The following is a 144,179-nucleotide window of genomic DNA, read 5'->3' as shown; positions in this document are numbered from 1 at the left end:
ATATAAGTGCCTTGAAAGAGAATCGATAGTAGTTTTAAATGTAGCCGAAAATATGAAACACGTATATACTTACATACATTATGCCTAACATCATTTATTTTAAATATCAAATTTCTAAAACATCTCTCTCTCTCTCTCTCTCACAGATGTGGATGCCATAATAATACTATTACGGGATTGTCATTCAAAAGACCAAAGGAAATAGGTTAAAGCATGGTTACACAGATTTATCTCAAATGTTCTTTCTAACGATTGTAGGGATTTCAGTAATGTTTACAAATACATTAAAAAAAAATTAATGATATTACATGTGAATTAATAATAAAATACAAATAATAAAATTTGCATCCGCCTCCCATGTTTTTGTCCAAATAATACACAAATTGATCAATTCACTGAAAGCAATACAACGAAATCAAACGTTGAACGCGCTAATTTATAATTCAAAAATCAAAATGGCTCAATGGTCTTTTCAAGCATCTGATATTACCTTCAGTAAACATTACTACTAAATCAAAATTCAACAATACATACAATGTATTCATGTCATTTTTCTCTTGAAATTCTTCATGCCTTTCCCTCAAACTTTACCGTTTTAATTCATTTATTTTTAAAACTGCAATATATATACTACTATTATAAGTATTTTCATACTCCATATACAGAAACGAAAAATCCACTAGGCTGTGTTCATTATGTTGCGTAAGATATATTATTTGCGTAAAATCTCTCTTAAATGTCGATACTATGAAAAAAATTATATTGTGGTGCTGTCATTCTACAGTCAAAGGAAAATACTTCAAAACCAGGCAACCATTTTAAATATTTTCATACTCTGTTTATAGAAACGAAAAATACTTTACTACGTGTTGGTTATGGTACAGACTATCTCTTATCGGTAGAAAATTTCAAAAGCATCTCTCTTTCTCTCTCTCTCTCTCTCTCTCTCAAATGTGGGCGTCAGAAATATTTACTGTTACCGAGTGTCATTATACAGTCAAAAGGAAATAAATGGGAAGCTAGCTTGCACAGAGTTATTTGTATGTTCTTTCTAACGATTAACATTCAAATATACATAAACCCAACATCATGATGACATTACAATCAAATAAATACAAATCATGCAGGCAACGAAATTAATATATGAATTGAACGAGAAACGGTAGCATTTAAAATGTAGGCGAAACAAAGAACCACATACACACATACATACAAACATACATACATTACATTACATTACATACATACATACATACATACATTTATTTTTGGCATGCACAAAATGCCCATTTGCCACCGAAAAAATACGTCTTCCGGAGGCAATGGGAGCAATGGGGCCTTTCGAGCATTTGTGTCCCGTTTAATGAGTTGACATTGAGAGCATGATGTAATGTAGTCATACACATTTTGATACATTTTAGGCCAATAGTAATTTTGTTTGATAGCTTGATATGTTCTTTGGACACCTAAACGACAACCTCCTGCTTTTGAATCGTGATAAGACAGAAGAACATCTTGTCTCAGATTTGTTGGTAGAGCAACTTGCTTTATGAGTTGTTCTGAGGAAGTTTTGTCTTTCGCTCGTGGCTGGAAAAAATGATGTAAGACAATTGATAAGTTCAAACTGACTTGCTTCATACGGAATAGCTTTCGCGCGACAAGTATTTTCTGGTAATATTCCTTGCTCTAAGTAAACATACATATCTTTGAAACCAGGGCATTCGCGCTGATATTGGGCAATATCTGGTAGTTCTGAAGAAGAATCACCGAGTGTGGTATCATTTGTGTGTACTGCGGATAGGATTGGAATATCTTCGTTAGTGAAGTATAATGTAATTTCTGTTAATTCTTTTTGAATACTGTGAACAGCTGGTTCTGACTGAGTAGCCGGTGTGTCTCTGTAGTATGGAGATTTCTCCGCTTCCCTGTGGGTGTTATCAGTTTGTTCGTAGTGTCGACGTGAGTGCGTCAACATTTGCGTTTTTATGTCCTGGAGTGTATACGATGTCGAAATCATATTCTTGCGAACGAAGTGACCAACGAATTAATCTATTTGAGGTGTGTTTAACTGTCTTACGCCACACTAGTGCTTTGTGATCTGTAATGACTGAATTTCTGATGTAATTGGTACATATGATTTGTTCTGATACCTTCCAAAACGGCTAAGCATTCTTGTTCAGTAACTAAACAACGTTTTCAGCGTCTGTTAAAGTTCTACCGCCATAAGCCATAGCATGGTCTTTGTCATCTGTCCTATTTGAGACAAAATATACCCTAGAGCGGTGCCGCTAGCATCACATGTGAGCCTAAATGATTTGTTAAAATCAGGATAAGCCAAGATATGCGCTGAAGTCAACGCTTTCTTAAGAGTTTCAAATGCGTTTTGACACTTATTTGTGCAAAGGAATGAACTGTCTTTTGTCAACAATTGATTTAATGGTGTTGCCATGGTAGAATAACCGTGAACAAATTTTCTGTGGTAGTTGCACAAACCTAGAAAACTCCTAACATCTTTCTGTGTTTTAGGAACATGAAATTGTGTAACTATTTACTTTTAGCTTCATCTACCTTGATGGCTTTCGTGGAGAATTTATGACCAAGATAAACAACTTCAGATGATGGAAATACACATTTTGAAGGCCTGATTGTCAAGTTGTCTTGACGTAAACGGTCTACGATAAGGCATATGTGTTTGAGGTGGTCTTCAATGATACTGGAAAAAGTAATGATGTCATCTATGTATGCAAGATATGTTGAACATGGTATACCTCTAAGAACATGACTTAAAAGTAGACAATAAGTGGCGGGGGCATTTCTGAGTCCATACGGCATTACAGTCCATTGGTAGAGACCACGTGATGTTATAAAAGCGCTCTTATGTTTCGATGATGGGTCCATAGAAATTTGCCAAAATGCTGAATTTAAATCTAAAGTACTCAAAAGACATGGTTGAGTTTGTCCAACTGCATCAGTGACATCTTCTAATCGAGGAAGAGGGAAGGTCATTGGCTGTGTCACCTGATTACGTTTCCTATAGTCAATAGCAAAACGATAGTCACCGTTTTTCTTTTTGACCAATACAGCTGGGGATGCATAGCTAGATGAACTGGGTTCAATTAGTTGATGTTCTAATAATTCCTCTACCTGTCTATCAATTTCCTGATTGATGTGCGGTGCCGCACGATAAGGGTGACAAGGAATCGGCATAGAATCACCGGTTTCTATTCGGTGCGTGAATACAGTAGTACTGCCTAATTCATCAAAGCTAGCAGCAAAAATATCCCTATGTTGATTAAAAAATGAGTGAAGTTCCTCTTTTAGGGTTTCTAACAAATCAGAAGAGTTTAAATCTAAATTAATTGGTTCGCGTGGTGTGCTATATTCAGAGGCGTAGCTATGATATTTTGCGCCCGGGGACGAACTATAAAATTGGCGCCCCAGCCCCCTCCCCGTTTAATCACATTTTTGAATATTACCCTTGTTTACTTATTATAATGTAACGTTGTAAGCCTCATTTTGGCGCCCCTGTACCTTGGCGCCCGGGGACATATGTACCCCCCTGTCCCCCCCCCCCCAGCTACGCCTCTGGCTAGATTGTGTATTCGTGATATTAGGTGTGTCATTCCTATCAAGAGTGTCCTCATTAATGGTAAATATTGTTTGTGGGTCTAGTACGTCCACACATGCTAATACTGTATTGGAATGTACATGCATAGCCATTGGAGTGGGGTTTATAATTTGTAAAACTTTCTTCTTAGAAACCGTCAAAATTGTTCTAGCTGGAAGAATTGTAGAGTTTGACATTCTGTAAGACGGTTCAAGCAAAACAGATATTCCTTTTGGGATTTTAATGATACGTACTGCGATCATGCTAATTGAGTTAGGCTGAATCATTGTACGTTTCGTGGCACGTGCCAGACCAGCCTGATTATGAATCAAATTTATGATTACTGTATCGTCTAGCAAGGAGAGCGTTTGTGTATGTAGATTCACGACAGCTTTGTATTTAGTCAAAAAATCAATACCTAGAATAATCGAATGATTTAAATTAGGTACAACATAGAATGAATGAGAGAAGTGTATGCCTCCTATTTTCAAATTAAGTTGAACCAGACCTGAAACACTATGACATGCACCACCGGCTCCTACAATTTGGGAAATATATGATGGTTTGTAGTGACTTGAATTCAATCCTACACGGTAAAGAAATTTTTCATTAATTGCTGAGATATTTGCGCCTGAATCAACAAGTGCATTAGTTATCTTGTCCCTGACGTAGGTAGGAATGCGATTTTTATGAATTGGTACTACCAAGGTAACTTGGGGATGTCGAGTTCGCTTGTGGCAAGGTTGTGTACCTTGATTTGGCGCGAATTCATATTGTTGTTGTGATGAGAAGCATACTCGTGAAAAATGACCTGCTTTGTGACAAAAGTAACACTGTTCATTTCGTGCGCGACATACGCGAGTCCGCTACATCAGAGACAGTATGTTTGGGAACGACTATGTGGTTCTGACTGGTAGCGCGTACCATGAGGTAATTGAAGTTATCGCGAGAATAGTGTATTGAGCTGCATGAAAATTTTGGAAATGTGGCTGGCTGGTAAGACAAATTATGATGTTGAGAGTTACAGCTGTGCGACCGAAATGGTTTCTTATTGACATGTATAAAAGATTGAAAGAATGGATTGTTTTCTATGTCCTGTTCTGAGTTGACGGTTTTAATTTCATCTTTAAGTTGTTTAAGTTCCCTTAAAATTCCGTTAAGTGTAGACCAATCATTGTTATCAGTGGTGGCAATAGGTTTCTCTGCTAAATTTGCGGCTTGACGTAAATCATCCATATTTTTGGGGTTTTGATTCAGTACAATTTTTCTAATGGCTGGTTTTAAACCTTGCACTGCAACTGCTAACAATATTTGATCTGGGATAGTTTGGTTATTTGCAATTTGTAAAAGACGACTTCGATAGTCCATAACTGTTTCAGAAGACTTGGCGAGTTTGTAAAATTGATAAATCTAAAATGATCTCGTCAGTGTGAAACCTGAATGTAAATGCAGCTACCAGATTAGACCAATTATTTCTAACGGTATCAGTGATTCATGCCATACTTTAGCATGTTGTTGAAGATGAAAAGGAAAAGCATTCAGAACTTTAGCTTCTGATAATTCATAAAACCTAGCCCATCGTATGAAATGATCTAACCATTTAACAGGGTTCTGAGATTGATCACCTTCACAAATATCTAATGTGATAACAGACATACCTGTACGTGAGAATCTGATGTTTCCAGAGACAAATTGCACTCCAAGAAAAACTGTCAATAGTATTATGAGTCACATTAACTGAATTAAAAGTCAGAATGTTCTAGGCACTGACAGTATATGTTATGTCCAATTAGTTTTCCATGTAAGAGTATTATTAGGATTCTTCAGAACTGGCGGAGGTTACTGAGGGCTGCTAGTGCTGACCTTGTGTTCTGTGTGGGGTTTATTCGGTTGTCGTCTTAAGGAACTGGCTTTAGTTTTCAATCGTCGTCTGCGTAGTATCAAGGGAACCATAGTCGAATGGAGTCTGAGTCACTGGAACTGACAGGGTGATGGTAATGGCGTACACTGTTACTGGGAATTCGCGGTTAGTTGCTGGACATTCAAATAGGAGCGAAGCAGAAGGAATCAAGGATCGGCCATGTGGATAGATTAGTCCTGTAGCTGTTCTAGGCGTAGTGGCTGCATATATAAGCGACATGAAGAGTGCTAGTCAAAAGGTTTTGGTGCGAGTCTCTTTCGTGAATCATCATTATGCGGAGTGACACCTTTATTCATGTTTTCCACTTCGTTTTATTCTCCACCAGCTTTTACGAAAAAAAAAATGTATCCATATGCCTTTACGAGAAAGGATTGTCCATCAGTTTCTATGAGACGGATTTTCACATAAACTCTTGGTCAAGCTGGTTATATGACCCAATAGAGAGAGAGAGAGAAAGAAGGACGAAGTTCAATCCTCTTGAAAGAGGTGTCACTTGACAATGAAGATATGGCTACATCCGGGAATTTTGGCAAGCGAAGGTGCGGGATCGACTGTAAAGACAGAAGCCTGTTTGAGTTTCTGGCGAAGGAACTTTATTGAAATACTCAACATATAAGATTACATTCCAACTCAATCTACATAAACTTAAATTACAGATATAAGAGATACTACGATATTATTTCACTTACCAACATCATACATTGTATAATATCTGCCGTTTAGAGTATAATATAGATAATTAAATATCGAATAATTTCACCATAGCTAAAATTCTAAAATTCAATATTTCAGATAATACCGTAATTGAAATATATTTTACTGAATTTATTCTAAAATGTCAACATATTAAACTCTATTATTTAAAGAGTGTATTATTTCTAAATGAACTATTACTGAGTATGAAGTTGGTAGCGAACGCTGCTTTTTATTATAATAAACAATATAATTACAAGTAAATAGAAGTTCTTCAATAAATTAAACTTCACAATACATTATATTAAAGAATAGTAAAGAAATAATAAAATAATCTAATCTTGAAACGTATTGATACTGGCTGGTAAATTGGACACAGTGCTTGTTTAGCCAACCATGGTCGAGGAACCCCATGAGAACTTTTCCGCACTTGCTGACTTTTCCGCGGTGCTTTCACCTCTCCAATACCCACGATCTCTGTATTGTATTTCCAGACAATGTCCGGCGCTTTGTATCCATTTGTTGTATTAATATTTACCTTTAATGAATGGACCTTTGTCCATGAGTGGCATAGCTTCAAACTGCAATGTTGGCCGTGTTGCGTCTTTTGATGATACACCTTACAGTTCGTTCTTCAGCACCTGTTCTTGCAATTTCAAATAAGTCATGGAGGAGGACGACGACTGCACAATGACATTTAGTGATATCTCTTGATGCTTGACAGTAACATGCAGCATCAGCACTATTAACAGGTGCTTTATCAGGCTTAGTTTGGTTTGTTAAAATCAAGTCTTATATCGAGTCGTGTATCAGGTTCACAGTAATTGCATACACGTATGTGGTTTTCACATTGCCATTTACTCGACTGTTTTCCTGGTATTAATGTTACTGCATTAGCAATGTCAACGCATACACTGTTAACGAACGTGAATTTCTTTACTCCACATCGAACACAAGTTCCAGTAATCTTTGCTCGTCCATTACTTGTTTGCACTCGAGTTGGATTCACAGTACACGTTTTTGCGCGTCGGGGTTCGCTTCTGAGAAAAGAGTTACATGGGGGTGGGGGTGTTCTTTCTAAATTATTTCAATGCAGTGAGTTCGGTTCACCCCATGCTGCACGAGCAAAGCCCTTCCAGTGAGAACACCGATATACCTTGAACACAAGGGCCATGCATTGCAACATAGCCAACATGCGAATAGGTTTGTGGTAGAATCTATCTTCGCAATACGAAATGTCCAGTAAGTGAGTGGTCCACTTTACGGCACAATATCTCCAGGTGCAGAGGTATATGATTTTTTTCTCCATTCAGTATTATAGGAATGTTCTAATATTTGATGTGAAGTTTAGATAGTTCCGACTTGTGTCATATTAAGCAGTATTAATGGATTCATTACAGTGTGTTTTCAAGTTTGCCGGTGTATAACTGGAAAGAAGTATTGTATGCACATTAACTTTGCACGTGTTAGGGAACGAAAGAATGTTATTTCAAGTTCTGTAAGATTCTCGTCAGATAGAGAATCACATATGAAAAGGATTAATATAATAACCTTATGCAAATGTACCTATGAAATTATTTGTATAACATAATCAACTGCGCATGCGTTACGGACGTGACTGTCTGTTATTCGTGGCCATGTCACAATTATTACACGGATTTAGATGTTATATTTTCAGCTAAAGCGGTGAATGAGTGACAGTAACGGAGTGATAATGACTGAGCTGTTCTGTTTATAGAGCTATGCAATACCTGTGCTGTGTTTGTACCATGCTGAAAGTATTGTTTTAGCCTTGGTGCAAATTAGTGTAGTACATACACAGAGTGCTGTTGTTGGTGTGACGTTAGGCTTGAGGACGATAGTGATTATCTCATCGTGAGTGACCAAAGCTTCGGGACCAACGGGTCAGCGGCAACAAAAGCTGGTCTACGGATCCTTATGCAGATGGAAGGGGCGTACCATTCATGTTCATACACTATCAAGAACTTATCTATACTCTACACTCTGGAACCAAGTTTACATTATACGATTTTTAGACAGATTACCAGTTTATTAGGGAGTCACTGTAGCTCAATTGGTAGAGAGTCAACAGTCACAGGTACGATATCTACTTAGGTCATTCCGAATGTGTTAAGCATTATAAAAACCAACAAAACAAAACCATTTTAAGAAGGTTTTAATGTTATTATAAGCTAAACTATGTAAATATCTCTAGCAGTTTTCGGGACTTGAACGCCGTTGCCGACAATGTTTATCGTATCGTTAGAGAGAGAGGTATGCATACATATTTATCACATTAATAATTGTTCATCTACATAAGCTAATGATAGGTATGTATTATACCTTTGATTTTTATTGCTGAATTCTACGTATGTCCACTTCGCAGCTTTGATACGTTAAGATCTCAGAATGTTGCACGTCCGGAAACCATGACGAATTAAATGGGGTACTGATTCGATATACGAATTCATATATAATGTTTATAGGCTGAACTTAAAATGAAAATAATTTTGCCTTATCAAAAACAATTACACGACAAAGCCACGAATTTAGGCATAATAGGGGGCACAACTCCGTTCAGACTTTCCATTGGTGAGAAGAATTAATCATATTTTTCTCTCTTCGATTGTCTTAAGAGACATAGGCGCTGTGAATGTTTATTGTAAACATATTTGATATGTCCATATGATGGGAATGGTTCAAGTTCTTACGTTGACGATTCGTAAAATTATCGTCGATGTTATATTGCTACTCGTCAGTAAGTAAAGGCTTAAAAACTCGGTACAGTGTTAGGAGAAAAGGGGAGGACTGAAAATAAAAAAGTAAGTACGTGTTTGCTAATTATGTAAGTAATAATTACCGGTACTATATTAATGCTTGTGTATTAATCACCGGTTAGATGTTGGTTGAAAGTAATGTGTGTTTCGGAAGATGGAAATCCTTCCTTTTCAAGATTGTGCCAGCAACATTCATCCCCTCAGATTTCGTGAAAAATGAAAATAATGACATTGCTACCATGGTTCATGTTAAAAACACGATTCTTCATCAATATGTTGAATATTCTTCATGCCATCCTAAATCATGTAAAAATGGGATACCATATAGTCAAGCAAAAATATATAGAAGAATTATTTCGGATGACGCTGTTTTTAAATCATCTTTGACAGAGTTAGGTCAGCATTTTTAAACAGAAATTACCCTATTGACATCATTAATACTGCTTTCCAAAAAGTATCTTCTCTTACACAGCTTGAATCTTTACAATATAAAATCAAAAGTAGAAATGAAGATATCATTCCTTTTGTTATTGAATATAATCTAACTTTGCCTGATATAAGTAAGATTATCAATAAATATTGGGATTTATTAAACTTATCATGTAAAGCAAGTGTTAAATCGCTACACGAAAGCAAACCCACACTTGCTTATAAAAGGACTAAAAATCTTAAAGATTTCCTAACTAATTCTAAATTAGAAAACAAAACATCATATAAAATAGGATAATCAACTAACTGTAATAGACCTAGATGTTCACACTGTTCATTTATTAATGAAAATACTTTAAGTAGTAATAATACGAAATAAACTTTTAATATGCGTAGCAGCAGGGGAGGTGAACAGACCTTTTTGTAGAAGCGTCCAAATGCCGAAATAAACCTTCCTAAAAAAATGATTAATAACCTTAAAATCAAAATAACTAAATACACTGAGGACTCTCTTCGAACGTTCCTTAAAGAATTTCCCTCTTGGGGGTTAGTCCACGTTATTTCTCCAACTGAACATTCTTCGCGAGCAAGTATATTACAAAAACAAACCAACTTGAGATCGTACCTCCCCTGCTGCTGTAAATTTATCCAAAAATGTTATCAATACCCACACGATATCTTGTTCTAGGATCATGTAAATTTATTGTTATAAATCCATGTGGAGTATCTTGCGCTCGTGAAAAGAAGTTTCTAAATTTATTTATATCCATGTCACGACCACACCAAGTTTGATGAATATTTCGCAACGTATGAGTATCGACTCCATTAAGCACAACTAAAATAGTAGAGTTGTCTCTGATTACTTTTGGTATTTGTGTGTATCGTTGAGTAACAGAGATCACATCAGTGTTTTTATGTCCACCTCGAGAAAAAATTCTAGCTGGATTTGATTGTTTGTCCAGCATCACATCATCGTATACAACTAAATTATTAACAAATCCGTCTAAATCATCTACGGACGGTGCTTCATTAATATCGGTTATAAACTCGATAACATCGTCATTCAACAATCTTGCGTTTTCATTAAAATCCTTGAGTACATCATAACATCGTTGATCATCTACAGACGGGGCTACCAAATACATTTATCCCATTTTAACCATTTCATTATAAGATTAAGCAACAACTGTGTCTTTCCGCTTCCAGATGGTCCTAGTATTATCATTCTGATGGAATTCGGTAACGAGGGATGATGCTTGACTGGTTCTCGTTTTCGAGTCGCTGAGAAATCAATTATATCCATATTATATAAATACATGGATCTATATTGTGTGAAATGCAGGACACGTACCCCAACAGGTGATCTATCAACGGTTACAACAAAAAATAACATCAGCGGTTACGGGTAAGTGTGAACGATGTGGTACAAAAAACTTTTTAATTTATTCCCTCGCAGTCAAAGTCAAATATTATTTTTATAAAAACGAGATGATATTGCAGCAAAATTAGGAAAATTACCAGGGACTCCGTGAGCTAAATATCCAGGAGAAAAACATCCTCCAGGATATAATTACTGTGGTCCTGGAACCCGACTTGATATCAGACTTGACAACCAAGACCAACCAAAACCAGGTGAGTATCCAATAAACGCTATTGATAAAGCTTGCCATGTTCGTGATATAGCATATAAAAGTAACGATCTGCAGCACAGGCATATTGCAGATGTGAATTTGATTCATTCGTTAAATTCCATAAAAAATAAATCCTTCAAAGAATTAATGGCTAATTGGTTAATAAGATCCGCGATAAAAGGTAAATCAGCGCTAGGTGCTGGTAATATATAAATGGAATCGATTTATTATTCCCAACAGGATACTGGAGGGGTAAAGCAGCGATTAGTAAACTCGCTGAAGCAGCAAAAGTTACACGTGCTACTGCTAAAAAGTGGTTATCCAAACAAGCAATATGGCAAATTTACCTACCACCACCGAAACGAATTCAGTACGCGTATTTCGATGTTAGTGTTCCTAATGAAGTTCATCAAGCTGATATATTTCTACCACATGATACCGTTAAAATCCAAAGACGTCAAATAACACACAAGTACGCGCTAACTGTAGTTGATGTTGCAAGTGGATATAAAGATGCAGAACCATTATCAACTAAAACATCACATGAAGTTGATTCTGCGTTTGAACGAATTTATCAACGAGGCTCCGGACCACAAGGTGGTCTACGATGGTCACAACTATTACAGGTTGATCCTGGCAAAGAATGTATTGGTCTAGTATCATCGTTGATGAAGCGACATAATGTCAAAATACGGCGTGGACATACTGCAATTCATCGTGATCAGGCAATTGTTCAACGATGTAATCGAACACTCTCTGAGCGGTTATTTGGATATCAATACGCGAAGGATATTCATTCAAGATAAAAGATCTCGTGAATGGGTTGCAAGATTACCAAATGTGATAACTGAGTTAAATAATGAGACTACTCGAACAGCCAACATGAAACCCATTGATGCAATTACAAAAGCGCATATACCAATAAAAAGACGTGATTTTTCAGCCCAGCCAGTATTAGGTAATGTTACTGTAAGATATTTATATGAACCCGGTGAACTTGAAGGTGGTAAAAAAAAGAGCGATTGATCCTATTTGGAGTATTACGACGCACAAAATATCTAGCGTAGTAAGATCTACTGGTAGACCTGCAATCTACAGACTGGATTCAACTCCTCCTCAACGTGGATTTACATGTGAACAATTGCAAATAATTCCTGAAGATACGCAATTACCACCGCGATCACTTAACTAGCACCAAGGGTGCCAGCACCCTTACTACGATTACACTCAAGACAGGTCAACATCACATTTTCTCATGTATGACCGCAGCTGTTATCTTTTCTATCTACGGTAAATTGTCTTGGATTATTATTCGAGTACTGCCACAGCATTATACAATTACAACTTGCACATTGATTATCCTGCCGTTCTTTCAGCGTGTTGATAAATTCAACATCAAGATCAAAACTGCTTTTATTTGTTTTTGTCACTATGCTTATAACCAGCTAATGTTTTTCTTATTATATCATTGTCATCGAGAATACCGCCAGCGGTTTCTGTAACGTACAAGACGATTCTGCGCAGTTGAGATATTCTTCTAACTCGAGATACTGCGAGATAAACTAAATTTGACCATTCGATATGATCATCAACGATCCAAACAACTGTATCAGTAATAGTTAATCCTTGAGATGAGTGGATCGTCATCGCGTATCCTAGCGTCCACGGGGATTTATCAGCGCATTGAGCATCTTCAACAACTGCGAAAATATCATTAAGAACGATATTTTGTTTCTTCCTTGACTCTCCTGGTATATCAACGTAAATATTCTGCCGCCGTGTATCTGCTGGTCGATAACATAACGGAACTGGCAATGTTGGAAATTTTTCTTTATGTAACTTAAACTGCTGTTGAAGTGTGTCTCTGACTATCTTTCTACTTGCCACTATCAAATCATCCGGTCTCCACGTTTGTAGATAGTCGTTCATTGAAGTTTCTGAAATTATTTTACGTTTAATTTCACATTGAATTTTATTCGGTTGTAGTCCGATTAATTTTTTAACTGTTTTAATTCTGCATCAAGTGCTCTATGATCATCATTTATTTCTTCGTAATAATCAACGAAATTTCTCAGCCAATCATGTGGAGATGGTCCAACTACGGGTGGTGGTTGACCATGATCGCCGCACATTATCACAGCAGTATTTCTTGTTAATAACCAATCAAGAAAAGTTTTTAATGTTTCTGATGATACTGTACATATTTCATCCCAGATTATAATCCTTGGAATATATTTTTCTCCCATTCGATCAGAAGTCCATGCATCACCCTTCCATCGGAGGAAGCTGTGGTAAGTATATGATTGGACTCCTCGTTGTTTCATTTCTCGCGCGAGTCTCTGTGTAGGAGTTAAAACAATCATATCTGAGTTCTGAAATAGTTCGATCGCTGGAGTGGTTTTACCAGAACTGCCAGATCCGTTTAGATAAACTGTTTTATTTCTGGTTATTTGATCGTACACCGATGGTGCAGACGATAGCTTTAACGTCTGATATTTTTGACAATAAATATCTTTAACTTCAACATCAGCGGATTCGGAATAATTAAGTATATTTTCTTTTTTTATTCTCCATGAAATCCCATGATGCACAAGTATCGATATTTAATTTTTCCAACAACCCTGAATATTTTTTATTGTAATAAAACGAATGCGTAGAGACTCTGACAGCAAACCCAGAAACCTTATTTATCATCGATAATAGATTTATCGAAACGTACGCTAACATTGATGATCTTAAATGAGTAAACTGCGGTGACTCACCGTCCATGTAGCTCACAATCGTACCTAGTTTATTTCCATTTGGCAAGAAAGCTATTTCTCGACTTATAAACGTATTTGTTTTCGTTGTATCGGCGATTATAAAATCTAACTCAGCATCGTCCATAATCAATCTTGTAAAATGTCGTTTATGATCATATGATCCTCCTTGGGTGATTTTGCCAATTATTTTTCTACCAAGATCTTTTGCGATTTTATTCACGTAATCGGTTTTATCAGGATTTTCATCATCGGAATATTCTTTTTGTTGTGGTAACCAAACTTCGGTTTGTTTCCGATATGATATAATTGCTTCACTTACAATCAACGATATTAAGATCGCACAATCAATAATAGTACTATTGGTGCTCACATTTTTTCTAAAAAATGCCTACCGAACCAAACATAACAAATCGTATGGAGATCTTTAGCAAACTCGAATGACTCGATACAACCGAATCCAGTTTAGTCAAAATCCGGTAATGGTCCATTTATCGATGGTCTAGTCATTTCGTGTGTCGAATGACCGAATCTCCTGAAGTATACAGAACAATCTCCGTATCCAAGAAAACGTCCCGGATAACATGCAACCACATCAACCGAAATAACATCTTTATGATCGTATTTAGTATTCCATAGTTCACCGTGTCCGTATTCGACACAACTCGATATTATATCAAGAAAATCTAAATCTAGTTGGTTTCCACGAATTTTTCTTTCTAGCAAAATGATCTGCAACTGACGGAACAGTAAAACAGTTGCTCAATAGTTCGTCAGTATCATCAGTATATCGCAGCTCAAGATTTTTCATTTTTGTGTGAAGATCTGTTCGATAAATAACACAATTAGGTCGTACAAACTGATCAAATTCATTTTTTTCTTTCATTTCATCTGATTCGTCGTTCTCAGAACTCTGAAATAACCATACTGACACAGGATCGTTTTTACTTATTTTGTTAATAAAATCAAATATATTATCATCATAAAATTTAAGTTCGATTTCGTGGAAACACTGTTTCTGCGCTAGTCCACGCGTGCGCGTTATGATCAATAATTTCAATCGAAGCTCCTTTTGATTTATATTTTGATTCATACAAAATCTCTCCAGTTATCGTCGCTAGGGTTATTGGGAATTTTATTTTTTTTCCTAACTCAGCGACATCTTTGATAGACGCCCCGCTATCTTTAACCATTTTTCTCCACTCGTTTATTATTTTACATCTTTTATCCGTTAGACCGTTTCCACGAGTCGAAACGGTAAAATGTTCTGTTACTCGTTCGGCTACACAATTTCGGTTTCAGATTATCAAAGCTGGGTTTTTCATTTATCGGATAGATTCAATAAATAACTGGTGTTACAGGATCTGCTCGCTCATAATACGGTTTGTCAATACCAGTCAACATTCCTGGTTTAGAATTTTCACTCAGTATGGCAATTTTTTCACCATGGTGTACGGGATCATATTTGTCACGGATAATCCAATTATCTGTTTCTGTTAGCATGACAAATTTTATTATGAAAAGATATTTTCGATTGTCAAGGTGGTTAATGATAGTTCTGCTCGTTCGTCATTCATCGTAGCGTCGATGACACCTTCGGTGTTGCGTATAATCTTGAACGTTGACCATATGTGACAGGCACCACCGGTGTGAAATTCTTTCTTGGTGCCGTGAATTTTATTAATAAAACTTTTATTTTTCGGATCAACCAGATCTCGCATCGGTAGGTCAGGAAATATCCTGTCGAGATTAAATTTATATGTTTTCCAGGGCTTGATTCTGGATAATATATCGAATTCGTTCATATTATATTTCAAACAAATATTTAAATTAAAATATTATGTATACAATGTCACGATGAAAATGGTTGATGATATGATCTGTAACTCCATGTGGCAAACCATTTGTAAAAGAATTCTGCGGGCAACATTCACAACGTGTTCGTAATAGTAGTTTGGGACCAATACCATGTCTGCGATTGGTGTCGGAGTGCGGGGAAGACACAGATGTGCGCGCAAAGCGGTGGTAAGTGATACAGGGAGTTAAAACGTTATGATTAAAAAAATAATGACAGTGATAGAGTTATAAAACGTGACCAGGATTATTTAAATAAGTTCTCAGATAAATTATCATTTAGACAAATACATTATATATAAAATGGAGCAAAACGAATTTGTCAGACATCCCATCATCAAGAATTATGAAGCAAATCATGATGGAGTAGTTAGAAATTGTAGGCCATAAAAACAGTTGGTGTTGTTAAACATTCTGGTTATCTCGCGTTTACCGTTGGGAGAAAGAAAACTTATTTTTGTCATCGTTTCGTATTCGAATGTTTCTTTGGGGTTATCAAAGATGGTCTTGTGATCGATCATATTGACGGAAATCCTCAGAACAATTCCCAACACAATCTTCAGGCTATTACACAAAGTGAAAATTCTACACGAGGAGGGATTGGCAAATTCAATAAGATTTATAGAGCGATTAAATCTTTCAATGTGGAGACCAGCGAAGAGATGATATTTCAATCAACGACCGCAGCTGGCAAATATTTTCGTATTCACCCACGTTCGGTCAAACGTGTTGCAGATAAGATCATCAAATCATCGTTTCCGTACCAGTTTTGAAACTGGATTTCGTTCTATTATATTCCTCTGGTGTTAGATACAGATAACGGAGATAACTCTGCCGCGATTGTGTAAAAGTCAATGATGGAATTACCTTCTTTGAGATTGCGCATTACACGTCATTAGCTATTTTACAGTTAATATATTATCCAATAAATAAATAAATTTTGAGTAGAACTAAATTCAGGTTCTATTTTTTTTACAATCAATCAATCCTCTCTGTGCCGTCTGGTGCTTGAGTCGACAGCAAGGGAGTACCATTTTGGTCTGTCAGCTGCTGTTATGGGGCGGTCTGCAGGGTGAGGCCTCTGGTCTTGAGTTCTCGCTCCACGGTACGGCGCCAGGTCTCTTTGGGTCTGCCACGGTTCCTTTTCCCCTGTGGAGTCCATCTCAGTGCCACCCTTGGTAGTGAGTCAGGGGGCATTCTGCAGACGTGGCCGAGCCATCTCCATCGACGAGTTGCAATGGTCTCAGTGATGGTGTTTGCGCCCGCTCTGTACCGGAGTTCCTCATTCGAGATCATGTTTGGCCAGAAGATCCTCATGATCCGTCGCAGGCATTTTTTTACAATCTGTTCTAAAATATATGGTTCCGTGGCGAACCGTCTATTGTACACACACTACAAGCCACAGTGTAAAAGGTAAACAATTCTCTGTGCAGGGCAGGTGTAATCGTTTATTTATCGTAAATAATATTTTTTTTCACAGACAATATATGTTTTACTGAATTCGTTTGGTTTTCTGGTTCATCTGTATTTTTTTCTACGATTATATTTAAGAAAAAGAAATGCAAAACGGCAATAAAGCCACGCCCATCGCGTGAGCTATTTTTGAATTTCCAAGTATCAGTCAGCTTATATACTATAGGGTCCGTATTATAAACTGGGGTTTCGAAACTCAACAACAAACACACCTTCCGCCATATCACCACGTGCGGTGATATTTTTTACCTCACGGGCTTGATTTGGGGGAGGGTGTGCAAATCTGTTGAGCGTAGAATATAACCCCGTATATGTCTGTGCCGTCCTTGTTGTAAATAGTGTAAATACTTGTACATATGTAAATACAATGCTGTAAATATGCTGCTATATGTACTGTGCCATTCTTAGAATTAAGTTAAGGTTGTATGTTGTACCGTCCTACTGTAAATACTTGTAAATACTGTTAATATGTAAATATGTAAATACAATGCTGTAGATATGCTTCAAAACAAAAAAGGGTCAGTAATAACCCTACTTATTTTTCTTTTAAATGTATAATATTCGGTATATATAATAATGAATTATGAAAATATCAATGATATAATTATTGCTATTAAAAAAAATAGAACAATACGGTATAAATATATCTGATGAATTAAATCCTGAAAAAATCATTTCTGACTTTGAAACATTGCAAGAAGCTAAACATGAAGGAAGATATATTCTGCCATCATAATACAGATTTATAAAGAAGATTCATTCGGCTATGTGTCAATTGCAAGGTGCGGTAGAAGAAACTCTGGTAAAAGAATTGGTCAGTCTCTCTCGTGCAATCGAAACAATTATGTCGGAATTATCTCACGAATATGAAGAAAAGAAGATAATTAATTCTCGTGTGAGGCAACTAAGAAAAATTATGTCAGATAGTGAAGCGATCGAAATCAAAAATTAGACTCCTTGATTTGATCAAGTAAATACGTGGAAATGAAATCGAAAGTAAAAAATAAATTTCTGATTACAATATTTTTTTACTGACATTATTATATTTTTTGTGTTTTTCACTGACAATATTATATTTTTTCTTTGTTTTTCACTGAAAATTGTTGGATTTGTATGATTTTTACTAGTAAATATCCTATCAGAATTAAACAATCGAATGATTTACACGATTTTTGCTAGTAAATACCATATCAGAATTAGCAAATCGAATGATTTTCAGTAAAAAAATTAATTTCTTATAATATTTTTGTTTTTTACCGAAAATTGCTGGATTATTAATCAGACTGATTTGAAGATTGAAAATCTTTTCGATGAGACCTTAAGATGGAATTTTCACGATTGGAAATCTTTACGATTTTGCAAGTAAATTAATATTTACCGTTTCATTTCTCAAATCCAACAAGTGGCCTAATTGGTCTGTTAGTTTGAAATGTATTCTTATTAAAAGTGGATTATAACATCGTAGATAGACCTGATTGATCGGCTCTTACACAATCAAAAATCCAGGTGGTTCTTTTGGTGCAAATGAATAAAGAATGAATCCTTGCTGGGCTTGATTTTATATTGTTGTGTCCGTGAAGTAGCTGTTATCGATTACATCACACACAAGACTGACCGCGACCACTGGGGTTATATTTACGATTTCCTGATATACATGTCGTATTTGCCCCACTGGATCACTATTGTACCGGAGAATAGTTGTCGGTGGTAGTGTTTCTTTGTACCGTGCAAGTATTTCAGGAAAGTTTTCATTCATTACAACATTGACTGATTTTCTTAATTCAGGTGCGTTATACCCGGGAAATTTATAATTTGGCAGCGACGCTTCTGTTATTTTGTATTCAGTTAAAAATTGTTGTTTATAGTCAGACTTTTCAATATTTATTGCCTGAATTAATCGCTGGTTAATATATTCCATGTCGGATACGAGCTGATTTAATATTTCAATGCGTTTGATGATTTCGCCGCGTAAAGTTCTATCAAAAAGATGTTCTTGGAAACGCTGCCGTAGTCGATATAGTTGTGTTTTATGTTCTTGATTAATGATTTTAAAATATTCAGTGATATGAATTAGTTGAATAGTTGGACCTCTTTTGCTAGCTTCTCCCCCTTCGGAAACTCGTTTATAAAGAAAAGACCACTGAATACGGTCCTTACCGTAGAAATCAAAATAACTGCCCAACGCTGCGCTTTTTATCTCAAGTAGATGTTGTTAGTATGATGATTCAACATCATGATATGATTGTTTTTCCGTGACATAGTCAGACTTTTGGGGTTCAGGTGGTATCGGTGGTGCCTCCAGAGCAATTTCAGGCCATCCTAACACTGTTCTAATCAAACTCTGATATATATATATATATATATATATATATATATATATATATATATATATATATATATATATATATATATATATATATATATCCACGACGTAGTCGGGAGATATAATCTCGATCTCGGAAGACAGCGTTGGTTAATGAGCTGTTATTTCTATTTTGGATTCTTTTCCTGTGATATTTTTTATTCGACGTTGTAATTCCTCATTGATTTCTTCGATTTGATAAGACCCGGTTGGTATTCCAACAACGTTCCAGTCGGGTGTACCATCTGGTTTATTTTTATTTGCAAATACAAACGAATTATTCGCTGGTAATCCACCAAATGATTTTGATCTGATATTGGGCCAACTGTGGTATACTCGCAAATGTGCTAGCGCGATCTCGCTTACCGGAATCGCAGTTGGAAAATTAATACTGAATTCAGGTTTGGTTGAGCACACAGTTATCATTGTGGTCCGTGCTGGAGTTGTATCTGCGGCTATCTGCTGTAGTAACTGTCATTGTTTTTTATTTTATTTTCCTTTAAAACGTGAATTTGTTTGTATGTCTCAACCATTGACGCGAATTCTGAATCTGATATTGTTTCGTCTTTGAGGCTTGATGATATCAGCAACGATAGTTTCGAATACACGTTAGTGGCTGTGTTTAGCAGCGTGACATAATCGTTGAGTTATGTATTCGTGCACGTTGATATTTTTTTCGCGATTATATTAAAACCACCTGCAAGTGCCGCTGATGATGAAACACATTGTTACTGCGATTGCAGTTGTTACTGGTGTCAGCGCTGATAATAGTACTCCGGTGGATACAACTAACGCAGATACTGAGTATACTGCAACGTCGCCGGTATTTTTTTTATACTTTTGTTGTGATTTGTCAATGATGGTTTTGAGCTCTGACTGCCATTCACGTACTTGATTGTATCTGTAATGTTGTGTTACAACATCATGCTGAACATCTGTTGACATTATTATATTACGCGGTAAATAACTGAGATGTTTCAGCTACAAATTCCAAACACCACCAGTAAGATGCAGCGGTTAAATTCTTATCAACTGCTTCCAGTATAAACTCTTCTTCGGATCCCTTGTTTAATATGATAGTCACAATCTCGGAAAATTTATCAGTTGAATGACGCCATAGATACGTTGTAAATATCTCAAATTTTTCAGCACTGAACACAGACAGCCTGTACACACTGTAACTGTTGCGGTATATTTGATAGTTTTATTCTGCGCTGACCATGTTGCAAATCCCGATGATACTGTGTATAAGATGTTCGTAATATGCCCGGGAGTTACTTCGGGTGGGATTTTAATCAGACTAATTTTGTTGACAATCTCAGGAATTCCACTTACGATATCTTGCTGTGTTTTCTTAATCGTGTCAATGTTGGTTTTGATATCAGCGAGTTTTGCGTCAACGGTCAATGGGGTACCAAAGAATTCATCTGCGGTTTCACTAATTTTTCTTAAATTTCTGCGAAGATTTGCAAACGCGTTTACGTGAGCGTCATACTCGATTCGCATCGTGGATAGTTTACCATCTACGGTGCTGTAGTTAACATCTACATACTTTTTTGTTGCTGCGTCTTCGTCAGATGTTGGATCTCTTAAAACTACAATCTTGTTTCCATTCATGCTGAGTTCACCTGTCATTGTGTCACCGGTATTTTTTAAGCGACCAGCAACAGTTTTTTCAATTTCATCTTTGATGTCGGCAATCGACATACTTGAGTCTCTGATTTTTCCGCTGTCAGTGAACACAGGGATGTTACCCTGAATAGCTCCAATAACCCTACGAATTATTTCATATCATCTGATGTCACTGCTTTTTAGTTTTCCATATCGGTCCTGAAAAATAACAACCTCAACTGGGTCTATCCGGGAGAGGGTTAAAAGATTATCGATTTCATCTTTGGTTGCATATTTTGATAAATCCACATCGTCGCGTTATTTTACCTTTACTCGTGCTGAGAGATCTTCCATAAATATCAACCACTATTCTTTAGGGATTTATTTAATTTATCCGTGGTATACTTGTGCACCACTTTGTGAGGTGGTTTGGTTGATTTTGATAAAGCGTCAAGTACATTAATTACTTCATGGCCACATATCGGTGGATCGGTTAATGTTTGTGTGGGTAGCGTTGAATACCAAACTGGAATGGAAGTGCTTTGCACTTTGTGCACGTATTTTAGAAGTTCAACTGGCGGTGCTAACCCATACGAATCGAAATAAACAATTCCACTTGGATGCATCGCGTAAGCAACCCAGTGAGTTTCTGGACCATCGCTGTTATCGAGATTAATAATTCCAGTTTCTGGATTATTCGGTTCACGCGGTAACTGATCTCTCATAAAAACACCTGAACTTTTTTTATATTTAATTGTTTAGCAGCATCGAGCAAATCAAAATTTGACATCGGTGCAAGACGTGCTGCGTCTGTTAACGGCGTTTGGGGTACCATGAAGGCGGAGTTCCTGGAAGTCTTAGACCCGCTCCCTTTTTTTGTATTCACGTCAAGTTGCTTTCTTTAATGCCATCCAGCAACGGTTCCAACAGCACCTAACGCGGCTGCTTTTGCGACAGCTGGAGCAGCAGCAGCTATCAGCGCTGGTATTGCTGCGAGAAGTGGAAATATACCACCGGTTTTAATCAGGTCCTTGATGGCTTTTGGAGCGAAATCAAGTTGAACTCCGGTTGAAATGTTTTAGTTGGGTTTTAGTCAACGATAACTTGTTTGGACCACCATTAGCAATTTGATTTTGCTTTAGAGTTATTTTTGTCCCACATGCACTGGCGTTTTTTTGATTGTAATTTTTTCACCTGACTGGGAGTCAGAGTGACATTAACGTGACTATATGACATTTTTATAATAAACGCGGTTGGTCTAATTATCAACATGTTTTCCACTGGGCATCAATGACTCTCATTCGCCCACCAACACCCTTAAGTAACATTGCTTTATCGCTGAGGATAACTGCGATTGCTCTGTAATTAGCTATAGCCCCCTTTCCAAATTAGCTCTGAAGTGTATATCAACGACAGATTGTCTAGCTAAATCAAGATGCTCTAGTGAAAAGTAATAGATTGGATAACGTGTTTTGAAATCTAATTGTGATATTTGTAAGCCAGTATCTATATTTAGATCACGCCCTAGATATTTCATCAAACGATGATATACACGTGCAACATGATTATTAGTAAAATCTAACAGTATATTCTCAGATGGTTCTTGATGTCCGTTTATTTTTAAGGAAACTCCAGTGACACCAAGTTGGTCAAATATCATATGATTCCGTGTTTGTGAGTTTAATCGTGCAGTATCTTGAAGAGCAACAAAGATATGTCGTGGTGCAGAAACTCCCTGCTGCGATGTTATATGCCAAGTAAATTCAATATTAGAATTACTTTGAACACTATGTGTGGTTACTGTAAGCCATGATAACAACGATTTACCACCTTGATCCATAAAAGAAAGTAATCGCTGTTTTTCAGCAATTGCCGTAGTCATTACCGGCATCCACAACGAAAGTTTTTTCAGCACTACCTTACCAGCGTCACCCATGGTTCGCCATAAAGCATCGTTATCATCAGCTTTTCTAAAAAGCACAACTGTATGTTTTGCTCCAAAAATTACTTTTCTAACATCTCTGCAAAATCCAAATATATGCGACAACGGAATTGCACAAGAAAAATTTCTAAGATTACCACTCAACATAAATTTAAGTGTTGCAAATCCTAAATTAAATTCTGCATTATCACCAAGAACCACCGCCTGTACATCAGCGTCAGCGTTATTTGCATTATTTCTTGGTCGTCTTATATTGTATTGATCATTGTGAGAAAAATTAGAAGTGTCTTTAGCAAACATCATTGATAGACCAGCTGATCTTGTATAATCATCAGAATATCTTGCCAAACCTATTATTGTTGTAGCAACGTCAACATTATTTTCGATTGATTCAGTTTTTTTTCGTCAATCATATATGTAGCACTTTCAAACAAGGCCATAATTCCATTATTAACAAAACCGACTTTAACACCATCTCCGTATGCTGTATCATCTGTTCTTATAATTTCACCTACTACTTCTATAAATGCTTCAGCGGGTAAGAAATATCTACTTGTATCTTGAACCTGTAATTCAATTCGTCCTCCCTGATTTGGATTTCGTGCGTCATAAGAATAATGCTGAAAATCACGTACTGATTTATTTTTAAGAACCGGTTCGTCTATGTCAAACGCTGGGTCAGATATACGTTTAAACATTTTATTATAATTTGTTATCGTCTAAAACGAAGACTACTTCCTGATATCAGACTTGTATTTATTTGTTCACCTCCTTGATTCATCAGTGCTGCTAGTTTTTGATTTGCGGCTTGATTTATTATTTTACTGACATCCACGGGCATCACTTCAGTGCTTTGTAATTTGACCGGTGGTGGCGGTCTGTGTATTAATCGTGCTAGTCTGTCCTTGATTGCCAAGAAAGCTTTAATGGCAACGTTACCAATAGCAGCAGGAGCTTTATCGCGAATAATATCCATTGCTTTCAAAGATAATTGTTTTGTAATTGGTATTGCTTTTGGAGATATCATCGTTAATAAACCCTAAACAACATCACCGAATCCATTTCCGTAAGTCATCCTGTATACTGGTAATCGCGAATTCACCACCCTTACCATGATTGGTCTATGATGAGAATTATGTACGATCATTTTTATTTAATTATTTATTTATCTAATCGCGATAACAACTAGTCTCTATGATAATCATCAACGAGCTCATCAATGATTTCTCGGTAAACACCGATATCAATGATACCACCTTGAAATAATCGTTGACAAATATCAGCTGCTTCATTATTTCTGGTGAGTTATTTCCGGCACGTTTTCCCCCTATGAGAACTTCTAACCGTGACACGTCATTGAGGATATTATCAGGACAAGCGATAAGACCACTTCCCACTGTATTCAGGGAAGAAAGACCACTTCCAGTAGCGTCAAAAGAATCATCGCCAGGATCTCTTTCTTTACCCAGTGAACGTAATTTCTCCTGTTGTGTAGTTTCTGTATTTCTAAATATTTCTTCTCTTTGTTTCCATTCTTCTTCTTTTTTTTTTTTTTTGCTTCATTTCTTTTGCCATCTGTTCCCTTTTCTTTCTAGACAGTTTCAACATCATCTCTTTCTGCGGTGAAGAAGATTGTTGTTGTTCTATTTGTTGCAGAGGTGGAAGAAGTTGATAAGAAGACTCTTGCTCACTTGGTGAATAAGGAGGTGATGGCTGTTGAGGTTGTGATTTGTATTCATTATCAGTCTTTTTATTTTCCTTAAAAAAAAAACTATCAAATATTGGATCACCCTTTTTAGCCGCTTTTTGTTGTAGTACACACGATATATCCATTTTATAAAATTTTCATCACTCACGGTAACATATTTTGATTTTAAAACTGTCTTTTTGAATTATATATGCTAATGATACAGAGGGTAAATCCTCTTCTTCAGTATTTTTGATATATTTGATAAAACCTTCGTTAAATTTTGCAGTCAGTTCAATATTTTCTTTTACTTGTTTGGGTTTAGGTGCAAGTTCTTTTTTCACGTCGGCGACTTCAGTACGACGTTTTCCAATAGCCTCAAGTATTTCTTCATCGACAGGTGGAGGTTGAGCTGCGGCTATATCAGTTGGAAGATCTCGTAAAATATTTTTTGTTTGTTTAGTTCTTTTTGCTATTTTTTTCAGTTTGTTCTGCAGTTTGTTTTGATACCGGAAGAAGATCTTCCTTGATGACAGTTGTAACTTTCTCAGTAGCTGCAGTGACGGGTTTAAATAACTTTTTAGTGTCTTCCTCATATTCAATTTGTGCTTCTTGACGTTCTTGAAGTTTTTGTCTTACAGAATCACGAACATGAAGAAATTTTTTGATTGCTTCTAGTCGCTCTCGAGCTATTCTTGCAGTATGAGATTCCGGATGTACCATTATTCTGATATAACATAATGATTTAATTACAGCAGCAGGGGAGGTACGACCTCAAGTTGGTTCGTTTTTGTAATATACTTGCTCGCGAAGTGTTTTCAGTTGGAGAAATAACGTGGACTAACCCCCAAGAGGGAAATTCTTTAAGGAACTTTCGAAGAGAGTCCTCAGTGTATTTAGTTATTTTGATTTATAAGGTTAGGAGAAAGCCTAAGACAAAGTTATACAGGGAGAAGACAGATAGAAAGAGTAAGTGGGACAGAGCAAGAGGGAGCCTCTCACTCGATTGAACAAGAGACAGAGCAAGAGATAGAGAAAAATAGATATAGAGAGAGACAGCACGAGACATACATATGGAGACAGAGTGAGAAAGAGACATAGAATCTATGTTGGGATTTGGACTGAGACAAGGCAATCCCAGTCAAGGGGTTACATTGTTTGTCTCCCCACGAGGCTTCCCGAGGGGGATTTCCTTGTTTCGGTCCATTACCCAACGAAGATTCTTTTTCTCACCCAATAATTTCCTTTAAAGTAAAAAATAACTTCTCACTTTTGAAATATATTTTACGTGCAAATATTTATGTGGTACATTAATACAAACGTGTATGAGGACTGTGGCGTGACCGTGTCATCTAAGTACACAGTAGTTATGCATGAGCCAAAAAAAACCCCAAAAACAACATAAAACGTTGCATAGTACTGAAGTATTATTACATTTAATATATGAATGTTATATGAAATTAACAAGAAATAACTAATATTTATTACAAGAGAATTTTTCATTTTCATCAGATCTGATTTAGAAAATTACGTTGTAAATAATGGAACGATACTGGGCCCACACTTCTGTTGTAGTAGTAGAGGCTATGTGCCAACGGATAAATGATTCATTCTGGCTGGTAAGTGCAATATTTGTCGTTAAATATTGTTAGTATATTTTTTATTTAACTGGGGCACAATGGATATGCTTAACAAAATTAGAATAAAGCTTGTTTGACATAACACATTTCTGGCTGCTACTAAGTTTTCTGTAGTTGTTAAGAGAGTTGGGAGGCTATGAAGTGTATAGGTCTATAGTCTGTGTGCACAGGTCAGTGTTTTCTGTCATAGTTCATTTCACACAGCAATGAGACTTTTGTCCCATCTGTAGCACAGTAAATTGTCATGTCAGTGTCATTAATTGTTGCAAACAGTATATTGTTTCACACGAAGTATCTAAAACTAGTTAGGTAGCTTTAGCTACATTTAATGACGCTGACCAGAAAATGTACTGAGCAATGCCTGCATATGGGATAAAATTTACTATGCTGTGTGGAACAAACTAGCATAATATCAAAAATCTCGACATTGTATGCATGTGTATCACTGTCTCTCTCTCAAAATGTTTTTGTATGGTGTGTTGTCAAAGATGGATTGACATAAGTTACAATGTTTTTTGTTATATATTTTTGTTGTTTGATTTTAGAACAACTATGTCAGGCACAGCAGCAGACAACAAGGGTTTCTTTTTTAAAAAGTAGTTCTGAGTGCATAGACACCTTGACTGAGAGGACTAGACTGAGATAAGAAAAGTAAGGTTAGCAAAACAGCTAGATTTTTCTGTCGCATGGGTGAGAAAAACAAAATAATAGCCTTTTGAAACTTTTATTATGTATTCCCAGCCACAAGAACAGCATAAAAGAATTTAGGAAACATTAATAATTTTCAACAGTGGTAACATCAATAGGGTGGTTCAAATACAAATATTGAAAATAAAGTTTTATAAATGTTCATCTCACGAAGATGTATGATGAGTTTCACTATAAAACGATACAACAGATGACAGCTGATAATATGAAAAAGAAACATTAGTGGGTCAATATTCAAAGCGCAAATAGCTCTGGTCAATTTCACGTGGACATCATATAACAGAGCAAAATCAAGACCCATTTATTGATGGGATAGAAATGTAAATAAAAGTTCGGGGTTAACAAAATAATTACTGACTATATACCATGATGAAAGGAGGGAGAAAAAATTTTTAATACTGTTTAGACTAACTGCATTTTAAGGAGCCGAGCAGTGAGAACCATTAACTATGTCATCATGTCCAGTATGAATTGACTTGCAGTCACTCTAGAATTAGTATTGGTGTGAGAAAATAATAAATAAAAGGAAAACAAACTGTCCAATATATGGAAATATTCTTAATTGGAACAGCTATCAAATTTATTACATCAAAAAATGAAAAGATTTCTGACTCTCTACTAAGTTTTTAGGCAGCTGCTAGTACCATTTTTATAAGTCTCTGATATGACTCGGTCAAATGTCATTCATTCTTACCAGCATGTACAATACCAGTGCATTGTCTATTTACTGATATGTATTGATTAGGGCTGAAAGCAGCCACAAGTGTTGTAGATACAAACAATGGAAGCAGACAGTGCTGTTTTACATAAGAACAAATTTCACTGACTGTAGGATAGAGTTTCCCCCAAGGAATCTGCTATTTTGAACCATTCAATTGATTCCTTGAAACCATTTTATGTGCGACTATGATAGCTTTTCCACAGAATGCATCTGGATGGATTGTTTTCTTATAAAGCATGTGCAAGATGAAGAAAAGTTGAATAAAATGTTACAATTAAAAAAAGCTTAAAACTAAACCGGACTATAGCATGGAATATGATAAATAAAGAAATGGAACTTCAACGATTCTTGGCTGCAGAAGTTTCTGTGGCATGATACCCACAAAGATCAAACAATTGCAGCTTGCAATGCATGTAAGAGATGGCCCTGATACCAACAAAAACCAGCAGATTGTTTGCAGAACAGGTTATCACAAGGAAAGATGCACTGTTAACAAACCAAAAAGTGCAAAGCACAATACATGTCAATTAAAATGTTTTAGTGAAAAGGTCAAATCTGATAAAGAAGATGTGGGTGATTTAGATAGAGTGATCAATAAATACAATGTGAGCCAAACTGAGCTTTACAAGAATCTGTTTAACACAGCATATACTATAGCAAGGCTGAGAAAATCTTTTGGAGGCAATAAAATTTTGGTGAGGTACAAATAAAAAATCTGTAAATCTGATGCCCTACTGACAAAAGTCGAGGATATAATATATTGAGCTAAATTCTTATTTGTCCTTTCAGATGCTACTATCGATTCTGCAGCAGTTAGAGACTGGGAATGCATTCTTGTTAAAGTTGTAGACCCTAATAATAAAAGTATAAAACTAAGAGAAAATGAAATATCCGGTGTGTTTCAGCTGTCACAGATCCCAACTGCATGCATTTATATGGTGCAGCTTAATAAAAGTAAACTTTTTAACAGTCCTGCCTTCCACTATGAAAACAAAGACAAGAGGGTCATTTATACAGACAAGTCAACTTTTTAATTTACTTGCCCATTGTCAACGTGTTTTTGACAAAAGTTCTGCACCCCTGTTCTCTCTCTGTGCCATATTATTTTGCTACTGTATTTAGAAATACAATATAATACTATGTACTATTGTTGAACTACTAGTTTGTGGGATGGATCCCATAACTATGGCTACCTTTGTATGGAAAATAATAATAAAGAAAACAAATATTAATAAAACTATCAAATGGGCATACAAGGAAATGTGATGCTATTATAATTAAACAGTGACGAGTATTCTACTCTTCAATATGGCTAGAGTAGAGGTGGGCAAACATTCCAGTGCAAGTGCCACATACACAAATTTACACCCTGTCGCGGGCCGCATAGTTCATTAAGTAAAATAATTAATATTTGAAATAGCAAAAACAAAAGGTTTTTCTAAATAACATCATAATTAATTTTAAGTTGTTAATATGTTGTTAATATTTGAAAACTTAAACTTCAAAAGAAGCACATTTATTTCATAAACAGAGTAACATAAACAGATTCAGTGCAAATGATGACTTGTTCCTAGGCCGCACAAAAACCCTTGGTGGGCCTCAGGCTGTAGTTTGCCCACCCCTGGGCTAGAGTGTTAAAACCCAAAAAACTTGTATACTATACACATAAGGAAGATATTATCACAATCACAAATAAATCTTATCTAAATCCAGATATTTTTGGTTAACATAATAACTTTAGCAAGGGATCCTAATATGTACACAAATACAATTTCAAATATAGGATAAGAAGGTATAGAATGTACACTGTATACATGATCATCAGAGTTTAAAAATGTTGCGCTAACTAAAATTCCAAAAACAAAATCTGACGCATTTTCTTCAACTTCCAATTATTATTTCATATATAATAAATAGGTACTTCACTGCTGTCCACTTCTATTTTAAGTAATGTAAATATGAAAAGTCCACCTCTACACTAAACAATTTGGAAAAGTGGATACATTGATAGCAGCATCCTCACAGTTGAAGCTGCTTTTTTTTTGAATCCATGAAATGGCACTCTATCAAGTGAGTGATCATGTCATGTTCAATGCAAATGGCTTTATGTGATTTTTCCAAATTGGTTGTAAACACAGTTTTTGCAATGGTAACTTCTGATAAATCACATTTTCTTTCACAGTTGTATTGCTAACAACTGGTGGATGTAATGAGGTTTCCTGCAGTAAAGAATTGGACATGGGAGATATAACTTCTGTGTTGTCATCTTGTATCCAGTTTTCTCACAGAAGCTGTATCTTTGAAATAAATTCTGCAGTTTGCTACTCAAATTCCTGAGCACTGCATTTGTATAGCATTCATAAGTAGTGTATGGACACTGGTGGCATTTTGAAATATTCATCTCATAAATGCAAATACAGTTTGGATCACTATAGACAGAGAAATAACGTGAATTGTGTCTGTAACCAGCACATGTCTTATAACTTAATTTTAAAAATGTACAATGTGATGTAGTTATGTTCAAGGGGAGAAAAAGTTGAAGTTTTTCTCATTCAAAAGTGGTGATGACTGCCATAACCTAAGGACAAAAAAAGAGCTAATATAGTACTCTAGGTAAAAACAATACCTGTGAACCTATACTGGAAAATGCAACCAATACAACTTCATATCACATATTTCCAAGTTAAAAACACCAAATATACAATACATAAATTTTAATGCATTTATGTTGCCAATAAGAAAATTAATTGGGTTAAATTCTGAACAGGTATTTCAGAGTTTGGCATAAACGCTTAAGAAACATGCACATAGTCTTCTCCATTTCCTTTATATGAGGAACATGTCTGCAAAGGTAATGGTTCAAAAGGAAGTCTTCCTTAGTGAATTTCACAGGACACTCAGAACAGCTGAATACCTACAATGAAAGAGCAGTTTCAACAGTTATAATGTTACTGCAAAAGGAAAAGGACATAAATGATAACCAAGCTGCATTATTTTAAATAAAAGCTTATTATTTACTATATTTCTAGAATAGTGATTGAAAAATTGATCACATCTAAAGATAAGAGTTTACCTTTACTGGTCAACTGTAAAAGCAGTAGTCACAAAACAATATAGGATATGGAAATACAGATCAAACTTTATATTTTCTACATACCTTTGCAGGGGCAATTCTCTGGAATAATCTTTTATTTTTGGCTACTGGTTCATAAAGGCAGCATGAATGTGTTGATCCTTAAAAAAATATTATATGATGGCAAGAAATGATGGCAACCGGTAACAACAAAAAATAATGTCAACATTAATATGGTCAGATGTAAAAGTTTAATACATCCAAATAAATTTTTTATTAACTACCATTCTAATTACCACATTATCCTTAATTTCATTTTCAGAACAGACATTACTTTCACAGTAGTTGCAACAATAAACTATAATACCCCAATTATAATCAAGTCTTTTCTTAAATTATTGGTTCAAAAAATAACTTTCTGACTGATACAATCATACACTGGCACTGAACAATTCCCTTGTATATGTTATGAACAGCTGTTTGTGATATTACAGGAATAAACACCAATATTCACTATTATCTCATATTGATCGAATCAGCATAAAAAGGTATACATCAGTGCACACATTTAAAAGGATATCTTCCTTACAAAAAAACCCGAACAGAATGAAGTTACTCAAAGTATCAGCAAACCTGATACAAAAGAAAAAGACACCTGTTAAAAAAGAGACCATATAAACGTGTCTCTGGTGGAATTATAAATGTCAAAATAAACATGTCTTACAAGAAAGAAAAAACAATTGAAAACTAAGAAAATGCTAACAATATGATAAGGATACACCCATGGGCTGTAATGGGTGGAATTTGGAGAATATTTATGTTGATCTATAAAAGAAATTAATTTTTAACAAATATGAATACAAATGTACTTTCCATTATTAAAAACATTTTGCAAATATATATGCAGTTTATGAACAAACTATAATATACACTGATATTACTGGCACCTTCAGTTTTCTCCTAGCAGAAATGAATAAACCATTATCAATGTATGTTGGTATCTATATTCAGTATATAATCAATAAGCCTTAACGGTTCTCAATGACATAGTAATCATGTTGTAACAAAGCAGCTTCACAGCCATTAGTAAATTACTATCAGCCAACACTGGCATAATTTTTCATTATTTTCCTACTCAAGTAAAATCACAGGGACTTTCGCTGACCATGGCTTTGGACCAATTTTGTTTGTTTTTTTTAAATACATAAACTGAGTTAATGTTAGTATTGACAATATTAAAAACTTTTCCTAGGTACCAAGGCAATGATGTAATGGTGGTGGAATTGAGGTTTTAATACCAATGTTGACACTTAAATGGTCGTATATGGCTGACAGTCTTAATGGTGGGGAAGTCAAATGGATACATCGAGGAAGCAGACCTGCCAACTCTAACAAGGTGTCAGTATCATAGTTGATTTTTTCCATAAGTTAGGTCAGTTTTCAGTAAGATGTAATAAAAAATAATGTTCTGCTATTGTCAATCTGGAAAATATGCATTTTAAAAGTCCAGAAGTGTGATTCAGGGCTGGTGTACTAATGGAAAATATCGTGTTTAATAAAGGTAAAACTAAATCACAGAAAAATAAGAAAATCATAAGTTTAGCTATACCATAAAATATGGATCATGAAGTTAGGCCATAGATAGAACTATCAGTGAACCAAAAACATGTATCTGTTAATTTAAAGGCGCATTTCTAATGACAATTATTGTAATATCTCACCAATGGCACTGGACATAAAAATGCAGATTAGTAGTTATTTTTAATAACTGTCCTAGAGGTAAAGCTTGTTCCCATTCTTCAATAAAATGGAAAGAAAACTGTTCCTGCAAAAGTGATAAAATATAAAAAATTAAAATGTTTAAATAAGTAATTATTTTCATTGCTACTAAACCTTAAATATCATGTAACAGTAAATAAAGAAGTGGAAAACAAAATATATTCTGAACATTCAATTGTTCTCCACGAATTACTCATATGATAATCAAGATGGCCTTAAAAATGAATACAAAAAACGGGGTATATAATAGGGGGGTTGGGTTATCATTCACCAATGGTCAGGTTTTCACAACTTAAACATAAATTCATGGTAAGTAACCATTAACATGGTTAGGTTACCAGAAATAATTGTTTTTTATTTATGACTAATGCAGGAGGTGGTTTTAAGAGTTCCTCTTCCAGCTTCACATGCCACTGCTGAAATACATTTCTTCAATAGTGGTTAGCAACCAACAAACATAACTTGTTGTCACTGTTACTATGCACAAGATTATTTTAATATGTTACACAGTATATGGAATATTAAAGCTAAATAAGTACAATTGTAATAACGAATCAGTTAATATTGTCATTACAAAGTTACTATAATCATGATTAAGGTCTTCATAAGGACCAAACTAATGTTATCTGTCACAGTAGACTTTTCTAGACAAAATATTTTCATAGCCTCACTTGTTTAATTTTTTTTTGTGATTTCAACAATTTGTGCTCACAGTAGCATGTGATTCACATTTTCTGAAGTTTCAGTGCACTATTATTATGTTCAAAGATACATGTATGAGAAAAGAAATATCTGACAGTAATTGAGTCACACTTTTCAATGTAGACAAATACAAAAATCTTAAAAATGCTTCTTAAAAATCAATAAAATTACAGCAACATCCTCACTGACATTCACTAATATCTCATGCTGCTCTAACCTGCATAACAAAGTATATATCTGCAAAAACATTTAAATGGCTATCTTCCTGAGAATTATGTTTTAATAGAAACAAATTTCTCAAAGTATCAGCATTAACTCTTGACACATAAGAAAAGGAAACCTGCTACAGTTAAATAAAAGGCCATGTAAATGTGCCACTGGAATTATAACTGTAAAATTAAGTGCATGCCTTTCACGGGAAAGAAAAAAAGACTATAAGAACAATATTATAATGATGGCTGCAAACATGGGCTGTAAGGGGTGGAATCTGGTGAAGAATATTCACTCTAACATCAAAAAATTATTGTGAAATAAAGATGCATAAAAATGTAATTTCCATTATTATTAACATTTTGCAAATATGCAGTTTATGTAAAAAGTGTAAGATAGATTCATATTGCTGGCAATGTCAGTTTTTCACATACAGAAATGAATAGGCCATTCTCAGTCTATGTTCAGTAAATAATTGCTAACAGTTAACAATTCTCAGATGACTTAGTAATCATAACGTAGGAAAGTAGCTATACAGATGTCAGTAAATTACTATCAGCCAACAATAGCATCACTGATAATTATTTTTGTGCTCATGTAAAAATATCACATGGAAAAAGGGAAAAGACATGAAAAATAACAATATTAAACAGTAACAACTTTAAGTATGTAAACTTAAGCTGCATTTACCCAGGTTCCAATAGTCTGTAATAACACACACACACATACACATAATGTATTTATTAATGAACACATGCACATTGGATAAACTTGAATCAAATACATAATCAGTGGGCACATTTTGTTTTTGTATGAGTGAACAGATTCAGTTTTGTCATCTACAGAATAAGTTAATATATGTTTTAACTAAGCTGCAAGATTGATTATATACTCTATAATTGGAAAATATAGCAGGCATGGCCTTGCATAATAGATTAGATGTACAGTACCAAACCTTAATTTCTAAGATGGCCAAATATTGTAATTTTTAGGTTTCATGTAAATTTTGGGCAAAATATAAATCAATTATTAGAGCAGTAAACAACATTGTTTGAATATTATATGTACAAATGAAGTAAAAATAAGTTAAGTACTCACAAAATTTTGAAACCCACTGGCTTTCATAAATACCCACAGGAACCCCAGTACGATTTGTATACCTTTGTTAGAAACTGAAAATTCCCATTGCATGAGTGTTGTTTATATTCTTTTTAGTTGTTTTAGACTTTTGCAGGCCAGGCAAATGTTTTTTTAATTACAAAAAATATTGTTAGTAGTAACAATATAACAAATTTCTTTTCTAACGTGTGTACATTCTTAAAATGAATTGAAATAAAAAAGAAACCAATTTGGTTCATAATGAACACATTTTGTTATGACTGAATAATAAATAGTAATTTTAGAAATAATACCATTATAAAAGGTAGTGAACATACTGAGCTTTTGCCACACTTAATGATTTTATTATATGCTGACGAAAGGATAATTTAACAGTAAATTAAGATGCACATTCTGACAAGTATAATTTTACTGTAAATTAACATGCACAGTCTGAGATTACATTTACATTAAAAAGTGGCATGATTTATATCATCATTTGTATTGTAACTGATAGATAGCAGTTTGAGTCATCGGAGAAAGATGTTCATTTGTTTTGTTTGATTTTTAATGAAGCTTTACCAATGTATCAGTTACATAATTATAAGGTTTCCTTGTCATAGTCTATAGCAGGGGTGCACAACCATTTTTGGCCAAGGGCCAGATTGCATTTTCTAAGACCACTTGAGGGCCACAGACACATTTCTTTAATATTATTACTGTTCACAGGCCAGATTTCTGTGTTGTTTTAATTTGTCCTGAAGGCCGGAGAGAACAAGTTTATGGGCCAGATTCGGCCATCTGGCCAGGGGTTGTGCACTTATGGTCTACAGTGATGTCTAACACATGCCAAAGACATATTATTTTAGTGCACAACTATTAGGCATTAGATAGCTATAGCAAAGAATGTTACTGCACAGATAAAGCTAGAGTATAATAATTTTGATCTATGAACAATATATGTGTCAATGACTTTCACAATTTCTGGGTGGGTGTAGATATGACATGATGATATAAATCATGTTTCATATGAATAATTCCATGAAATCTTTGTGAAAACCCAGACATCATTCAAAAGTCGGAGCCTGGACAAGCCTGTGGTAGGCCTAACCTAACCTATGACTATCAACCATAAAGTGGAACATGGATATCATAATTATAAAACATTATCAATATACGTAAACAAATTATCTGTACTTTGGTCAGTCCAATTACTCTTAAGTAAATAATAAGTACATTAATAATTTTACCCGTCTCTTTAAAAAGACAAACATGAGTTTGGACTTTTTAAAAAACAAGTAGGGTTACAATATTATGATTTAACATGGACCTATTGCCGTAATGGAGATGCCATTCAAAGAAAAATTTAAAATGAAATAATTACCAAAGAACTTTAAAGAATATAGACTGATATGACTATGTGACCTTATTCATGTTAAAAGCAAGTTTTAAGTAAAAACTATAATTTATGTTAATCACCTTATCCTTGTAATCCATCGACTTAAGTTTCTCTCTGGATGGAAACTGCTTTACTACATCTGCATAAGACATACGGGTGGCACAAGTCTGAGGATAAAAAAATTTCAGCGCTATTTATCTGCACCATATCCACACAAACAACAAATGACTCCAATACTGTTTTCAATACATATGCACCATTTCTTTTTACACTGAGTCCATCAAGTGCCAAATGCATACTTCGATCAAACAATGGGTTATAGTCAATAAAATGGCACTTATCACATTCTCGGCTTAAAAATGCCATCATTTAGTGCAGCACATCCTCTTTGTAAGTCTGGTAAAACAGTTGAGTTTCAATGCAATGATTTAAAGTTAATGGTGGTTCGAGGCAGAATTCCAAACATCGTCCAACAGTGTGGGATTCGTTTCCAGCAGCTGATGAATAAAGTCTCTGTAACAACTGAAAGATATGCACAAAAAGAATTAACTAAACTAAAATGTGACTAATAAATCTGTGAAAATTTCAGAAAATCACCATGGTAACTGCCGGTATTTGGAAATATAAACAAAATGATGCAAACATAGAAACATCTGCTACCAGGGTTAATTTGTTCAACTCTCAAGCTCTAAGCAAAAATAACTATCCCATTTTGACATCATATGGCAAGATTTAGGAACAAGGCACACTTAAATTTTGTTGTAGCAATGTAAAAATCATTTGCAATGGTACAAATTTTCTCATAAGTCATGTATATATTACCTAATTAATGTTACCCTCCTCATGATGTTAGGCCTGTTTATTTGTGGTATTTGGTGGGTTGTTAGTTAATAAACGTAGCTTGTTGGAAGCCGAGAATACCAAAATTGGTTAAAAGGATGACAAGAATCTTGAATGAAATAAAGCTATTGAAACACTTTCTTCTATATTTGTATGTTTTATTCATTTTGTTAAAGAAACATACTTCAACTTAATCCAATTATGTCGTTCCCGCCATAAATAACATTCCCGCCAAATGAAATGTAGGCCAACATAACTTGAAAACAGATCCACATGATTGTGGGAGAATTTGAATTTATTAGAAAAAGATGATCAGAGTAAGAACAATCTCGCTAAAACATTATGACTTTAATTTGTAGAAAAGTGTTGATATGGGCTGTAAAAATGAGATATTTCTGAAATCTGACTTCTCATTATGATGCTAGGTGACACCAAAACATGCTATACAAGCACCATTAATTCGACAGTAAGACCTCAACCCCAAAACATAACAATTGGGGTCCATGTCTTAGACTGTAGGACGACTAGACAATATGGATGCTAAACATGCAAAAATATTCGTGAAAATTATGATGGTCTTATTCTATTTAGAGAGATTATTTGGAATTCATCACTAGCCAGTTCTACTCTGTAAGATCAATATAATAAATTAAATATACAATACAAATTTATAATAGTTCTGCTGCAAATATTGGGCACAAATAATTACAAATGTTTCTAAAGTAAAACTGACAATTAAAAATACCTTGTAAATATGTTCACATCTTTTCCAACATCATTGGAACCTATGTAAACAATCAGGTCAGGATTTTGGGCACAGACAATGTCTAACACTTTGGATTTAAAATTGATGATATCTACAACCAATTTTGCACCAGGAATACACAACAGGAATAAGTTGGGATGATTCAGAATACCATAGAGTTGCTTCAACTTTGAATCACATGCAATGAAAATGATCGACACTCTGGCAAGTATGCAGCAGCTATGCAAAATATACAATGAATATGAAATGAATATCAACTATTTAAAAGAAGTTGTTGTTGTTGTTGTTGTGGGGTTTAACGCCATATTTCAGCACATGATAGGCTATGCATGGTGGCCGGTATTAATAGTGCAGGAAAAAAACGGAAAAATCCCTGGAAGAACCACCAACCCATGAGAAGCTACTGGCAAGCTTTCTCACATACCCACGTTAGCCGAATCCTAGTCTCGAAGCCACGCAGACAGAGGTGAGATGGCAGTGATCAGTAATAAAAATCACTTTAGACCACTCAGCCCCTTTAAAAGAAGTAACTGTCTTTCTAAAAAGAAAATAGCAATGATATAAACATGAAATTATACGACCTTTTCACCCTATATCAAGTGTAATTGTTGTTGTGGGGTTTAATGCCATATTTCAGCACACGATAGGCTATGCATGGCGGCCAGTATTAATGGTGGAGGAAGAAACCGGAAAAATCCCTGGAAGAACCACCAACCCATGAGAAGCTACTGGCAAACTTTCTCACATACCACGTTAGCCAAATCCTAGTCTCAAAGCCACGCAGACAGAGTTGAGATGGCAGTGATCAGTAACAAAGAGCACTTTAGACCACTCGGCCCCTTTAAAAGAAGTAACTATCTTTTTAAAAAGAAAATAGCAATGACATAAACATGAAATTATATGAATTTTTCACCCTATATCAAGTGTAATCAAAATGAAGTTAATCATAAACACTTCAGAAAACAAACTACTATCTTGGGGTAGAAACGTGTGAACACTTATCAAATGAATATAACTAATAAAATACTTTCTAGTATATTTTTCACGCTAGCAGTTCTAATAATACCTTAACTATAGTCTGATAATACAAACCCGTTTGTTTGTACCCCCAGACCGATTTAAATAATGGGAAACCTTTAATGTGATAAAAAATGCAAGGAACTTAGTCAATTCATTCATTGATTTATTGTTTCTAACCTGACTCTGAGTAGAGTGGAAATAACTTCGTCATCATATGCGTGTCTCATGCTGAACGGAAGTTTTCAGTGTAATAGACGGACATGCTCGGATCCATTTCCAATTTCTGGACAAGTCCATTTTCAGCAAAGGGGTGTATCACGACTACAGATGTACATACATAAGTCGTCTGCTTCCGATATTTACAGTATCAAATCAAGCAAAGGAAAATAATGACAACTACAAATTTGCTTTTCATGTGGATTTAACAAGCAGTTTAATTTCTATGTTCAAATATGCAGTGGGATATAATTCCAAATTCTCAATGTTATGTAACTTACGCAATTATTCAGCAGTTACCGAACAGGATGAACTATGTCATTATGCTGTCTGATGGAAATAAACTAGCCTATTGTGCATACAATATGGTGCCGTGCTAGTATGGGAAGTCCGTTAAGCATAAAATGGTGCAGGGAATGCCAGAATTAGGCCATTCTGGTCACAGTCAGGTTATAAATTATAAATCATTGATTCAATTGACTCAGTTCTATGCACTTTTTATCACATTAAACGTTCTAGTTTTTGAAATCGGTAGGGGGGTACAAACAAATGGGGATGTAGAGTCAGACTATAGTGGTATGTGAATAAGCAAGCTAAACTTCTTACGAAGTAATCAAACAATAAGACATATAAATGAACAAAAAACTTAGCAATGTAAGTACAATATCAAATAAATTCATAGAATATTCACAAAAAGACAAAATAAAGTCAAATTGATAAAAGAATGAAATGAAAATTCAAATTGGTCTAGCAGTTGGTAACGTGACTATGGTCAATACAAACTAGTTAAATTTGCGCACTAAAATAAACTGTCAAATAAATGAAAGCGTCAGCAGTTAGAATTACCTGTATGTCTGATAATTTTTAAATATATATAAACGAAGAAAATTGTAGCTAAGATGCAGCAATTAATAATTGTTATTGCTCAAATCTGAAAAGTATCCACACGAATTTTGGTTCAAGCGGAAGCAGGAAGCAGAATTGGTGGTTTATGGGATTGTTTCTGAGAGAATGCATTGTACAACCAATCAAAGCCATTGTTTTAGAGGGTACATTTGCATATCTGAATATATGAATATTTAATGACTGGTAGGATTTCTCCATTATCCCCCCTCCATCCACATTACATTAATGTAGCAAAATCGTCGCCAAGGACGCACAGGAAATAGTAAATATTGATAAATCATGCATGTATTTGGTGGCGAACATGAAACAAACGTTAAAGAAAAAGCCCAGTCCATTTGTTTTTTAAATTGGAAACTTGCCAATGTCAAATTTTGACATGAAAAAATTGCACTGACTGATTATGTGTTGTACCAAAGTAGGACTGTATCATGGACATTTCTGTCCCAGATCTTGCTTCTATTTATAAAAAGAAAATAGTCATCACACATCATGTTCTTAAAAAAATAATAATAAGCTGCCTCAGTACTTACATTTCAAAATTAAAAGACATTAAATTTATTTTTAAGTTATGAATTCCTTAAGCTCTTCAAGAAAGGAAAATTTAAAGTTGGTGACGTCATTCTATTTAGTTTAAGTTGTTATAAGGAATGTTTCCACATTTTACTTTCTTTTTGTTGTGCCAATTCGTCTTTGTTGAGCAGAAAACTGTTGATCTCCAAAACGTCGGAAATGTTTGTGAGAGGTTATTTTTAGATCTGCATTTTTTTTGACAGCTCATGGTGTAATATCTTAGAAAATAAATATAAATAATGACACCATGGTGAATCCCAAATTTTAATATTACTTCTTGAAAATGCAGTTTTCAAAATACCTTGAGCATAGCTAGGTACAGTTGATTTTTACATTTGAGATGTGGATATTTTCTGTTTACATTGTTTGATATGTGGATATTTGTCTCATTTCTGCAAAAATGAAAATGAGTAAAACCCATACCATGAAAGTCACTAATATTACTTATTGTGATGAATATAATTCAATAAAATAAGAAAGGGCGAAATGGTGCTGGGCGAACTATCTGGGACGAACCACAGGGATTCGTATCGTTGCTCAAAATGTGACTATCAGACATACATGGAAATATACTAGTACATGCATGACTAATAGTTAAATTGTAAGCCACGATTCAAGCCACTGTGGGGCGAACTCGTTTTGGGGGCGAAATTATTCAGTGTGCAAAGTGCAGTTATATCCTGGTAACCTGGCCTCCCATGATACTTCGCACAGTATGAACTTCTCGCCATCAAAGATAACTTTTTTGCAATAATTGTGTAACTTTTCGTAACTTTTAGCAAATTATCGCACTTTCGTAACTTTTCGCACTTTAGTCATACCGGGTTAAGTGCAATCAAGGCGAAAGGACTCGAAACGATGACGCATCCGATATACACATAAAAAAGTGACGTACACCACGAGCACTTGCTAAAGCAGGATGGCTGTCAACCTACTGCAACACAAAGATGCGCTTGTTAAAGCGTATAATGATGTTTTCAAGCCAAGTTCAAGCATAAATTGGTAATGCTTTAAACAAAGTTGTAACATTAGGTCCATAATTTTAGTTTTGTCGTCGATCTAGGTAATAATAATTATTTAAGGATGTTTCTATTTTGTGCTCACTTCCGCAAACAGTCGCGTAGATGTGTGCTGTGTTTATCGAATGCATAAGTGTTGTATTTATGCTTATGTTAACATAATTATTTGGCTTTTAAACACAGTACATTTATTTGTAAATACAAAGATCATCGAAAATACCAAATATCCACAGATTCTTATAAAAGGGAAGTTATTGACAGTACCCACTGCTCTTTTGCTAAGACGTCTACCTTGATATTTATGTCCTTTCAGTTGTCGACCGAAAAAACTCAAATATTGGGGTAACCGTTATAGATTATAGGACTGCACTTTTGCCAATTAATAGCATAGGGTGACTAACTCGAACTGTTCGAAATTTGATCCCTCGTCTATTCCTTGCCAATTTTCTTATACAACCAATGTTTTCATCCACTAGTAACTTGTATAACCGTCGGGGAAACGGTCTCATCTTTTCTACCCATGCACAATTTAAGCACCATTACTACATATCATTTAATGACCACTTTTACGGACAATTTCATATGGCTGCCACATACTTGATTGCTGTAACTTTTGGTTACTGTTAATCCTATCTTTTCAAATCACTGTTGTTAAAACTTGTAGTAATATACTCCTTTCCCTGCAGTAGAGACAGTAATTTTTAGATAAATATAGAGTGAATGTTGTGGGTGAAAATTTTCAGTATTGTCACCCAGTCAAAAATTTGTTCCATTATAAACTCATAAGAAACAAATTTTGTTTTTATTTTATGCTCAAACTAACTGTCTAGCTAAAGTGTATTAAGAGTTTGAAAGTAGCAGCAGATTACGTTTTATGTTCTGCAGTGTTTTGTGTTCATTCACTCAGATGATCAATTAACATAATTCTTTTATAATTCAAGGCAACAAAGCATACAATTAAAATGAACATTGGCACAGTAAATCATGTAACATAATTATTTCTTAATTCAAGGTGACAAAGCATGCACTTAAATATAAAAAAGGACAGAATGGGTTATTTATTTGCTGGAAGAGGCAGACATCTGCCTGGCACTGTAAAGGTACATGTATTTGCAGCTCAGTCCAAAGTATTGTCAACTTGAAAATGAAGTCAGTGCTGACTTACATTAAGTACTGGCAGAAAACCTGTATATGGTAAACGGGTACCCTATGCTATTACCTGGGTTATTATCAATAGGTAAGTACCTGGATACCCATTGGCATCTTTACTTTTGTTGTTTGGATGCCATATCAATACCTATAATCCAAACTGTGATACAGATACGGATCTTAGTTTAAATATTGTTAGAGAATGGCAGCCATATGAAATTTAGTACACAGCTGCGATATGAAATAGATTCTTTGAAACACTTTCCTTTTGATGGTGATTGTAGTCTGATAAATTAACCACCAAGCCTGTAATGGTACTAATGGGAATTTGCTATGTTTAGCAGAGTTCACATAATTTTGAATATTTTGGACTTGTCCGTAATGCATTGGCTGGTTGTCTTGATGATTGTCTTTCTTATTCCAACCATGCAAACAGACACTTGTATATGAGCCTATTATCCACCATTCCTGAAGTTTGGTGTTTAATGGTAGACTTGAGTCCTATTTTATGAAGTGCTTTAATTATTCAGTAAGTTGATTTATCAGACCTGATGCAGTCAGTGGCTATCAAGATATTTAGTTTAAATGCACATCTTATGAAGATTCCCTCAGGGTCATGTACATCACTGGGTAAACCACCTCATTAAGCTTCATCATGTAAGACTGCTTACTAATGCCCAAGATATGTAAATATGTACTCATATTTTCGTAATACATGCAGTTTTTTCCACAAGAAACTATAAAAAATGTACAGTATATTGGAGGAAGATGTTTAATATGCAGTCACTATTAAAAAATGTGTGATTAAATTCTCATAGTAAAATATGGCTTTCTTAATAAGTGTATCTTTCTTAAAACATTTCTTTTTGCAGGCATGTCTGTGTGCAGCAGGCACATTAATATTAAAGTCCTGTTGTTGGCAAAGATGTTATTAGCTACACAAATATTAATTTATTTAAATAAATTAAAGATAAAACTTAGGCCCATATTACAACATGGAGAGATATAGCTGGTTTTGAGTGGTCACTAAACTGAATTACAGGTAAAAGTGAATTTCATTATTTAAATTAACTATATTTTTGAAAAGATGTAAAATTAAACCACAAGTATAACAGCAGGAACAAAGAGAAAGTTTAATAGAGAGGGCTAAATTAGTGGGTGTGTGAAACATTAACATCTGATAAAATAAACTAATGATTTTTTTATCAGTTAAAGGTCGACTGAAATTAAAATTTACAGAATTATCAATTGGTTATTCAACATCCACTTTTAATTTGCTGGACTACAATTACTGCTGTTAAATTCAATGCTTCAAGTCAGATGGCTTCATATTATATCAATGACACCTTTCCCAAACTGTGATCTGAAATGATAGATTATTAATTGTCCATTTATCAAAGTTCATCTGTCAATTAATTACTGGGTACAATTGATGCTCAAAAATACTACACTTCATATCAAATGGCATAAGTAATGTAAATGTCACCTGAACACGTGTATTGAATGTACAAGACTCTTTGAAATGGTGTTGTCTATTGTCCAGATATATAATGAATATAGACAATGGATTCTTTATTCAATATCTAACTAATACTTTTGTACAACAGTTTTGCACATCTTTTTTTGTGAAGAAAACACAAATTGTTCCTTTTGGGACAGTTCTGGCAAGATTTTGACATGCAGGTCAGTACTAAAGGCAAGAAAAAGCAAATCTTTTTAATGAAGACAAAAATAGGTGTCAGCAGTAGTCAGCGATACCAAATGGAAATATACGCATTATTTAAATGATGTTGCATAATAAAAAGCAACTTGTATTGGTTCTACCATTGATTCTTATGCATATTGTTTACAGTTCCTCAAATGATGTCAGAAGCTTTTTCATGGGTATTGGACTGGTTGCAAAATGTTGTTTGGCTTTTTCCATTTGTATAGAGGCTGCATTTTTCTGATAAAGTTGCCATATCTTCTGATCTAGTGCATAAATGTGTGTCAGGTCTTTGCGGTGCATGTGAAATGCCTAACAATGTAAACAGGGGTCATTCTACTAGGAGAAGTGGGCAACTAAGTCGCCTAAAAAAGGACAACTTCTCCTTTTTCTGTTAGGAAAGTGAAAATGACTTCACCCTGTGACTTTTTTTGACGTTATGTTTTGAGATACTCCCTCGCCATAACCAGTTATTTTTGGTGTTGTAGCTCAAGGCGAAATGTAGGCATCAAGCCATCAAATAGCTGATGTTTATTTCAATTGCACTGACAAACAAAACCTTAGCAATTTGTGTTTTAAGAACAGAATCAGTGACCTGAAGATTTTAACTGCTGTGTGTATTATTTTCATCATAAAATCAGATTGAAACTGTAGTGAACCTGTCATGGGGAAATAATGGCAGACATTGCTGTGCCTGGGAAGTACAACTTTGTTAGATTGTCTGTTTTCATAAACATTTGGGCAAATATATTAAGGAAAATATTAGCTCATAGAAAGCAGAGTCTAAATATTTTCTTATTAAAGATTTAGCAATAATTGCAATTATGTAGGTTCCAACAAATGGGACAATACTATGCTGTGGAATTCAAGAAGTGCTTTGAGGTCAAACATCAGTTTACACCTTGACAGCCAGTGGAAGATGCATATGAACATGGAAGAGTTAACAGTTCGCTTATGTCGCACTTAGATGCAACTGAATTAGGTTGGATTGGTTTGAGTTTTATGATTGAGGAATATGAACCAATTATGACATGAATAGACTGCCTTTTGATCAAATATAATCATTGATATGTTTGCACATCAAATTATAATTAATTGGTCAGAACTGGAGCATATGGTGGCTCACAAAGCCGGTTGTCAAGGTTAGTGGACCAACTTGAATTCTTTTATTGGCATTTAATTTGCTTCATTTGGCAAAATGTTGAAAATTCGGAATCATATAACTTCACTGGATTCATTTCTGATAAAATGTTGGCACTTGTTTGATTATGCTTAAATTATAATGAGTTAAACAAAACAGGAAAATAATGCCTTCACGAAGCCAGTTTTCAGCATGGGAAAGATTGGTGATTAATTTCCTTCAGTTGGCAAAACATTTAAAACCTCAAGTGTTTTAATTGATGGATCATTCAGATAAAATTCAGTGGATATAGTGCATACATCTAAACATTAATATCACAGTGATGCAAAGTAGTATATTTTCTTTTCTGTCTCAGTCTCGGAAACAACCTGCTTGTGACTCATTTTCTGACCCACAAACTTCAAAGAAACAGAAAGATCGTATTAGCCCTAAGGAGAGAGGAGGAGAAGTGTCAATCTCCGAAATTTGTTAGAAAATTTAAGGACAAATGGAAAAGTGAACTGACAATTCTGTGATGTACATCCTTGATTGAATAATATATAACCTTCATAGTTGTATGGGTATATTTTGCACCTAAATTTCTTTGAGCAGTTGATACTAGAATATGTTGAGAAGTTGAAAATATAATTAAGTACAAAATAATCCTCTGTCTGTTTCGTATACAAAATATACACACAGCAAAACATAGTTAGAAAGAGAAACACCTTTACAAAAATCAGATTGTATGTTTCTTACAAAATACTGTATAAGTGTTTCTCCTTATTCAGCACAAGACAAGAAATCTTAAACATCATTTGTTCCCACCAGTAACAAGGAATCACAGCTATATGCCGATGACTGTCCAAAAGAATTGACTCTTGAGATTTCAGTTTTGACTCTTGAGAGTTTCTTTTTGTCTCTTGAGATTTTGGGGTCAGGGTTCAACTGACTCTTTAGTTTTTAAACCTGTTGAGAACCCTGGTTTTAGTTCATTCATATACTGAATTTAATGCTTCATTGCGTTATCTATGAATAGTTAAGATTATTTTTATCAGCAACAAAGAAACTGAGATAAATAAAATGGTATGAAGATGTGTGGATCTGTTTACTCTCATCTACATGTTACACGGGTTGTTTAAAAAAAAAATACAATTTTTTTTTAACTGCCATTTTATAGTAAACATCAATAAAGCAAAAAAAGTCATGTTTAAGGGTAGTTGATTAAGTATTATTACTAACTTGTGAAATAAAATACTGTTATGTAGCTACTCCTGTCTGTTAAAATTTATTACAATTTACCGTTTCTACAGTGTTCTTAAGTCATGTGGCCAAATACACTGCATATAAATATGATAATTTTATACGCATACAAATTGGTTTATAATATAAATCCAATTAAGAAAGTTTCTACTTGAAAATAAAATATTGCTTAAAACCAAAGTTAAATGCAGATATGCATACTGAGAAATAGAGGGCATAATTTTAACATAAGAGACTGAAAACACATACATGCAATATATATGTACATGTGTGTGTATATATATATATATATATATATATATATATATATATATATATATATATTGCTTTATTTCACTTCTCCCTGTTAAACTCTCACTTCTCCCTGTTCTGTCAAAGAGGAAAAGTCACTTCTCCCTAAAATTCAAGTCTAGCTGAATCCCTGGCATATTTTATAAGGGGTCCATTGGTATTTAAGCCATTTCTGAGCCTCTCTGACTCCCACTCTGGGGAAATTACATCTCACCCCAATTATATGCAAGGTGCTAAAAGGCAATCCTGCAGGAAAAATTGAGGCAACCCTCAACTACACTCCATATAAATGACAAGGATTTAACAAGAATACTTCACTTGTGCTGCCCCCCCAATCACTTATAATGGAATCAGTAAATGAGGCACAGAATTTAGAAAAATCACTGACTGTGGCTAATTTGGGTGCCGAAAACACATTTAATGTCATACAACATGATGGTCTGTTACAGAAGTACAGCCTAAGAACTGAAATAGGCACAGCCTTTATAATGCATATGCAGTCACTGATATTATAGCATTATTTGCCTTAAATCAAATTGAACTACAGATAAACCAGCATTTAATCAACCACTTTTATTGCAATGACCAATTGACCACTAATGCCACTAAAAGTGAAATATTAGTTTGTAATAACTAGAAAAAATATCTACTCCAAGAATGGGAAATCAGTTCTGACGAAGTTAAAGAATCATCATCTGTTATTCACAGTGGCATTTATTAGAATAAGAACTACTGTTGGACACGGATCACATATGGACTGCAAAGCACTCTGCGCTGTTATGGGCACAGGATTGCATGGACAAAATGAAATGAACCCAATTGTTTCCCAAGAGATGTATATCATATTTGCTACACCAGAGAGTGTTTGTGGATTTGAAGCTAAAATAGTAAAATATCAAACTCTCCCTGCTGTTGTGAATATGAAACAAAAGTCTTGCACCAGATCCAGATTTTGCCTGATATGCATGTATATGTGCTGATTTCTATATATACTCTGACTGGAGCTATTCCTTTATCAGCACATATTGAGATGAAAAGTTGAACTTCAGTATTACATGCCAATAGGATGCTGCAACTAGTCATAAACAATTAATCAAATTACAGTTGGTTGATTCATGTCCGTAAATACTTTCCAAATGCTCAATACTGTTAACCTATGAACTCAAAAAACAGCTTTCTAAATACTGTTAGAAGGACAGATCTCTAGTACCTTCAGTAAATTCTGGTCAGAAAAATGGAAAAAGAAAGACAAAATAAACTTTCTCTTAGGTTTCTTAACATTCAGGAAAACCTGCTTGAAAATCCACATATTATAGAGAAGTGGTTGAGGCAACAATCAAAGCAAGAGTCATTACAGGCAGATACAATTTATAATCTAATTCTTGTCCAGTTTCATTAAATTGCCTTGTCTTAGAACCAATGAACTATAAATTCTTCTCAAGTTTCATTAAATTGCCTTGGTTAAAAACCAATGAACTATAAATTCTTCTCAAGTTTCATTAAATTGCCTTGGTTAAAAACCAATGAACTATAAATTCTTCTCAAGTTTCATTAAATTGCCTTGCTTTAAAACCAATGAACTATAAATTCTTCTCAAGTTTCATTAAATTGCCTTGCTTTAAAACCAATGAACTATAAATTCTTCTCAAGTTTCATTAAATTGCCTTGCCTTTTCATACAGGGATATATATTTTCTTCTTTCTCATTCTTATTCCAAATTTAAAGCATAAAAATCACTTTAATTTGTATCAATATAAAGTCAGTACCTTTCTGTACATCTTGTTAAATTTGTTTTAGATTTTGTATTGGAAAATGAATTTACAACATGTAATGATGTGGTATTGAAGTTACCCCCCAAATCTTTTTGCTTCTGTTTAAAATGGGAAAAACAGATCAAGTGAAAAGGTATTTACAGAAAAGTAACATCCTTGCATTTTGGATGGATACCTATAGCCAATATGTCAGTATAGGTTTTCATTAATAATATAAAAAGTAGCATATATATATATATATATATATATATATATATATATTGACTCAAGAATAATACACTAGGTATCTAAAAGTAAAAGACAAATATTTTATGACAGTTGACAATATTACATTATGATAATATACTCACTCACAAGTCAGGTCAGACTACAAAAAACAAAGATCCTGATCAGCCATAGAATAATGTGTCTGCAGATCAAGGTCTATGTTGTTTGTTACACTCATCACTCCTGTCAAACTGCACAAACCCAGATCTGCCAGCACATTATGCGACATCAGATATGGATAAGTGTACTTTGCAGTTGGACTCATCTTACAATCAAGTATATACAGTATCCCAGAATATGTACGATTGTGATGACAGATGACAGTATTTCACTGTATTTAGCTTTGGATGTAACAGCTGTATAGTGTAATGCCAGATGACAATATTTCACTGTATGTAGCTTTGGATGTAACAGCTGTATAGTGTAATGCCAGATGACAATATTTCACTGTATGTAGCTTTGGATGTAACAGCTGTATAGTGTGATGCCAGATGACAATATTTCACTGTATGTAGCTTTGAATGTAACAGCTGTATAGTGTAATGCCAGATGACAATATTTCACTGTATGTAGCTTTGAATGTAACAGCTGTATAGTGTAATGCCAGATGACAATATTTCACTGTATTTAGCTTTGGATGTAACAGCTGTATAGTGTAATGCCAGGTGACAATATTATACTGTATTTAGCTTTGGATGTAACAGCTGTATAGTGTAATGCCAGATGACAATATTACATTGTATGTAGCTCTGGATGTAACAGCTGTATAGTGTAATGCCAGGTGACAATATTATACTGTATTTAGCTTTGGAGATAACAGCTGTATAGTGTAATGCCAGATGACAATATTACATTGTATGTAGCTTTGGATGTAACAGCTGTATAGTGTAATTCCAGGTGACAATATTTCACTGTATGTAGCTTTAAATGTAACAGCTGTATAGTGTAATGCCAGAAGACAATATTACATTGTATTTAGCTTTGGATGTAACAGCTGTATAGTGTAATGCCAGATGACAATATTTCACTGTATGTAGCTTTGAGTGTAACAGCTATGTTGTGTAATAACAGATGACAATATTACACTGTATTTAGCTTTGGATGTAACAGCTGTATAGTGTAATGCCAGATGACAATATTTCACTGTATGTAGCTTTAAATGTAACAGCTATATTGTGTAATGACAGATGACAATATTTCACTGTATGTAGCTTTGGATGTAACAGCTGTATAGTGTAATGCCAGATGACAATATTTCACTGTATGTAGCTTTGAATGTAACAGCTGTATAGTGTAATGCCAGATGACAATATTTCACTGTATGTAAATATTACTTGATGTAGTTCTGAATATACAATATTACACTATGTAACTCTGATTTAGTAGCTAGTACATTGTAATTGTTACATTTTAGACTGTATGTACAACATTGCAGTATTTGTAGTTCTTGATGTACAATATGGCACTATTTACTTCTGAATGTAACAGCTGTATACAGTGTAATGACAAATTACTATTGTACTGTATGCAGTTCTGAATGTACATTATTACACTGTATCTTTCAGTATCTGGCTTTATACATTGTATTGAGAAATGCTGATACAGCACTATGGAGCTGTGATTTTAACATGTAATTTAATATCATCTATCATTTCACAGGGTAGAGGCATTGTAGTATTTCTCTGTGAATTTTTTTTATCAAAGAAAATCATTACAATGTGACAGTTCATTTGCACAAAATCTTAACTGACTGTATAATCATAATATTATAAAAATGAAATATGCATTTATCTCCTCAGGGCCTTATTTGGATATGAAGGGCAATCAACAACACTTAAAGTTGTGGAAACTGGAGGTATGTGATTTTTTTTTGTATTATATGTAGCAAATCTACGGACATTTTAAACATTATGATCATTTTCCTACATTGTATCACACACAGAAAAACTAGTTTGTATGTGTTCACCATAAGGCAAAGGATATTATGTTACAATGTCTTTCATTTGTTACCAGTTTGGTTAATATATAATAGCTCAGCTTGTCCACCATCTGAGGTTACCAGGCTTTGTGGATGGCTTGCCCTTGTGGTCAGGAGGTACCCTATTGATTTGTGGACTCAACAGTTTAATAGTCAAGGTCACTGTGATAAAAGAAGAAAGCAATAACTAGATTTCTACACCATCTACACAGTTGCCAAGCATTGTGGATGGCCTGCAATTGATATAAATCAGACTATTATTTATTTTAATGTCAAAGGTCACTGTGACTCAGAAAGAGGAAAACTGGTTTCTGCACAATAACTTGACATTTCCAACGTCTAAGGTAATCATTTTTATGGATGTCTCTTGCACTTGCAGTGTGGAAGATCCCTATTTATCTTGGAGCATAACGGTCATGGGTCAGTTAAACTATGGCTGACAGAATAAAAATGGTTTCCACACAATAATATAAATTCTGTATCATATAGCTTGTACTTGAGGTAAGGAAGAAGACTTGATTTTGTGGTTACAAGTTCAAAGGTTAAGATTACTGCAACTGAAAGTAGAAAAATTATTTCTGCACAGTAACATTAGTTCTACATCACAGACCTGAACCAAACTTTATTGATTCCCTGTATTTATGCAAAAGAATAAGCCTGTTCAGTTTTGGGTCAATGTCAAGGTCACTGTAACTGAACAAAATTCAAATGGTTTCTGCACGAAAATGTAAGCTCAAAAATGTAAGCAATCTACATAGAAGAGTATTAAATACAGGGCAGTTATATGTGTGTGTGTATATGTGTGTGCATGCATGTGTGTGTGTGTGTGAACACAGTCTGGCTGTATAGTGCCAGATAAGTTCAGGTATAAAAGTATAAAAATGGCATACAAAAAAGATAAAGGCTTAAAGGGTAAAATACTTAAAATGACAACTTTGTAGAGACAAGGGCAGCGTGGCACTGAAAGGAAATGGGAAGCATAGAAAAGCAATAATGGGGTATATCACCCAATTGGAAGGGTGTGGTGCCACACCATGCTAGATGTAGCTAGGGAATACACATTCATATGAAACTACAGTGTGCATCGATTTTAGTTCTCTATTACAAGGAAATGTCCTGTTTTGTTTTTTACAGTTTCAGAGAGGGTGGGGGAGGTATACTGTGGAGCCCCTCCAATCTTGACATACTCTTACAGTTTATTATTAAAATTGTTCTAATGAATTGCTTTAGAAAACCACAAGAGGAATATCTCTCCCCAGAATTGTCTTGCAGATTCTGAAATGTTATTATAAATGGAACTCTTCAGTCTTAAATGTTATCATTGTATGTACAGTTTCCATGGTTATTTTATTTTCCAGATGGTGGTTTGGAGGAGATGGTAGACGAATTAAATGCATCCAAGATAATGTATGCATATTGTCGAGTGGTGGATCCAAACACAAATTTGCCAAAATATGTTCTCATTAACTGGGTAAGTTTGTATCAGATAACCTGGAAGCAATCAATATCTCAAGTACTTTGGGGTGGGGGAAAAAATGAAGACATAGGCATATTTTCCTGTTTTGCAATATTCTCTTTTAAAAGTCAAGTTCACACTCAGTGTCAGAAAACTTGTACACTGTAACTTTGATTAGAATGATGTTGAAGTCAGGTTATGAGTACACTCTTACTTTGAGCAGAGTGATGTTGAAGTCAGGTTACTTGTACACTCTGTAACTTTGATTAGAATGATGTTGAAGTCAGGTTGCTTGTACACTCTGTAACTTTGATTGGAATGATGTTGAAGTCAGGTTACTTGTACACTCTGTAACTTTGAGCAGAGTGATGTTGAAGTCAGGTTACTTGTACTCTCTGTAACTTTGATTAGAATGATGTTGAAGTCAGGTTACTTGTACACTCTGTAACTTTGATTAGAATGATGTTGAAGTCAGGTTACTTGTACACTCTGTAACTTTGAGCAGAGTGATGTTGAAGTCAGGTTACTTGTACACTCTGTAACTTTGATTGGAATGATGTTGAAGTCAGGTTACTTGTACACTCAGTAACTTTGAGTAGAATGATGTTGAAGTCAGGTTACTTGTACACTCTGTAACTTTGATTAGAATGATGTTGAAGTCAGATTACTTGTACACTCTGTAACATTGATTAGAATGATGTTGAAGTCAGGTTACTTGTACACTCTGTAACTTTGATTGGAATGATGTTGAAGTCAGGTTACTTGTACACTCAGTAACTTTGATTAGAATGATGTTGAAGTCAGGTTACTTGTACACTGTAACTTTGATTAGAATGATGTTGAAGTCAGGTTACTTGTACACTCAGTAACTTTGAGTAGAATGATGTTGAAGTCAGGTTGCTTGTACACTCTGTAACTTTGATTGGAATGATGTTGAAGTCAGGTTACTTGTACACCCTGTAACTTTGATTGGAATGATGTTGAAGTCAGGTTACTTGTACACTCAGTAACTTTGAGTAGAATGATGTTGAAGTCAGATTACTTGTACACTCTGTAACATTGATTAGAATGATGTTGAAGTCAGGTTACTTGTACACTCTGTAACTTTGATTGGAATGATGTTGAAGTCAGGTTACTTGTACACTCAGTAACTTTGATTAGAATGATGTTGAAGTCAGGTTACTTGTACACTGTAACTTTGATTAGAATGATGTTTAAGTCAGGTTACTTGTACACTCAGTAACTTTGATTAGAATGATGTTGAAGTCAGGTTATGAGTACACTCTTACTTTGAGCAGAGTGATGTTGAAGTCAGGTTACTTGTACACTCTGTAACTTTGATTAGAATGATGTTGAAGTCAGGTTGCTTGTACACTCTGTAACTTTGATTGGAATGATGTTGAAGTCAGGTTACTTGTACACTCTGTAACTTTGAGCAGAGTGATGTTGAAGTCAGGTTACTTGTACTCTCTGTAACTTTGATTAGAATGATGTTGAAGTCAGGTTACTTGTACACTCTGTAACTTTGATTAGAATGATGTTGAAGTCAGGTTACTTGTACACTCTGTAACTTTGAGCAGAGTGATGTTGAAGTCAGGTTACTTGTACACTCTGTAACTTTGATTGGAATGATGTTGAAGTCAGGTTACTTGTACACTCAGTAACTTTGATTAGAATGATGTTGAAGTCAGGTTACTTGTACACTCTGTAACTTTGATTAGAATGATGTTGAAGTCAGATTACTTGTACACTCTGTAACATTGATTAGAATGATGTTGAAGTCAGGTTACTTGTACACTCTGTAACTTTGATTGGAATGATGTTGAAGTCAGGTTACTTGTACACTCAGTAACTTTGATTAGAATGATGTTGAAGTCAGGTTACTTGTACACTCTGTAACTTTGATTAGAATGATGTTGAAGTCAGGTTACTTGTACACTCAGTAACTTTGAGTAGAATGATGTTGAAGTCAGGTTGCTTGTACACTCTGTAACTTTGATTGGAATGATGTTGAAGTCAGGTTACTTGTACACTCTGTAACTTTGAGCAGAGTGATGTTGAAGTCCGGTTACTTGTACACTCTGTAACTTTGATTAGAATGATGTTGAAGTCAGGTTACTTGTACACTCTGTAACTTTGATTAGAATGATGTTGAAGTCAGGTTACTTGTACACTCTGTAACTTTGAGCAGAGTGATGTTGAAGTCAGGTTACTTGTACACTCTGTAACTTTGATTGGAATGATGTCGAAGTCAGGTTACTTGTACACTCAGTAACTTTGAGTAGAATGATGTTGAAGTCAGGTTACTTGTACACTCTGTAACTTTGATTAGAATGATGTTGAAGTCAGGTTACTTGTACACTCTGTAACTTTGAGCAGAGTGATGTTGAAGTCAGGTTACTTGTACACTCAGTAACTTTGAGTAGAATGATGTTGAAGTCCGGTTACTTGTACACTCTGTAACTTTGATTAGAATGATGTTGAAGTCAGGTTACTTGTACACTGTAACTTTGATTAGAATGATGTTGAAGTCAGGTTACTTGTACACTCAGTAACTTTGAGTAGAATGATGTTGAAGTCAGGTTACTTGTACACTCTGTAACTTTGATTAGAATGATGTTGAAGTCAGGTTACTTGTACACTCAGTAACTTTGATTAGAATGATGTTAAAGTCAGGTTACTTGTACACTCAGTAACTTTGATTAGAATGATGTTGAAGTCAGGTTACTTGTACACTCTGTAACTTTGATTAGAATGATGTTGAAGTCAGGTTACTTGTACACTCTGTAACTTTGATTAGAATGATGTTGAAGTCAGGTTACTTGTACACTCTGTAACTTTGATTAGAATGATGTTGAAGTCAGGTTACTTGTACACTCTGTAACTTTGATTAGAATGATGTTGAAGTCAGGTTACTTGTACACTCTGTAACTTTGATTAGAATGATGTTGAAGTCAGGTTACTTGTACACTCTGTAACTTTGATTAGAATGATGTTGAAGTCAGGTTACTTGTACACTCTGTAACTTTGATTAGAATGATGTTGAAGTCAGGTTACTTGTACACTCTGTAACTTTGATTAGAATGATGTTGAAGTCAGGTTACTTGTACACTCTGTAACTTTGATTTGAATGATGTTGAAGTCAGGTTACTTGTACACTCTGTAACTTTCATTAGAATGATGTTGAAGTCAGGTTACTTGTACACTCTGTAACTTTGATTAGAATGATGTTGAAGTCAGGTTACTTGTACACTCTGTAACTTTGATTAGAATGATGTTGAAGTCAGGTTACTTGTACACTCTGTAACTTTGATTGGAATGATGTTGAAGTCAGGTTACTTGTACACTCAGTAACTTTGATTAGAATGATGTTGAAGTCAGGTTACTTGTACACTCTGTAACTTTGATTAGAATGATGTTGAAGTCAGATTACTTGTACACTCTGTAACATTGATTAGAATGATGTTGAAGTCAGGTTACTTGTACACTCTGTAACTTTGATTGGAATGATGTTGAAGTCAGGTTACTTGTACACTCAGTAACTTTGATTAGAATGATGTTGAAGTCAGGTTACTTGTACACTGTAACTTTGATTAGAATGATGTTGAAGTCAGGTTACTTGTACACTCAGTAACTTTGAGTAGAATGATGTTGAAGTCAGGTTGCTTGTACACTCTGTAACTTTGATTGGAATGATGTTGAAGTCAGGTTACTTGTACACTCTGTAACTTTGAGCAGAGTGATGTTGAAGTCCGGTTACTTGTACACTCTGTAACTTTGATTAGAATGATGTTGAAGTCAGGTTACTTGTACACTCTGTAACTTTGATTAGAATGATATTGAAGTCAGGTTACTTGTACACTCTGTAACTTTGAGCAGAGTGATGTTGAAGTCAGGTTACTTGTACACTCTGTAACTTTGATTGGAATGATGTTGAAGTCAGGTTACTTGTACACTCAGTAACTTTGAGTAGAATGATGTTGAAGTCAGGTTACTTGTACACTCTGTAACTTTGATTAGAATGATGTTGAAGTCAGATTACTTGTACACTCTGTAACATTGATTAGAATGATGTTGAAGTCAGGTTACTTGTACACTCTGTAACTTTGATTGGAATGATGTTGAAGTCAGGTTACTTGTACACTCTGTAACTTTGATTAGAATGATGTTGAAGTCAGGTTACTTGTACACTGTAACTTTGATTAGAATGATGTTGAAGTCAGGTTACTTGTACACTCAGTAACTTTGATTGGAATGATGTTGAAGTCAGGTTACTTGTACACTCTGTAACTTTGAGCAGAGTGATGTTGAAGTCCGGTTACTTGTACACTCTGTAACTTTGATTAGAATGATGTTGAAGTCAGGTTACTTGTACACTCTGTAACTTTGATTAGAATGATGTTGAAGTCAGGTTACTTGTACACTCTGTAACTTTGAGCAGAGTGATGTTGAAGTCAGGTTACTTGTACACTCTGTAACTTTGATTGGAATGATGTTGAAGTCAGGTTACTTGTACACTCAGTAACTTTGAGTAGAATGATGTTGAAGTCAGATTACTTGTACACTCTGTAACTTTGATTAGAATGATGTTGAAGTCAGGTTACTTGTGCACTCTGTAACTTTGATTGGAATGATGTTGAAGTCAGGTTACTTGTACACTCAGTAACTTTGATTAGAATGATGTTGAAGTCAGGTTACTTGTACACTGTAACTTTGATTAGAATGATGTTGAAGTCAGGTTACTTGTACACTCAGTAACTTTGAGTAGAATGATGTTGAAGTCAGGTTACTTGTACACTCTGTAACTTTGATTAGAATGATGTTGAAGTCAGGTTACTTGTACACTCAGTAACTTTGATTAGAATGATGTTAAAGTCAGGTTACTTGTACACTCTGTAACTTTGATTAGAATGATGTTGAAGTCAGGTTACTTGTACACTCAGTAACTTTGAGTAGAATGATGTTGAAGTCAGGTTACTTGTACACTCTGTAACTTTGATTAGAATGATGTTGAAGTCAGGTTACTTGTACACTGTAACTTTGATTAGAATGATGTTGAAGTCAGGTTACTTGTACACTCAGTAACTTTGAGTAGAATGATGTTGAAGTCAGGTTACTTGTACACTCTGTAACTTTGATTAGAATGATGTTGAAGTCAGGTTACTTGTACACTCAGTAACTTTGATTAGAATGATGTTAAAGTCAGGTTACTTGTACACTCAGTAACTTTGAGTAGAATGATGTTGAAGTCAGGTTACTTGTACACTCTGTAACTTTGATTAGAATGATGTTGAAGTCAGGTTACTTGTACACTCAGTAACTTTGATTAGAATGGTGTTAAAGTCAGGTTACTTGTACACTCTGTAACTTTGATTAGAATGATGTTGAAGTCAGGTTACTTGTACACTCTGTAACTTTGATTAGAATGATGTTGAAGTCAGGTTACTTGTACACTCTGTAACTTTGATTAGAATGATGTTGAAGTCAGGTTACTTGTACACTGTAACTTTGATTAGAATGATGTTGAAGTCAGGTTACTTGTACACTCAGTAACTTTGAGTAGAATGATGTTGAAGTCAGGTTACTTGTACACTCTGTAACTTTGATTAGAATGATGTTGAAGTCAGGTTACTTGTACACTGTAACTTTGATTAGAATGATGTTGAAGTCAGGTTACTTGTACACTCAGTAACTTTGAGTAGAATGATGTTGAAGTCAGGTTACTTGTACACTCTGTAACTTTGATTAGAATGATGTTGAAGTCAGGTTACTTGTACACTCAGTAACTTTGATTAGAATGATGTTAAAGTCAGGTTACTTGTACACTCAGTAACTTTGATTAGAATGATGTTGAAGTCAGGTTACTTGTACACTCTGTAACTTTGATTAGAATGATGTTGAAGTCAGGTTACTTGTACACTCTGTAACTTTGATTAGAATGATGTTGAAGTCAGGTTACTTGTACACTCTGTAACTTTGATTTGAATGATGTTGAAGTCAGGTTACTTGTACACTCTGTAACTTTGATTAGAATGATGTTGAAGTCAGGTTACTTGTACACTCTGTAACTTTGATTAGAATGATGTTGAAGTCAGGTTACTTGTACACTCTGTAACTTTGATTAGAATGATGTTGAAGTCAGGTTACTTGTACACTCTGTAACTTTGATTGGAATGATGTTGAAGTCAGGTTACTTGTACACTCTGTAACTTTGATTAGAATGATGTTGAAGTCAGGTTACTTGTACACTCTGTAACTTTGATTTGAATGATGTTGAAGTCAGGTTACTTGTACACTCTGTAACTTTAATTAGAATGATGTTGAAGTCAGGTTACTTGTACACTCTGTAACTTTGATTAGAATGATGTTGAAGTCAGGTTACTTGTACACTCTCTAACTTTGATTAGAATGATGTTGAAGTCAGGTTACTTGTACACTCAGTAACTTTGATTAGAATGATGTTGAAGTCAGGTTACTTGTACACTCTGTAACTTTGATTAGAATGATGTTGAAGTCAGGTTACTTGTACACTCTCTAACTTTGATTAGAATGATGTTAAAGTCAGGTTACTTGAAGGATCTTCTTAACTTTATTTCCTCTACCAGCATTCTGATTCTCAACTATATGGGAATACTGTAAATATCAAATATGATTACCTTATATACTAGCTTAGAAGTTGAATCCCTCCTCCCAAAAAAGCTATATTCTCCAACCCTCCTAAAAGTCAGAGTAAATTTTGCAAGTCAGATCTTTTTGAAAGAGTGGGTATACATCAGTGAGTCAGAGTTGCACTTGGGAAAAATAGACAAGTCAAACTGAAAGGATGGATGGATAATACAATTATTTTATTTAGCGGAATGTGTCAGAAACAATTTGACAATTGATAATCTGTGCTAATTAAACTTAAAATCCCTAATGCTTGACATTTTAAATCCATTTAACTATATACTTTATGTGAATTTGATCTTGAGCTTTGTGATCAGAAAGTTTTTGACACAAATACTCTTTGATTTCTCCTAATATTGGGAAAAAAGAGCTTTGTTCAGTAAGGATAGCTTTAGGTGGCCATTTCACAGTACCAGGGTAACAATTTAATGGTACTAGGCTAACAGTTCTATAGTACCAGGCTTACAGTTTCACATTATCAGGCTAACAGTTCTGTTGGACCAGGTTTACAGTTCTATAGTACCAGGCTAACAGTTTCATGGTATTAGGCTAACAGTTTCAGATTACCAGGCTTAGAGTTTCACTGTACCAGGCTATTAGTTTCAGATTACCAGGCTTAGAGTTTCACTGTACCAGGCTAACATTTCTATACTACCAGACTTAGAGTTTCACTGTACCCTGCTAACAGTTTCATAAAAGCTTATGGTTGAAAAAGAATCATTCTTGGGCAGTCATGTGGTGATTTCCATGTGCTAGAGGCTAACTGTCCTGCTTGATGAAAGTTCAGGTGTTTTATCAGTGACAAAAACTAATTGTTGAAAGAGAACTTTACAAGGGCAAATCATGCAGATTGTGTGTTAGTAAAATAAAAGCTTGACATTGAAGAAAAAGTCAAAAAGCACTTAGTTACACCATTAATTTATTTAAAAAGCTGTTGGCCATTACAATATATCACCAGTGATGAACCCTGTTGCAAGTGGAGCATCATAATAAGTGTTTTATAAACTAGGATGTGAGTTTCTGATGCAACAAGGTTACAATATGTTAGTATCATCACCTTATTTAGAACTTTTTGGATGGTTATATACATTTTTTATTTTCTAGTTTTACTTGATCAAAATTAACTAATAACAGACATTTCAGAATAGACAAGGAATCAGTGCATATCAAACTTAAACTCAGACGTTAAAAATTGCTCCGAAGAGGAGTCCCTTTTAATAGCTTACACCCGCTTTGCACCCAGCTCTTAGCATAAATGGAGTCAGTTGGTTGAACTTGATGAACTTGAACTTTCACACATTAGTTTTGTTTTATTCTAGTGTTTGGTGATTTTAATGATAGTATTCTAGCATGACAGTTTATTTTCTTTTTTATTTCAGCAAGGTCAGGGTGCTCCAGAGACAGTCAAGTTCAAATGTGCAAACCATTTGAAAGACATCTCCAATCTCTTCCATGTAAGCATATGGAATTTTGTCTTATTTTTCTTTTTGATATTGCCTTTATATTTCTATTAAAGTAGCTTCTGTGGGGAGAAAAGGGTCAGTCTTTGTTTATCTACAGCTAAATATTTGAACAATTGATGCCTTATTTTTTTTATCAGTATGATTCAGCTATGTTTATAGGCAGTCTCATTTGGTTTTCATCTGCATTAAACTACCTCAGATTTTAGATATATATATTTTTAATAACATACAGTTGAAAAATTATCATCATTAAGATTAATTACTAGTGGTTTACTTCTTGTCTACAGTGTTTATTTATTTGAGCTTTAACTATTACTCAGGTAAAATGCCATTGTCATGGTGACTAAAATTCATTACCCATAATTCCTCCTGATGCATTTTGTGATGTTGACACAAACCCATAAGAGTCATAACAAAGAGAAGGCAGCTTAATGATTTAGCTAAAATGAACCCAAAATTAGAAGTATTATCTCCCAGAATCTGTCGGGATTTTATTTATGAGTTTTTGAAAATGTATTAATTTGAGACAGAGAGCATGTTACATGAGCATTTCAAGTTTTGCACCAGTAAAGACCAAAGAAAAATAAAATATAAAATATAGAAATATTAAAGCTTGCACATAAAAGGAAAATCTCACTCTTGTAAGGGTGAAATTGGGAAGGACTGGAAACTGAAATAATTGTCTATCCATGTGCTAGCCATGTTGGGTAGGTCTGAAATGCTGAAGTAAGGGCATATCCATGAGCTAAACGTGTTTGGTAGGGCTCAGAAGGATGGCATATACATCCTGTAACTGTGTATTCTTGACACTCAGGTTCAGACTCAAACACATGTCAAATATTATACATAGAATGTACCTAAGTCATATAAATTTGATAGTGTTCAGAAAAATCTGAATATACTGTAATTCTTTGTTTTAATAAAAAAAATAGAGTATCACAGTTTTGGATTTTGTGCCCAAGATTGACATTTATTGCTCCAAATGTTTAGAAAATCTTGGACACGGTATGATTTCAGAAAATTCAGAGGCTCGGGAACTTGTTATGGCTTTAAAATCTTAAGTAAATATGACAAAATATTTAAAATATTACTTCTGCATCTGAGATGAAAATGATTTGTTTGCAGAGTGTCCATATTACAATTAATGCTCGGTCAGAAGATGATGTGGAACCAGACTTGATAATGACTAAGGTTGCCAAGGCATCAGGTGCCAACTACAGCTTCCACAAGGAAAAGAGCAAGCCTATAGAGGCTCCACTGCCTGTGGTATGTGTTGTAAATTTATTACTTTTAGTGCATTTTTTTTAGATGGTATCATCAAGGTAGACTTAAAAGTTAGGGTAACAGCAGAGTTCTTGACAACACACATATGAGACATTTAACAGTGCATTTTTATCCATGTACTGAGCAATTTGGTGTATGCAGCAAAGACCCAGAATCTCCATTGTATAGTCAATCATAGGTAGAAAATAAAATGTGCTGACTCAAATCTTCTGACCTATAATGCAATTCTAATGTCTGGATCTATGCTGTTTGCAACTGGGTGGTTTTTATGCATGAGTAGATCTGGTGTATAATTCATGTATCTGGGTCAAAGACTTATAAAAATGGTACTGACAGTTGCCTCGCTAGTGTTATGTATATTTAATTTAATTGTTTGTTTGTTAGTTTTAATTTTTTTAATAACATTATATGCTATTGTAATGTACCATTGTTTACTGGACTTGACCTTGTCCTAAATTGAGTTCATTTCTGCTTGACCTTTTCTTTTTTTAAAATTTCATTTAACTAATAATAGCTTCATTATTCTCTCTGTGTATGAGCTTATTTACCAAATTGTTCTTCAGGTAAAAAAGAAGTGGTAAATATGTTGATCAGGGTCAGGGATTTTGGACATTCCCATGTGAATTGTATAGGCTATTGTGTTGTAAGTAAACAAGGCTCATTAGATCATTCTAGAAGGCTATTTTTCATTAGGTAATGGTTGTTTTTAGAAAATGCTAATGTGACCTGAGGTCAAGCAGAGAACTATATTATCTTGTGACTGTGAGGATTTTACCAGTCATGCATTAACATCTAGCACTTTAACTTGTATTATGTTGTGACCAGTTTGGGCTGAATTTTATTTGCTTCAAATTATTGAATTCAAGTAATTATTTTCTCTGGAAATAAAAAATGTGCTTTGATAAAATTCTTGGATAAAGACATTCATTGGAATTTATACTGAATTCAAACCTGGAATAATTCTGTGAGTCAACAAGAGACTGTTGTCACATCAGTACTTTGCAGGCTATAACAGACACGTCATCGCCTTCAATTTTGGATCTCCTCAGGACTTGAACTTAGCTATGATGTCATAGCCTCAACTTGATTTGTTATGGTTGAGGCTACAAACTGATTCCATATCATCATCATGTAATGGAGCAAAAAAATCATCACTAAAGTCAGAAAAACAGATAGTGTAGAAATCTACTACATAAGTATAATCATGTTGTGAAAGAAGTTTGGCTTATTTTGAATTTATTAAGCCCTTACATGATAAAATAAATTAACATGGTTACACTAACCTCAGCTTGTCCGCCATGACAGATAACATGAGACTCTCATCGTGACCCCTTTTCTATATAAGGCTTGCCAGGCCATATTTGGATATTCTGTGCTATGTTATTATCAGTCAAGTGGTGAATAATGGCTTCTTGGTGGAATTTCAAAGTTGCAGATAAACCATAATTAATGCACAGAATTTCTGACTCAAACTGCACCATATTTTTACTACAATTTGTTTATGTTTCTGAATAAGGCCTCAATATCCTTATATGGCACACAAACAAATGAAGCTGAGAATGGAAGTAATCGTTATTTGAACTAATATGGTGGATGATCTAAACAAATTTGTCGGATAAAAAAGGTAAACAAGATTTTACAACTATTTCTACAATTATTTGCAATACTTACGATATTCAATAAGAGGACTACTCAATTTATTGGATTATATTAAAGGAATATGTTCAGATTGTTGATATTGGGCTAAAAGAGCGCTGGGTGTGAATCACACCCAACTTGCTCCATTGACACATATGCTCATGTTAGTACCCCATCCATGACGTAGGAGTAGGGGTACTGATATTAGTACTTGACTTGAACTGTGTTTATTCAGGACTTTTTATTACTAAGACTTGTGCCTTTAATTCTTGGATTATTTTTAGATCTAATTCGCAATACCACACATTCTGTTTTTTTCAGTTTTCACTTTGTATTCAAAGGAAATAAATTATCTGTTAAATTTTACAAAGCTTGTTGTCTTCACTCTTTTCTGTTACTTATTTTAAGAGCACAGACACTTAACACTAGGCACTCGGCATTAAGAGGTTAGTGTTAGGACTGGTTGGCCTGGTGTCAGGATAATGTGACTGAGTGTGACATCATGCTACATGCATGCAACATGATGCCCCAGTGCTAGATAGGACTATAAACTGCCACACAGCAGATATCGTATTGATATGACTGAAATTTTTTTAAAGCTGTGTTAAAAATCCAAATCGAACACACACAGGCACACACACACACACACACACACACACAAACACACATGTATTTGGGTGAATTTTTTTTATGAAACATATTCAGTAAGGCATTTAGTTTTGTGTAAAATAAAGTACTAGTATCATTCTTGACTTAACCTGAGGAAGGCAGATACAAGCATTCAAACAGATGAGCTGTGATATGAAAGCCAATTCATTGTGCCGAATACATGGTGGGTTGTGAATCTTCAATACTATTCCTGGAAAATTATATTTTTTACAGTGTTTTCCCAAATGCATGTATAAATATTTGTAATTGGTAGTTTTCTAAAGTGTTTGTCACTAGGCTTATAGAAAAAATTGTAATTTATATTTTTTCAGTGTTTACCAGTAGGCAAGTAGAATTTTTTTAAATTTAAATTTTTTGTCAGTAAGCATGTAGAAAAATTTATTTTGATGGTCACATTATTTACATTGAGCCCTGTCCAACACTAGCTTGCATCGTAGAAAATTTCATAATTCCCTAAATGTGGTTATTTTTGCAAACTTGGTTTAGGTAATGTTCAGTATATTGTTTTTGTTGTAACATTTGACACATGACTGTACCTATGTTGTATGTTTCAATTTTAGCAAGTAGATTACATAGTATCTATCAACTGGTGTTGTCGTGTTTTTCCTTTGAATATGTTTCCCAATCACATTACATTAGAAATACTAGCTATTACCTCACGAATCAACCCCTACTAAAAAACAGAAAACTTTTTCTGTATAGTTCAATAGACAAAGGGCAATAACTCTTTCCAATTACTTCCCCTTGGCACTGCCAGGTGTTGCTAGTTTTTAGCCTTGCTGCTGTATTGGATAACATCGTAGAATTTGTTCTCCAACAATCCAAGCCATTTTAGTGTTCTAACTGACTCATCGAATGTTCCTTTTGGATTTATTGTGTGGATTAATCATTCTGCTGCAGGTATTATACATTTGTTTTTTTTTACAATATCTGCCAAATTTTAGTGACTTTGCCCTTTAAAGCCATGTCACAATGCTATCATTAACTTATGCAGTTGAGTATTATGTCTTCTCCAGAGCTGGACGTAGATCCAGATTGGGCCTCAGTGTGTGACGACACTTCCTCATATCACCGTCCTTCACTCAAATCTGACCATAGAATGGACTGAAGTTTAGCTTTCAAGCCACCATCAAGGACATTTTTATCCATCCCCTACCGATACTCAAAAGAATTGGTACGTCTTGGCGAACAGGAAGAGACGCCATCCTTCTGGTTCCTTCCTCAATTGGCTGGTGCACTTTGGGTGTGTCTGCTAATCAACCTCTATGCAACAAGGTGGAATCACAAGTTACCCACCTTCTTCGCTCTGTGGAGTGACTGTCAGTCCTTTGGGAGGGTTGTGGCATTTGCTTCCCCTCCTATGGTGCTGATGTCAAAAATAATCTAGAAGTTACGGGTAAGAATGGCAAGATGATTCTTGAATGAGACAAGTCCTGGGTCAACCCAGATCTCCAGCAACCACAGTCACATACGGTCCTTCCCTGCCCAGGCCATCTTCTTCTACATGCTCTGCTCTTATCAGGACAGCCTTGTGAGACAAACAGTTTAAACCTTCGATTATGAAGAGAATCTTTGGAGCAAGGAGGCCCTCCTTTCTGAAGGCTTTGGAGGGAAGTGGCATGTTTTCAGAGACTGGTGCCATACCAACAACAACATCCATCTGTGTGCCTCAATTCATTCAACTGGCCATCTTTTTTTTCTGGCTCTTTGAGGAGTAACAGTTGGCCCCAATCTCAATCAAAGGCTACTGCCCCATGTTATTGGACACATTCCGACATCAGGGCAGACATGATTTTGGGCATGATATAGAGCTATCAGATCTTTTAGTCCTTTCTGAACTCAAATCAAAATCCCTCCCTCTCTTTCCAAATGGAACAAATCCTGGGTTTTAACATGGCTTAATTCTAATCCAGTTGAATGTCTAGCACACACTTCGTTAAAGTCACTATCATACAAAACATGTTTCCTGATAGCTTTAGCTTCCAAATACAGGGCAATTAAGCTGCATGCCCTTAATTTCGACCAAACTCTTCAGTTCAGATCAGAAAGTTCAGTAATTTTCTTGACACATCCAGGCTTTATAACCCAAAATAGGTTACCATCAGTCAATAACCAAAGAGTCTTCACTTGCCTACTCTCTTCAAAAGACAGGTCGAGACCATCAGCCATGCAAGATCCTGTTTGTGTTCTCCAACACTACTTGAAATGCACATAGACAAGTCATCACACGCACAAATGCCTCTTCCTTCTGGTGTGAACCAGGCCTCAGGATATCACCCCTCAAACCCTTGGTTAGTGGCTGAAGTGAGTTGTACGCTTGGTGTACTCTGTTGTCTCTCCACATCAGAGTCACCTTACAAAGATTACTGCTCAGAAGCTTCGAGCCATCTTTGTGAGCCTTGTGTTTGAACACAATGTTTCGATCCAAGATATAATAGGAACTGTTGGCTGGCATGCAGAGTCAACCTTCTCAAGCGTTCATATCAGATATTTTGCGTCGCAGAGGCAAACCTTGAATCTGATAGGTCCAATGGCAGCATCATAGATGGCCACCAGACCCAACTAGATAAATCAACACAGCCTGTTAGCTTTACTGGATTCACCAGTGAAATTTTATACGTAATAATATTTCACTATTCATCTTAATCGTATTTTAGGGTCGCAAGTCAAGTGCCCTAGACTGTGCTGGTTATGTAATTAGGAGAAGCATTATCATTTACATGGGGTATGCAGCTATTTTTCCCTAGAAGGATATCTGAGGTGGAGGTGGGATGCTCTGCATTCCTTTTTCCTATTACTTATTCTCCTAACATATTGTGATCAGAAAACATTTGAAAGAGAAAACAAATGCTTTTGTAACATATTTCTTTGAGAATACTTATCCAATCACATTACTTAAAAAGCCTCCCAACCACCCCACCATGCAAGCATCCTTGTTAGTATCTTGCTCAGCTAAAAACTAGCAACACCTGGCTGTGCCCAAGGGAGGTAAGGGGCAAGAGTTCTTGCCATTTGTCTATTGAAATAGAGAAAGATGAGTTTTCTCTTTTATTTGGGCTGGATTCATGAGGTAGCATGCTAATACCATATTTACCAAAGATATTGGGACATGACAAAATCAAAATAAAAATTTCCTGTCCCAGATCTTATGGTGAATGTTTTTTTTACCTCAGCCATATGTCCCAAAACTTAAGAAATGAAATAAATTTGTGTTTTGTGTTGAATTTGCACTCAGCTCCCCCCCCCCGCACATTGCAGTACAATACATAAACAAAATGCTTATTTCATAATAACATGGGGAAAAAAATGAATATACAAGGTCAGCTGAGATAAGGAAGCTAACTTTGGATCTTTTCACCAGTATTCACAGGAATTTTGAAAATAAACTGAAACAACGGAGCAATTTTTAAAGATCTTGAGAAAATAAAATCATCGATGAATTTTTGAAGACCAGAAGAGAAGATGATTTTGCCAACAATATGATAATGACATGGATGAAAATTTATTGTACTTTGATCACATTCCTGGATATACTGATGATAAGATGGGGGTTAAAAGTGTGAGAATTAGCAAGAATGGTGCAGATTTGTAAATATCTAACTTTAGTCCTTGCAGTTTCTGCTTCAGGAAATGTGTTGCCTCTTACGATAATTTTCACGGCATGAGAAAGCTAAAAAATATACTCACATTCGGAAAGAATGGGTCATACGTGTGCAGGATTAATCTAAAGTACACAGTTTTATATTTTTTTAAATAAATTTTCACTTGGAGTGCTTTTTTCAACATGTAATTTTGGAATGATCTAAAAGGTGTCCCACAACTTATGACTCAAAACAACAATGCGTCCCAGAATTTAGAGTGTAAAAACAATTACTTTAAAAATTAATTTATGGTGTTGCAATAAGTACAGTGTCCCAACATATACCGTAAATACAGTATTCCTAACATAATGTGATTGGGTAAATATTCTCAGAGAAACATAATTAACTTAAAAGTTAGCTTTCTAATAATAAGTATATTTAAAATTTTGGAGTTATTTGTGGCTGGCAAATTAAAGTCAGGTGGTTGTGTATTGAGTAGATATTGTGAAATATTACATTGAGTAGTAAGGTCAGTCATAAGGAGTATATTGGGACATGTAGTCATAATAGACTCTTGGAAATATATATAAGGAGAGAACTGAGCAATTAATTCATTTTTACATGTTTTTATGTTAATATCAGTCTGCAGATATGTTTAATGTTGTGTTTAAATATTATTTGAGAGGAGACATTTGTTCAGATTATTCATTGGAACTACACAGTGCTCATTGAACTAAAATATTCTAGGACTATTGTGAATTATCAGGACTGTTGGAATTCATTCTGAACTTTTGATTATTAAGGACGTGTGATAGAACTTTTGGAATTATTTTGGATTTAAGTCATAATACTGTAAGTTCCTCTTAAATTTTTATTTTATCACTTTCATAATTATTTGTTACAGTTTATAAAACTTGTTGGTTTTGCTTCTTTCTTTGACCTAGTTTATGACCACAGAGTGACAGAAGCAAAAATACACCAACTTTATAATATGAGCATTCCATATCAAACTGTCAAAGCTCAAAGTAAAATATGTTCTTGATATTTAAGTCTAATTTGTGGGAACATTTTCATGCCCAGCACATGAAGTTCATGTATAGAAAGTGGTTCATTCGATCTTTTCATCGATCCATCTGTCACTTTCATTTCATCAGCATAGCTCCACAACAAATGAAGATATCTCTATGAAATTTGGTAGACATATTAGTCCAAATGTGCCTATTTAAGTGTCCCCACTACTTGCAGTATTGGAATCTTCATTTGGTCCTGGCCATGAAATTTCATACTAGGCATATTTACCCTCGCATAAAGATGGTCTGTTTTGATTTTGAGGCTATTACAGCAGTTTGCAGGGTTTTATTTGTTCAACAATGTATACCTTGCCTTTGTGTTCATCTTTTGAATTGCCATGAAACTTGGTACTTATTATGGTCATTACCTGAAGATGTGCACATCAACAGATCACTTTGCTATCACAACTTTTGTTTCATTTATTGCCCTGGTAGCTTAATGTATGACAAAAAAACATTTTTTCTTCTTCTGGATTGCCATAAAACTTAGTAAACATTATGGATATCCCCTGATGTTGTACATTTCCACAAATTAAATTGCTCTGACAATTTGTATATGAGTTAATGACCTTTTTGATTTGAGTATAATGTAAAGTGTTACAGAATGTTGTGGACATAACTGGTCTTTCAGATTTTAGTGGATTACAATGAATCTTGAAGAAAATGTCAGGATTGTCATTACAGGATGTGCATATTGGCAATTCATTGTGCTGCTGCATGTTTTAGTTTTATTGGTCATAGATCAGAAGAGCTTATGGAATGACCTGAGGTCTGTCATCTAACATCTATCCATTAGCACACATTTGTAATAACTACTCCATCATAACTACTTGGAGGATTGTCATGAAACTTCACACACACATTCGTCCCACTGGTGCTTTTCAGTGACCACCACAGCAGCCATCTTGAAATATTGTTATTGCTGCTGCTTCTGAATATAAAGTCATAATGACATGAGGTTTTCACCAGAAGATTTCTTAGGATGTCCTGGTTCTGCTCAATAATCTAAAATAGCCATGGTTGCCATCTTGACAATATTGTCACCACTCCTCCTACATCCAGAGCATCCTACATTCAGTATAGCCACCACAGCAGCCATCTTGAATTTTTTTTGTTATGCCTCCTAAATGAAAAGTCATATCAGCATGGAGTTCTCACCTGAAAATTTCCTCTGGTTTCTAGTTGGTTTTAGATAAAAATTGTGCACATTTTACATACAGTATTGCCACCACAGTGGCCATCTGGAAAATTGTGTCACTGCTTACCTTAGACCGAAAGTCATATCAACATTAAATTTCACCAAAGATTTCTTAAGATGTCTAGTTGGTAGTAGATGAAAATGGTGCTGACCTGACATATAATATGGCCACCAAGGAAGCCAGCTTGTTGTTGCTGATCCTTCTAAATGCAACATTGTTTTGACCTGATGTTTTCACCAGAAGTTTAATTATGATCTCTGGTTTTTCTTAAATGAAGATGTGTTGCCTTAGGATTCCACTCATTAAGGTCATGGCAACAGCTCGGTAATTGAAAATTTCCATCACGCTTGCTTTCCATTGTGCAAGTTGAGAGCTGTTTGTGATTAAGGGATGCATCTTGGTATGTATTGTATTTCACATTGGGGTCAAGGTTAATGTCATGGTAATATAATGTTGAATTTTGCCATTACACTTTCCTTTACACTATATATTTTTAGAGCTATCTTAGATGAAGGGATGAAACTTGGTATAGCTATATATTATTATTGAAAGATGTGTCATGTACCACATTGGGTTTCCTATCTTTAATGTCAAGGTCATGGATCAATATTTTGCTTCAGTTACTTTTGTTTCATTGCTTTTATAATTTAACATCTTTTTACGATAAAGCTTAGTATATTTGTGTCTTGTCACTAGAAGATGTGTTGCTATGGTGGGGTCGTATTTTCAAAGTTAAGGTTATCATAACATTTCGATCTTTTAAAGTTTCTTTCATATCTGCTTTTCACCAGAAGAGCTGTTTGCGATATAGGCATGAACTATGGTTCACTTATCCTATTCAATTTGATGGCATCTTATGTATAATATTGAGTTTATCTTCAAGGTCAAGGTCACTAATCATTTTTCACCCCCAATCCCCCTTCTGCACTTTTTCTCTAATGCCCTTTTATGATAGAGTAAGGAAACAGCTATTTCTGTATAATGCTCTGTACTAAAAGTCATAATTAGATTTCCACATGGTGAATTTTTGACTTTGCAGTGGGGGGGGGCAACAATTCACAAAATTTGCTTGTTCAGCTATGGAATCATCTTCATCAATAAGGTACTGGGGAGCTAGAGATATATATACAAGTATGAGCAAATTGCCCACCATTCTACTAGTTGGACTTACCTTTACACAAGCCTTATTATCACAATGAAGCAAAAACCACTCATGATTGATAGATGACATTTTTTTAAAAACCAAAACCATATCAGCACAATTGATTAAATACCATTACTGGTAGATAAATGAAATTTAACATGTATATTTCTATTAATATGTTGATTACTCGGATTTTCAACTACATATTGCAATCTTTCAAATTTGTAAACATTGTTTTTGACTTCTTTGTTTGCATTGTACAGTGGGGGCATACACATTTTATAAACATAAATCAAGGCATAAAATGTTATATGTTTGTTTCTGGTTTGATGCTAAAATATGTCTGTCAGAATAAGATTCTTTTAGTAATTCTTTCCCTTCAGTTACTAATAGTGAAGCACAGAGAAAATACCTTGGTATTTCTCCTCAACATGAGGTTACATGATAGATATGCATGCTCTATATAATTACCAGAATAATATCCTTTTGTCTGATATAGCTTGTTACTTTCAAGCTGACCATGATTAGCAAGCAGCATGAAATGGTAGCTGTTATTGAATTATGCTTTCTAGTCATTCTCCAGTTGGCACTTAGAAATATTATGGGAAATAGTAAGCATGTAATAGGGCATGACATCTAATACTGTTACCTACAAACAAAATAAGGACTTTTCACAACATTAAATTTTGTTTGTTTCTTCAGTTCTTTTTTCTGGTAGGAAATTTGTTTAAGATCAACAAGCCGGGAAACTGGAGAAATAAAGTTAATGTTTTTTTTCTTCTTCCAATTTTCTGTTATCCATCCATCGATTTTCCATACTTTAGTGTTTGGGACAAATTCTGAAATTGTTTGATATCTCTAAATGTTTACACTTATTGGACTTGCAGTGTAGATGTAACTTTTGCACTTCACAATTCTTCAGTGCAATATCTGATGTTTTTGTCTGTTCATACTTGTATACTTTATTCATATGAACTTTCTTTAGATGAACTCTTCTATAAATCTTTCTCTCCTAAACTACATTTTGATGTAGATTTCTTGTTAGTTTCTCAAGCTAGTCTGTTATGCGTTACAACCTGTATTATATAAAAGTGTTATAAGCTGTTATTTAACTCTGCAATCACTCACACTACCAACAGCCAAGGCCCAACCTTTGGTCCAAGGCTAGGAGATAAGAGGGTCCTGAGTAAGATTCATTGATAAATTGTATATTGTTTGATACACAGACTTCTTTGGTTGCCAGATTAATTACACAGCTTGAGCTATTAAGATGTATACTAGAATAATGAGATACATTGGTTTTATCAGCAATGAACAAAGATTACTTTCACAAAGAAATATGCTAATCGATCAGATTCCACTCAGGTTGTTAAACTTGCTAGCTAGTTTCACAAGTAGTTTTGTGGTATTAAATAATAATCTTAATAATGATGATAATTTTTTGTGAAAAAAAAGGATGCCTCAAATTAGTATATGCTATTCTTTGTTGAAGTCCTCATCTGTTTTATTTATGTAACAAAATGCACATACAGCATACACACAACTAAGTTGTGAAATTGTTGTAAAGTAAAACAAAAAGGAAAAGGTATACTGTTTTTAAAAAATTACGTTTTTATTGTGCTAAACATATACACTTTTTCAGGGTTCCGTGTATGAGAAGACACAAGCTCACAGGGAAATAAACCCCAAATCCAGAGATGAATTTTGGGCCAGGACAGAGGTTTGTACATGTCTACAGTCAGAGTCATTAGGGTTCCAATTGATGTTTTGATGAATTTCTAGCCATACTGGTCATAAACCAGTACAGCTTATGGAACGGCCTGTTTTCCATAATTCATTTCCATGAATACGTAAGCACAAGCTTATTATTGCTACTGCTTCTAAACTATGGATTGCCATGAAACCTGACACACACATTCATCACGAGGTTTAGTTGGACGTAAATGAAAATTATGTTGCTCAGACATACAGTAAGACTGCCACAGCAGCCATCTTGAAAATCTTATTATCACTACTTCCACTGAATGGATATTGACTATTCACTAAAAGACTGCTTTTCAGGTCCAGTTGGACCAAAATGAAAATAGTGCCGATTTTTTGTCCAATTTGGCAGCCAATTTGAAAATTATTACTACTACTCCAGAATGGAAAGTTATATCAACATAGGCTTTTAACAAGAAGAATAATTTTAATGCCTAGTTTGTCCCAAATGAAAATAGTTCAACTCAGACATACAGATATGACCTCCACAGAGGCTGTGTTTAAAATCTTTGTTATTGCTAGTTCTGAATGGATAGTCATATCAACATGAGGTTTACACTGAGACTTTTTATGATGTGTAGTTGATCCTATATAAATCTGCCACCACAGTAACCATCTTGAAAACCTTGTCACTGTTTCATCTAATAGAAAGGTCATATGGACATTGAGTTTTCACCAGAAGACTTCTGATGAAATATAGTTGGTCCTAAATAGTTGTATCAATTGAAAATGGTGCAGAATTAATGTCCAGATTTGCCACCATGGAAGCCATCTTGAAAATCTTGTTATTGCTCCTCATTGATGGAAGGTCATATGAACATGGTTTTTACAACAGAAGACTAATTATGATATCTACTTGGTCCTGAACAAAAATGGTGCTGATCAGACCTCAGAAATTGCCACACTGTTATATATATTGAAATTCATGACTCAGCTTCTAAATTTATGGAAATTCATATTGACATGGGGTTTTAACTGAAAGATTTTTTATGATGTCTAGCTGGTCCTGAATGAAAATGATGGCCATCTAGCATCTGATATTGCTACCAATATACTCTATCTTGAAAAACTTATTACTACTCCTCCAGAATATGATGTTCATATCAACACAGGGTTTTCACCAAAAGACTTCTTATGATATCTAGTTGGTCCTAAATGAAAATTGTTGCCCCCTCGCCAACAACCAATTTGATTGCCAGAATGAATATATATTGAAATTTTGACCATATGCATCATCATGAAGTGGCTGAGACTGTTGATAAGAATGCGCATCATGATCTCATCCAACTTTGTACATGTCTGCCATAAGGCAGAATATATTATGTTGGGATTTTGTCCATCTGTCTGTCTGTTATCAGTTTGGTATCTGCACCATAACATGAGCTGTCCTTTCCTCTACAGTTTCTAAACTTTGTACATGGCTTGCACTTGAGGTGAGCAAGAACTCAGTTAGTTTCAGGCTCAAAAGCTCAAAGTTATAGTCGCTGTACGTGAAAGAACAAAAATAGCTTCCACATAATAACTTATGTTGTTGACCACATACAGTAATAAACCTGGGTAATGAAGATTCCATATTGATTAAGTTCAGAGGTCAAGGTCACTGTCTGAATAAAGAAAATGGTTTCCGTACAATGACATTAATTCTACATCACATATATGAATCAAACTTTGAAGTTGAGATACAATAGAAACCTGTTTATTTTGGATTCATTGTGGCTGAAGAAAGAGGACAGTTTATGCACAATAACTAAAGTTCACTGTCTTCTACAGTTACCAAAGTTTGTAGATGGCTTGCACCTGGGGTAAGGAAGAACTTTATCTGTATTGGGGTCAAAAGCTAAAAAGTCAAGGTCACTGTTACAGAAAGAGGAAAAATGGTTTCTGCACAATAAGATTAGTTCTAGATCACATACCTGGACAATACTTTATGGACAATCTGCAGATTGGGTGAGAAAGAAGTCTGTCAGTTTTTGGGAAAAGGTCCAAGGTTAAAGCCATTGGGACAGAGAAGAAAAATGGTTGATGCATAATAACATCTATTGCATTTTTGAAGCCTATCTAATATAGGTCAAAAGGCCAAAGTTCAAGGTTCCTGTTACTGACAGAAAACCCTGTCTTGTGCATAATAACTTTAGATCATGCACCATGATTAAAGTTTGTGGAGGGCTTGTGCTTAAGTCTATGGAAGAGGCCAATTGATTTTGGGGTCCAAGTTCAGGGTCATTATGGCTAAAAGAAAGATGGATTTTACAAAATAACTTGTATTCCAGAATGAGTTCCTTGATTCAACCCTAGCACTTTTTTCTCCTCAGGGTAAAAAATATAAAATTTGAAAAACAATTGAAAAAAAATGTCTCTAAAATTGATTGTGCATCTAAATGACACAGCTTTGTCCAGTACTTGAAATGCTTAGTACAACTACTCATTATAATATATATAATGTTATAATAAACTAAAACAAAACCCACCTACCTACCCAAATTTTAAAACTGGTTCAATAGGAAGCACATATTTTTGGGGGCCTTAAATATAGGGTGGGCATATAATGTTCATTTATGGTACTCTTACTACATTGTGGCATCATTCAACTCACTGGATACGTTATATATATGCCATTCAAGGTAGCTTTGTTTGTAGAACATTGGAATCATAATACAAGGGTTGCAAGTTTGATATTGGCCATAATGGGAACCTCTCTGTTTTCTTGGGAAAGACACATGGTTCCAGTTCCAATGATATAGCCAACACATCAGTGAAAGCGAAGTGGGAGCTAAGTGCCCTTCCCTAGGAAACATCAAGGGCTGGTCCATGTGGGTATCAAACCCATGATCCTTGGATTATAAGTTCAGCATTCTGCCAACTGGGCTACTGCAGGAATCATGATATTCTGATTGCTCTATTGTATTTTTTCTTGAAAGTTGACTTGTAGGATAAATATTTACATTGAGAATGGTAACCATGACCAGCCATCTTAGCATGTGTGTGTCAGGTCCATTTCTTTGTATTTTCACTTTCCCAATATTTGGAAGACTTTAGGTTTTTTTCAGTGATATTCGGATGAGCTGGAAAAAAATCCCTATCCGCCGTGTTAGCCAAACATTTTGACAATTCAAGCTAATGTCATTTCATTAATTTTATTTCAGAACATTTTTTGAAATCCACATTGTAATTAAAGATTCAAGAAATCATACTTATCCAGTTAGATGATGCCACATGAATATGACAGGTCATCAATAACTAAAACTGATATTCTTGTGATGAGGACAACGTGGCATGCTATGATCCATGGCAAATTGTCTTTTCATATATCAATATTCATATTTGAATTGTTCACATTTGACAAGATATCTATTCCATTGTAAGCAGTTTTACAAATTCCTGTTTAGATCAGTTAATTAGTCTAATTGTAAATCAGTGGCAAATAAAGCCACGTTATCTTTGTCATCCATACAGGTCTCCGAAACAGTGGAATTAGTCACATATCATCACATTGCAAGTAAATGCAAAATCTCATTCCTTGGTTCATCTAAGAAGAGAGTGACTTTCTCTTCATCCTAGGCAGTAAAACATATGAAATCTGGTGGTTCAGAGTGAAGTTTTGCTCCACATGAACCTTTGCATGAGTCTGGATCATAGTCAGCTTTTGATCCATCCAAATATCAGAACTAGAAATCAATTCCAAGATATTTTAATGATCATATGAGTTTTGGACTATATGTCTTTTCTAAATATAACTTTGCATTCCACGTAAATTTTCATCTGCCATCTTGCTTGAGTTGTTTTCATATTCCATCATCAAAAGACTTAAAGAATTTATTTTTCTAATATAATCGTTCTAATCTGTGATATATAGCATGTTAAAAACACATACTTTCTACCAAAGTGTTAGTAGTTTTTATATGATTTATTCCTTGCTCCTCCTTTAGAAAATAATAAATACTTACTTTGGATCAGAAAATATATTTGATATGGTCATTGAGTTGGGAAAAAGTTACTTGATTATAGTTAAAGGACTATATTGAATAAGGGCCATTTTCATCCTGCTCCCTCTCCAAGTATCTTTATATGATGTATACTGTATGTATGAGATGGTTAACATTTATTTGTAACATCATTTTTGAGTGCCAGTTGCCATGATTATGGGGTGTTAAATTTTTTTATAGAAAATACCCAGTACATGAAAAGTAGTTCTATTTTCCATTTACTTCTCATAGATACTGATTTATTATGAACTTATCACTCGATTCAAAATTGTAATATGCAGTTTTATTATTTGGCAGGGGGTATAGAGCTCAGTGAATAAGGTTTAGTTATAAAAATTTCCAAAATAGTCTTTTGTAGTAAAAAAAAGAATATCTAACTTATATGTCAATGAAAAATGGTGTGAAATTACATCAGCAAAGAAAGATACTTATATGTCAGTGGAAAATGGTATGAAATTACACCAACAAAAAGATACTTATATGTCAATGGAAAATGGTGTGAAATTACATCAACAAAAAGATACTTATATGTCAATGGAAAATGGTGTGAAATTACATCAACAAAAAGATACTTATATGTCAGTGGAAAATGGTGTGAAATTGCATCAACAAAAAGATACTTATATGTCAATGGAAAATGGTGTGAAATTACATCAACAAAAAGATACTTATATGTCAGTGGAAAATGGTGTGAAATTGCATCAACAAAAAGATACTTATATGTCAATGGAAAATGGTGTGAAATTACATCAACAAAAAGATACTTATATGTCAATGGAAAATGGTGTGAAATTACATCAACAAAAAGATACTTATATGTCAATGGAAAATGGTGTGAAATTACATCAACAAAAAGATACTTATATGTCAGTGGAAAATGGTGTGAAATTGCATCAACAAAAAGATACTTATATGTCAATGGAAAATGGTGTGAAATTACATCAACAAAAAGATACTTATATGTCAATGGAAAATGGTGTGAAATTACATCAACAAAAAGATACTTATATGTCAGTGGAAAATGGTGTGAAATTGCATCAACAAAAAGATACTTATATGTCAATGGAAAATGGTGTGAAATTACATCAACAAAAAGATACTTATATGTCAATGGAAAATGGTGTGAAATTACATCAACAAAAAGATACTTATATGTCAATGGAAAATGGTGTGAAATTACATCAACAAAAAGAAACTTATGTCAATGGAAAATGGTGTGAAATTACATCAACAAAAAGATACTTATATGTCAATGGAAAATGGTGTGAAATTACATCAGCAAAAAAAGATACTTATATGTCAGTGGAAAATGGTATGAAATTACATCAACAAAAAAGATACTTATATGTCAGTGCAAAATGGTGTGAAATTACATCAACAAAAAGATACTTATATGTCAATGGAAAATGGTGTGAAATTACATCAACAAAAAAAGCTACTCTATCTTAAAATGAAAACTGTTCCTAATTGAAACATTGTTTAATATTGTTCAATGATATGATTTTAATTGAGGCATTAACAGGGTCCTTTTAGTTCACTTCTTCACTGAATATATTGGTTTGTTACCTTCACTATACAGGACAAGTGTTCTATCTGTGTTTGTCATTTCTATCCTTATAATTTCATGGTATACACGCATACATGCATATGCACACACAATATTGTGTCAGTCATTTGAAGATAATTATTGTCAGTACCTCAACTTACATAACCCTTGAGATTGACTCTTGTCAAAATAAAAAAATTATTTGTCTGCACATTAATGCAAATGCCAAGCTATATTTAATGTTTGTTGTAACAAGATTATTATTCATCGAATTGTTTTCTTGAACTTGGATTTGAACCCTATTTGGTTCCTTAGACTTTTAAATCATCCTTCTTGCACTTTCAGCAATTGTGGATCCATGTTGACCATTGGTTGTTAAAATTTATATAATAATGCATAAGCAATTTGAAGGAAGTCCCCAATATGAGGAACAAGTATATATGACAGTACTTTGTCAAAAAACGTCCACTGGTTCATTATCACATTAACACTCTGCTCATCATACTTCTGTCAGCAGTCTAGAAGTATTGGCATCTTCTGTTGAATGGTGCCTTTTTCCTGTTTGAAGAAAAACTGGCATTTCAGATTTAAATCCCTGTTCCTGTAAGAAATCCATAGAGTCACAGAACCCCCTTTCTAAAATAAAAACGTAAAAGAGAGATAACAAGGACTGCCTTGTTGCGTCCAGGAGTAAATATTTCCCTTGCAGTTGGGGTGGTGTGCACATATGAGAACTCATCATGTGTGATGTTTGAAAACCCAGGTGTTGCCCAACAAAGTAGACCATAAGTGACTCCTGCATTGTTTGAAATGTGTGTTGCATTTGTGATGTTGTTAGATGGAAAATTGTGGATTACATGGTGTTTGGAAGTCCTACCCACAGCTTTGTAAGAAAATCGCAGAGGCATGTCAGTGGAGATCTTACATATGTCTGTAGTTTTTGTAATGACTAAATTGTAGTGATGATCTATAGCTGGATTTTGCATGTGTGCATAGCGTTTATTTTAAGATGTTACAAACATAAAGCTGCATAGGATCTATAAATAGATGTTTACGTACAGTTTGACAGTTACTAAAAATAAAATTATTAGTAAATATGTTTACAAGTTGTTGTTTTTTTCCATTGGATAGGATGGTCAGGTGGTATCTTTGATAAATTCAGTTGATTCCCATCGGATGGCTTAAATCATGCGAGTTCTTTGATTTTGGAAATTTGCAATTGGGTGCATAGGTAGTAGTGATAATGTGTGTTTTAGCCTATTTCACTGTACATAAGGGCTAAGACTGGGCAGTTTTCTTATTTGTATTTCTTCTGTTCTTGTTGTAGCGTCAAGTCTGCAGATATATTTTATTCCATATTTAAATATTATTTAGGAGGAAAGATGTTCCTTTAGAATATTCAGTGAAAATAGACAATGATTATTGCATTATAATAATTTTATGCAACACTTGTGAATTGTTCCAAGTAGTTCAGGATGCCGCCATTTTGATATGTCTGAAATGTTGGCGGACCAGTTCATTCTTGGATCTGAAATTTAAATGGAACATTTTATTCTTTTAGACTTTAATGGAACTTTTTTCAGGATTAGTTTGGATTAAATTCATAATACCGTAAGTTCCTGTTTAATTTTCATTTTATAACATTGATAATTAAATTGTTAAGTTTTACAAATCTTGTTGGTTTTGCTTCTTTCTGTTACTTAGTTTGTGACCATAGATTTGTAATTCAGGTGTATTACACAGTGCGTTAAAAAAATTGATTCCTTTTCAAGTCAGTGAGGTGAAAATAGTTATCATCAGATAAGGAAGAAGGAACATCAAAGTTAAGATATGATTTTGGTCTAATTAGCTCATGCACATTTTGTAAAAGTGAGACAATATCTAAAGTGCGACAATATTTGTTCTTGAAAATTGTTTAAACTCTTTTGTTGCATTGATAGACTGCAGGGCTTCATTAGTGAAGTAGGAGCTTTCCAAATGGAATTTGCAACATCAACGACGTGAATTTATAAATGATACCACACTCTCCAAAAGACTGGGTAATGGCACAGATTGGGACATTAACAAGATGATTTTGTTGCCCATGTGGTATTTTACATACAACACAATGTCTGTGAGATCTTGGTGTTGATGGAATTTTTAAGCTGAATTGATTGTGGGCTTTTTATGGCAGCATTTGAAGTGTTTTGTAGCATGAAATCTGGATCAGGTTCATAACTAGATGGACTCAGGACTTGCATTGTTCTGTAATATTTTCTATGACAGCTGGATGGACTTGGGACTTGCATTGTTCTGTAATATTTTCTATGGCAACTGGATGGACTTGGGACTTGCATTGTTCTGTAATATTTTCTATGGCAACTGGAACAAACATCTTATGTTACAGCCTTTGCAATAAGTCCTCTTTTTGTGGCACTCTTGTAAGTATTGTTCTTCTAGCCTCTGAAGCAGCAGGAAAATTGAAATGCTTTAGGTGTTTCAGTTTGTTTAAGAAATAAATTGAATATTTTGATTGTATACCATTCACCAAACTGTGATATCTGACATGAAGTCTTATATAACATTTATTTATGGTTACTTTTCATATTTTTGCAAGTATTCACTTTGACAGTCATATTTAGTCTGTAATGATACTCAAAAACTGTGACTTCCACCCGGTCAGTTCTTCAAGGGATAAAACCTGAAACAGATCTTATGAACAGTTTTTAAAAAGAAACAACTTGGCTTATTATGTATTAATTATCATACTAATTGTTTTATATAATAAATTATTGCATCATCCATTATGCCATATAACAGATGCCAACATTTTGTACTTCAAAGTCACTTTGGTCTGAATACATTTTATGCTTTATATGTTTTATGGTAAATAAGATTCCCCCCCCATTTGTTTTCCCCCCAAAAAATAGGTGGCCTTTCTTTTAATATTTTTACTCCTGCTGTTATTATTTATTATTATTATTATTGGTAGCAGTAATATATTCAAGTATGTTGTCCTTTGAATAAAAAATTTCAGTAATAGTTAGAACAAATTTTGATTTAGTAAGCAAGTTGAAATTTATGTTAGTCTGAAACTGGGTTTTCTTGATGTGGACATGTGCACAGGAAAAATGTGATATAAATTCAGTCTTAAAAATTGAATATAAATAAACATGTATAAAAATTATACTATATAATTATTTAAAAATAATCTCTTCACAACGCAGGTTCCACTACAATCATTATCTGATGCAAAGATATTTGGTCACTCTCCTATAATTTCCTTTTAGATAAATACCATACCCATAAAAATGTTACTTTTCAGGACATAAAAATAAGACGCTTTGCAAATTGTTGATGTCCGTATAAATTAATTCATACAGTTTTATTTGCAATATTGTGCATTATTTTCTGTTGATTGTGAAAACTGAGTAGTTAATAAAACTTGTTTCAAACCTGTAAATGGACAACTCTGGATATCAGTAGTGACATTAAATTCAAAAGGAAGAAAAGAAAAACAGTTGTTGATGGTTGGATTCAAGCCCGGTGCATCAGTATGGTATATCAACGCTCTACCATTCTGAGGTATGAATGCCAACAATCACCAGCCCATATAATGTATCATTTAGATAACACAGTTCTTCCAAGTGGATTTTTACTGATGATCCTTTGTTGTTTGCTCAAGTTATGGTCTAGTTTAAAAGAATTAATATTGTTACAATGTGTACAAAGACCATGTTAATAAAATTAAATGAAATGTACAATAGGTTGTAACTTTTCTCTCCATCTGAAAAACGACAGCTTCATTTGTAGATTATATGTATGGAAATGCAATATGGTAGTGAGTACAGTACACATATTAATTAAAAGGTTAATTATTGTAATAGAAATAAACAAAAACATTAATACTTTTATTTTTTATATAAAAGAAATAATAGATATACGTACAATATTATTTACAGCATACTTTTGCAAAAAATTGGAAACATAAAAATGAAGTTCCAGGTAATGTTTACTCTTCTCAGTCTTTGTTTACTTTTGGTTCTAAATAACCTGTTAGCACCTTGTCAAAAAATTGTATGCCTAAGGCAGTTTAGAAATAATAAAGAAGGAATGAAATGATGAATAACATTGCTTTTGAAATATCTGATCTGCTGCTTTCCTGGAATTTGTAGTATAACAGTGGAAGAAACAATATAACGCACTGTAGGAAGCAATACATAGGTAGCTACTGTGCAGTGGGTAAAATATTACAGTGCTATCTAGACAGTTGAATTAATTTTTTTGGTAGTTTTCATTAATCAGTGCAACTGTGCTCCACTAAGTTAATATGAAGGGAAAAAATTGTCATAAGAAATACTCATCAGTGGAAGTTGCTTCTTGGAGCCTCCAAGCCTGCACTCAGATCTTCGAGTTTCAAGTTGCTCATACGGAGCATTTTGTGAAAAATTTCTCACACCAGCCCTTGTTCAGTGGTCATGTTTTGGTATGAAAATAATTTTATAAGCATATTTAATGCAGAAGAGTGTGTTTTGTATATTGAATAATACAGTGAGACAAATAGTCATGAAATTTATAAGTATCTTTCTCCCCATAAAAATGGCAGTAGAAAATGGCCTTTTCTCTATATAGTCCATTGCAATAATTTGTTTTTTGTTGTTGTTTAGAATTGGTTTGGATTAGCTGGAGTTAACAGTTTTCACTTTTATTTTGGACATGCTTTCAGATGAGATTGATGTTGATTTTTTCAGGCATAATAATAATAATTCAGAAACCTTCAATCATACATATGCTTCATATCCTGACCAATGGCACAGTGTCTTTCTAGATACATAATTTTAAAACTTATCAATTTTCCAGGTAAAATAGATGACATTAATGTTAGGATATAAACACTACTGCCTCTTGATTCCAGTGATTTCAGAAAGACAAGCATTTGATCTTTCATTTTTCATGTATATATATATATATATATATATATATATATATATATATATATATATATATCATATAGATAAAGGGAAGAAACTCTTGCCAGCTACATACCTTCCAGCCTTGCTAGATGGTGCTTGTTTAATCTTTTAAACTGTGCCTTCCTTCCAACCTGGTGATAGGAAATAAGTTTTCTAACTGGAATGTGCTGCCTACCTTCCTTCCATTCTATGGTATGCAGAACATTATGGGGATCAGGATAACTGCAGACCATTTGACCTTCTAGATGAATGCTGAACCTTCCTTCCTGCCTGCCTTCCAAACATTCTATGTGTTTTCCATAAAGTTTTCCTGGACAGGTTTAATAGACATAATCAGTTGCCCGACCTCCAGTACAAATAGAAGCCCAACATTACTGGATTAACTGATAAGGATGTAGTGTCCTGCTGTGAAGGTGTGGTTACTTCCATGCCACTTGGCATGTTGTATGCAGATGTGGAAATGTTTGTAGATGAGGACAAAACCCACCCACCTCTCCAGTGGGGAAGACCCTAATCTGATGATTTATTCTCATCCCACCATGAAGAGGCTGGAAATAAGTTTTAGATCTGTAGTGGAAGAAATCTTAATGCCCTCAGTATGCCTACATCCATCTGCAAGCTACAGCTATAAAGGGAGTGCTTTGGTTGATGCAGAAGATGTGGAAGAAGTCTGGCATTTTGTCGTCTTCTACACTTTACAAAAATTGCTGAAATTTCCAGCAGTCTTTCAGACAAAATCTATAACTAGGTGAATTCATGAACCTTCGTTTCAGAGAGCCTGTTACCAGTATCATATAACACACTGATACCACACACTCAGATATGTACAGCACTAATGTTCTGAGTGTTGACAAGAATATTGTGACAGTACATACATCAAACACACTGTTGAAAATAGTCAAGTGCAAAGTATTTTAGGAAAGCTCAAAACTAGTGCAGAATATGGTGATATCATTGGTGGCAATTTTTGACATAACCAAAAAGCAGAGAACAGTCATGTATGGGAGTCCATAGCCTTGTTAGGCTTTGTTATCATTGCTCATCATCTCAATGCTTTTGTTCGGGGTCATTCATCACCTTTATATCCCATCAATCTCTGCCACAAAGGAGACTTGTTTGGAGACAGAGGGATCAAGAACAGTACCACTCTCAACAGCAGCAATCAACAAGGCTAGTAATAGCAGCAAACATTTCAGCCTAGGATGCAGGTTAATAAGGGAGAAAGAAAACAAAGTGTCTCTATCACCAAGACTCAAAAGAATCACCAATGATTCAATAACATAACTGACTATGAGGAGTACCATTTGGTACCAGTACTGCCTGGATGAACTGTTTCCAAACAACTACTTGGGTGATCCAAGTTGTATTTGAGGGGTTGTGGATTTTGTTTTGTTTATCCATCTCCCTCCTTTCTCATATTCCAATACTAAGATGTACATTCCAACAAAATGAAGATTTTAATGGAGGAAATTGAGGTTTTACTCTCCAAATGGATGGTAAAGAGATATTAAAGGCTTTTCCTTGTACCACAAACTAATAGCAGACTGAGGATAGACCTCAGCCAGCCAAACAAATTTCTACAAGTACCAAATTCAAGATAGAAACATTGAGATTAGCATACTTTTCCGTTAAAAGGGATGAGTTCTTGATGAGGCTTGGTCAGACCAATGCATACATTAATGCTGAGCCATCCATCTTCACACATATTCCTTCAATGTACATTCAGAGAAGCAATTTGCCAATTTCATTATCTTCTTTTTGGACTAAATCTCGGCCCATGAACATTTACAGAAATAATAAACTGCATTGTCTCCTTCTTTAGGTTATCCTCATCGATAACATCCTTTAGAAACACAGGACATGATCCTATCCCAAGATGCTGTCCATCTGAATTTCTCAAACAGGAAGTTGGTTTCAATGAAGGAGTTTCTGCAACTCCTCATTTTACTAAATGCAGCACTTTGTTGGCATTAATGTGCATCCTATGCAGATGTAATTGGCCGCTTAGTAGCTCCCTTTTTCCAGTTGTCTAGATCAGCAAATCTTGGCTAATTTAAAATAGTTCCTGCATCAGTGGCAGGACAAGCATTTGTTCTCAACAGGAATTTCATTGGAGAAACCTTAACCATACATCATGATCTTGTAAAAATGACACTTTGTCCAGGCAGTGACTTATCTATTGTACCACAGTAGGCAACAACTGGAAGAAGCTGTTCATAGATCTTTTTGAAGTTAAGGTTGTAAATAACTGCTTTTCATTTGTAGCATGAATAAATGTTGGGAAAGTGATTCTTGTTATGTCTGACAATTCTGTATTGGTCACTTACCTCCTCAGACTGGGGGAGAGAGGGGAACCTGATCACCTGACTTGTGTGTTTCTGGTGCAAGAGTCCAGATCATATACATCCCAGTCAGACTGAATGTGTTGGCAGATTCTGTCAAGAAGGGTTCCGACTTTGCACAATCAATGAGTTTGTGAACTCTGGGGGCATTCAGTGATAGGTCTCTTTGTGATGAGGTAGATGCACAAACTGCCCACCATTATCTCTCTTGTCCTGCACCCAAAATCTTTTGCATGCTCTGTCAGTCATTTGGAATGGGATTTGGGGCATTGGAACAAGTCATGGGTGAATATCAGCTAAAAATAATGATAGATATCCCCCAGGAAGATCCTGTAAAAGTTAGTCTGCCTGGACAAACCCACTTGCAGGTGTTTCGTCCCTGTATGGACAGGCTTCTTCTTCAGGCCTTTATTTTATCAGGAGATATTTGGAGAGAAAGGTGTTTAGGGTCTGGTACAAAGATATCAACATCACTTGGATACCTTGGTTTCTCAGGTGACTAACTTTTCTTCTCTGGCTTTTAAAGGAGAAAAGGTTGGTTTTGGTTACTGTCAAGGGATGTCACTCCATGATTTTTAACACATTCAGGCATCAAGGTAGAGTGAATATAGGTCACAGTAAGGATCTTTTAGACTTGTTGGCCAACTGTGACCTGAATAGGCCCAAACACTCACCCTGTTTCCACTTGAATAGGCCTAAATCACTCACCCTGTTTCCAGAATGAAACTTTCCATGAGTTTTGACTTGGCTCCACTCACAAGATGAAACCCATAACCAGGGCCTCTTTGAAGCAGCTGTCTTGCAAGACATGCTTTATGGTGGCACTACCCTTAGTGTGCAGGGTAAGTGAATTGCATGCCTTTATAGTGAACCTGTTCAGATAGTATGGTGTGTGGTTTTAATCATGCAGCCAGGTTTCATAGTTAAAAACCAGTCTGTAGGCAAACAAAAGATCATTATCCAAGCACACTCCACTGTCACATGTTGAAAGAGGCAGCTAAGCAAGACTGAGTCTATGCTCTCATAATGTTTTTTAAATGCAGAGAAAAGACCCATGGTTCCTGAAAATGTCTTTTTCGGCACGTTAAGGTGGGAAAAGATGATGTAGCCATCAAGACCTGGCCTGTTGGCTGAAGTGGATAATAGGCTCTGTGTAGCCATCAAGACCTGGCCTCTTGGCTGAAGTGGGTAATAAGCTCTGTGTAGCCATCAAGACCTGGCCTGTTGGCTGAAATGGGTGATAGGCTCTGTGTAGCCATCAAGACCTGGCCTCTTGGCTGAAGTGGGTAATAGGCTCTGTGTAGCCATCAAGACTTGGCCTCTTGGCTGAAGTGGGTAATAAGCTCTGTGTAGCCATCAAGACCTGGCCTGTTGGCTGAAATGGGTGATAGGCTCTGTGTAGCCATCAAGACCTGGCCTCTTGGCTGAAGTGGGTAATAGGCTCTGTGTAGCCATCAAGACTTGGCCTCTTGGCTGAAGTGGGTAATAAGCTCTGTGTAGCCATCAAGACCTGGCCTCTTGGCTGAAGTGGGTAATAGGCTCTGTGTAGCCATCAAGACCTGGCCTCTTGGCTGAAGTGGGTAATAGGCTCTGTGTAGCCATCAAGACCTGGCCTCTTGGCTGAAGTGGGTAATGGGCTCTGTGTAGCCATCAAGACCTGGCCTCTTGGCTGAAGTGGGTAATAGGCTCTGTGTTGCCATCAAGACTTGGCCTGTTGGCTGAAGTGGGTAATAAGCTCTGTGTAGCCATCAAGACCTGGCCTCTTGGCTGAAGTGGGTAATAGGCTCTGTGTAGCCATCAAGACCTGGCCTCTTGGCTGAAGTGGGTAATAGGCTCTGTGTAGCCATCAAGACCTGGCCTCTTGGCTGAAGTGGGTAATAGGCTCTGTGTAGCCATCAAGACCTGGCCTCTTGGCTGAAGTGGGTAATAGGCTCTGTGTAGCCATCAAGACCTGGCCTCTTGGCTGAAGTGGGTAATGGGCTCTGTGTAGCCATCAAGACCTGGCCTCTTGGCTGAAGTGGGTAATAGGCTCTGTGTTGCCATCAAGACTTGGCCTGTTTGCTGAAGTGGGTAATAGGCTCTGTGTAGCCATCAAGACCTGGCCTCTTGGCTGAAGTGGGTAATAGGCTCTGTGTAGCCATCAAGACCTGGCCTCTTGGCTGAAGTGGGTAATAGGCTCTGTGTAGCCATCAAGACCTGGCCTCTTGGCTGAAGGGGGTAATAGGCTCTGTGTAGCCATCAAGACCTGGCCTCTTGGCTGAAGTGGGTAATAGGCTCTGTGTAGCCATCAAGACCTGGCCTCTTGGCTGAAGTGGGTAATAGGCTCTGTGTAGCCATCAAGACCTGGCCTCTTGGCTGAAGTGGGTAATGGGCTCTGTGTAGCCATCAAGACCTGGCCTCTTGGCTGAAGTGGGTAATAGGCTCTGTGTTGCCATCAAGACTTGGCCTCTTGGCTGAAGTGGGTAATAAGCTCTGTGTAGCCATCAAGACCTGGCCTCTTGGCTGAAGTGGGTAATAGGCTCTGTGTAGCCATCAAGACCTGGCCTCTTGGCTGAAGTGGGTAATAGGCTCTGTGTAGCCATCAAGACCTGGCCTCTTGGCTGAAGTGGGTAATAGGCTCTGTGTAGCCATCAAGACCTGGCCTCTTGGCTGAAGTGGGTAATAGGCTCTGTGTTGTGAATTATGTGAGAACCAGATATGCCCCCTGCAAATTTCTGCTCAGGAAATTAGAGCAATCTCAGCAAGTCCTGCATTTGAATGCTGTGTTTCAATCCAAGTTACAATGCATAGTCAACCTTCTGAAACTTTTATTTCTGAGATAAAGCAATCAGATATGTGAATAGAGGTCAACTCAACCTTCTCATGGATGTTTGTTAAGTGCTTTTGCTGGATTCAGCCAGATGTTTCACTCAGTAAAGGTAAGTCATTCTTTATCTGAGTGTTCAGGTCATGGATCACACATTTTTCCACTGTGCTACTACCATATTTTGCAGAATAGTTTGTCCCTCTTATTGGGAATTCAGACATTCAAAGGAGGCTGCTGGTGAAGGATGAATGCTCCAGCTCCTCATACCTATTCTCTTAAAGTTAATTTGATCAGGAAATGTATTTGAATTAGAAAGCAAATATTTTAGTAAATTATATTTCTCTGAGAATTCTTACCAGTTCACATGACTTCAAAGCTCCACAAATGTGAGAATCCTCAGTGTTGCCTTAAACAAACACAAGCTAGCAGGAGTGCAGGGGAGGTAATTGGTATGTGTTTATTTCCTTTGTATGGTTTATAGACATGAAAAAGATCAAGTGTTGTTCTGAGATTATTTGTAGTTAAAACCAGATTTTATCTCCGTTTTAATGAGATTGCATGACCCTCTTTAAATGGAGTTCTACTCCATGACCTTCAGCTGAAAATGGTGCCCATTTATAACTAGTATGACTAGAGCAAGAAAGGTAATGGCCTTGATTAAAGGCACACAACAGTGGTCAAGGTGAGACTCAAAACAAATGACAATTTGACCATTAGAACTCTTGAATTTCAGATTTGTGCTTAAAATCACAAGTAACTTTAATCTGCAACATCATTTCTTGATTGGTTTTTAATTTCAAGTTCAAAATAAAGCTTTTAGGATTTATGAATTCAGACCCCACATTTTCAAAAATATTTCAGCCAGTAATTCAGAGTCAAGCTCAGAACTTCAGCATCAGATATAACACTTAGAGAACAAATACATAATCAGAATTTGGTAGTCAAGTAGAAGGACCCGAGTTAAGTACAGTTTGAAAAGCTCTGTAATTCTAGATATATTCTGCTTAAATTTATTACCTGTCTTGAGTTTTTGGACTTGGAACTTGAGCTTGAGTTTTTGTTCAGAATATTTTATAAATAACGGGTCAGACTTCATAAGTCTTTGGTCAAGCAGTGACAACAATTAGGCTGTCTCATTATGATCGAAAAAGTCATTGATTTCAGTCTACAAATGTATTAAAGAAGTAATTCAGAATTAAGATTTCAAGCAACTGAACTTCCAGAAAGAAGAAAAGAGGAGACAAGAGGAATTGCGTCTGCAGTCTGAACGACAGAAAGAACAATTAGAAAAAGAAAGAAAAGAGCGTGAGGTAGCTGCAAGCATGGTTGTTGCTTGTGGGGTGATGTTGAGTGTACTTTGTGCTGTTTTGTGTTTTTTCTTTTTCTATTAACCCACACAGTGGAACCTGTTGTAACAAAGTCAGATTTAATGAAATTTATTATTCAGATAAAAGTATGTACCTAAGACTGAATGATTAACAATAAATTCACTGTCATTTGTGGTGTGCCGATTTTTATATGCCTCCCCTGTGGTGGGGCATATTATGTTAGGATGTTGTCCATCCATAATGAACCAAATTTGTTTCTGCACAATAACATGAGTTTTCTGTCATCTACAGTTACAGTTACCAAACTTTGTGGATGGCTTTCACTAGAGTAAATGAAGAACTGACAATTTTGGGAGGAAAAAAATGGTTTCTGCACAAAAACACGAGTTCTTAATTAAATACATGAGTCAAACTTTGTGGAAAACTTGTACATAGGGTACGGAAGAAGCCTGTTGATTTTGGGATGAAAAGGCAAGTCACTGACTGAAAGAAAAATAGTTTCTGCACAGTAACACTACATCACAGACTTGAACCTAATGGTTTGCATCTGGGATAAAGAAGAGGATAAAGTTGAACCTATTGATTTTTTTGATTATTAAGCACATAGCAGACATATAATGTGCCTTAATGTTACTCCTGTGGAACTTTTTTGACATTGATTTCAAAACTTAATAAAATGTTATCCACCAATAAGAAGAAAGACATCCAAAGCACATCCACAAACTTAAGTACTCCAAAAAACTATTGAAAATAATGTCCCCATCTAGATAACCAAAAGAAAATTGAATACAAATGTTGATTTATCAATATATACTGTATATACTTTCTTATAAGACAAGTCCAACTGCAAAACTGCATTGACATAATGTGCCGGCAGATCTGGGTCAGTCCAGTTTGTTGAGGCTAATCAGTAGAACAAAGAAGATAGACCCTGATCTGCAGGCGCATTATGCTAGATCGGATAAGGATCTGTTTTGTGCAATATGACTTGTAGGTGTGTATATATGGTATATTTTCATTCCAAATTCTATTATTATTGCAAGAAACTTATCTGGTCACAAAAGCACATTGTTATAAACAGGTTCAGCTGTCTTTCAGATTTTTCTTGTCCTTTGCTGTGTTTTTCTATTTAACATGTAGTTATTAGGTAGCTTTGTGGGTTTGTGCAGATTTTTGTACATGCATTACATTATGCAATGATTTTAGTTCTTATATTAATATATCAGTGTCAGAGTGGTCAGTTCTCTGGATTTATCATGATACAAGAAAAATAATCATGAGTTTGAGACTGAAATGGTTTTTCATTTTTACCTTACAGTAATTTAAAATAGCAAATAGTATTAGCATATACTCACTTATAAGTTGAATCAAACTGCAAACAACAAAGATCCTACTCTGTCATATCAAAATCACCTGTCTATCTGTGTTTGTGTTGTTTGTTCAACTGATTACTCATAACAAATGTTATAGACCCATATCTGCTGGTGCATTATGCGATGGCAGATCTGGGTTTGTGCACTTTGCAGTTGGACTCATCTTATAAGTGAGTATATATGGTATTTACTGGTTGCTTTCTCCGCATAATCTTAGATTTTAAACAGTACATCGGATTCCCAGGGACCATAAATGATTCACAGAATGTCAACTGCATTTGATGTAATTCTATAAAAATTTCAATTTCAGCAATAATCATGAATATGCTTGCTGTTGACTTAAAAAAATATAGACTTTAGATCATATTAGTTAAAACAAGGATTTATGTTACTGTTGTGCAAGCTAGAATTAACTGAACTTCAAGACTCTAAAACAGTTTTAGGAAAGTTCAGACTGAAGTTCACTGAAATATTGAGTATTCTGAGCAAATTACATTTTGTCCTTGTAAAAAATTTCAGAAACATTAGTATATTTTTGAGCAGGCATATGAAACCTACAGCCTGTTGGCCTAATCCAGCCAGCATCCTGGCTTTGTCTAGTTATATTTGCATTATAAAAATCACACCCCAGCTCATACTCTTGAGGAAGTTGCACATGCCTGTGTTGGAGACAATACAGATACAACTGGGTTTTCGGTTATAATGTTTTTGGAATTTCATCTGATAGAGCAGAATTAAATATTCATTTACTGATGATAATCTTCTATTACAGCTTCATATGTATACAGACTACTTCACTGTGGTTATGATTAAGAAACAAGCATTTAAAGAGCATAATATGTTGCAGAATCGGTCAGATTATTTACATAATTGAATTGTTGGTTTGACTGGAAGTCACTTACCAGCAGATGTGCAGTGTGGTATAATTCCTTGATAGATATTTTAAGTATATGGAAATGTTATTGTGTTTGCTTCCCCTTAAATAGCTTTCGTATATAAAGCTTACAAGAGCTGAGGCATGTATTTCAGTATCTCTTGGGAGAGCCCTAGAATACTTGTTTGTTTTGAACTTTTCTTTTCTTTTCTTTCCCTAATCTGCTTGATGCATGACGTAGCTACCACCCATATATTTTAGTTCAGTATGTCTTATTTAAACAGTGTGCTTTTTACTGACTTATTTCTTTGCTATGTAATATACTATGTTTATTAGAGATGTATACCATGAAATATTTGGTACTGAGATGATATTTCTGGACATACCATGATACTTATCATGGTATACTGCAATATATTAGGGATCAATAACTCTGGGATTGTAGCCTGACACTATTTTGTTTGATTTGTGTCTGTCACTGATTTGTGTCTGTCACTGTCATAGATTTGTGTCACTGTCACAGATTTATGTCTGTCATGGTCACTGATTTGTGTCTGTCACTGTCACTAATTTGTGTCTGTCATGGTCACTGATTTGTGTCTGTCACTACCTGGAAGAAATATCTTGATCTGATTACTAACAAACTGACACCATATTATATACATGATGTTGTTTGGGAACAAACTGACACCATATTGTATACATGATGTTCTTTGGGAACAAACTGACACCATATTATATACATGATATTATTTGGGAACAAACTGACACCATATTATATACATGATGTTTTTGGGAACGAACTGACACCATATTATATACATGATGTTGTTTGGGAACAAACTGACACCATATTATATACATGATATTATTTGGGAACAAACTGACGCCATATTATATATATGATGTTTTTGGGGAACAAGCTGACACCATATTATATACATGATATTATTTGGGAACAAACTGATACCATATTATATACATGATGTTATTTGGGAATGAACTGACACCATATTATATACATGATGTTATTTGGGAACGAACTGACACCATATTATATACATGATGTTATTTGGGAACAAACTGACACCACATTATATACATGATGTTTTTGGGGAACAAACTGACACCATATTATATACATGATGTTATTTGGGAACAAACTGACACCACATTATATACATGATGTTATTTGGGAACAAACTGACACCACATTATATACATGATGTTATTTGGGAACAAACTGACACCACATTATATACATAATGCTGTTTGGGAACAAACTGACACCACCTTATATACATGATGTTTTTGGGGAACAAACTGACACCATATTATTTATATACATGATGTTATTTGATGTTAAATCGTCACTACAGAGTAGTAGATGATTATGTTATGTCCATGTTAATTGTTGTATCAGTTGTAATTTAAAAACTAACAGAAGTGGGATGAGTAAACTTACACTATAGACGATAGTGTGAAGGACATCATTCTGACATTAGATAGCCTGTTGATACAGACAGGAAATGTTGACAATTAAGCCTGCAATTTACTCGCTACACTGTTGATATAATAGGTAGGGAAACTTTGAATAGGATGACAGTGCACAGCAAGACGTTTATCAGAGAGGGCCAATAAATATAACATGTACTCAACAAACAAGAAAATATTGAATGGACTTAAGGAATTATGTAAAGTTCAGTTCTTGAAAATCATAATGATTATCAGTCTTGAAAAGGGATACATGCACATAACACATTAACATACACTGATTTGCGGTCTTACAAAGGGATACATGTACTTAACACATACAATGATTTGCAGTCTTACAAAGGGATACGTATTTAACACAACTGATTTGCAGTCTTACAGAGGGATACATATACTTCACACATACACTGATTTGCAGTCTTACAGATGGATACATGTACTTAATACATTCACATACACTGATTTACATTCTTAGAAAGGGATACATGATTTGCAATCTTACAAAGGGATACATGTACTGAACACATGTGCCGATCTGTAGTCTTACAAAGGGATACATGTACATAACACCTACACTGATTTGCAGTCTTACAAAGGGATACATGTACTTAATACAGTCACGTACACTAATTTGCAGTCTTACAAAGGGATACATGTACTTAATACAGTCACGTACACTAATTTGCAGTCTTACAGAGGGATACATGTACTTAATACAGTCATGTACACTGATTTGCAGTCTTACAAAGGGATATGTATGCTTAACACATACACTGATGTGCAGTCTTATAGAGGGATACATGTACTTCACACATTCACATACACTGATTTGCAGTCTTACAAAGGGATACATGTGCTTAAGACCTACACTGATTTGCAGTCTTATAGAAGGATACATGTACTTAACACATACACTAATAAGCTGTCTTACAGATGGATACATGTACTTAATACATTCACATACACTGATTTGCAGTCTTACAAAGGGATACATGATTTGCAATCTTACAAAGGGATACATGTACTGAACACATGTGCTGATCTGTAGTCTTACAGAGGGATACATGTTCTTAACACATTCACATACACGGATTTGCAGTCTTACAAAGGGATACATGTACTTAAGACCTACACTGATTTGCAGTCTTATAGATGGATACATGTACTTCACACATTCACATACACTGATTTGCAGTCTTACAGATGGATACATGTACTTAATACATTCACATACACTGATTTACATTCTTAGAAAGGGATACATGATTTGCAATCTTACAAAGGGATACATGTACTGAACACATGTGCCGATCTGTAGTCTTACAAAGGGATACATGTACATAACACCTACACTGATTTGCAGTCTTACAAAGGGATACATGTACTTAATACAGTCACGTACACTAATTTGCAGTCTTACAAAGGGATACATGTACTTAATACAGTCACGTACACTAATTTGCAGTCTTACAGAGGGATACATGTACTTAATACAGTCATGTACACTGATTTGCAGTCTTACAAAGGGATATGTATACTTAACACATACACTGATGTGCAGTCTTATAGAGGGATACATGTACTTCACACATTCACATACACTGATTTGCAGTCTTACAAAGGGATACATGTGCTTAAGACCTACACTGATTTGCAGTCTTATAGAAGGATACATGTACTTAACACATACACTGATAAGCTGTCTTACAGATGGATACATGTACTTAATACATTCACATACACTGATTTGCAGTCTTACAAAGGGATTCATGATTTGCAATCTTACAAAGGGATACATGTACTGAACACATGTGCTGATCTGTAGTCTTACAGAGGGATACATGTTCTTAACACATTCACATACACGGATTTGCAGTCTTACAAAGGGATACATGTACTTAAGACCTACACTGATTTGCAGTCTTATAGATGGATACATGTACTTAACACATACACTGATAAGCTGTCTTACAGAGGGATACATGTACTTAATACACTCACATACGGTGATTTGCAATCTTACAAAGGGATACATGATTTGCAATCTTACAAAGGGATACATGTACTGAACACATGTGCCGATCTGTAGTCTTACAAAGGGATACATGTACTAAACACATTCACTGATTTGCAGTCTTAGAAAGGGATACATGTACTTAATACCTACACTGATTTGCAGTCTTACAAAGGGATAGATGTACTTAACACATACACTGATTTGCAGTTGTAGAAAGGGATACATGTACTTAACACCTACACTGATTTGCAGTCTTACAAAGGGATACATGTACTTAACACATTCACATACACTGATTTGCAGTCTTACAAAGGGATACATGTACTTAACACATACACTGATTTGCAGTTGTAGAAAGGGATACATGTACTTAACACCTACACTGATTTGCAGTCTTACAAAGGGATACATGTACTTAACACATTCACCTACACTGATTTGCAGTCATACAAAGGGATACATGCACACTGATTTGCTGTCTTACAAATGGATACATTCACATTCACCTACACTGATTTGCAGTCATACAAAAGGGATACATGCATACTGATTTGATGTTTTACAAATGGATACATTCACATTCACATGCACTGATTTGCAGTCTTACAAAGGGATACATGTACTTAACATATTCACATACACTGACTTACAGTCTTACAAAGGGATACATGTATTTAACTCATACATTCATTTGCAGTCATACAAAGGGATACATATACTTAACACATTCACCTACACTGATTTGCAGTCATACAAAGGGATACATGCACACTGATTTGCTGTCTTACAAATGGATACATTCACATTCACCTACACTGATTTGCAGTCATACAAAAGGGATACATGCATACTGATTTGATGTTTTACAAATGGATACATTCACATTCACATGCACTGATTTGCAGTCTTACAAATGGATACATGTACTTAGTAACCCCTGTCACCACATTTGAGTCAGGAGGTATTGTCCTAATTCTGAGCTCTGTAGCCTCAAGGTCATTAAAGATACGCCAAAATGGGTCGTATTACATAAAATAGACAGATATAGCTCTACAAGGATACCAAATAGTCTGGATTTCTGCTACCATTACAAATCATGGGAGGGAAAAAAAACATTTTTTTGACTGGATTTTTTTACACCAAAAATTTGCCTGTTGTCGGAATTGGAGTTTTTGTCAGGATTTTAGGTTTTTGGCTTCAGATCTAAGGCAGACTAGTATGAACTGCACACAGACAGATGAACCTTTGTAAAAGGTAGGATAAATTGGGGATTTCTTTTAAACAGCGGCCAGGACACGAAAATGATGAGTCCAAAAAGCGGGGGAAGATATAAAAAAATGGAACTCCAACTTTTATCCTTCTGCGCTAATGAATGAAAAACATCATTTCTAAAACAATAAGGCATTTATCTAAATGGAAATCTCTTGCAAGAAGTTTTATTTTGGATACGTTCAGTAGTGGGCCCCAAAATGTGTTTCCTACTTGCATTTCTGGCATAAATGACACAAATCTCCAGTTATCCATGAGTTAACACATTCACATATGCTGGTAAATAACTAAAACATGACAACATTCCATTTGGCATATATGACACGTGTCAATCATGCAATTAAAGGATCAAAAATATAAGTATATTTGTAACAGATGCAACCATTTTATGAAAAAAGATGATGTTTTGAACTATTTCGTCATGAATAATGAAACAGGCTGTTAATATACCATAAGTTGTAACAAGATTATTCAGGATTTGCCATACATTTCTTACTGATGGACACAACTGAAATACCTGTACAGTTAAAAAGTACCATGTTATGTACTTCCATAAAAAATACTGCAGGAAACTGATGTACTGATAATACCACACACCTTACATGCATGCATGCATGCACGCATACATACATACATCCATACATACATACATGAATACAATACATACATACATACATACATACATACATACACACACACACATGCATACACACACACACACACACATACATTACTTGATAAGGCATGCCCAACATAATATTTTTCAAAAGTGGAAAAGGCTATCAACTTTTTTTAGCTAGTATGTACTTTCCTTTTAGTGTATATTCAGTTGTATAAACAACACATGCAATAACCTGGAAAAAGGTTTTTGACTCTGTGTAATTTAGGTACAACACTGGGTTTTTGACTCCGTGGAATTTAGGTACAACACTAGGTTCAAGTGTATCAATGTAGCGATAGACAGAAACATTGCAACACTGGGTTCAAGTGTATTAATGTAGCGATAGACAGAAACATTGCAACACTGGGTTGACTCAGTGGAATTTAGGTACTTAGGTACAACACTGTGTTCAAGTATATTAATGCAGAGATAGACAGAAACATTGCAACACTGGGTTCAAGTGTATTAATGTAGAGATAGACAGAAACATTGCAACACTGGGTTCAAGTGTATTAATGTAGAGACAGACAGAAACATTGCAACAATGGGTTCAAGTGTATGAATGTAAAAATAGACTAAAACCAGATGCCATTTCCACTCATTCAGCATTTGCTTGCATGTGTCACAAATACACTTTAGGAAAGAATGTAGGGCAGGATGGCTTTGAGCTTTGTTTGATGCAGGCCGTTATGTTGTGCTCATATATATGTGTGTTTGTGTGTGATTTTGATTTTTAATGTAGCTTTAACAATTTTTCAGTCATATCGCTATGATGTCTGCAGTGTGACAGTTTATAGTGATGTCTAGCACTGTGGCATCATGCCGCAGAGATGTAGCATGATTTCCCATCCAGTCACATTATCCTGACACCAGGCTGACCAATCATAACACTAACCTCTTAGTGCTGAGCGCCAAGTGAGGCAGCTATTAGTACCTATTTTGTAAGTCTTTGCTATGACTCGTCCGGGGATCAAACCCACGACCCCCCCATCTGAGGCTGATGCTCTAACCACTAGGCTACCGGAGTGTTTTTTTTATCAAACATGAACTGTTTGCATAAAAATATTAACTATAAATTTAGACATAACGGGCCATACCAATCACACCCTGAAAATGGAGTTACTTGGCGATTAATTAATTTCAGGCAGATGTTGGAAAACACATTATGTGTCCATTTTTATTACTAAATTTGGAATAACAGCACCTTATTGCTTGATATCAATTTTTTTATATGTCAGGACAAAAAAATATGGACTTTTTGAAATCACTTATTAGGAACACCTTTCTATTAAAGCTTTCTAGAAATGAACAGCTTGTTTCTTGTCCTATGTTTTTTGTGCACAGGTTTCATCAGACATAAAATGTTTACATTTTGTATATTCTTTATTGTATAACAAAGATACAGTCAACGTAAATTCAGCTCTACTGGCTCATTATGTAACCTTTTGATCTGGGTCTGTGCAGTTCTTCTCTACAGTATATACCCAGCTGTTATCAGCATGGATTCAGCTCTGTTAGTTTATTATGCAATTGTTGATCTAGGTCTAATTAGTTCTTGTGTATAGCACACACCCAGCTACACTCAGCGTAGATTCAGTTTTACTGGCTTATTATGCAGATGTTGATCTGGGTCTATGCAAGTTTGAAGCCTGATGTGAAATTTATATGGGTAAATATGCTGATAATTTACTTCTTGTTACAGGTGAGGGAGGCAGAGGAAAGGGAAAAACAAGCATTAGAGAAGCAGAAAATGATTTTGCAACAGAAACAGGCTGAGAAGAAAGCAGATGAAGTAGACAAAACCAAAATTAAAAAACAATGGGTAACAAATATTACATATGCACAGCAGCCATTTTGAAAAAAAACATTTTTGATACTCCTCCAGAATGGATAGTCATATCAACATAGCGTTTTCACTGAAAGAATTCTTATGATGTCTTGTTGGTCCTGTATGAAAATGGTGCTGATCTGATGTCCAGTATGGCTGCCAATGCAGCCAACTTGAAAATCTTATCACAGCTCCTCCTAGAATGGGTTTTTAGCAGAAGACTTCTTATGATGTCTAGTTGGTACTGATTGAAAATGGTACTGATCTGACATCCAATATGGACACCATGACAGCATCTTGCAAATCTTGTTTGCTACTCCTGAATGAATGAAAGTCATACTGACATGGGGTTTTCATCAGAAGGTTATTATGAAATGTAGTCAATAATGAACAAAAATGGTGATGATCTGAGCTCAGAAATAATAATAATTATATAGATAATAATAATAATAATAATATTAATAATAAACATACTGAAAATATTGTCACTAATTCTCATGAATGGATGGTCATATCACCTTCAGGTTTTCACCCTGAGTCTTGTAATGGTATCGAACGTATCCTAAATTAAAATGGTGCCAATCCTACATCGATTATTGATGCCACAGTGGCTAATTTGAAAATGTTATCGCTCGAGAATATCAGAGATGGTTTCAACACTCAGCAGTTAGAAGAAGAAATGAGCTTTTCGTGAATTCCTGGAAATTCTTTTCAGACGTTTGAGGACTGCTCTTTTAGACTTTGACCTTGATATAATGTATGATAGAAACTTGTGTACACAACTAATAGAGTCAACCATCTCGGCATGAAGATGCGTCAGATTTATTCCAATGTTCTGATCCACGATCAGATATGGCTGCCATTACCAAAAATATAATAAAATTTAAATGAATTCTCAAAAACAGCTTGGCAGATATTAAGCAAATTTGACAGAAAAAGTTTGGTATTAAAAGCTTTTATATTTATAAAAATGATGTTGATTCACCATTACTACAAGTGGAATGATGTTAAAACAACACCTATTCACAACAGAATTTTACTAATGGTACATAAAGTATTCTGGCATGAACTGCTTTTAAGTTTGTACAAATGATGCCAATCAATCAGATATGGTTGCTGTTACTAAAATTAGAAGAACTTTTAAAAAGTTACAAATAACTGCTTAGCAGAATTTTGATATAATTTGACAGAAAGTGTTCCAGCTTTAATCCATTACAGGGTTACGCAAATTATACTTTTTCACCAAAAGTAGAAAAATGCTTTCATAGCTTTATTACCAAAAAATGCTGAACAGAATGTAACCAACTCTGACTCATCCCTTGCTGGTATAGGGGCATTTCAGTATTGGACAAAATGATGTAAATTGCACACCATTCTTCATGTTTTACTGATTTATACATCATTCTTTATCTGTAGGTATTTTTCACATTACATATTTAAACTTAATATTTAATTCCTTTAAATCACTGTCAGCTATAGTTTTGATCATCCTGTTATGTGAAATGTATAGCAAGAAATGGTTTTCATGATGCATTTAAAAATTTATAAAAGCTTGAATGTCTTTCAGACATGGTTTATTATTTCTAGTTGTGTAACCCAAAGTACAGTATATGCCATGCATACTATGTTCTGTAGCTCAGTCTGAAAAGTCAAAACTTACTATTTTGAACAATATAATAGTATCACAGAAAGTATGACAAAATGGCATAAAGGGAGATAAAGCTAAATGGTAAAAAATATATCAATTGACAGGAGCAGGAGGAAGCTAAATCTTTTGAGGAAGAAGATGAAAGAAAGAAACGTGCTGAAATTGCAACAAAAGAAAGAACAATGGTAATCTTTTTTATTATTACTTTGATTTGCTCTCATGATCATCATGTAATTGGTTTTTGGTTTCAGAGATGCCAAATATAAGTAGGTATATTTGGGGCATTTGAGAGGAAGAAGGATAATTACTGTATATACTCTCTTATAAGTTGAGTCAAACTGCAAACAACAAAGATCAGGGCCTATGCTATTTGTTCTACTGATTACTCCTAACAAACTGCACAGACCCAGAATTGCTGGCACATTATCAGTGGCAGATCTGTGTCTTTGCAGTTTGCAGTTGGAATCATAAGGGAGTATATATGGTATAGTAAGAACAAGAACTGAAAATATAAGCTTTATCTCAACAGTGACTACAGCAAAAATAATACAATGGTTCCCCTCTTATACAGCCACCTCACTAGTAACCACCTCCTCTGCATGACCAATTTTTAATCCCTCGATAAGATAAGCTGATTATCGATTTTTATTTGTCAATGTAAGGTTAATATTATAATATTATTATTGACAAATGCTGATGTTGACAGGAGATGGGCGTAACAATGTTTTGATAGAATTTTGGGCTTGACACAGATGTTTATTTTGATGATTATGGGCAGAGGTAATTGGTAAAATCATAACATGGTCGGGGCCCCGAGTGGCCGAGTGGTCTAAAGCGCAGTCTGTTATGGATCACTGGCATCTCACCTCTGTCTGCGTAGGTTCAAGTCTCGGATTTGGCCAATGTAGGTATGTGAGAAAGCTTACCAGTAGCTTCTCGAGGGTCAGTGGTTCTTTCCGTGGTTTTCCCAGGTTCTTCCTCCACCATTAATACTGGCCGCCATGTATAGCCTATCGTGTGCTGAAAAATGGCGTTAAACCCTACAACAACAACAACATAACATGGTTAGCACAAGTTAAATATAGCTTTTGTGGATTCACAAGCAAAGAGAAATGAACCTTGCACAAAACAGGGTACCAAGTTGAAGGGCAGAAATCACATGACAGTACATGTATTGCTTTATAACAAGGCATTTTGTCTGCTTTACAAAAGATCTCTCTGCATGATTAAATTACAGTATTGTACAATTAGCAACATAGGAATAATTCATCACAAAATGTTAACATGTCAACACATAAATGGACAAACATTTTTACTTAGAAGAAAAAAGTAAAATGTATTCAACTCAACAACAGTGGGGAGAGTTCAAGAGTTCTTGCCAAAATTTGATGTTAGAAATAAATAAATTAAAACAGATAAGAACATTCTGCAGCAGTGGGAAAATGGAGTAAATGGAAAGAGAATGATTCTAAATGCCAAGCGATGTGTTTACCAATATAAATGACAATGGTTTTGAATGGGTTTTGCAATATGCATGCAAACTATACCCCACTCACATTTTACACTTTAGAATCATGAACTATTAACGTATGCTCACTTGAAATAAGTTTATTCTTAAGACAAGAAGAACATTTCAGTAATTAATGTTACTTTGAAGTAAAAATATTGAATGTTAGGTGTGTGTGATTTGGGTTTTTTCTGTAGCATTAAAAAAAATTCAGTTATATCGCTAGCTGACCTTGTATTTAAACCTAGCAAGAGTTATAAGTGGCTAATACCTGCTACAGCTTTAAAATTATATCTGACTTCCTCATTCAAAAAGGGACCTTCACACTGCTATATTTTGCATCTTCTCTATAATTTATGATGGAGATATCCTCTTATTCCTTTAAAAATACTAGCAGCTGAATGTTTCCATGATTTTGCTCCTGTTTACATGATGCAGTCTCCATACATGATGGTTGCTGGCCCACTGCAGTCTCCATACATGATGGTTGCAGGCCCACTGCACAGTCCCCATAGATGTGAACCTCCTGATTGGAAATACAATTTTCCTGGTATCTGCAGTGCCTGACATCCCTTCCTCAGTATTTGAAGACTCCTGTCCACTGTTTAAAAATAAATAAATAAGAAATAGTCAAAACTTTCTGGGTCCAGTGGCATACACTATCTGCTACACAGCAGCATATGGAAATCATACAGTTTGGTCAACCTGACATATGCATGCTACACAATAGTACAGGGAAATCACACAACCTGAATAACCAGATGCTTACATTCTAGACATCTAGCATAGGGAAATCATACAATTTGGTCAACTAGACATTTGCATGCTACACATCTGGCATAGGGAAATCATACAACCTGATCAACTAGACATTTGCATGCTTCACATATAGCATAGGGAAATCATAAAACCTAATAAACCAGATGCTTACATTTTAGACGTATGGCAAAGGGAAATTGGTCAACTAGACATTTGCATGTTACACATATAGCATAGGGAAATCATACAACCTGGTCAACTAGACATCTGCATGCTACACATCTAGCATAGGGAAATCATACAAACTGGTCAACTAGACATTTGCATGCTTCACATATAGCATAGGGAAATCATAAAACCTGATAAACCAGATGCTTACATTTTAGACATATGGCAAAGGGAAATTGGTCAACTAGACATTTACACATTATACATATAGTATAGGGAAATCATACAACCTGATCAACTAGATATTTGCATGCTTCACATATAGCATAGGAAAATCATAAAACCTGATCGGCCAGATGCTTACATTTTAGACATATGGCAAAGGGAAATCTGGTCAACTAGACATTGCATGATACACATATAGCATAGGGAAATCATGCAACCTGGTCAACTAGACATCTGCATGCTACACATCTAGCATAGGGAAATCATACAACCTGGTCAACTAGACATCTGCATGCTACACATCTAGCATAGGGAAATCATACAACCTGGTCAACTAGACATTTGCATGATACAGATATAGCATAGGGAAATCATACAACCTGATCAACTGGACATTTGCATGATACACATATAGCATAGGGAAATCATACAACCTGATCAACTTGACATTTGCATGCTTCACATATAGCATAGGGAAATCATACATCCTGATCAACCAGATGCTTACATTTGAGACATATGGCAAAGGGAAATCTGGTCAACTAGACATTTGCACATTACACATTTAGCATAGGGAAATCATACAGCCTTGTCAACTGGACATTTGCATGCTACACATATAGCATAGGGAAATCATACAATCTGGTCAACTGGACATTTGCATGCTACACAGCTAGCATAGGGAAATCATAAAACCTGATCAACTAGACATTTGCATGCTACACATATAGCATAGGGAAATCGTACAATCTGATCAACCAGATGCTTACATTTTAGACATATGGTATAGGGAAATCATACAACCTGATCAACTTGACACATATAGCAAAGGGAAATAATTATTTCAAAGTGTCATAATTTGGTAATCTAGTAAAATTGCAGGTGCAAGACACTTTGTTGTTGCCATTATTACACACATACATATCTTCAGTTTTAATAGGCTAAAGTTGCATGTCAGTTGGTCATTGCATTCTTCCTCAACAAGATCATTCATTATTAGCCTTGCTGGCAAAAGTACAAGTTGATATATGTGGTATAAAAATATTTGGCCAAGGTTTTTCAAGGTGAGCTTTGAAAATGGACTCAGATACCATCGATTATATAAGCTCCAAATGTAACCAACATAGACCCTGCTATGCCATTGCATAACAAGCCTTCAAATCAGAGTCTGTGTTCTTTCTACTGCTTACTCCTAACAAACTGCATAAACTCAGACCTGCCAGCACAGTATTTGATGGCAGTTATGGGTCTATGTATTTTGCTGTTGGATCTGATGCCCCTTTTCTTGGCACATGGACATTGTTCAAACTATGATATTTTGTTGTTTGTTTTTGTTGTTAAAAATTGTTGTGACAGTATTTGTAAATAATTGTCTAACTTGTTTCTGTATATAGTCATTTTTAAGTTGAATCAAACCGCAAACAACAAAGATCCTGATGTACCATAGCATAATGTGCCTGTAGGTCAGGGTCTATGCTGTTTGTTCTACAGATTACTACTAACAAAATGAACATGACCCAGATCTGCTGGTGCATTTTGCGATGGCAGGTCTGGTTTGTGCAGTTTGCAAATGGACTTGTCTTATAAGCGAGTATATACAGTAATTTGAACAAGTGGGATACAGTGATTTAATAACTTGTGTCATTTCTGCAGGAAGCCACTCAGCTGTCGTCAAAAGGTGGCGTGAACAGTGCCAGGTCATTCTTCCAACGGAAGGCCTCACAGAATGAGGATACACCAGCCCCTCCATCCAGAGAGGGTCCTCCTCCAAGGTATTTATACTGTATTTCCCTTAGTGCCAAATGCGCCTGAGAATAGACCTCATAGTTTCCCTAGGTCACTTTCGATTTATGGGAAGTTTTGCTGGGGGTATTTAAGGGTCAAAAGTAGGCTTAGATCTCAATGTATACTATTGTCATTAATCAACATATCTGGACATTCAAAATAGTTCTCTTTTTTCTGGATAATGTGTGTACTGATGAAAATTACAAATCCTCCCAAGTATTTTGTACATCTAAGATATTTATTGTCACTGTGTCAATACATGGCAGTCTCAGTGCTGTTTGGAAATGGTTTATAAACAGGGTTGCATTACATTCTTGCTTGCCAATATAAAACACTTTCATGATATGCCTCAGTGTTTCTTTTAAAAATACAGAGTTGGTTTTGTTTGTTCCAGTCTGCTCATGGATTACATGCACTGCCACTTGTGATAAGTATGAACCAGCCTGAAGTGGAATAATTGCCATGCTTTCATTTCTAAAAACTTAGAGCAAGTTGAACTTCTTGAACTGTTTGAGTAAAGTATTAATGAAATCAATTGTTTAAAACCCTCAAGTCTCAAGGATTAGAGTTATTTCCTTCAAAAATCCTTGAAGCGATCTCATCACTACAACTCTATACGATTGCCGTACATGTGTAAATGAGCCAAATCACTGAGGCAATTTCAGGAATTTAGTTTAATCATGGAACACCATTATTTGTAATGATATTCTAGGTAGCAGGACTAAAACAAAACACCATTATTTGCCTTGATAATCGAGGTAGAAAGACTGAAACTAACACCATTATATGTAATGATACTCAAGGTAGGAAGACAGAAACAAACACCATTAATTGTAATGATACTCTAAGTAGAAGGACTGAAACAAACACAATTATTTGCATTGATACTCTAGGTAGAAGGACCAAAACAAAACACCATTATTTGTAATGATACTCTTGGTAGAAAGACAGAAACAAACACCATTATTTGTAATGACACTCTAGGTAGAAGGACTGAAACAAACACCATTATTTGTAATGACACTCTAGGTAGAAGGACTGAAACAAACACCATTATTTGTAATGATACTCGAGGTAGGAAGACAGAAACAAACACCATTTATTGTAATCATACTCTAGGTAGAAGGACTAAAACAAAACACGATTATTTGCATTGACAATCGAGGTAGAAAGACCGAAACAAAACACATTATTTGTAATGATACTCTAGGTAGAAGGACAGAAACAGACACTATTATTTGTAATGATACTCGAGGTAGAAGGACTGAAACAAACACCATTATTTGTAATGATACTCGAGGTAGGAAGACAGAAACAAACACCATTAATTGTAATGATACTCTAGGTAGAAGGACTGAAACAAACACCATTTTTTGTAATCATACTCTAGGTAGAAGGACTAAAACAAGACACAATTATTTGCATTGATACTCAAGGTAGAAGGACCAAAACAAAACACCATTATTTGTAATGATACTCTAGGTAGAAAGACAAACAAACATCATTATTTGTAATGATACTCTAGGTAGAAAGACTGAAACAAAACACCATTATTTGTAATGATACTCTAGGTAGAAGGACTGAAACAAAACACCATTATTTGTAATGATACTCTGGGTCTATCACACTGTCTTAGCCAAGTTTTGGGGTATATCACACTGTCACACTGAGTAATCTTGAGCTTTGGAACATGGCAGCTGTTTTTAATGCTGTCTACTTACAATACTAAAGAGATAATAGTCTGACTGTTATCTTTTCAAACTTCTATTTTGAGTCCAATTAAACTTTCCTTTGTTTAAGTTCCAGCTTGAATGTTTTATTTAAAATCAGCTCTCAAAAATGTACATGGTGTCCAGACATTTTCTTTATATTATTGAAAATTATTACGAAGAATTGAAGGGATTGTATATTTAAGTTAATTATAGTATACTGGTAGATGTTGGTAGTAAAGAACCCAATTGTTCCAGGAAATTTCTCCGCTGAGTTAGAATTGTTTCTGCACCTACTTTGTTTCTTCCTCAGATTATGTGCACTGAACAGATTAATGTTAAGGATCTAAGTCTGCTACCACTTGAATCCAGCCCTACTAAAATGACAGTTTTTAAGCTTCACTTCTGTACAACAATACTACGTATTGCTCACCCACCTATTTAATAACTGCTGTTGTTTTAGCTTCCTAATAACATGCTGCATTGTTAATTAATATATTTTTGTTGTTTTGTTTTATCTTGCCCTTTCAGTTAAACCTGTAGATGAAGTGTAATAAATGCAACAAGTTCAAGGCTTAGAATGCAATGTATGAGTCGTATCTTGCATGTAAAAAATATACTTTGTCAGTACCACGCAGTTTGCAACATATGGTCCAAGATAGGCTACAGTTTTGCAAAAGTTTACCAAGGCAAAGAAGAGGGTGACAAAGATACATTAAAATTCCTACAAGTAATTATGATACAGTGGGGTAGTGTATTCCCATTTTTAGGCAGCCAAGGCCTGTAAGTCCAAGTAGATAGGATTTTTGACTATCTGCAGTTACAATTATAGGGATCTCAGTGATAGATCAGTCTTGCCAGGCCTACATCTTCATCTTTCTACAATTATGGGGATCTCAGTGATAGATTAGTCTGTCCTATCATGCTATAGGTCTGTTCAGTTCCAGTGATCCATCTGATCTGCATCTGATCTGGTGTAAGGCCACCAAAGTACATTGTCATGGGGACATTAGTGATAGATCCATCTGTCCAGCCATGCTATAGGTCTATTCAGTTTCAGTGATCCATCTGATATGCATCTGATCTAGTGTAAGGCCACCAAAGTACATTATCATGGGGATATTAGTGATAGATATGTCTGTCCAGCCATACTATTGCTCTATTCAATTGCAGTGATCTGTCTGATCTGGTATTAAGGCCACCAAAGTACATAATCACTGGCGATATTAGTGATAGATCCGTCTGTCTAGCCATGCTATAGTTCTGTTCCATTCCAGTGATCTGTCTGATCTGGTATTAAGGCCACCGAAGTACATAATCATGGGGATATTAGTGATAGATCCATCTGTCCAGCCATGATATAGGCCTTTTCAATTCCAGTGATCAATCTGATCTGGTGTAAGGCCACCAAATTACATTATCATGGGGATATTAGTGATAGATCCATCTGTCCAGTCATGTCTGTGGTACAGTTAGTATTGGCAGCAACCAACCTGCCTTCCCTATAGCTGGTAACCATGCCAGACATACCCTCTGCAAACCAGCCATCTGTACTGGTACAACAAAATTGTCTGGTGGAGTCAGCTTCTATATTTATTGTGTACCCACAGTGCATAGGCCATGAATTGTGTAGAGACAATGGCATTGTGTCATGGGGAATGGTGTTTCCTGAAATGGAAACAATGAATAGTCTGGTGTAAGACACATTTCACCACCTGTCATACTCAACTCCCAAAATTAAATAAAAATTTAGCAGCTGTCAGCATGTCTACCACAGCTTTTATAAAGTGGATTAAAAATGTTTTTCTCACAAAAATATAAGATGCCGTATCATACTCTGGCTTCAATGATGACTCCTTGTAGCTTATCATTGCAATTTGAAGGCAAATCGGAAGGAGTTCAGAGTCAGTCAGCCAATTAAATACCCCTCCAACTTAAAACTAGGTGTCCCTACTGCAATGGAGGGTACATAAGGCAGTCCAAAAACTAGGGATCTTTAGCAATCACGAGTGCTGTTCAGATCTCAACCTTATGCCAGCAGTTGACAGCCAAACCAATCTAGGATTCATCCTTACATGGGTGATCAGAAACTAACCTTCTCCACCCCGAAGCCTCCTGTCACCTGGCTAACTTAACATGCCCACCTACTGTAGGCAGACTACCATTGTGGCAACAGACTTTTGTGATTCCAATCATATTGGACAGATTTGTTTATCCAATGCCACCTCTATCTTTCTCTCCTTTCTAATGGATGTTCTCTCATATAGAGAGAACAAAATTCTTCAGGATATACAGTTGCTCGTTACAATAGGGCATACAGATAGTATGCAAACACAATCTCTGTAGTTTTATTCATGGCTTTTCTATACCAAAATGGCCAATGGTAAGTTGAGGCCAGTCATAGACTTCAGTTGCCTCAATGAATTCATTCTTCCACCAAGGTTCAAGATGGAGATGGCAAGATCTATAGTTTCTGCATCAGAAGGGATGTGTATGTCATCAGTCGTGATTTCAAAGATGCCTATTTTCATGCCCCTATTCTCTCGGTATCGAGAAAGTTTCTTCAGTTTGCTGACCATGATAAAGTTTACCGATTTAGAGTTTCTGTTCTAAATATCAAATGACTTAGTCTCTACCAAATTATGGATTGTATTGTCACTGTCATAGCCGCCAAGTTTTTCCCTTATTTGTCCAGTATTTTGGAGTTGACAACAGGTGTACATTAAAAATCCTCTATTCAATGATGATGTAGCTAGATGATGGCAAGTTCTATTCTCCTCAAGAGCAGAAGTAGGCCTGCCAACCCCTGTGATTTTGCCACAAGTATTCCAGATATGACCCTTAAAATATGGATCCAGGTTTCACACTAGATTCAGTGAAATTGTTCTGGGGACCGGACTAACTTTACAGGAGTACCTCGGACACTTTAAACTTTATGTATTTTTTATGCAAAGCACCTGCATGATCAAGCTGTTGCTTATTTCTTTTTAAAAAATGGCACCCAACAAGCAATACATTTTCAGGACAAAAGGGACAATAAACTTAGTAAAAAGTCTTAATAGTATAGAAGAATAAAAAGGAATATTCATATTCTTGGGGGGGGGGGCAAAAAGCAGGAAGGGCAACTATTATGTTAAGTTGACATAATATGTAGATTTGAGTATGTCTTATGGTGGGAAAGGTGATTGTTGTTGCCATGGCCCACATGTAAATTAATTTTTTTAATGGATTATATCAAGTTGAGAGATAACAAGAAACCATCGAGCTCAATAGGGTTTGGAACTGCAGTTTGTGAAACTGTACTGGTGGTAATTAAGGTTCAAATAAACTGTACAAACTTTTTAGATGAACACAATGTTCACCATGACTGCATCAATATTGAATCACACTTCTGGACTTTTAAATGCAGCTTGACAATAGCAGTACACCATACTGAAAACTGGTCTAACTTACAGAAGAAAAGTGACTGTGTTATAAGGTTGGCTGGTCTGCAGAAGCAGTCTCTTGTCCCTATTGAATCATCTCTGTTTTCTCTTGAATTGGGAAAAGTGACTGTGTTATAAGGTTGGCTGGTCTGCAGAAGCAATCTCTTGTCCCTATTGAATCATCTCTGTTCTCTCTTGAATTGGGAAATATCAGACCGTAACCTATCCCAGTGTTTTGTACACCTGGGTAATGATGTTATAACATCTTGTATGACACCCTCCTGTCTGCATCATACAGATTGTCAAACTCATACAGTTATTTCCAACAGGTCAAGGAGTTTTGCAAGAGAGTTGCAACTCCTTGGGTTATTCACTTTAACAGTGGGTTTGATCCTGCTAGGCTGCCTTTATATGTACCCATTACAAATGACTTTGCTGGTTCAATGGCATATTTTTCCAGTCCACTTGATCAAAAGGGCAGTATTACAAACAAGGTACAATGATTCCTCTGTCAGTAGCACAACCATGGTTGGCTCACAACAGGAATTCCTCTGAAGCCCCAATTGGAAGTAATGGTGTGTATACATGCCAGTACATACAGATGGGGAGACCACTTGTTGCTGGACTTTGAATACAATCAACAGCAAATGGAGACCAAGTAAACTGCCTCATCACATCAGCAAACTTATGAAAGCTATCATAAACACTATTCAGTTTAGGAAGGACTGACTATGAGACAAGTCCTGATGATGTTGGACAACTAGCTTGTGGTGACTTATCTCCTCAAATAGGGGGGCACCAAATTGCCCAGGGGCCCCGAGTGGCCGAGTGGTCTAAAGCGCTCTTCGTTACGGATCACTGCCATCTCACCTCTGTCTGCGGCGGTTCGAGCCTAAGATTCAGCCAATGTGGGCATGTGAGAAAGCTTGCCAGTAGCTTCTCGTGGGTCGGTGGTTCTTTCCGGGGTTTTCCGGGTTCTTCCTCCACCATTAATACTGGCCGCCATGTATAGCCTATCGTGCTGAAAAATGGCATTAAACCCCACAACAACAACAACAACAACCAAATTGCCCAACCCATGCATACTGGTTTGTCAGTTTATCTGAAGTTGGCATTTTGCTGCAAACTTCAGATCAATGTACAAATCAGGCACATTCCTGGGAAACTCAGTGTCCAATGTTTTCTCCAGAAAGAGTCTGTTTATCCATATGGAATGGTCCCTTCATCAACATTGGGTGTGTCCAATGATCAACCTTTTGCAGTAAGGTGGAATCACAAATGGGCCACCTTTTGTTGCACTGGTTCCTGACCAAGAAGTTTGGACTGTGGATGCATTTTCAATCAGTTGTGATGCATTTTGAGCATTTGCCTACCCTCCCCCTTCTCTGATGAGGCATATCATGTGTCAGTGATTTACTCAATCTAACAATAGACTTAAGCAAGAAATATTATAGCCAGATCTTCAAACAACCATGGTCACAACTGTGCCATGCCTGCCTGGACAGACTTCTCCTTCATGCCTGGCTCTTGCCAGGACAACCTTGCAAGAGAATGAATTTAGACTTTTGATCATGGAGAGAATCTCAAGAGCAAGACTTCTTAAGAGGGTACAAGGAGTATTTTGTGGGACTGTTGTTGAGTCAGTAACATTGTCACTTTGAGTGCCTCAATCCCACAGCTAGATGACTTATTTCTCATGGTCTATGAGGAAAATAAGTGGGCACCAGTTACCATTAAAGGTTACTGTTTCATGATGTCTGGCACATTCAGGCATCCTGGCATAATGGATCTTGGTCATTTAAAGGCCTATCAGGACTGTTTGCCAATTTTTATTTCATTAGGCCAAACTTCCTCACCCTGTTTCCAAACTGGAATTTGACATGGATCCTATCATGGCTCAGTTCAAATAAATTCATACCATTATCCAGGACTTTGCTGAAGCTGTTCTCATATGATCCAGTTTCCTGACAGCTTTATCTTCAGCATGCATGGTGAGCAACATACTTGCCTTTTCAGGCTACCTGAACTATCTTTAGTTCATATCAAATGGTTCTGTGATCTTCATGACACAACCCAGGCTTAGTAAGCCAAAAGTCGCCATTAGTGGGTAGTTTGAGAGTCATTATACGATCCATGTCATCTGTAAATAATTTGAGAGCAGCGACCATATAATATCCTGTCTGTGCCATCAAGGAATTCTTGAAGCACATAGAGACAAGTAGTATTGAGCACAGATTACTCTTTCTTGCCATGAAGGTGACAGCAGGGGACATCACCTCCAAAGCCTGGTCTTTGTGGCTCAGGTGGGTTATATGATCAGTATATATATCAAGTGGGTTATATGATCAGTATATATATCAAGTGGGTTATATGATCAGTATATATATCAAGTGGGTTATATGATCAGTATATATATCAAGTGGGATATATGATCAGTATATATATCAAGTGGGTTATATGATCAGTATATATATCAAGTGAGATATATGATCAGTATATATATCAAGTGGGTTATATGATCAGTATATATATCAGGTGGGTTATATGATCAGTATATATATCAGGTGGGTTATATGATCAGTATATATATCAGGTGGGTTATATGATCAGTATATATATCAAGTGGGTCATATGATCAGTATAATCTGAAGTCTCAAAAGATTAGAGCTTCAGACCATGAAGTTAGAGTGATCTTTGCAAGCCTCATGTTTGAACACATTTCAGTCCGAGACAGAAGCTGATGGTAGGCATGCAGAGTCAGCATTCTCAAGTTTTTTAAATGGAGACTTGATTTGTCACAAGGTTGCAACCTAGACAACCTCAAGACTCAATGAAACCAACACAGCCTCTTAACTTTGCCAGTGTATTTTGACGAAATGAGAAGAATTATCTTCTTTACCTGACTGAGTGTCATGGTTCATGTGACCATATGCTGCTTTAAGTAGGAGAGCAGATTATCATTGACATAAGGATTCCAATCTTTCTTCCCTAGAAGAATACCTGAGGTTGTATGTACAGTATTTCCTCTTCCAGTTATTTATTCTCCTAATGTTAATCTGATCAGGGAATTTTTTGAAGGAGAAAGCAAACTTTTAAGTAAATTATGTTTTTCTTAGAATACATACTTGATCACGTTACTTAAAACCCCTTCCAACCACCCTGCCATGCAAGCATCTTCATTGGTATATTGCTCAGCTAAAAAGGAGCAATACCCAGTGTTGGCAAGAGAAAGTAGTGAGCAAGAGTTATTGTCCTTTGTCTTTAGGAGATGGAAAAGATGATTCTTCATCTTTTTAGTAGGGCTGGATTCTGGCAGTATTAGGTTTATATCCATAACATTAATGTGGTTGGGTAGATATTCTCAGAAAACATAATTAAAAATTTACTTTCTTGTTGTGTCAAATATTATGCAATGCTCCTGTTGCGGAATTTTTTTTAACCATACAGATTTCCTTAAAAGTTCACATGAAACCAATCCAGGATGTGTATATTTACTTGAAATCAAATAAATATATGTCTTTAGGAAAAATGTTGTTTATTTTTCACAGAAAACTCAAGCATCAGTTTGGAAGTCAGTCCTCCTATGAGTCAGACCCTACGAGAGAGCCATTATCATCCACACAGTCAGACATTTCAACCCCAAAATCACCCCCTCCAACCAAGTCATATCCTCCTAGGCAAGCCTCACCCCCACCTTCACACCCTCAAACCACATCATATCCTCCTAGGCAAGCCTCACCTCCACGCAGAGAACCATCACCCCCTCAACGGCAACCCTCCCCTCCAAGGCAGCCTGCCCATGATGTCTCAGGGCCTAAGATAAAGAACATTTTAGCTCAGAATCTGCCACCACGTGCACCTTCAGATGATGAAGAAGAAAATGATGAAGAGTGGGAAGACCGTATGTATTATCTTGAATATGATAGCCTCCACAATCTTGGACAAATCAAATTATTACCCATTTCAGATATTTATTCAGAATTTAAATTTAAATTTGTAATGTCAATCAGCCTTTCTTAAAATTAGAATGTGGTATTAATTTTTTGGGGTTGCATTATGATATCTTTAAAGTTATCCATAATTCATACAGATTTTGACACAACTTATTTACTTTTAGACTGAATTTTTACACTTACTTTAGTGAAATTTATGATATCATATTGACTTTTTTTTGGCAAATTGAAAATAGGTAAAAATTGCAAATAAGTCCGATACTCTTGTTTTAGGGTTTCACTTGTGCTAAAATATGATGAGCTGTCACACATATATATGAGTTAGATATGGGAGATGTTAAGAGACAGAGAAGCCCAAAGTTTTATGATATTCATGTGGTCATTGTTACCTTTGCCCCCCAGGTCACCAGTATTTTCAAGACTGCATTCTATTAGTACATTATCACACCAAAGTAAAGGCACCAGCAGATATTTTATAAGGATGCAGTTGCTATTAACATGTACAATGGCATTAACTTGCATTTGAAAAAAGAATTCCAACTGTTTAATTTTCCACCAGCTTTCTTATAAAATGATCCATTTTGGTCAAGCCTCCATTCTAGAGAGGTACACACACACACACAAAACACACACACACACACACAAGAGGCAGGCAAAGAAAGAGGTAGGAAGATAATATTCAAGAGTGGACAGGCTTGACACTGAGTGACACACTGAGAAAGACGGAAAATCGAGAGGAATGGAGGAAGCTGGTTGTTAGGTCTTGTGCGGTGCCCCAACGGTCTTCCAGACTATGGGACTGATGATGATGATGATGATGATGATGACACAGGTGCAATTATAGGAATAGTGTTGATTGTCCAAAAGAACTGGAACAGTTCTGGGTTATTACCCCAACCAGATTTTGATCATTTGGCTGCTGTCTCCACATTATCTGCTTATGAAATAGATTACAGCAGCATGCCTTGTGTAAAAGTTTATGGGAATCGGCTGAGACATTTAAAATACTCAGATTTATTCAGATTAACTTGGTAGCATTTTCTTGTGAAAAATAATTATATACCAGTATTTATAGAAATATCTGCTAGTGTGTTCCATTTGGCATGCCAATATATCAATAAAGCTTCAGTCTTCAAAATACTGGTGATGTGGGGCAACTGTCACATTGTCTGACTGGATGAATGTTTTCTGACTCCTAAAGATATGTGATAGCTCAAAGAAAGGGAATCTTTCTCCACCTTATTGTCCATATTTTACACCGCACAAACTAGTGCTACATTTGTGTTCTCAAGCATTGTTCATGCTTGAATCATGAAATTTGCTGATTTCTGTTGTTTCATTAAAAGCTTGTGTTTTGTTCTTGGACGCAGAGATCTTTCAAAGTTATATACAACCTAGCCTATAAAGAATGCTCTTTTTTACCAGTGCATTTGGAAATATGTTTATTCATTGGTAAAAATGACTGTATATAGTAATCTTCAGCAAGATTACTGTGTATTGTACATGTAAAGGAATTAGATGAGTGGATTTTCATATGAGGCATCAGTTGTAGTACCTAATCAAGGTAGTTATTGATGCATGAACTGTGCTTCTAATATTGGTTATAACTCCAAGGTTACTCCAAGCCAGTGACTTTTACCTTGTAGACTTCTAGAAGCAGATTTTAAGAATCGTGAAAAAATTAAAAGCAAAAAGTACTCTCTTAATTTTCTTTTTTATTGGTTTTAATGTCTTTTATGTCATATGTATGTATGTATGTATGTATGTATGTATGTATGTATGTATGTATGTATGTACATATGTATGTATGTATTGGTATGTATGTATGTATATGTGTGTGTGTGTGTGTGTGTGTGTTTGTGTGTGTCTGCGTGTGTGTGTGTGCGTGCGTGCATGCATGTATGTCTGTATGTATTGGTATGTATGTATTGGTATGTATGTATGTATGTATTGGTATATATGTATGTATGTTAGTAATGATTAATGAGCAAAATATTGGCAATATAGTGCTGATTAAAAGTGTCTGTGGAAACTGCTAAAAACTTTGTAGAGCCCTGCTATGTAATTGTTGATTGCATTCTGTTAGAATGGTGTTACCAGACGAAAGACCTAGATATCATTTTTACATCAGCAGCCATGTCATCTGCTTGAAGATTTAATGTTAAAGTGTTTGGTTGTATAATAGCATTCAACAGAAACTTTGTATGAAATCAGCATGTGCAAATTTTACATGATAACATTTATAATCATATAGAGGCTGTCCCAACTCCGACAGCAGTGCTTACCTCAGGGTATACTGAAGAGCCCACAGAGCAGCAAGGACAAGAACCAGCCCAGCAGTATCAGGTTGAGGGCAATCATCCTAATGGAAGTAGTCCTGCCCTGGGGCCAGAGTATGGGCTTTGTGTCAGAGCTCTGTATGATTACCAAGCTGGTAAGTCTGCAACATATACAATGGTCCCCCTCATATACGGCCACCCTTTCTACGCTGGGAAAGTGGCCCTATAAGATGAGTGGCCTTTCCAGAGGGGGGATATTTTTGTGAGACGTGGATGTATATGTGTATATAGTACGAAATCAACATATAACGTAAAGCATTTAATATCTTCATTTAAAAATAGCATTAATTATTAAAATGCTCTTGTCTTAAAAACAGATTTATTTCAAGGTAACATAAATTAATAGTTCTTATTCTTAGGCGTGAAATGTGAGTGGGGTATTGTTCACATACACTGTTTCATATTTAAAATAATTCTCTTTCCATTTACGCCATTCTCCCACTCCTACAGAATGTTCTTACTTTTTACACTCTTGTTTATTTGAGTCTTCCTAACATAAATTTGTTGGCATGTGAACTCTCCCCATTGTCGTCAAGTTGAATAACTTTTATTTTTCTTCTAAAGTATTATTTCTTTGTTCACGTGAAGACATGTTAAAGTTTGGTAATGATTTATTCCTACGTGGCTAATCGTACAATACTCCAATTTAATTTTTCAGACGAAACATTTGTAAACGAAATGCCTTATTATACAGAAGTGATTCATGAACTGTCATGTTATGCTTTGGTCTTTGTCTGGTACCCTGTTTTGTTTAATGTTTATTGTTTCTCTCTGTGTGTGTGTGTGTTTGTGTTAATCCACAAAATCTATTTTTAGCCTATCTGTCCATGTTATGATTTTGACAGTTACTTCGGTCATAATCAATCCACTGTGTGAAGCCCAAAGCTCTATCAAAACACTGCTGACCCCATTTCCTGCAAACATTGGTGTTCATGATCTAATAATAACCTTAGTGGTACATGTACTTTAGCTAACACTTCTTTCAATAACGAAAACCTGCCATCCAGAAACAGACATCTTGAAAGATAATCAGATTACTTACCTCATGGTAATTAAATATTGGTTCTGGAAAAATAATAATAAAATGTGACTGATTGTGAGGGGAAATTTTACATTTGTGCACTACTATGGTGGCTGCTGGTCACATTAATGGGGTGGCCTATCTTGAGGGGTACTTTTGAACACAAACTCATCGGTGCCAAGAGATTCTGCCGTAAAGGGGGGGTGGCCGCTGGTGGGTGGGGGGTGCGTTCATGAGGGGGACCAATGTATTTGATTTAGAGAGATTTTTTTCTTCATTTTAGGGAGATATTCCAAAGTATATGCAACATTTATTCAGGGAAATTTTGTAAGTTTCATGGATAGTTCAGGTTTCTTCTTCAGATATGTTACCTGATCATAATACATTAGGAATATTTATCAGTAAATGTAGCCCTCAGAGGTTTATTTTAGTAGTAAAAGTGCTAAAAATGTCTCAGCATGCCAAGGTGGAAGTCCCTTGAATTGATGGTCTGGTACCAAATCCTAACAATTTGCTGGGTACTGTTTCACCTCGTGCTAGGAAGCTATTGAATGCCTAGATATAGCTGTGTCCTGTCTCAGTCTTTGTTCACTGTCCCACATAGCTTATTTCTCTTTCTCAGTGTTAGCCTTTCCTATCACCTGACTCTTCATTTGGGAAGATTCAGAGTCACAAGTGCAATCTTTTTTTTTATCAGTGAAGTTCAGAAAAAACTTGGATGCCAGTCTACTGGAATTTTTGGCTTTTCCATTAGAGCTTTGTCCATTCCCATCTTATGTATCCATAGATCATGGTGAAAGAAAGAGCTGCAGTCCCTGAAGCAACGACAACACTTTAGTCAAGTTGCTGACAGACTTTGTTTATTTGAAAGGAAACATAAAAATCTAAGTGTCAACAGTCCTTGCCTTTTTTACTAGTGACATAACAGCAAATTTAAATCAGCATACTGGGAGACAAACCTAATGACCTTTCAGTCCCAGCTGTTGACAGACATGGTGGGCCTAGAACTGTCTGCCTTCCTCTGTGCATATGGACCAGAAGTCGTTCCTAAACATTCACCGTGCTTAATCATGTCATAGGGGCCCCGAGTGGCCGAGTGGTCTAAAGCGCTGTCCGTTACGGATCACTGCCATCTCACCTCTGTCGGTGTAGGTTCGAGTCTCGGATTCGGCCAATGTGGGTATGTGAGAAAGCTTGCCAGTAGCTTCTCGTGGGTCGGTGGTTATTTCCGGGGATTTCCCAGGTTCTTCCTCCACCATTAGTACTGGCCGCCATGTGTAGCCTATCATGTGCTGAAAAATGGTGTTAAACCCTACAACAACAACAACAACAATAATCATGTCATAGCTATAGGACCCATATTTGATTTGGTTTCCAGGACTCTTTTATTCAGTAATCGGAAAATAACATAAACCCTTTGGTAGAAAACCATATTGGCACAAATACTTGGAATTAAGTTTTTCATGTCTCATATGCTAACAGAACAGCTCAGCATTCACTTGCCCAGTACCATTGCTGCATCTGTTATTCTTCATCTGGCTGAAAGAAGTGTTCTCTCCATGTCCACTATCTTTAAAACCATCATAACCTTACATGCCAAGTAACCCAGATTATGCCTGTCTTCGTTTCCTAGGAGAGATAATAAAAGCAGGAAGGACTCCCCCACCCACCTTATGCATGTAAAACAAGGAACACCCCTTCTTTCAACAAGAACCCTGTTTACATTGGTCACACATGACTCGTCATGTGGAGACAAGGACTAATATCATCCCGGCTTTTATCCACATCAACCCATAGCAAATAATTCATGTTGATGCTTCTTTTCTCACATTACAGTGGGAGGAAGAATTTATAACTTTTCCATTTATAGGGAGAGATATTGCCCCCAGCTCACTCATGGCTGAAACGTTATTTTTTCCAGACTACATTTATTGCCCCTCCCCAATTATCAAAATGTTTTACATGCTACATTTATTGCCCCCCACCTCATTATCATTTTTTTTTTACAGACTATGTTTATTGCCCCTCCCCAATTATCAATTTTTTTTCAGACTACACTTATTGCCCCTCCCCAATTATCAAATGTTCTTTTAACTACAGACATGATATCTCTATACACCAGACATTGTGCAGCAAGAATCAACAATCTCCATACAAAAAAGACAGTTCACAGTGCAGACTCACCAGAACCTTATTCCATACCATTTCCTTGGTCTCATGCCAATGCCAAGTTTTATCCAGTCTAAACTCTCTCATCCAATTAAATTGGGCACCATAGATAAGATGGATACACAGAGATTGGTTCTCAACACTGTTCAGGAAGATGATTTTGCACTCATCTTAGAGCTCTGAAATGCCATAACATACCTGGTCATAAGTTTTCTGTAAGTCTATAAGTTTTACATACCACCTTTTTTTCTCCTCTGAATATCAGTCTTTAGGGCTTCACAAAAAATGGTGACCCAGGGTGGTCAAGTGGTCTAAAGTGCTCATCTTTACCAATCACTGCTATCTCACCTCTGTCAGCATGGGTTCTAGTCTTGGGCTCAGCCAATCATGGTATGTGAGAAAGCTTGACAGTAGCTTCTTAAGCATCCATGTGTCTGTGAAGGCAAGCTATCTGGTCGGAATTCTACAAAGTATCAGTCAGGCATATTGATTTCAAGACATGCAGCTGCTTGTTTTATTTCTGCTTTGCTATGGATTCCTTTTCGACAAATCCAGCACCATCCCATCCCAGCATTTCATTAATTTGGGCATAAAACCATTAGAACTAGGTCTGGCATTCTCATAAATTTGTCTTAAAAATTTCATCCCAGGAATTTGTTTACCCCATGGATTCCATGAATATGATCCCCTAATTATGTTCAGTTTTTTAATGAGACCAACAGGCAGTTCTTCTTTTCCAGTGGTGGTCAGTCTTTCCCATCTAGTCCAAATGATCAAGTTTCAGGCTGTAAATAGGACAACCTTTCTTGGTTTACAGCCCTTATCCCACTGCAGGAGCAATCACTGGAAATCAAGGTCTCAGATACCAACATGGCTGGGTGGGTGTCAACTACCTGCCCTCCTTCCTTGAAGAGTGCTTATTACACACTAATCTCCTGTAGACTGGAGATGAAGGCCATGGTGCAGGCTTTTCAGTCATGACAGGAGATTGTCAGGAAAGGGCATTTTTTTTTTTTCCCAACAAATCATGTTTTAATTTATATCAGACAGCTAGGAGAAAACAAATCTCTAGACTTCCAGAAGTAGTTAGCTCATGTTGCCATCAAAGGTTACCATTCCACAATCTTAGACATGTGTGGACATCATAAGGACCAGAACAAAGACCTCTCTGGCCGTGCTTACTTGCTGCAACCAGAGGATTTGGCCCTTTGTGTGAAATGGAATCTTCGGTGGAATCTGATGTGGTTGAATAAAGAAACCCTTCTAATCATTGTGTGGAGCTGCTGTTACCCATGACTGCTAAAATTCAGCTTCTTTGTTGTTCTAGATACAGCAGACACAATCAGTGGGATACATACCTAATTGTTCTACATACAGCAGACACAATCAGTGGGATACATACCTAATTGTTCTAGATACAGCAGACAAGATCACTGGGATACATACCTAATTGTTCTGGATACAGCAGACAAAATCAGTGGGATACATACCTAATTGTTCTAGATACAGCAGACAAGATCAGTGGGATACATACCTAGTTGTTCTAGATACAGCAGACACAATCAGTGGGATACATACCTAATTGTTCTAGATACAGCAGACAGGATCACTGGGATACATACCTAATTGTTCTGGATACAGCAGACAAAATCAGTGGGATAGATACGTAATTGTTCTAGATACAGCAGACAAGATCAGTGGGATACATACCTAGTTGTTCTAGATACAGCAGACAAAATCAGTGGGATACATACCTAATTGTTCTGGATACAGCAGACAAGACCAGTGGGATACATACCTGGTTGTTATAGATACAGCAGACAAGATCAGTGGGATACAGACCTAACTGTTCTAGATACAGCAAACAAGATAAGTTGGAAACATACCTGGTTGTTCTAGATACAGCAGACAAGATTAGTCGGATACATACCTGGTTGTTATAGATACAGCAGACAAGATCAGTGGGGTACATACCAGTTGGTCAATCTTAATAATCTACAGTTCCATCACATAGGTTTGGATTCCATGATAGCCCCAGTTTTCACTACCAAGAACAGGCTCCTGCTTATTTGGCATCATTACTTTGTCTTGACATCGTCCTTGGACCCTTCACCTGAAGGGCATGTACTGGACATGTAATGGCTTTAAAGTGGTACCCAGGGCCAATTTGAGCCAGTCAGAAGAGGGAGATCTGACTTGTTCTTAAAGAAGGGATGATATTTTCGCTAAAGCTCAGAATTCTGGACGCGGTGGGTTATCCTCTCTGCTTATAAGGAACTATCCTGAGATGCATTTCTTATACATATCATAGTAATGAAGGACTATAGTTATTGCTATCTGACATCAGTCAGTCAGTAGGATGGTGGTCAGAGACCTAATTCTCTCTCTTTTACCTTAGAGATTCATTCATTATTTTTCGCTACATAGAAATTATTTTAATATTTTAACAATCTAAATGGCTACCATTGGGCATGAAAATTAAAACTACCTGAATTCTTTGAATTGTTTAAAAAAGTTATCAGATTTGATGCAGTGGAAAAACAAGAAAATGAAAGACTCATACAAAGTGTATGTTTCCTTTTAGCTCTAGTAGCCAATGGTGATGGTTAGCTCTCATATCTTATGCATTGGTCTGTCATCTGTTAGGAAAAGTTTGTTATTGCTTTTCTGAAACTGCTGGGAGGATTGCCGTGTCCTACACAATTCCACCACAATGATCACTGGAAAAAGTCTTTTTAAAGATTAGTTTCTAAATGTACAATGCATAGAATATGTCTCCATTATTTTAGTAGAAATATTTAATGTGTGAAGTGGAAACATTGTCAAGAGTGGCAAAGCCATAAAAAAGTAAAAGAACTGGGAAAAGAAAGTAGTTCAAAAAGTGATTTTACCACTGTGATGATAAAAGTGGGTATCAACACTGGTAATATAAGTTTTCTCTCACTATCAAATCTCTTAGTATTGAATATTTAATGGGATTTTCACTTAAATACTATAGAAATATGTAGCTGATTTTGAATGAAATAGATGCTTATCTACCTTCCAATATGGCACTTCAATGACCATTTGAAAATCTTGCTTATCATTCTGTCACATGAAGAAATAGTAGGGTTAACATAGGTTTTGTACTGAAAAGCATCTTGCATTATGTATTTCGTTCTGAATAAAATTCTGACTACCAACATATCTGCATGTTTATATATGACTTTGATTAGTATAGACCTAATTGACCTTGGGGTCCAGTCAGAGGTCATTTGTTACATTTTCATACTTCATTAAACACATAAACATTGGGACTTGTACATATACAGAAAGAATGTCAACTTGATTTTTTATTTAGTTGCCATCCAGTAAAGAATTTGATAGTCATCCTTTTGATTTTAAGGACAAAGGTCTTTACTTAGGCTTTTAACTGTAATGACTTGTAAGCATGATATTACACCCAAGTATTAAAGGATTCTTTATCAAAACCCATTTGTAGATATATTTAAAGAATAACTTGAATGATGTTATTTCAGCAACTTTGTTTTTTTACTCGCTTCAAAATGTATTAAAGATTTAACCAAACTAGCATGAGTGTCTAGACAAGTTAATTCATCTATCCGTGATATCATTTCTACCAGTTGAGCAGAGGTCACTTTGAGGGACTGTTTAATGATAGGATTTGACAAATCTTTTAATTGGATCCTAGGAAGTAACTATTTTATTTGTCTGGGCTACTGTCTATTGAATTTAGTTGCTCATATGGACTTTTGCATAATATTACTTGTTGCCCGTATGGACTTTTGCATGATACTAATAGTTTTATATTTAGTTTTACAAATATATGTAAAATATTTCACAATCTTTATAGAGAATAATTGTGAAACAATTGTTTATGGGAATTACTCTAAAGCTAATAGTTTATATTAAAATGATTTTACTTGACTGCAAGTTTTTTTTTTTCATGTAGTCCTACCAGCCATTTTTGAAAATTTTCCAACTCAGATACAAACTTAACCTTCAAAGTAATTTTTTTTGTCAGGTGATGACACTGAAATTTCCTTTGAGCCTGATGATATCATTACAAATGTTGAACAGATTGACCCTGGATGGTGGACAGGGCAGGGACCAGATGGAAAAGTTGGAATGTTTCCTGCCAATTATGTGGAAGCCATCAACCAATAAATGAAAACCAATTATCCATTCACAGGATTTAAGGGATAATGAATTAATATTCGATTTGGCAGCATTAATATTGGTGTATAGTTGTAGTTTTATTTTTTATTTTATTAGCATCAACTTTTAAACTGAGTTGGCTAAAAGGATATTTTTGATAATAAATACTGACATTAACATTTATGATTATTCTAACATAATTTTTTGGTAATTTTTGAAAAACTAGAGAAGAAGTGATATTCTGTTTGAATGTACAGCACTATTAGCATGACAGGATCATGATGGAAAAAACTATTTTAAATTTAAAATATGCTTCTGCAAACTTTGAAATGTGATGGATCAGATAAATTTGCATCTGTTTTTCAGAATCATGTTTTTATCATCTTGAAGATTTTGTTTCTTTGTTGAGCAAGAACAGAATTTAAAATATATGCAAGGTAAAGCGAATTCATGAATTTTCATGAGTATCATTATTGTGGTTTGGGTTAGAAATTACATTTCTGTTGGCGATTAGGGTTTGGTTAATGGGTCCCCATTTGTTTACAGGAGACATGCTCTTCTTTGTATTTTTAAATTCTTTGATTACTGCAACTTTAAAATCCACAAAAAATGTTACTCCATAACTATCATGGAATTTACAGTATTTACCATATTTCTGTATTATGATGATGCTGTTGAATATTCAGGATAATGGTTTTAAGAGACAAGGTCATTACAAGAGACAAAGTCATTATTGTGTTTATGTCTGGATCAAATTTTCAGCTATTAAGATCCAAATTCCACTATTCTTTCTGAGTTATTCTACTGAACAAATATTTTAAACTTGTATTGTGTCCATTTTACCAAGATTCTTATAACAAGCACTATTCATAAGGCATATCATCTTTGAGGAGGTCCATTTAAAAAACCTTTATTGCAGTTTCTCTTTCTGGTTTCTCAAATAATTTACTTTATATGAGTACTTCAGTAAATAGTGCAAAATTGAGAACAAAAAAAATCATGGAAAAAACAAAAGAAGCAAAATTTTTCTAATACTGATTAATGATTTGAAATATATACACAACATTCAAAGGAGCTGAAGTTGCTTAATTGGTAGTGTCAGACTCGTAATGGGTAACAAGTTCAGTACCTGCCCAGGTGGGCCTGGATTGGCTGCCAAGGTGCACCCTTGGAAACGTTGCTTAGCTCCTATTTTCTTTGATGCATTAAAGTACAATTAAAACCATGAAGTATTAAAAGTACCATTGTAACCACGAGGTGTTAAAAGTACCATTAAACCATGAAGTGTTAAAAGTACCATTAAAACCATGAAGTATTAATAGTACCATTAAAACCATGAACAAAATTATTTATCAAAGAAATCAATATTTCATGCAATGCAGAGACATTTCTTTTGCACAGGTGAAGAATGTATACATGACACTATAGAAAACATTTTCATTAAGTCACATGGTGTTGTTGTTGTTGTCTGCATTTTCCTCAGCTTTATTGGGAAGTGTCAATTCAGTACATGCAAATTTTCAGTCTGCATACACATCTGAGGCTGTACATATTTCCCAAAGGCTTTGCCTATTGCACATTATTCAAAGAACAAATGAGACTTTTTTTTCTGAATAAATTTTACAACCTGTTCTTTTAAGAAATTGTGATACCCATTAAAAATCATGCTGTGGCAAGAATGAGAATTGTCTTGTTTTTAGTTGGGTCTATATACATTCTGAATCAAATTTCCCATAACAGAATTGATCATAAAATCTTCTTTAATGCTGTGATCAAATCCTGTTCTGCCTAAATGTTGATTGAATTTAATCTTATATATCTGGTTAACATGGTTTACTAGTCAAAAAGGTAATTAATTCTTCTTTCACTAAAATTACAACTGATGCAGGTTTTCAGTAGTTGTTGTAATGCCTTAATAACTATTATATGTAGATGATACCCATAGAATATTAGTCAGCATTAAACAGTAGCAAAAGTGTGACCTCTGGATGAAGTTTTCCTACAAATTCTGTTTTGCTGCATTTGTAAACATCAATTGTTTACTAATCTGTGATGTTACATCTTGTATGTGTGTATTTCCTAATTGTCTCATTACAGAACAATGATAGGATGTTTATAGGGTGTTTTGATCTAAAGACTTCTAACTGTTAGCATGAACATATTGGATTTAGCACATGGTACATACTCGCTATTGAGTCCAAATGCAAACAACCGCTCATGATCTGTCACAGCATAATATTCCTGCAAATAAGGGTCTGTGGTATTTGTTCCACTGTTACTCCTTGCAAACTGTTCAGACCCAGATCAGCTGGCACATTATGTGACGGCAGAATTGGGCATGTGCAGTTTGCAGTTGGACTCCTAAGCAAGAATATACTGTAAGCAGTTAACATGTTATCAGTTCCCAAGCTATTTTTTATTGAAAATGTAGGGTACCATATATATTTGCTTATAAGTCAAGTCAAACTGCAAACAACAAAGATCCTGTTCTGCCATCACATATTGTACCTGCAGATCATGGTCTGTGCTGTTTGTTCTACTGATTACTCCTAAGTGCACAGATCCAGATCTACCAGTGCATTAAACAATGGTAGTTCTGGGTCTGTGCAGTTTGCAGTTGGACTCTGCCTATAATTGAGTACATACAGTATTGATGATATTGTTGTGTACTATTGTGGTTTGGTTTTGGATCACTTCTCTTCATCCAGATTGTATGTGAGAACACAGACAGTGAGACCACTGAGCATGTTCTACACATATGAGATGAACAGATGCACTGGTTACATTCTTTCTATGTCAGTTCACATCATGAATACACTATATATTGATTATATGCCAATCAAAACTACATTAATTATTAATATGAACTCCAGATACACGTGTAATGGGTACTACCCTCAATGAACTTATTTGACAGTTTTATGTAAGAGTTGTCTCCTGAGCTGGAGTATATCAAGAATGAGCCTTTAGGTGTAAGATGGTGATGCATTGTAGGTTGTTATCTTTATCCTTTGAATGATCATTGACTTAGTTCATTGGGTCAAAGTGTATTTTTTTTTTTTTTTTTACAGTCAGTCAAGTGGGAGGTTAAATTTCCATCCAGGTTTACATAAAATAATGCCAGTTACATCAAAGAAAATGATTGGTGGTATATTCCTCATGTTTTCTTAAGGCAGACCCTTACAGACAATTTTATTTCCATTTCATTTCTTTATTCCATAATAGTTAATGTACTCTTAAGAATTTATAGAAAGTCACAACTTCTTTTGACGAACATTATTAATTTTTCCATAACCATATTACTGATAAGTCAAGCAATAATTAAATTTACAATGTGTAAATAATTCACAATTATTGTATAATTATTGACCTTTAAAGGTCATTATAGGAAATTAAATTATTATATATCAAATTGACTTCAGGCATGTTAAACTCAAGTTGTTAGCCTCAGGGATGGCATCACCACATGATATCTAACAATTAGAATTTACTTATCCCAAGACTGTCTTTTTACTTTTTCATCTTCTTTCAAAGATTTTATCTCCATATAGCTGTTTGGTTGTTATAGTCCATTTTGTATTTAGTATGTTTACATGAGCATACACAAAAGCCTCACATTTGATAAATGAGATAATGCAATAATTCATATTACCCCATTTATCAGCAATTCTGAAACTTTGCTATTTTGAATGGAACTAGGAATGATGATCCAAAACCATTTAAGGTCTTCTAGCCAGGAATTACTGTCTCTCAGTGTTTGTTTATTATAAACACTAAATGAAGTTATAAATAAATAAAAAGAATGCATTTATGCTGATATTAAAAAATTTAAGAAACTTTTTGGGGAGACATGTAACCTCAAAAGAGTACGTTATGTAATTCATACAAGAAGAAGTGGTGAGAACAGGAAAATAGGATACAGATGGCATATGCTTCTAAGTAAATGATTAAGCAAAAGAATATAGCTTAAACCAATTTTGCACAAGGATGTGCCTGTATCAGTTATCTAAGATGATGCCTAAATTTCAGACTGGATTAAATGTTACCTGCCATGTTGTTGCCTCTTGTTACTCGTATCATTATGTGTACAACATGCTGATCATGAAAAATTAGTAAAATCTTTCATTTTGCCATTTTGGTCATTTATATGTGTTTTATGATGATTCTAGTTAAAAGAACACACAATACAGCAAGTGTTATGTATTTTACATTGCTTTATTCACATTTGATAAATTTCTGTAATCATCATTTTGTTTGGATGTTTTTCTTTGGTAAATGTTAATGCACAAATGTTTAGTTCAGAAATTGCTTTGTTTGCCATAGATTATGCATTGTTGATAGTATACCAAGATGTGATAGGGTTATTTCTACTGTGGTAAATGTAGTAAATGTAATTGATCAAATATCACATTCTGTTTGATTTTTAGGTCATTTGGCCATAACACCAAGTAAGCATATGTCTTGTTCCTAAAATGCACTGTAACAGAATCTAACCAGATTCGAGAGAAAGCATCAGTGCATAAAAGCATTTCATATTCATGCACTTGATGCTGAACCACCATGAACTATGGCCATCATTGCTAAAAGCAGAGCCTTGTGGCCATGAAATTTGAACATTGTACTTACCATATATACTCACTTTTAAGTCGATCCACCATTTGTAGGGCTGCAAAAAGACAATTTCTCTTTGACCCACCTATAAGTCGGAATGTATTTTGCAGGTCATATTAGTCTGAAGCGATCACATGCTGCCAGTGAGTCAGAGTTGCATTCGATGAGTAAGGTTGATCAATCTGCTGTTTTAAAGACTTAAAATGTTATCACATGTAGTCAGTAATTACGCACAACTTTGCCATGGTTGAAAACTGTTATTTCACAGTTCACTTTTGTTGAGCTTGAATAACATGAAAATCAAAATTTCTTATTTGTAACTTTGTGACATTTGTAGATAACCCCATGACAGTTTTAAAATGAAAGACCCATGGTGTTCCACCAATTAGCATGCTGGACATGTGACTGAAAGGGTTCTGATTTGATTCCTAACATCAAATCAGCTCTGATCGGCTACCGCATGTCCTTGGGCAAGGCACTTGACTCAGATTGCCATGGCACTAAATAAACTTCTTGTGTTTTTTTGTTGTAAAAGACACAAAAAAGTAAATTAACCATGGATCATGCATGTATTTAAATTTATCCAGTCAGTACTGTTTGACTTCCGCACCTGAGTCATTTTCTGTATTTTATAAGATTGAAATGAGAACATGTTGACGTTTTTTATACAGATCAGTTTTTTCTGTTAGCCATTGTGTATTTTTTAGCTGTAAGTTGTTTATTTACATGTATTAACATTGTATTGCATGAAATTAAAATAATCCAAGGTGATAGTGCTTTTCTATTACAATAATAAAATAATTATACATACAACACAACAGTTTCTCTTTTCTTTCAGTTATGGTCTTGGATTATGTAAGGATATACCACTGATGATATCTATAATTTTATCATATGGGTTTAAGATCTGTACCTTTCAGGTGAAAATAATTTGTTTAATTTGAGTGTTATCCATATTCAGGTGTAAAAATTTCTGCTGCACTGAATTCCACATGCTGTGTATAGGTATCATACAAGGGAGCATATTATATTTTGATGTTGCCCATCAGTCTGTCTATTGCCAATTTCATTTTCAGCACATTGGCAGAAGTTGTCCATCTTCTACAGTTACCAAAGTTCATGGATGGCATCCACTTGGGGTACAGAAAAAACCCATAAATTTTAGGGTCAATGGACAATGTCACTACTGAAAGAAGAAAATGGCTTATGCACAATGACACAAATTTTCCATTATCTGCAGTTCCCAAACATTATGGATGGCATAGATTTGGGATAAAGAAGAACTTACATTTTGAGTCAAAAGGTCAATGGTGAAGGCCACTATGAATGAAGACTAATAGCTTCTTCATAATGACGTTAATTCTATATTGCATACAAGGGCGAAACTTTCACGACAGCTTGAACTTGGAGTAAGGAAGAAACTTATTAATTTAGGGGTCAACGTCACAGTCACTGTGACTGAAGGAAGAAAAGTGGTTTCTGTACAGTTATTTTAGTTCTGCATCACAGACACCAAACCTTATGGATGATTTGCACTTAAAGGTCAAGGTAATTATGGCTGACAGTAGAAGAATAGTTGCTACATGTAACTTTCAGTTATCAGCCATGTACCTAAAGCTTGTGGATGACTTACATGTTTGGTAAGAATGAAGCCTCTTGATTTTGGAGCCAAAAATATTAAAGGTCATGGTCACTCGGAGTAAACGAACATGCTCTACAAATATGGAAAAGGCCTACTGATTTTGAGGTCAAATGAACAGATGTCAGTGTCATTGTGACCTAAAGAAAATTTAATTTTTGCATGATAACCTGTTTTAGAGTTAATTCCCAGACCAACAATAGTGCATGTCTTGCATTAAGGACAATAAAGTAGCTTCTGTGGACTTAAGATAGCTGTTTTTGTAAGCCCCCCACCCAAATATGTGCTTCTGTTGCTCTGGTTTTAAAATTAGGATTGGCTGGTAGGTTGCTTTTGTTTGGTTTTGTTTGGGTTTTATTTTAAACATATAATGATATGTTGTATATAATGTACTAAGTGTTTCGAAGTATGGGCAAAACTGGCTTTGATGCAAAACTCAGTTTTCAGATATTTTTGTTACCATGGAGGGAAAAAAGTGCTAGGGTTGGCAATGAGAAACAGGTATCCCATGATCCAGGATAACAATACTGTACTGGTGGCTACATAGAGGACCACTAAACACAGTGAAGGCGTATAATGTACTCTTCAGGGTATGCTTTTGAAATTAATATCATAAGTCTGTTGAAATAAATATCATAAGCTTGTTGAAATCAATATCATAATCTTGTTGAAATCAATATCATAAGCTTGTTGAAATCAATATCAAGCTCAAGGAAATCAATATCATAAGCTTGTTTAAATCATTATTATAAGCTTATTGAAATCAATATCATATGCTTGTTGAAATCAGTATCATAATCTTGTTGAAATCAATATCATTAGCTTGTTGAAATCAATATCATCAGCTTGTTGAAATCAATATCATAAGCTTGTTGAAATCAATATCATAATCTTGTTGAAATCAATGTCATAAGCTTGTTGAAATCAATATCATAAGCTTGTTGAAATCAATATCATAAGCTAGTTGAAATAAATATCATAAGCTTGTTGAAATAATCAATATCATTAGCTAGTTGAAATCAATATCATAAGCTTGTTGAAATCAATATCATAAGCTTATTGAAATCATTATCATACGCTTGTTGATATTAATATAAGTTTGTTGAAATCAATATCATAAGTTCGTTGAAATCAATATCATAAACTTGTTGATATTAATATCATACACTTCTTGAAATTAATATCATACGCTTGTTGAAATTAATATATGCTTCTTGAAATCAATATCTTAAGCTTGTTGAAATCAATAACATAAGTTTGTTGAAATCAATGTCATAAGTTTGTTGGAATCAATATCATAAACTTGTTGAAATCAATATCATAAGTTTGTTGAAATCAATATCATACGCTCAGGGAAATTAATATCATAAGCTTGTTGAAATCAATATCATAAGCTTATTGAAATCAGTATCATAAGTTTGTTGAAATCAATATCATAAGCTTATTGAAATCAGTATCATAAGTTTGTTGAAATCAATATCATAAGCTTGTTGAAATCAATCTCTTAAGCTTGTTGAAATCAATATCATAAGCTTATTGAAATCAATATCATAAGCTTATTGAAATCAATATCATAAGCTTGTTGAAATCGATATCATAAGCTTGTTGAAATCAATATCATAAGCTTATTGAAAACAATATCATACGCTTGTCAAAATCAATATAAGCTTGTTGAAATCAATATCATAAGCTTGTTGAAATCAATATCATAAGCTTGTTGAAATCAATATCATACGCATGTCGAAATCAATGTAAGCTTGTTGAAATCAAAATCATAAGCTTGTTGAAATCAATATCATAAGCTTGTTGAAATCAATATCATACGCTTGTCGAAATCAATATAAGCTTGTTGAAATCAAGATCATAAGCTTGTTAAAATCAAAATCATAAGCTTTTTGAAAAACAATATCATACGCTTGTTGAAAAATCAATATCATACGCTTGTTGATATTAATATTATAAGCTCAGGGAAATGAATATGTTTTCTGAAATCAATATCATGATCTTCTTGAAATCAATATCATAAGTTTGTTGAAATCAATATCATAAACTCAGAGAATCAGTATAAGTTTTTTGAAATCAATATCATGATCTTGTTGAAATCAATATCATAAGTTTGTTGAAATAAATAGCATATGCTTGTTAAAGTAAATATCATAACTTTGTTGAAATCATCAATATCATAAGCATGTTGAAATCAATATCATAAGCTTGTTGAAATCATTATCACAAGTTTGTTGAAATCAATATCATAACCTTATTGAAATCAATATCATAAGCTTGTTGAAATCAGTATCATAAGCTTGTTGAAATCAATATCATAAACTTGTTGAAATCAAAATCATAACCTCAGGGAAATTAATATCCTAAGCTTATTGAAATCAGTATCATAAGTTTGTTGAAATCAATATCATCAGCTTGTTGAACACAATATCATAAGCTTGTTGAAATCAATATCATAAGCTTGTTGAAATCAATATCATAAGCTTGTTGAAATCAGTATCATAAGCTTGTGGAAATCAATATCATAAGCTCAGGGAAATCAATACCATAAACTTATTGAAATCAATGTCATAAGCTTGTTGAAATCAGTATCATAAGCTCAGGGAAATCAATATCATAAGCTCAGGGAAATCAATATAATAAGCTTCTTGAAATCAATATCATAATCTTGTTGAAATCAATATCATAAGCTCATTGAAATCAATATGATAGGCTCAGGGAAATCAATATCATAAGCTCAGGGAAATCAATATCATAAGCTCAGGGAAATCAATATCATAAGCTTGTTGAAATTAATATCATAAGCTTGTTGAAATCAATATCATGCGCTTCTTAAAATCAATATCATACGCTTGTTGATATTAACATCATAAGCTCAGGGAAATCAATATAAGTTTTTTGAAATCAATATCATCTTGTTGAAATCAATATCATAAGTTTGTTGAAATCAATATCATAAGCTTATTGAAATCAGTATCATAAGTTTGTTGAAATCAATATCATAAGCTTGTTGAAATCAATATCATAAGCTTGTTGAAATCAATATCATAAGCTTGTTGAAATCAATATCATAAGCTTATTGAAATCAATATTATAAGCTCAGGGAAATCAATATCATAAGCTCAGGGAAATCAATATCATAAGCTTGTTGAAATCAATATCATAAGCTTATTGAAATCAGTATTATAAGTTTGTTGAAATAAATCTCATAAGCTTGTTGAAATCAATATCTTAAGCTTGTTGAAATCAATATCATAAGCTTATTGAAATCAATATCATAAGCTTATTGAAATCAATGTCATAAGCTTGTTGAAATCAATATCATAATCTTGTTGAAATTGATATCATAAGCTTGTTGAAATCAATATCATAATCTGGTTGAAATCAATATCATAAGCTTATTGAAATCAATATCATACACTTGTCGAAATCAATATAAGCTTGTTGAACTCAAAATCATAAGCTTGTTGAAATCAATATCATAAGCTTGTTGAAATCAATATCATAAGCTTGTTGTAATCAGTATCATAACTTTGTGGAAATCAATATCATAAGCTCAGGGAAATCAATACCATAAACTTGTTGAAATCAATATTATAAGCTTGTTGAAATCAGTAACATAAGCTCAGGGAAATCAGTATCATAAGCTTAGGGAAGTCAATATAATAAGCTTGTTGAAATCAATATCATGATCTTGTTGAAATCAATATCATAAGCTCCTTGAAATCAATATGATAAGCTCAGGGAAATCAATATCATAAGCTCAGGGAAATCAATATCATAAGCTTGTTGAAATTAATATCATAAACTTCTTGAAATCAATATATGCTTGTTGAAATCAATATTATGCGCTTGTTGATATTAACATCATAAGCTCAGGGAAATCAATAGAAGTTTTTTGAAATCCATATCATCTTGTTGAAATCAATTTCATAAGTTTGTTGAAATCAATATCATAAACTCAGGGAAATTAATATCATAAGCTTATTGAAATCAATATCATAAGCTTATTGAAATCAGTATCATAAGTTTGTTGAAACCAATATCATAAGCTTGTTGAAATCAGTATCATAGGCTTGTTGAAATCAATATCATAAGGTTGTTGAAATCAATATCATAAGCTTATTGAAATCAATATCATAAGTTTGTTGAAATCAATATCATAAGCTTGTTGAAATAAATATCATAATCTTGTTAAAATCAGTATCATAAGCTTATTGAAATCAATATCATACGCTTGTCGAAATCAATATAAGCTTGTTGAAATCAATATCATAAGCTTGTTGAAATCAATATCGTGAGCTTGTTGAAATCAATATCATATGCTTGTCGAAATCAATATAAGCTTGTTGAACTTAAAATCATACGCTTTTTGAAATCAATATCATAAGCTTGTTGAAATCATTATCATAAGCTTGTTGAAATCAGTATCATAAGCTTGTGGAAATAAATATCATAAGCTCAGGGAAATCAATACCATAAACTTGTTGAGATCAATATCATAAGCTTGTTGAAATCAGTATCATAATCTTTTTGAAATTAATATCATAAGCTCGTTGAAATCTGTATGATAAGCTCAGGGAAATCAATGTCATAAGCTCAGGGAAATCAATATCATAAGCTTGTTGAAGTTAATATCATAAGCTTGTTGAAATCAATATCATACACTTGTTCAAGTCAATATCATACGCTTGTTGATATTAATATCATAAGCTCAAGGAAATCAATATAAGTTTTTTGAAATCAATATCATCTTGTTGAAATCAATATCATAAGTTTGTTGAAATCAATACCATAAGCTCATGGAATCAGTATAACTTTTTTGAAATCAATATCATGATCGTGTTGAAATCAATACCATAAGTTTGTTGAAATAAATAGCATATGCTTGTTGAAGTAAATATCATAAGCTTGTTAAAATCAATATCATAATCTTGTAGAAATCAATATCATAAGCTTGTTGAAATCAGTATCATAAGCTTGTTGAAATCAATATCATAAGCTTGTTGGAATCAATATCATAAGTTTGGTGAAATAAATAGCATATGCTTGTTGAAGTAAATATCATAAGCTTGTTAAAATCAATATCATAAGCTTGTTGAAATGATCAATATCATTAGCTAGTTGAAATCAATATCATAAGCTTGTTGAAATCAATATCATAAGCTTATTGAAATCAATATCATACGCTTGTTGATATCATAAGTTTGTTGAAATCAATATCATAAGTTCGTTGAAATCAATATCATAAACTTGTTGATATTAATATCATACACTTGTTGAAATTAATATCATATGCTTGTTGAAATTAATATACGCTTGTTGAAATCAATATCTTAAGCTTGTTGAAATCAATATCATAAGCTTATTGAAATCAGTATCATAAGTTTGTTGAAATCAATATCATACGCTTGTCGAAATCAATATAAGCTTGTTGAAATCAATATCATAAGCTTGTTGAAATCAATATCATAAGCTTGTTGAAATAAATATCATACGCTTGTCGAAATCAATATAAGCTTGTTGAAATCAAAATCATAAGCTTGTTGAAATCAATATCATAAGCTTGTTGAAATCAATATCATACACTTATCGAAATCAATATAAGCTTTTTGAAATCAAAATCATAAGCTTGTTGAAATCAGTGTCATAAATTTGTTGAAATCAATATCATAAGCTTGTTGAAATGAATGCCATAAACTTGTTGAAATGAATATCATAAGCTTGTTGAAATCAATATCATAAGCTTGTTGAAATCAGTATCATACGCTTGTTGAAATCAATATAAGCTTCTTGAAATCAATATCATAAGCTTGTTGAAATCAATATCATGAGCTTGTTGAAATCAATATTATACACTTGTCGAAATCAATATAAGCTTGTTGAAATCAAAATCATACACTTGTTGAAATCAATATCATAAGCTTGTTGAAATCAATATCATAAGCTTGTTGAAATCAATATCATAAGCTTGTGGAAATCAATATTATAAGCTCAGGGAAATCAATATTATAAGCTCAGGGAAATCAATACCATAAACTTGTTGAAATTAATATCATAAGCTTGTTGAAATCAGTATCATAAGCTCAGGGAAATCAATATCATAAACTCAGGGAGATCAATATCATAAGCTCAAGGAAAGCAATATCATAAGCTTGTTGAAATTACGCTTGTCGAACGCTTGTTGATATTAATATCATAAGCTCAGGGAAATCAATATAAGATTTTTGAAATCAATATCATCTTGTTGAAATCAATATGATAAGTTTGTTGAAATCAATATCATAAGCTCAGGAAATCAATATAAGTTTTTTCAAATCAATATCATGATCTTGTTGAAATCAATATCATAAGTTTGTTGAAATAAATAGCATATGCTTGTTGAAGTAAATATCATAAGCTTGTTAAAATCAATATCATAATCTTGTTGAAATCAATATCATAAGCCTGTTGAAATCAGTATCATAAGCTTGTTGAAATCAATATCATAAGCTTGTTGAAATCAATATCATAAGCTTGTTGAAATCAATATCATAAGATTGTTGAAATCAGTATCATAAGCTAGTTGAAATAAATATCATAAGCTTGTTGAAATAATAAATATCATTAGCTAGTTGAAATCAATATCATAAGCTTTTTGAAATCAATATCATAAGCTTATTGAAATCAATATCATATGCTTGTTGATATTAATATCATAAGTTTGTTGAAATCAATATCATAAGTTCGTTGAAATCAATATCATAAACTTGTTGATATTAATATCATACACTTGTTGAAATTAATATGATACTCTTGTTGAAATTAATATACGCTTGTTGAAATCCATATCTTAAGCTTGTTGAAGTCATTATCTTAAGTTTGTTGAAATCAATATCATAAGTTTGTTGAAATCAATATCATAAACTTGTTGAAATCAATATGATAATCTTGTTGAAATCAATATCATAAGCTCAGTGAAATTAATATCATAAGCTTATTGAAATCAGTATCATAAGCTCAGGGAAATCAATATTATAAGCTTGTTGAAATCAATATCATAAGCTTATTGAAATCAGTATCATAAGTTTGTTGAAATCAATATGATAAGCTTGTTGAAATCAATATCATAAGCTTATTGAAATCAATATCATAAGCTTGTTCAAATCAATATCATTAAGTTTGTTCAAATCAATATCATAAGCTTGTTGAAATCAATATCACACGATTGTCGAAATCAATATAAGCTTGTTGAAATCAAAATCATAAGCTTGTTGAAATCAAAATCATAAGCTTGTTGAAATCAATATCATAAGCTTGTTGAAATCAATATCATACACTTGTCGAAATCAATATAAGTTTGTTGAGATCAAAATCATAAGGTTGTTGAAATCAGTATCATAAGTTTGTTGAAATCAATATCATAAGCTTGTTGAAATGAATGTCATAAGCGTGTTGAAATGAATATCATAAGCTTGTTGAAATCAGTATCATAAGCTTGTTGAAATCAATATCATAAGCATGTTGAAATCATTATCACAATTTTGTTGAAATCAATATCATAAGCTTTTTGGAATCAATATCATAAGCTTGTTGAAATTAATATCATAATCTTGTTGAAATCAATATCATAGTCTTGTTGAAATTAATATCATAATCTTGTTGATGTCAATATCATAATCTTGTTGAAATCAACATCATAAGCTTGTTAAAATCATCAATATCATAAGTTTGTTAAAATTAATATCATAAGCTTGTTGAAATCAATATCATAAGATTATTCGAAATCAATATCATAAGTTTATTGAAATCAATATCATAAATTTGTTGAAATCAGTATTATAAGCTTGTTGAAATCAATATCATAAGCTCAGGGAAATCAATATCATAAACTTGTTGAAATCAATATCATATGCTTGATGAAATAAATATCACAAGCTTGTTGAAATCAATATCATAAGCTTGATGAAATAAATATCACAAGCTTGTTGAAATCAATATCATAAGCTTGTTGAAATCAATATCATAAGCTTGATGAAATCAATATCATAAGCTTGTTGAAATCTATTATAAGCTTGTAGAAATGAATATTATAAGCTCAGGGAAATCAATGTCATAAGCTCAGGGAAATCAATAACATAAGCTCAGGGAAATCAGCATCATAAGTGTTGTTGAAATCAATATCATAAGTTTGTTAAAGTCAATATCATAAGTTTATTGAAATCAATATCTTACGTTTGTTGAAATCAATATCATCAACTTGTTGAAATCAATATTATAAGCTCAGGGAAATGAATATCATAAGTTTGTTGAAACCAATGTCATCAGCATGATGAAATCAGTATCATAAGATTGTTGAAATCAATATCATTTTGTTTAAATCAATGCCATAAGCTCAGGGAAATCAATATCATAGGCTCAGGGAAATTAATTTTATATTATTCTGTGTGGCACACTTGTATCCACAAAAATAATCAGCATTGATTCAGCAGAGGTATTTATCGTTTAAGTTAATTAAGCTTGAGGGAAAAGTGCATTGTAAATCATATCTTCAAATGAAGGAAAATTGGCTTCTGATTCGCTGATATTATAATGACTCTATGGTCTTACACCGAATAATAGAAAAGAGCAAAAAGCAAAACGTTTTGTAAAATTCAACAAACAGTTTATTTCCCTGTAATACAAAGTCAGAATTTTGAAAAACATAGTATTGCAAATTAAATCCGATATAGTGCAAAAAGTACCAGTCCTAATGAATAAAATTCTAATTAAATTCCAGAGGTGTTCAAAATAAGATCTGACACTGAATGTGTTGATGTGCCTGTAGTGGCCTGTGACGTGGAGACCTGCCAACAGTCTTTTGATGAATCACTATAAAATAATTAAGATATCCTTTTCAAATATCACAGCAATTTCAAGGTAATGTCTCTGTCCAAGAATATTAATGAATAGGAAACCTATTTGTATTTAAAGTGAATCATAATTTAAATAATTCCACCCAAATAAAAATAGGAACACAACAATAGAAATGCTTCTAAGTAAATAAGATTATAAAACTTCTACTTGACCTGGGTCACAATTAACATTTTCTCAAAATACTATGTCTGCTTAGTGCAGTTTTCCATTCTATAACATTCTGTCAATAAAACAAAATTTGTTACTAAAATTATAATATAGAATGTAGTAAACATCAGGCAGGTTAGGTGATTTTATGCAGGAATTCTAATATCATAGACCCAGACCCAAAAACATGTTTACTTCTGTTGATAATGGTCCTAATATTTAACCCACACTCATAGAAAAATATTAAGAATGTATTATTTCTTTATAAAATAAAAATAACATCTATGTTCCTAGTCAGGAACACAGTGAACTTGATTTTGGACAAGGTTTTGTACTTGATCCAATTAAACATAACACATAATGATGGAGAGAAAAACTGACAATACAAATTAAATATACATAACAGATACCAAAAATGATATTGATAAAATTATGGATAATTGGTTATCAGAATGAATACAGAAGTAAAGACTCTAAAATGTGTATACATGACTATGTGAAGAACACACCATGTACTGTTTTATGAAACAAATAGCAGTGATACCCCACACAAAATAAAATGTGATATTGTATTAAGCTTTTTCTCATTACCACTTCCACAGGGTATTGTTTTTGCTCCAGAAACTAGTAAAAAAATGTCCTGATTGCATGAGTTTGTTTAAAAGCCACTCTTCAATATTGGGTACAAGGTACTCTTCAACATTTGGTACAAGGCACTCTTCAACACTGGGTACAAGGTACTCTTTAACACTGGGTACAAGGTACTCATCAACATTGGGTACAAGGCACTCTTCAACATTGAGTACAAGGCACTCTTCAACATTGGGTACAAAGCACTCTTCAACACTGGGTACAAGGCACTCGTCAACATTGGGTACAAGGCACTCTTCAACATTGGGTACAAAGCACTCTTCAACATTGGGTACAAGGCACTCTTCAACATTGGGTACGAGGCACTCTTCAACTTTGGGTACAAGGCACTCTTCAACATTGGGTACAAGATCAAAGGTAATGAATGTGAAATTATTAAACAAAGCTTATCATGTCACCTTAATATATGCAACACTTCACTGCTTTTGCTAACAGCAAGGCTGATGTGGCTTTTCAAAATAATAAAACCTCCATTAATTTGTACCATGTACAAACGCTTATAAGTCTAGTCCAACTGCAAACAACATAGATCCCGATTCGCTGTAGCATACTATGCATGCAGATCATAGTTTGTGTTGTTTGTTCTGCTGATTACAACTAACAGACAGATTATGCAATGGCAGGTCTGGGTGTGTGCAGTTGGACTCACCTTGAAAGTGAGTATAGATGGTAAGTTCATGGCATAGCGTTTAATAAAAAAATTGTTCTGCTGCAGTGAAAGAAAACTCAGCAAATTCCTGACAAATAATCTGAGAATAAAAGATGAGCAAATGCGTCTAAAGTATAATATTAAATATGCATACCATAGGAATTTGTTTGACTTTAAGGATTAGTATTGGGCAAAGTTTTGTTTTCGTGCACATCAATGATTTTTAATATTACCTAAATACAGTACAATCAGGTTTGCTGATGATAACCTTATTTATTATACAATTAAGCACCTGAGGTTTACAAGAAAACCTACTTGCATCCTCAAAGTGGGAAGATTACTGGCTTACAGTGTCCCAGATGAATGATCCATAAAGTAATTCAATAAAATACACTTGATGTCTTTCACAATCTACCACTGCATGTAGGACATTCATCCAAATGCTCAGGATTCACCAACCAATCAGACTTCAGATCGGATAAGCATTCGAAACAATATCACAGCTGCACCATGTGTTAAATATTAATACCATCACACTAGTTCTACCAGTGATATTTTATCATCCATGAACTGGCCAACTTTTCAACAGCTTTGATTAAGTTTTTGCTTAGTAAGTTTCAATGAAATCTATGAATACTTTCTTTGTATATCCATCAGAGAACATGATGCTCGAAGACTTTATAATTAGACAAACTCACAACCTTTCCTTTTGTATAATTTAAATCCAATTGATTCCTATCTGCATTCATTCCGTCCTTGAACTCTGATTCAGTGGAACTCCATGTATTCCCTTGGAAGCATTAATTGCTGGCTCAGTCAAGGAGTTCAGAATGCAGAAACCAATATATCTGCTACATATTACCTTCAGAATCCAATTTACAAAATAATAAAAATTGTTCCTGAGAGAGAGAAGACCAGATTTATCTTGCTGTTATGATGATAATAATATCTTGGATTTTCCTCACCAAATTGTGTTCAGAGCTAAAGTAATAGACAAAAAGAGCAAATATGTACAAGGTATCCAATTCGAATCCCATATGAGTTCATGTTTATTTTTAACTTCTCCCGCTAAATTGTCGTTTTTATTGGAAACATTAGTTATTGCTCGTTTCCATTGAAGTGTTGGAACTTGAAAGAGTTTTGGTTAGTAGTTCCATCGAGGCAGCACTCCTGATGGTGTAAATAAACAAACATTTAGGCAGGTGACCATAGAAGACTTGATCTTTAATCATGGATCCAAGTCCAGAGGCAATGGTGAAGGTTTTCATTTCGACCCATCAAAGGGGATACTTGATTATAGTTCGGACAGAGCTTGACTGATGTCATTTCATATTCTGAGTAAGACATCCACACATCATACATAGAGTCTTTCTTCTTCGATATTAGTTTTGTACTTGTTAACACCAACCACCAAATGGAACATGATACTACTTTGATTTAGGCTCAGGTGTGCATCCACTCCATTTACTGAATACTTGTCTTGCAACTACTTGTCCCATTGTACACGATCCATTATTTGTCCTCCTTTGGTTTTCTTGACAAATGTTTCTAAACCTAGATGATGAGAGTCTTCAGCTTCTGTCAAGTGTGTGTCAATGAAAACACCCAGGTTTTGGGGTTTCCACACCACAGAGGCATCAAGGTGTTCGTTGGGCTCTTTTCCATAAGTCATGAGGTTAGAGGTAAGGTCAGTAACGTGGCTATGCTGCTCCTTGTTGTTCACGTTCAAGTCCTTCTCGCAGGATGATGAATACATGAAATTGTTGATGGGAGACACTCTGGTACCACATATGGGTTGGTATTATCCATTTTGAGAACTCTGACAGCCAGATACAAGTATCATTTCCTCAGATTGATGTAATTTTTGGTTTATTTTACCGCATGAAAGGCCGATTTCAACACATATCCCACTACACGTTCTCGTTTTTGAGCTACTACGCGGTACACGGGATACATTAGTGATACTGAGTTGCAAATCAGTTTCGAAAATCTAGTTTCACTGTAGCTTTTCCTTCAGAGAGTATATTATTTTATCCAAGATCTCCTTTTTACTAATATGTACACTGTCAAAATACGATTTACTGTCAATAAGAAATGAGAATGCAAAAATTCTCATTGCTTGTGATACACGTTTCCTGCCTTCATGGTAAGAAGCAATGCCAGAATCCACTTTAAAAAGAAAGACTCTCAGCAACCAAGTGGCAGTGTTTCCCACTATGTTGTACTCGAAGACATCAGAGTACACAAAAGTCATTTTTTAAAATTCTTCATTCAATTCGATCAGGAATTAAATTTTTTTTAAATTGAAGAATCGGTTGTTGTTATTGTTGTCTTTGCTTGGAGTGAGATCTGTATCTATCCAGAAGAGGAAACAGAATAGGAGAACAGGTGATTTTAAAAAATGCGTTTTACGATTGGAAAAATGCAATTTGAAACAATGAGAATGATTGATGATAGTAAATCAGCACACTTTATTGAGTTTTCTTTAGCAAACTGGTCGCTGAAAAGAGCTGAAATCATTTAGACTCAATGTACCAAGCAGTAAAATAACAGCTTGAAGGAATTATCTGGTTATAGATTATTCACCCGGGGATTATGTGGCCTGGGTTTTATTGTTTAATGAAAGACAGGGCTATTTTGGTCCAAGTTTACTAGGACTTGTTCCTTGAGTATTTCTACGAATGAATTGTTTGATACTCGATAATATTCCAAACTTGAGTGGATGAATGATTTGTACCGAAACCACATTCCAATGAACATCTTGGTCCATTTGTGTGAACTGATATAATTTGACTGTGAAACAATATAATTTATTGTTGGGAAACACATATATAGAACTCTCACAAGGTAATGTTTGTTCAAATTGATTGTTCATAATTTAATGGTTCATGTCTACAAGGAGTCACTTGATGTCAGAGGATGATATTCCAAAGGGTTGCTGAGACTGGAGTTAGCATGGCTACCATTTATGCTGCTGTCTGTATATATTGAGAAGTGAACCGGAAAAAGATAGTCAATAAAACTACTGAACAATCATCCATAGTTGTCAGTTGTTTATTTCTTTTATGCAAACTCAAGTTTCTAATCGCTGCTCTAATTATGCAGTAGACCACAACGATGTGACGGAAAAAATGATTTGATTTTTAGTTTCATGTTATTCACGACATACACTGTTGTTGTTGACATTGTTTTTGGAGTTCATTGAGGGGTGAACTCAAAGAAGGAGAAGCAGTGTTTAATGTCACGTTTGTGACTTCCAATTCTTTTAAAATTAATGACTTGTCAAGTCGCCACCAAATAATTGAAAACGTGAGGGGAGCGGGGAGATATCCTTTCCCACAGACTTTGACTAACTGAAT

At 34.9% G+C, this 144,179-nt stretch overlaps 1 protein-coding gene and 1 long non-coding RNA gene across 3 annotated transcripts; one reads left to right on the top strand and one right to left on the bottom strand.

The window, feature by feature from the left end:
• Positions 1-27,094: 27,094 nt before the first annotated feature.
• LOC149795436 (uncharacterized) lies at positions 27,095-41,108 on the bottom strand. Its single transcript, XR_016422328.1, has 5 exons — positions 37,662-41,108; positions 36,157-36,598; positions 32,610-32,713; positions 30,973-31,049; positions 27,095-30,729 (listed from the first exon to the last, which is right to left on the bottom strand). It is a non-coding gene; the product is annotated as an uncharacterized LOC149795436 (long non-coding RNA).
• Positions 41,109-41,243: 135 nt separating this feature from the next.
• On the top strand, positions 41,244-129,654 carry LOC149795435 (drebrin-like protein). 2 transcript variants are annotated; one of them, XM_089965223.1, is made up of 13 exons: positions 41,244-41,396; positions 50,777-50,832; positions 52,314-52,426; positions 60,457-60,531; positions 61,666-61,806; positions 72,768-72,845; positions 89,739-89,825; positions 99,234-99,353; positions 101,112-101,192; positions 105,320-105,438; positions 114,134-114,486; positions 116,793-116,972; positions 124,092-129,654. In XM_089965223.1, the coding sequence occupies exons 1-13, from the start codon at positions 41,314-41,316 to the stop codon at positions 124,232-124,234; spliced, it is 1,629 nt and encodes a 542-aa protein (XP_089821349.1). In that variant the 5' UTR covers positions 41,244-41,313; the 3' UTR covers positions 124,235-129,654. The 2 variants fall into 2 exon arrangements, with proteins under 2 accessions (XP_089821349.1, XP_089821350.1); XM_089965224.1 differs by lacking the exon at positions 89,739-89,825.
• The last annotated feature ends 14,525 nt before the right edge of the window (positions 129,655-144,179 follow it).

Source organism: Sinohyriopsis cumingii, chromosome 7 (genome assembly GCF_028554795.1).
Source record: "Sinohyriopsis cumingii isolate HCF-2022 chromosome 7, ASM2855479v2, whole genome shotgun sequence".
NCBI lineage: Eukaryota > Metazoa > Mollusca > Bivalvia > Unionida > Unionidae > Sinohyriopsis > Sinohyriopsis cumingii.
The sequence above is the reverse complement of the archived record's forward strand: the minus strand, read 5'-3'. Positions and strand labels throughout refer to the sequence as shown.

Excerpts from the sequence above, each read along its gene's own strand:
- LOC149795435 (XM_089965223.1), top strand. The coding sequence starts at position 41,314 with ATGGCTGTCAACCTACTGCAACACAAAGATGCGCTTGTTAAAGCGTAT. Across the intron at positions 52,427-60,456 it reads AATATGTTCTCATTAACTGG|CAAGGTCAGGGTGCTCCAGA; the intron begins GTAAGTTTGTAT and ends TTTTTATTTCAG. Across the intron at positions 89,826-99,233 it reads AAGAAAGAAAAGAGCGTGAG|GTGAGGGAGGCAGAGGAAAG; the intron begins GTAGCTGCAAGC and ends TTCTTGTTACAG.